Here is a 144179-nt window from a genome sequence, read left to right on the forward strand (position 1 = left end):
TATTAAGGATATGAAGGTAGCGACATTGCATTTTTTATCTATATATCAATTAATAGTAGCAGTACTGTTAGAAGATGTTCTAGTCGCAGTTGTCTCTTCGCTCTAAACTAGCCCAACTGTATATATTCCTCAGAAGTTCCTTCTCTCTATTATTAATGAATGCTACGTACTAGGGCGTATGCAAAGTTATATCATACAAACATCTAAAACCAAATTCATATCCTTTAATGTAAGGTTTCGTATTATGTTGGTTTCTCTCAGTACTGTAACATGCAGATGGTTATGAGTTGTTGAAAGACAAGAATGCAGTTTATCTAATAGAGTTGTGTCAAATATGCATTATATATCTTATATAAGGCATATGTTGTCCTTTGCACATGTAATATGTATAAAATCATGCTTGTACAAATCATAGTGTTGTGGATTTTATAATGGCTAATGTTCGAATTTCACTACCCTTACTGCTGCCATCAAAGAATTATTTATGATACCCTAATCCTTCGAAATAAGCCGCAGCTTATTTTAACTTTTTGTTAGAAAGTGGAGGCTTATTTTTAAAACCGTCTTATTTTCATTTCGCAGCGTAATATCCATGCAAAAACCCAGTAAGTGACGAGTGCAAACTCACAGCTTATTATCAAAACAATAAATTGAAACCAATCGATTGTGAATTTCGTGTTTGTTCTTAAAACAGGATACCTAGGTAAACATCTGTAAAAGTCAAATGAGAAGGGTTCAGGGGCTTTTAATTCTGGGCGCCCGTTTTTAAAACAGTGAGCTTTTAGCAGTGAAGGCTACAAGACGTACGCCTACACCGAGAAAAAGTTAAAACGGGCAATTTAAACGTAGTGTCACAGAACATTACAGAGAGCTATCACTTAGCAATGCAAAAAATCGAATAATCGAAACCGTTAAGTATTTTGGAATTGACAAAAGCAAGGTTAGGTGTTGGATTAAAACAGAAATAAAACTGGAAGAAACGCCAAAAGGTTAAGAATCACAAGGATCTGGCCGAAAATCATTTTATCCTGATATTGAAAAGCAGCTCCATCGTGAATTTAAAGAAATTCGGGAGGACGGATTAAAGGCAAAATCATGGTGGTTAAAATCACATGCAGTCGAACTTGCAAATTCGGACTTCAAATGCAGCCACGGCTTGTTCAATAATTTCAAAAAACGGTACAATATATCATGACGGGCACTAACCAGTGTTGCTCAAAATCCACCAGATGCTTAAATTGAGGCATTTAGCAGTTTTCATAAATTTATTCGAAAAAACGCTTGCAGAGACTGTACGGACCCCGATGGTCGCTATAAATTTGTTGCAAACATGGACCCCTCCTGTTTCAGCTAAATAAAGGGAAAACATACGAATCAACTGGTGCTACTAAAAGTATGGTGCAGAACAAAGAAATCCGGACTTGACTATAGACAGACCACAGTACAATGCTGTATTATCTCGGACAGTGTTAAACGCATCAAACCGCTTGTTATATTTCTGGGAACTGGCCAGCGAATTCCTTTCAGTAAAAAGGTGAAGTATGATAGTCGCGTTGTGGTTCAATTTCCACAAAATGCAAGGTGTGACGAGCAAGTTATGTTGTTTAAGATTAACAATATATGGAAACCTCTAGCAAACCAGTTCAAGCCAATAATGTTAGTCCCGATGTACACAGAGCCCAAAATACGGCAACGGTAAAATCAAAGTTCCGAGAGATCGGTACAACCTTAGCGCTCATTCCTGGTGGATGTACAAGTGAACGCTAACCCCCTGGCAGAGTGCTTCACGGTCCACTAAAGAAAAAGATTGAGGAAAAAAAGGACAAGCATGTACACGCAAACAGAAAACATTGGCTTGAGGGCACTTTAATAGCTTCAGAGAGGTTATTAATGAAACGGTCGCTATGTGTTGTTTTTACATCGAATGATTTTTCACACCTCAGTGATTTAGATTTAAATTTAGATAGAAAACCTGAATGCCATTGTGGGATCGAAATATTAAGTCATTGGCACTATAAATATCTTAGGGCTTAAAAATCAAAGGTATGGTTTAACGTTTGTGTAAAAAAAAAGTCTGCCGTGCTGCCGTATACATTTTGACGCTCACCGTGTAAAGACATTTAAAAGGCAATTACGTGACGCGATTAATCCAATGGCGTCGGGACTTTCTAGTCCGAGGCTGAATTTTTTCCAACTTAAATGACACATACCTTTATGTTTAAAAGATACTCGAATGTCGAAACATATAAATATAAAATACCAAAAGGACAACCTTTCATGTTGACTTTAAAGGGACTTGGACACGATTTGAGCTATAAAGAAAATTCAAAATCTATTTTTTGCATTTGTTATGTCTAGGGTTGTTTATATAGAATTTTTCAATGCTTTGACAAAAGGACTAAGTGCGGTTTTATGCAATTTTTGCCCCCCAAAATCAAAGTTTTAGAAAGAGCTTTAAAATAAGGTGAAAGATAGTTGAAATCATATTGAAACTAAAGGTGTAAAAGGTTATCACCTCAGTGACGTCATAATGTAGAAATGACGTCATGAATATTGCATTATTTAGATAAATTGATGTTTTGTAGCAAAATATGGGTGTTTTCCGATGGTTTTTCGACTGGGAAACATCGAGCGCAGGCTTGCTCAAGTACCATTTTTAAGTATAATATGTATAACTATCTGAAGAAAAACATATGTTAAAATCGCACTTGAGCAGACCTGCGCTCTATACTTCCGAATGCAAAATATAGAGCAAATTTGCGGGAATTAGGTCATTTAAGTGACGTCATAGATAAACAGCGAGTGAGCAATGATGACTAAAATCAAGATTAAAGTTATAGGCATCCTCTTTACAATGATTTGTGAAGATTTCATTTTCATACGATACTATTTTTTATGTGATATTTGACCATACCGCACATAGTCCTTTGAAAGTCAAATATCGAGTTACAAGCGAATTACAGCGGTTAGAATTCTTTGTTTTGTAAAAAAAGCTCGAGTCCTGCTATTTACATATTTGTTGTATTGGTATAAGTTTCAATGTAATGTTGCTTTTTATTGTGATGAAATTATTTATGAACCCATTTAATCAGATTATCTTCTTTCCACAAGTTATTTTGATAAAAAAAAATGGCAATTTTTTCGCATTAAAGTATTTGTAAACAAATATAAGACTCGAACTTTGTTTACATAACAACGACTTCTTTCCTCTGTATTGCGTTTGTAACATGACTTCTAAAATCCTATCTTTGGTGAATCATTCAAAATACAAAAGTAAACTATTTTATAAATAGATATCAAAATTATAATTTTTATCTGAAATCGTGTCACGACCCCTTTAACAAGTTTAATGAATTTATTTTAATATAAAGAAACGTTTCAGCCACTGCATTTATTTGGTTCTTTGAAAATAATAATGCAGTTTGTATTAATCTTCTAACAATGTTTTCAAAATTTTAGTTATTATATATTATTAGGAAGAGACAGTTTCTTGTTGCCATTTTTAATAATAAACAATCTGTTTGAAAACATAGAATCTGTTACTCACCATTTTCGTAATCTTAGTTTCTGTTTTTAGCTCACCTGAGCTGAAAGCTCAAGTGAGCTATTCTGATCACATTTTGTCTGTCGTCCGTCTGTCTGTCCGTCCGTCTGTCCGTCTGTAAACGTTTAAAATTTTCAACATCTTCTCAAGAACCACTGGGCCAATTTCAACCAAACTAGACACAAAGCATCCATAGCCTAACGGGATTCAAAGTTGTAAAAATTAAGGACTACGCAAAGGGAGATAATTAGCTATTTATGAAAATTTTCGAGAAATTTTCAAAAATCTTCTTCTCATTAACCATAAGCAAGGAAAGCTGACACTTGTGTGGAAGCATCCTCAGGTTGTGTAGATTCAAAGTTGTGAAAATCATGACCCCCGGGGGTAGGGTGGGGCCACAATGGGGGATCGAAGTTTAACATAGTAATACATAGAGTAAATCTGTTAAAATCTTCTCCTCAGAAACTAATCGGCCAGGAAAGCTGACACTTGTGTTGAAGCATCCTCAGGTAGTGTAAATTAAGAATTGTGAAAATCATGACCCCCGAGGGTAGGGTGGGTCCAAAATGGGGGATCGAAGTTTTAAATAGGAATATATGGAGTAAATCTTATAAAATTCTCATCTCAGAAACTAATCAGCCAGGAAAGCTGAAACTTATGCGAAAGCATCCTCAGGTAGTGTAGATACAAAGTTGTGAAAACCATGACCCCCGCAGGTAGGATAGGGCCACAATGGGGGATCGAGGTTTTACATAGGAATATGTAGAGTAAATCTTTAAAAATCTTCCCTTCAGAAGCTAACAAGCCAGGAAATCTGAAACTTGTTTGGAAGCATCCTCAGGTAGTGTAGGTTCAAAGTTGTGAAAATCATGACCCCCGGGGGTAGGGTGGGGCCACAATTGGGGATCGAAGTTTTACATAGGAATATATAGAGTAAATCTTTAAAAATCTTCTTCTCAGAAGCTAATCAGCCAGCGAAGCTGAAACTTGTGTGGTAGCATCCTCAGGTAGTGTAGATACAATATTGTGAAAATCATGACCCCCAGGGGTAGGGTGGGGCCACAATGGGGTATCGAAGTTTTACATAGGAATATATTGAGTAAATCTTTGAAAATCTTCTTCTCAGAAGCTAATCAGCCAGGAAAGCTGAAACTTGTGTGGAAGCATCTTCAGGTAGTGTAGGTTCAAAGTTGTGAAAATCATGCACCCCTGCGGGTAAGGTGGGGCCACCATGGGGGATCGAAGTTCTACATAGGAATATATAGAGTAAATCTTTAAAAATCTTCTTCTCACAAAACTAATCGGCCAGGAAAGCTGACACTTGTGTGGAAACATCCTCAGGTAGTGTAGATACAAAACTGTGAAAATCATGACCCCTGCAGGTAGGATGGGGCCACAATGGGGGATCGAGGTTTTAAATAGGAATATAAAGAGTAAATCTTTAAAAATCTTCTTCTCAGAAGCTAATCAGCCAGGAAAGCTGAAACGTGTGTGGAAGCATCCTCAGGTAGTGTAGATACAATATTGTGAAAATCATGACCCCCGGGGGTAGGGTGGGGCCACAATGGGGGATGGAAGTTTTAAATAGGAATATATAGAGTAAATCTTTAAAAATCTTCTTCTCACAAAACTAATCATCCAGGAAAGCTGACACTTGTGTGGAAGCATTCTCAGGTAGTGTAGATACAAAACTGTGAAAATCATGACCCCCGGGGGTAGGGTGGGGCCACAATGGGGGATCAAAGTTTTAAATAGGTATATAACGAGTAAATCTTTCAAAATCTTCTTCACAGAAGCTAATCGGCCAGGAAATCTGAAACTTGTGTGGAAGCATCCTTAGGTAGTGTAGGTTCCAACTTGTGAAAATCATGACCCCCGGGGGTAGGGTGGGGCCACAATTGGGGATCGAAGTTTTACATAGGAATATATAGAGTAAATCTTTAAAAATCTTCTTCTCAGAAGCTAATCAGCCAGCGAAGCTGAAACTTGTGTGGTAGCATCCTCAGGTAGTGTAGATACAATATTGTGAAAATCATGACCCCCAGGGGTAGGGTGGGGCCACAATGGGGTATCGAAGTTTTACATAGGAATATATTGAGTAAATCTTTGAAAATCTTCTTCTCAGAAGCTAATCAGCCAGCAAAGCTGAAACTTGTGTGGAAGCATCCTCAGGTAGTGTAGGTTCAAAGTTGTGAAAATCATGCACCCCTGCGGGTAAGGTGGGGCCACAATGGGGGATCGAAGTTTTACATAGGAATATATAGAGTAAATCTATAAAAATCTTCTTCTCACAAAACTAATCGGCCAGGAAAGCTGACACTTGTGTGGAAACATCCTCAGGTAGTGTAGATACAAAACTGTGAAAATCATGACCCCTGCAGGTAGGGTTGGGCCACCATGGGGGATCGAAGTTTTACATAGGAATATAAAGAGTAAATCTTTAAAAATCTTCTTCTCAGAAGCTAATCAGCCAGGAAAGCTGAAACGTCTGTGGAAGCATCCTCAGGTAGTGTAGATACAATATTGTGAAAACAAGACCCCCGGGGGTATGGTGGGGCCACAATGGGGGATCGAAGTTTTAAATAGGAATATATAGAGTAAATCTTTAAAAATCTTCTTCTCACAAAACTAATCGGCCAGGAAAGCTGACACTTGTGTGGAAGCATTCTAAGGTAGTGTAGATACAAAACTGTGAAAATCATGACCCCCGGGGGTAGGGTGGCTCCACGATGGGGGATCGAAGTTTTAAATAGGCATATAACGAGTAAATCTTTAAAAATCTTCTTCACAGAAGCTTATCAGCCAGGGAATCTGACATTTGTGTGGAAGCATCCTCAGGTAGTGTAGATACAATATTGTGAAAATCATGACCCCCGGGGGTAGGGTGGGGCCACAATGGGGGATGGAAGTTTTAAATAGGAATACATAGAGTAAATCTTTAAAAATCTTCTTCTCACAAAACTAATCATCCAGGAAAGCTGACACTTGTGTGGAAGCATTCTCAGGTAGTGTAGATACAAAACTGTGAAAATCATGACCCCCGGGGGTAGGGTGGCTCCACAATGGGGGATCGAAGTTTTAAATAGGCATATAACGAGTAAATCTTTAAAAATCTTCTTCACAGAAGCTTATCAGCCAGGAAATCTGACATTTGTGTGGAAGCATCCTCAGGTAGTGTAGGTTCATCAAAGTTGTGAAAATCATGACCCCCAGGGGTAGGGTGGGGCCACAATGGGGTATCGAAGTTTTACATAGGAATATATAGAGTAAATCTTTAAAAATCTTCTTCTCAGAAGCTAATCAGCCAGCAAAGCTGAAACTTGTGTGGTAGCATCCTCAGGTAGTGTAAATTAAGAGTGGTGAAACTCATGACCCCCGAGGGTAGGGTGGGGCCACAATAGGGGGTAGAAGTTTTACATAGGAGTATATAGAGTAAATCTTTAGAAATATTCTTCCCAAAAACTAACCAGCCAGGAAAGCTGACATTTGTGTGGAAGCATCCTCAAGTAGTGTACATTCAAAGTTGTGAAACTCATGACCCCCTGCGGGTAGGGTTGGGCCACAATGGGGGATCGAAATTTTACATAGGAATATATAGAGTAATTCTTTAAAAATCTTCTTCCCAAAAACTAATCAGCCAAGAAAGCTGACACTTGTGTGGTAGCATCCTTAGGTAGAGTAGATTCAAAATTGTGAAAATCATGACCCCCGGGGGTAGGTTTGGGCCACAATGGCGAGCCAAAGTTTAACATTGGAATATATAGATTAAATCTTTAAAAATCTTCTTCTCAAAAACTAATCAGCCAGGAAAGCTGAAACGCATGTGGAAGCATCCTCAGGTAGTGTAGAAACAATATTGTGAAAACATGACCCCCGGGGGTATGGTGGGGCCACAATGGGGGATCGAAGTTTTAAATAGGAATATATAGAGTAAATCTTTAAAAAAATTCTTCTCACAAAACTAATCGGCCAGGAAAGCTGACACTTGTGTAGAAGCATTCTCAGGTAGTGTAGATACAAAACTGTGAAAATCATGACCCCCGGGGGTAGGGTGGCTCCACAATGGGGGATCGAAGTTTTAAATAGGATTATAAAGAGTAAATCTTTAAAAATCTTCTTCTCAGAAGCTAATCAGCCAGGAAATCTGAAACTTGTGTGGAAGCATCCTCAGGTAGTGTAGTTTCAAAGTTGTGAAAATCATGACCCCCGGGGGTAGGGTGGGGCCACAATGGGGGATCGAAGTTTTACATAGGAATATATCGAGTAAATTTTTAAAAATCTTCTTCTCAGAAGCTAATCAGCCAGGAAAGCTGACATTTGTGTGGAAACATCCTCAGGTAGTGTACATTCAAAGTTGTGAAACTCATGACCCCCTGCGGATAGGGTGGGGCCACAATGGGGGATCGAAGTTTTACATAGGAATATATAGAGTAATTCTTTAAAAATCTTCTTCCCAAGAAATAATCAGCCAAGAAAGCTGACACTTGTGTGGCAGCATCCTTAGGTAGTGTAGATTCAAAGTTGTGAAAATCATGACCCCCGGGGGTAGGTTTGGGCCACAATGGCGGGCCAAAGTTTAACATTGGAATATATAGATTAAATCTTTAAAAATCTTCTTCTCAGAAACTAATCAGCCAGGAAAGCTGAAACTTGTGTGAAAGCATCCTCAGGTAGTGTAGATTTAAAATTGTGAAAATCATGATCCCCAGGAGTAGGGTGGTGCCACAACGGGGAGGGGGGGTGGGGGGCAAAGTTTAACAAATGAATATATAGTGTAAATCTTTAAAAATCTTCTTCTTAGAAACTAATCAGCCAGATGATTCTTTATAATTGTTAAGACTTAGGCCCCAGGACAATTCTTTTGCCTCACAAGAAGGTTCAGGGTTTGATGTAGGTTTATATCCCATATACAAACTATTGTTTAGGATCTTTTTGAGAACTGCAATACTCAACTTATGATATGACTATAAAATCATCGTGTTAGAAAATGGACTAATGATCAAAAACATAAGAATATCCAGGGGAAAAATGGATTTTATTTATACAGGATCTACATGTATTTTTGTACATTGTCCAGATAGTTTGTATTATGACTCCATTAAGCTCTTTTATAATACCTATTGTTCATCAGGTGAGCGATGTGGCCCATGGGCCTCTTGTTAAAATTATTTTCATGATTTTGTCAACGTCTTAACTCTAATACATCTGTCTTCCTTCTTTCAAGAGGTCCTGGACATTGCCATATCTATCCCCTCCGTTATGATCATATCTTTCTGTATCCTTTCTTACCACTTCCTGAATATCCACTTCCGTTTGCACATGTTTAAAGTCGTCGTGAACATTGTCATATCTATCCCCTTCGTTATGATCATATTTTTTTGTATCATTTTTTACCACTTCCTGAATATCCACTTCCGTTTGAACATGTTCAAAGTCGTCGTTAACATTGCCATTTCTATCCCCTTCGTTATGATCATATCTTTCTATATCCTTTTTTACTACTTCCTTAATATCCACTTCCGTTTGAACATGTTCAAAGTCGTCGTGAACATTGCCTTGTCTATCCCCTTCGTTATGATCATATTTTTCTGTATCATTTTTTACCACTTCCTGAATATCCACTTCCGTTTGAACATGTTCAAAGTCGTCGTGAACATTGCCATTTCTATCCCCTTCGTTATGATCATATATTTCTATATCCTTTTTTACTACTTCCTTAATATCCACTTCCGTTTGAACATGTTCAAAGTCGTCGTGAACATTGCCATGTCTATCCCCTTCGTTATGATCATATATTTCTATATCCTTTTTTACCACTTCCTGAATATCCACTTCCGTTTGAACATGTTCAAAGTCGTCGTGAACATTGCCATATCCATCCCCTCCGTTAAGAGCATAACTTTCTTTCTCCTTTCTTACCACTTCCTTAACATCTACTTCTGTTTGAACATGTTCAAAGTCGTCGTGTCCATGATTGTCATATTTATCCCCTCCGTTGTCATATCTTTCTTTCTCCGTTATTTCTACTTTCTTGGTAGTAGCTTTTTCCGTTTTTCTAGTTTCAGTTTCATCGTGTATATAATAATGAGCATTATCTTCATCATCATCATCATAATATTTCTCCTCTCCATAATAAGCATCTCTTTCTGCGTTATAACGATTTCCATTGTATCTTTCTCCATTATTTCCATTGTCGCCATTGTTATGGCCTTTAAATAGAAGTTAAGAAAAGAAAATTAGTTTGTGTCTTTTCCATTGTCAAATAGCCTTCAATATTTAAACTGTTTTCCACGTAGTGCCCTTGAATAATAGTGTCTATGACATTGACTTGTCAGTAGATATAACCATAGTAAATTTAAAAATTATCAATTTAAAAAAAAAAACTTTAAAATATTAAGCCATTGTGTATTAATATTATCTATAAATGTGTCAATTTAAACATTGACGTTACAACTCAATTTTAGACTTAAACCGTTCAAGGAATTTAAGGACTAGAATGTATCTTTCCTGTACAATTATGTATATCTTCTATGTATAATTACGATTAATATACATATTTTTTTTCATCTTACCATGCGAATAGTTACATTGTTTTAACCTACGACGAATTAACATCATGATGTTACTTATGAACTAAATTAGTCCTGTTCGCAAGCTTTTTATTTATTAACAGTTTTGTTGACTCCAGAATAATTAGTTTAAATATTGAGGTTTAGTTTCTCTCAATTATCTAATATGCTAACTCAACAATGGCAACTAGTAAAGCTATCTTCACTATAATAGATTAGTAATAACTGTTGGGCTACCCAGGAGATAGCATCCCCCCCCCCATCTATTTACCACATCGTTGTTTCGGGAACAATGCAATGTTATCGCCATTATAGCACGTAATAAGATACAAAATACTTTTGTAGATTAAAAACAAATACAATTGGGTGTACTATTTTTGTTCAAGATATATAAGCCGGTTGTCGTTAAAATGATGATATAATTTTGGTAAATTTCATAGAAAGGTCACTTAAAAATGTAAACCAACTAAATCAAAAAGAAAAAGTATTCTAAAAATTGTACGTGTATAATTCATTGGACGATAACAAGTTTATACACCCTTACACTTAATATTTTTTAGAGGACAATCGATTTATTTTATTTTCTCCATAAATTGCATTATGAACAAAGAATCTTTCCAACAAATAAAAAAAAAATCTGATCTTGATTATTTCTTTCTCATAGAAAGCGCTAGGTTTAAATACTTTATTTTATTCATTAAGATGATATATGTAGTAAAAACCTCTTTCGCACGTAGGTCATCTGGCCTATCATTTAAGATTAACATATCATTTCTGATGTATTCAAAATACAAAATGGTTTGTTTATCTGAATAAGTTGTATCGCACATATCTTTTTCATTCCGCTCTAAATAGTCTTGATTGACTATTGATTAACTTTTTTAGATAAAAGTGTACCCAACTCACCATGTGGATATGCTGAGACATTTGCTAAGGCAAAACAGGCGAACGCCAAAAACATGACGACTTTCATTTTGTCTTAAGGTCTACGTTAGGAATTCTAGAAAAATACATAATATTGGATTAATATTAAAAAAATCAATTGAAATTGAACATTACTTCATTAATTCATCTACATGCATTCTCTTTATAATATAACTTCTCAATATATATATCATCAAGCATTTGAAAAAGAACGCTAATTACAATATTGGTGAGTTCCAAACCCAGAAAATAAGAAAGAAAATCCGAAATATATTCACGATTTAAAAAAAATGTTTCTAATACGCGGCTATGTTAAGGCTGCCCGATTAATTTCACAGCGATATGTAGAATATCACTTGTCTTTACTTCATACGATATGACGTCATAGTTAACTTTGACGTCACTATCTGCATTCCTTTTGATCGTTCTTAGGGAATGTATCGTAACGTAATAAGTGATAGTCATTGTGCATAATATAAAACCGCTTCATTCCTTTACATAGACACTGTTGAAAATACTAGCGATACTAAATTCAATATCACCGATATGGAGTATAAAAAAAACCAGTTTAAAGCTTCGTAATAGGTAAATAACTATTCATAAACTAATGGTTTTGAGACTCCCCCTGCTACGTGTAATCTAATGAATGGTCATATGTATATGTGTATAAAAAACGGCTTGGCACAAGTGAAAGATAAAAACAATCTTAGTATTTTTTACTAAAATCGGGAGAGAAAATAAGTATCAATGTGAATCTTGCTGGGGGAAACCTACCAACTGACCCGATTTTGTGTAAATCGAGCCTAACAGGTAAAAATGTGCCTAATTTCGATGGCGGTGCAAAATGTTTTGACAATATTTCAAATAAACGAAATATTTGTATGAACCCCCAGCAAGAACTGCAAAATATATTACTTATCGAAGGATTTTTCATAAAAATATTTTTGATTCAATGTCATTATTCACTTGCGCCGATGCGATTTTTATAGATTATTTATCGTGTTAGAATACACCCGTCACGTGCTTAAGAAAAATATATGACGTCACAAAAATACATCAAATATAGTGTTGGATGTCATTGTTAATTTATGTAGTTAAAGTTTAAAGAAACTCGCTCGGTTAAAGTATATTTCGATAATTAAAATAGTATCATTTTTGATAAATATTTAGCTTCGGACAGCCTTAACATAGCCGCGTATATATTGCTGCAATTTTACAGTGCGTCACTGAAGTTTACTTTCACAGTTATTTATCTTATATTTTAAAGAAAATCACTTACCAATAGAACTGCAACCGATTCTTCTCGTTTCCCGATCTTGGACACACTTACCAGGAAGAATCGGTTGAATTTATACGCTAGCAGTGGACGACTGGCCTTGGCCATATAATTATGATAAAGCATATGTCAAAAATATGATGTAAATGATGACAAAATACATAAATTGAAATTCTAAATGTGATATAAAAGATTAAAATTAAATTAAATGAACCATAAATTAAAGAATAATACAGCGTTATGTAATTCTACGGTTGAGGCTTTATTTAAAATGCTTACGCATGCCCTGTGTCTTTTATGACAAAGTTAAATAAGATATCAAGCGCGTGTTTAAGATTTATCTTATCATTATACGAAGCATGCATAAAAGTTGCAACAAAACATATGTCTTTATCTGCCTAAAACCATACATATATTGATAATTGAATCTACTTTAATTTTTTTTAATAAAATGATAAAATGACTAACATAAATATTAGTTGGTAAAAAAATCCCGAAAACAATCCTTCGTTTGATTATTATTTAGATCTCTTCAATACCAATGCACATTTATAAAAGCCAAATAAGCAGGGTACTCTACTGGGAATGCTGGCATCATTACTAGGAAAAAAAAAAAAGAATAAGAGTTTGTAAAACGCTATACCGTATTTTCAAATAAAGTCATGTTTAACTTCTAGCATAATGTCCCTATCCCGGTATACAATTTTTTAACAAATTTTTAAGCCATCTTGACACTCATATTTTGTTCTACATTACATTTTGAAATGTATGTCTAAAAAGCTGAATAACATATAATTGTAATATGAAACAATATTTGAACATTTTAATAATTCAATCTGATTCAGTGTTCTTCAAAACACAAAAAACAAAACAGATGAACTCTTTTCAATTCACTAGCTATTTTAGATAAGTGCGGCTTAAATTATAAAATCATCTTTAATTTAGCAGACAAAAGCAAAATTAAACCATGGCCTTGCGTTTCAAAAAATAAAAACCAGTTGTTGAATATTCTAGTTTTTTTTAAATGTTAAATCTCCTGATACATTTAAAACTTTGTGATTTGTAAGTACTTTTGTTCGAAAGTTTTTATTTTCCAGTCATTTGATGTAAAAATATTGCAGAGTAAAAGAAAAAAAAAACATCAAAATAATTATTAAATTTATATTGCAACACTTTACATGTATAAGGTAGAATAATTCTAATTTTGTCTAATGTCATTTTGTGGCCCAGTTTAAAGTAAACTTTGTTGACCAGTAAATGGCTGACAGCAACAATTCATTAAATCAAGTGCTTGTTAAAAGTTATGCGTACTTGAACAGGAAAGGCACATATACTTATCAAGCAAGAAAAACCTTGAATGTGACTATTTGCTTTGAATTATAATTATTAAATATAATTTCTTTGATCAAACAAAGAAAACATGACTTTTTTAGTAGTAGGACGTTAGTTTAAAGATTCTTAACAGCGGTCTTTGTAACGATACTATCTTTAAAATAAATTGTAAAAAAAAACTAATTCGATAAACTCATCATGATGTGCAGTTTTTGAATTTCTAGAATTTAAAAAAATTATTTGTTTTCCTTAGATGCGTTTTTTAAATTTGATTTGAAAAGCTGAATGTTAATATGCAATTTTCAAAGATTGAACACTGTTTACAGGTATTTCAGTGCTATGGCAAGTGACCTCGGTGTAACATGAATTACAAAGATAGTTTACATTTTACCTTCAATGCTTTCACGCCCAATGAAAGCGGTGGCTGGGCCTAAAAAAATAAATAAAATAAGTCTATATATTACCTGACTGAACACTACCTACCTACACGTGACCGAGCTCATTACAGATTTTATAAATCCTAATTAGTTTTTGGAAAGTCAAATCATTAGTTTCAAATGGGTTTAGAATATAACATATTATCGATGCTTACTCAATTATGTATATGGGGAAAATGTCATTACACCCACACCGGGAGAAATAAAGAGAGAGATAGAGAGAAGAGGGAAAAAGAAATGAGAAATTGTCATCTTCTCATTGTGTGGGCGTGTGTGTACACAAAAATTATGATTTGAATAAATCATATTAGCAACAAAAAATTGAATCGATTTCCTAATAAGCATTAGGCTTACAGATTTAAGATGTAATCTATTATATGTAACCAGTTAGTTAATTTCAGTCAGCTCGCTTGTCTCTTGTTTCACGTGTGATTGTAACTGTTTTTAATGGGAAAACATATTTTAACTACCGCTGTGATCCTCATTTTTTCAGTAACTTAACCTCCTTTTACGAAAAGTGCCGACCAAACCCAACCTAACCCCGGAACTATTTTAAAGTCTGCCAGAACGAACTTTTGTCGACCCCAGTCTGACCCAAAGCAAAGCAAGGAATTTTAAAGAAAAAGCTGATCCTTTAATCAAGTTTAAAACATCAAATGTGCGAATAAAAGAAATTTTTTTTATCATTGTTGTATATTTTTTTTTTAAATATTAACACCACGCTGTTTATCTAATGACGTCTATCCGCTGCTACCTTTATAACCCCATGCATCACTAAAGAAGACAGTTTATTGTTTATAGTTTCATTTTTTTTGACATATGATCAAATTAAATTAAACATGAGTTTAAAAAACAGGATTTTTATCTTATATTTTACTTTGAAAGCGACCTAGACCGATGGGGAGAATCAGCCAATTATCTGCTTTTAGAGTTAAAACTGGACAGTATGATATTTTGCAGCTGTGTATTATGCATTTTTTTAATAGGTATACTTTTAACTAAATAATTTTGGGCCAGAAAAGCAAACTTAGCTTATCAAGCACAACGATTATACAGTTCGATAAAGAAATTGTATTTATGATATCAGCTTTTATTTTTAAGTAAAAAAGAATTTACAATGTCATTTCCCCTGGATCAAAAGATTACATAAAAGTGTATTTTCTGTACAAAACGTGCAGTTAATGAGCGAAGATATCTTAACGTAGTTGATATGGGGTTACATTTTAAGTAGGATACGCAACGGTCATGCTTCAAAATGGAAATAATGGATGACATTACATTGTATTACATAATTCATAGCAAAGTGCCGTCATTTGTTGCTTTTGAAATAGAATATCTTATCAAAATTTATCACAAATGAACCTTCTAACACGACTGTAATAAACATGAAGTTATGATGCCAAACTTCAACAATCTTCAATTTTTTCTGTGTAAGCAAATATTTTAATTGCGTAAATGTAATTTTAATTCAGACTCAGATTTGACATATAGTCAATTTAATACAACCAATTAGCTAGGAACCTACTGCACTGGTTTATTAGATTGGCTCTAAGATAGGCACTTGTATAATTAGCAATAATAACTTGTTAAATTCTACAACATTTTATTTAATCTAAATATTATATTATTTTAGACTGTTAGGTCATAAAATGTTTGATTCTTTTTAAAAAAGAAACGAGTGATAATTAAATTAAATATTTAGTGACTAAAATTAAGAAAAATAAATAAAATTTAAGCAACTGTTACTAAACAAGTGCCAATTTTAACATTAAATTTTAAAGTTGAAAGCTATTAAGTATATCCATCTCCTTGATATTAAACCAATCAATCATTTTGTTTCAGTAAACGGTATTCTGGTCTTTATATTGCAATGGTTTTATGATGACATTGATCGTATTTTTTTTAAATTCAACTTAAAATATTTTTTATCAAATAGTTTTTTTTCACGTGTATACTTTCATATTAAATACTGAAATCTGATTTGTTTAGACGCAGTTGATAATCCAATTTATTACCCTCAGCGTTATCAATACATTTAGCAACGGGTAACACAACGAATTGTTACATGCGCGTAAATTATGCGCGTACGGTTCGCCGTAGAATTCACGTTATTTCTATATAAAAGCAATAAAAAATTATCTAAAATTAAGACATTCAGTATAATAAAATAAATAGTGCCTGTTTAGGAGGATAACAGTTGAAATTGACACCCCTTGAAAACCATTGTCAACCTCCGCTTCGCGTCGGTTGACAATGGTTTTCTCGGGGTGTAAATTTCAACTGTTACCCTCCCAAACAGGCACTATTTATATAATATTAATCAATAACATTGAAAAATAATATCACAAAGAAAGTCTTTACAAGAAAATGAGAAAATCGATAATAAAAATGAAATAATAAGGATGTTATTAATTTAAGTGAATAATGAATCGTTGCTAATTTTTATTCGATCATATAGCATGGCTTTTCAGAAGACACGTTACGGAGCACTAATTGTTTTCATTTTTTATTGTATTTCATAATGAATTTAAAAAAATTTAAATTACATTATCAAAAAATATTTTCTTAAACAGAAAAAACACATGAGGACGTAAAAAATTAGAAAATATAATGTATCAAACAACCCGCCTTACAATTAATAACAATGTAAGACACAATTCGTGTTATATCATTCATGGTATATCAAACAGGAAAGACTACGCTAAATGCTGAATGAAAACTTTTTTTAAAAAAATGTGCATTGTGTTTATGATCATTATTGTAATTTTGAAACAGAAAACTGTAAAACGTCATATTTACAAAATGATTTATTACGTATCTTTTGTCAAGATCATGCTTAATGGACAGGACTTTTGACTAGTTTCATTTCTATTTATTAAAAGACTTGCACATGTAAAAACAAATAATTTACTCTCGGTGACAAGCATCTTGACATTTATGTGTATCGATTATTATCAATAAGTATTTGTTACTTATATTTTTACTACGACACAATCTATCCCAATTAAGTTGAAATGAAAGATTACACAGATTCTAAATCATCTGTTTCATATTTTGATATTTTAATATAACAAAACACATATGGTAACCAAACAAAGATTGGTAGATGTCCGTATTTCCTTTGCCTTTGTCTTGGTGTGTTTTTTTTCTTTTAGAATTTTAATTTAGATTAATGTTTGTTAAGATCAAATTTCATACAGAAATTTATCAAGATGCAAACGTTAAAAAAATACATCCTAGACTGAAGTTTAGATATTAACTGCATTCATTTGATGATGTAAGGAACATTGTATCTTATAAGTGACAGACATAATAAGACATGCTTTTGCCTTGACTTTTTTCATTCGTTTGACAGCGAATTTAAACCTTGACAAATTACCACTGCCTGCGTAGATATAGAAATACATTGTGATTTATATGCGACCTATATATGGTGAACGCATGTATTTTAAATAAATTCATATATTTTCTATTTTTTTTTATGTGGCAAAAGTCGTCAGGGCAAATTGATCTTTACTGCTCTCGTTAAATGACATCTTTTGAATAAGACACAGGTTAAAGATAATAAAATCTTTCTTTTGATTCCATAACCGACTTTTGAACTGTTAGAGGGATAGTTTTCAACATATATATAAAACTATTTTAAGCTATTGTGTTTGTATTTTATTTCGTCAGCACAAAAAAACCCAAAAAACAAAACAACAACCCCTATAAAAAACCTAAAGATATAACTTAACTGCTTCAGTACCTATCTAATGAACGAGGTCACCGAATCATTAATTGATTTTACAAAACAGTTTTATTAATATTGCGTCGCGAATAGGTCACACGAGAAAAACTGATGCGGTATTACTAAAATACGAGGGCTAATTATTCGTAAGATAATGAGACTTTTGTAATAATCAACAGAACTGAGTACTTTCCTCTTATATTTTATTTACATTCCCTTACGATAGTGCCATTAGCTTTAAACCACTTATCAGATTTTTATCATCCATATTTGGAATGCGCCTCTATTCTCTGAAAGAGGTATACACCTGTGACATCAGTGTGAAATGAAAGTGACAACAACGTCAAGATATCAACAATAGACGGAGTCACGTGACCCCGTCTAAAAATTGAACAAATTGAATAGGGCCATTCAATTACCAGATTACCCCAATTTAAGTTATGTACAGTCACAATATCTCAAAATCAATGATTAAAACGACCTACTCAGTATTTATCGACGAAATGCGTGACTTCTGCAAACTTTACTCTATAGATCGTGGTTTTTTTTCTTCACGTTATTGCAAGAGCGCGGCGGGAAAAAAATAACGTCATACAACGGCAAATGACGTAAAGCTGCTACAACGTCACAATCTGTGAAAGGGCGGGGGGGGGTTAAAATAACTCGTTTTAAAATTAAGAATTTTTTTTTACTGTAAATTACACAGTTAGATTATTGAGACTAAGGAAAGTGAAGTGAAATTAGTAGATACATGTACATGTAATTATAGGCTTATAGCTTTGTTATGTAAATGTCAATATTGAGGTGTGTCGATGTACCTATTTCGTAAATGTCCGATATGTAATGTCAACCCGTGCACGCACGGGTTAAAGTCTAGTAGTGTTAAAACAAATAACGTTTACAAATATTCTTCTCTATTCTCACATATTTATATAAATATGACTTAAACTTATGTTTATCATGAAGTCCTCCACTGAAATTTTCATTTTTATGTCACCTGGAATATGTGTTTGGACTCTAGGGCAGGGCCAAAATGGATGTATAAGTGTCAATACTGTACTTTGGTGTTAGAGTTATTGACCTTTCATTTATTAATTTTTGATAATATTATCAATATTGCCAATTTATACCAATTAGGGTGATGATTATCCTGATACAATAATAAATAGTATATTTAATAAATAAATGCATCATGCGTAAGCGATGCATCATAAGACAGATTTTTTAGTCTATAATTTAGTTATTAGATATATGATTCTAAGGTTTATAATTTTGATGTTTAATTTGGACTGTTTCCAATTGAATCCTATCTCCACAATGTGAAGATTTCCACCAAGTAATTCAATAATTGTATTTTCCTGTTATACGATACTTTTTTTTATTTAGATATAAAATGCTCAATTGAAAATTTATACTATGACTTTATTTATAAGCATTCAAATGCATTTTGCATGCTATTTTAAGGAAAATTCTAAATATTATAGCTCTAGAAATAGCCTGGTAATAAACCTTGAATTTTTAGGAATTCACAGGTTTAATGTAAATAAATAAGGAATAATTGATCAAGAAAAATTAAATAAAATTGAGGAACATCTCGTGTGTCCTTAAATAATTAAGAACAGTAAAATTTAATATTTAGCAAAGTTAAGTACCATGATAATTTTCTTACCTTAAACTCAATATTTTATAAAGAGGTAGGGGTGAAAATATATAATTATTGTGATATATTAATTATATATAACACCGGTATATTATTTCCTACAGTTTTTGCACATATGTGAACAGTATTAGCTCATTTCAGATAAAAAAAATTATACATTTCCTAAGACGTATATCAGTAAAAAAAATCAGCACCCATTGTGGGCCTACCTTATTGTGTGTAAACATAATTTGAACATTTTGAATCTACACAATTAAAGGATGCCAACATTTTATTTCATTAATATGTTGTCTTAGAGGCCATGCAATGCGTATTTATTTTATGTGATGAAAATACTGGAAAAGGTAGTTACCATTTACCTGCAATATTTCTTGTTTTGTATATTGGTATTTATGAGAAAAAAATATCGAACTTAAATTAGTGTAATTTTCATTTTTCATATCTAAGTGAATATTTTTAGTGTGTTTATTTAAGATGCCAAGCTCTATGAATATACCATGCAGATGAGATACATTTCATTTTCACAACTGATATCTCATATGTGAAAGTTAAAGATTGACGGACAGAGAATCGCCAGCTAGTCTCGAAGGCAGTTCGCAGTGTTTGAACTCTGTGGCAAAAGTTGCTAAGGCTACAGTAAAAAACTTAATTGGTCTTCCCTTAAATAATTGTTTACCTGATGTAAACTTGTGTGACGTTTTATATCCTTACTCACTTGATCGATGAAAACATTTGACTGGAAAATGTTGTCACATGATGTGTTAAAAAGCTATATAATTTAATGTATTGTCAGGCATACAGGTATCAGTTCTGTACTCAGGCCCATTAATTATTTCATATTTCCTCAAAAACAACAAACGGCTACAAACCAAGATGATTTTCTGCTGCAATATTTTCTTTTAAATAATGATAATGCACGGATATCCTCATATATATAATGTGTCAGAACTGTTTAAAAGAAGTTTTTATTTACTCGTTTGAAAAATACCAAAATTGTTGCAGATTTCAAATAATTTATCAAATGAGAAAGGACACCAGAAAGTAGTTATAGCACATCATCCTTTTGATTTTTCTGTACACAAGTATATAATGTGTAGCAAGACAATTCCAATGATCAACAAACATTTCAGCGTCAGTCGTAGAATTATAGGCAACTTTTAAAAACTTATCCAATTTGTTTAATTTCATTGTTTTAATGCATTATAGATAAAATGATTTGTAATTGAGTTAGCCAGGTGACACAAAATTAGTTTATGCACTTTGTATTTTGGAGAAATAAGTCCTACCCTTGTGCGTCCCAATATAAAAGCGGGGATTAGAGTCAGAGGAATCTCTGATTATCCTACCCTATGACCCAATGACAACAGTTTTTAGTTTTGAAGATAACTGTAAACAAACGGTTTTGCATTAATTTGGCAGAGTTATTAAATAATTACAAGTTACCTTCTAATTGTAGTATCAACAAGAAATGTAATGATTATCGATTGTAATTTTCAATGCACGGTATATGTGTTTGCATCACCCGTATTTATAACCTCTAAAGATAAGACAGTCGCGGGTGATTATTCACAAAATGGTTAAACTGAGGCTGTGAAAACGTCATTTCAAATTCATAAACATCTTTTTATTGTCTTTGGATTTAATTTACACGATTATGAACTCGGAATACATGGGCCTTACATGCCAACTATCCCGATTTTTGCGGAATTCTCGGAATTTTACGCCGTCAAAAATACAAATCCCGATATCCCGATCGGGATTGCCAAAATATCCCGATTCTCAAAAAATCGAACCCCTTTTTACGACAATAAGTCCCGATTTCCAACTAAAATTTTAAATCCCCCGCTGCTTGTCTACGCTAACCAATCAAAAATCGGGATTATGACCGCCATTGCTGTTTACCTGTATTGCGTGTGTGTATATCGGGATGTGTGAATTGGTGTAATTACCTGTACGATACCTGTGTCTGGGTGTTTGCAAACCTAATGAGGAGCATGTTTTGATAGTAACTGATCGGGAAGTATCGGGATGGGTAGCAAAATGCAACACTTTTTTACATCGACAAGTATGGGGGTTACACCACAAAAGAAAACGAAACTATCCCGATATATCGGCAGGTGGGAGGCTGGGCTGCGTTTTACAAAGGAACTTACGACTTACGATCTTATTAACGGATGTTAATTGATAACAAATCAAATCAGTGTTTCAATTTAGTTCCATCAAAATATAATTATAGAAATCAAAATTTTTGGTGAATTAATGGTGTTATATAAATTTTGTTCATTAAAGATCAATCCATCAGACTAAAGATATTTACGACTTTGTCGTAAGTTCTTTTGTAAAACGCAGCCCAGGTTCCCAATTTTCGGGATGGCTATCGGGATCGTAAATGGATGACAACCATGTATATTGCCGTACCATAGGTATGTTTAACTTATATATAGTACAATTGAATATATTTATTGACTATACGGTAGGAGGTCGTAAAACTGACAGGGTATATTCTATTGTATACACATGATTGACAGCCAATACATTATCTACAAGAAGAATAGATAAGTTCAACTTTATTAGAAACAAAAAACAATTTTTTTTAGGGATTTTAGGGTAGACCATGGTGGAATGAATGATGTTTTAAAGCACACGAAAACAGCAATCCATCAAGCCAGCATCAAATCCCAGAATCAACACCTGCTGCTTCCAACTTCTTTGTGAAATCAAAATTAGAGCAAGATGAAAGTAACTAAATTTCCATTAATGAATTTTTTGAAGTTAATATAAAATATTTATAAGAAAAATTTAAGTCAGGAAACAATTATAAATACTTTTTTTCACTACCACTTTATATAGCAACTTGACCCATAAATGCATTTTCATATTTAATATAATTATTCATTTTATTTTGTAGATGTCACGAGAGCAGAGGTCCTGTTGGCCAACTTCGTTGCAGTGCTTTTTTGTGCTGCTATACCATACTATTTATTGTTTGTTGAGATTTTAAAGATTGATTTAATATATGAAAATAAAATTTTGTACTTTATTCTTGATTTCATTTGAAAGAGAACACATTAGGATAAATGATAAATAGATACAGAAATAGCTGAATCTTTCAGGGTTTGATTGTTTATGCAAAGCAATTACACGACAAAACGCCGCAAATTTCCTTCTAGGAAAATGTCGTCGCGCGTAAAATCCCCCATGAAGATTTTCAAAAGTTGGCATGTATGCATGGCTACTTCAAATTCTCTTTCGGAGGAAATTCCGGCGAAAATACCGATCAAAAATCGATTATTTCAACCAAAGTCGCTCCCTTGTTTGATCCTTGTTGGCACAATTAGAAATTAATAAACAATAAAAACAGATAGAAATGCACTTTAGTACGTTGTTAATGCATCAGATTTTATCATTTTCGCATGTAAACAATCAACTGCCTATTTACCGAAGTCTATGTTCCAAATACAAGGCGATTGTTAAAAAGTTAAAAAGCAAAATGAAACGAAAAAATCAAAACAAGCTAAAACCACCCTCACAAATGAAAATGACAACGCGTTGAAATATTTAACCTCAATTTACTTCACAATAATCGGCACCAATGTTATTTCCATGTTTAATAGATTTTATTCGCACGTGAACTGTTGCACAACAAACTGCCAGCTTCAAACAAAGAACCTCGTTTTCGAGATGCGGTAGACTGGCGATGCCTGTCATAAGACCAGTCTATTGCAATGAATTGCCAGTCTACGATATATGGAATAACGAGCCATTCTTTATTAGTATTTTCGCAATTATCTCAAATTTGGAACAGAAATCGCCAATAATTTTTCCAATTTATATTTTCCTTTCCCTAAGGATGAGTTATGCTAAATTACGTTAAGATTAACTCAGTAGTTCTTGAGAAGATTTTTTAAAATGCACCCCCCTTTTTTACAGTTTCGAGGTTTTCTCCGCTTTGAATACAATCTGGCCTTTTATTTTTGAAATTTATATTCACCTTCTTATAAGGATGATTTGTGCCAAATTTGGTTAAATTTAGCCAAGTGGTTTTAGAGGAGAAGATCAAAATGTAAAAAGTTTACAGACAGACAGACGGACGGACAGACGGACGGACAGACGGACGACGGACAACGGGTGATCAGAAAAGCTCACTTGAGCTTTCGGCTCAGGTGAGCTAAAAAACCCTTTTAACTAACATTTTTTTTAATGTTTACACAATACAAAATTGTAAAGTTCTGTTGGAGGATTTTTTTTCACATCATTTTTATTTTAATAATATAATAAATGGCAACTTTATGATAGTGGCGTGTAACTTAATCATGTGTACCATGATATTTTAGAATGTGAAAAAGATGTTATCTGTGAAACATATCACTGGAATAATTCAATAGAATATTAGACATACATATTTGTTATTGCATGTAACATTCTTCATTCGTCAATTTATAGGGATCGAGTCATTTATCATTTTAAGAATCTTTAGTTATAGTTGTATCATATAGACATTTTAGAAAGGTAAAACTAGTTCTCCAATTTATTTGTGATGGGAAACTTCGTTAATACCAATGAAACAAAATTTCATAAAAAGGTACAAATAAGGAATGGTATTTATAAATATTGTATAGTCAGAGGTGTTAAGCATGGGCATCGTCATAAGACAATGTAGCTTTAGAAATATGTTAACTTTTTTTTAACAAATGATGTTAGAGTTTCATTTTATTCTGCGTTTAGGATGCTCGAGTGACTTAACCGGTTCCGTTTTACTTGCAACACATCGACATGCAATCGGTCAGACAAGACAGTTTAATCTTTTTAAAATGATAAATTCGGCATTTTCAATCCCCACAAACAGATTTTAGACTAAACTAGGCCATTATAATCACAAACCGCAGTTCAATGTGAACATTTTTTCTCGACATATTAGACAGGAAGTTGCTGCCTTACAAAATCGATACCGATATAAAACCTCACCCCGAATAAAAAAAAATTTCGATTCCGTCAAAGCGTTTGCTGTCTGGGAAAAAAACTCACTTCTTTTTGCAATTTTATTGTTTTTCTATGAAATCAGAAATTAGTAAACACTCAATAGATATTTTTTTCTGAAAACATCAAGAAAAACGGACATCCTAATGAACTGCTGCAGATGAGGGATCTAGCTGTCTGGTAGCAGCATTAGCTGATGACTTATTATATAATTTGTCTACTGTTCTTACCAAATTAATGAAGTTTTCATAACTATCAGCAGTTTGCCTAATATTCAGTGGTTGTCGGTATGATATTTCTTCTTCATCATCAACAATCAATACAATTTACTCCGTTTCAATCATAAATATTGATTGCACAGCAGTTTATTACATACATATTAATAAATACAGGTTTTTGCATATGTGATACAGAAATCACAAAACCCGTATCGGCCTCCGTGGCTGATACAGGTTATCAGCCCTGTAGGGCTGATACAGATCCGTATCACAACCCTTGTGGAACTCCTCTGCCTTTTTCGTTTCGGCATTTGTGCATGTTTACAGGAAAGAATAATAAAAAAAATGTTACAGTCGTCATTTTTAAGTGCAAATGAAAACTTCAAATCCGAACAAATGTTTTGGAGCAGTTATATTTTTTGTGGGTTCTGTAGCTACCTGAATTTTTGTTAAAACAATTATATCTCATATTTTTATTCAATACATATACAAAATACTTTTAAATAATATTTAAAATCAGTTTTTACAATTTCGTGGTTTTTTAATTTTATGATTAAGTATATAACAAATATAATAATGTGTAGCCTTTTTTCCATATCAAAGCCTGTATCAGCCGTCGACCAATATCATCCCTCGGACCTTTGGTCCTTCGGCTGATATTGGGGTTTCAGGCTGATACTGGCTGTGATATGGAAGAGGCAATGTATTATTCTCTATATACAACACACCACGAATGACATGTGATACAGATAATCAATACATAATTACAAAAAATGTAATATGGAATTAAATGTTTAGAGTTTGCTTCGTCATTATATGAGACTATAAGAAACAAGAAGATAATTGTGTTCGATAAACACACATACTTTGAGTATATCGTTCACATTTTGAACAAAGCTTATAATGTTGATTGGCGTTCGAAATTGAAAGTAAAATGTATAAAAAAAAGTATTTAAAAAAATATGTTCGCTTAAACCGATAAATTAAAAACAATATGTGAAAGCTGTTAGGAAATTATTGAGACATTAACTCTAACTCCCTTAGAATAAAAAGATATATACTATACCATAACGTAACCTAAAATAAGCTTTATTAACCTGTTTTTTTTTTTTAAAAATAAATGACATAATTTGTGCATTCCTGTAAACTAACAAACTTACCTACCTCCGTTGACGTAAAACAACGACAAAATCATCGCAACGCCATTTTAACATTTTTTTTTATTCCTATGTTTTAAACAACATATATACAAACAAACAATATGAACACTCTCTTAATTTTTCATATGTAATTTTTGTTTCAAAATTTGCAACAGTTACATATTCACTCCATTCTTGATTATTTGTGAAATGTCTAACATATTTAATTTGTATACATTGTAAAACTGTTGGAATCAGTTTGTATGTAAAAAAGTAATTGATATTTTGTACCTTTTTTAAAGTACTTTACTAGTTAAACAATCAGTAAAGACACCCCGATTAACAGAAAGTGTTGGTTCCTACCTACTGTTTAGTTTTTGTTTAAGAAAATTCTTGATCAGAAAATGTCTTCTTCCGAGATTTCAACAAATTTAAGTTATTTTTCTCTCTGCGTCGCATTAACGTCAAAATTCAAACACATCGCAGTCAGAGTTCTACTGCTAGGTACCTATTGTTGTACTCTTTCCGTATCTCAAATCGGACACCACTAAAACGTGCACAAACGTTACCAACAAATTAATGAAAATGTTTATAATATTACTTTGCCATATCATTTGTCAGGGTTTCTGCGATGCTTATACCGATTTTCACTTACATTCGTCACATAAAAAAGAGAAATGGTTGTGTTGTAATAATTTCCTTACAACTGTTTAATTTCTATGAACAACAGCTTCTGCACTTCTTTCTTTTGTAATTGGAGAGAATCCAAGAAGAATACCGTTTAGTAGGATGTTGATTGAAGTTTTAAATTAAACTTTTCAAATGCTATTTATATTAATGATACACAATGACAGAATGTAGTAGGCCATTTATGCAGATAGATAGATAGATAGATAGATAGATAGATAGATAGATATATATATATATATATATATATATATATATATATATATATATATATATATATATATATATATATATTACTTATTTGGTTTGTTACTGACTGTTTACAGAAATTTGTGAGGTCGATAAAGTCCATAGTAGGGGAGACGGAGCCGAGGACCTCAAGTTTGATATGTAAATAAACAAGGGATAATATAGAATAATAAGACTCATAACTAGTTCTCTTGTTGTATACCTTCCTCTTCAGTCGTCTGTGCAAACGTGGATGCCATTGTGGTATCGTAAAATTAAGTCATGGGCAAAAAAAAGGTATGGTTTAATGTTTGTGTAAAAAATCAGCTCAAATAACGTTACGTGTACCGTGTTGCCGTATAAATTTTTGACGCTCGCCGTGTAATGAAATTTATAAGGCAATTACATGATGCGACTAATCCAATGACGTCGGGACTTTCTAGTCCTAGGCTAAACAAGTATCGAGTTACAAGCGAATTACAGCGGTTAGAATTCTTTGTTTTGTAAACAAAACTCGAGTCCTGTTAATGTTTACATATTTGTTGCATTGGTGTAAGTTTCAATCGAATGTCGCTGTTTGTAGATATTTATAAAATACCAAAAGGACAACCTTTCATGTTGACTTTAAAGAGACTTGGACACGGCTTGAGCTAAAAATTTCAAAATTTATTTTTTCAATTTTTATGTTTAGAATTGGTAATATAGATGTTTTCAATGCTTTGACAAGATCTGAAAGTCAAATATCGAGTTACAAGCGAATTACAGCGGTTAGAATTCTTTGTTTTGTAAACAAAGCTCGAGTCCTGTCAATGTTTACATAATTGTTGTATTGGTATAAGTTTCAATCTAATGTCGCTGTTTGTTGTGATAAAATTATTTATAAACCCATTGAATCAGTTTATCTTGTATCCACAAGTTATTTTGATAAAGAAATGGCAATGTCTTTACATTACAGTACAAATATAAGACTCGGGCCGAGCTTTGTTTACATAACAACGACGTATTTCCTCTGTATCTCGTTTGTAACAGAACTTGTAAAATGCAAACTTTGGTGAATCATTCAAAATACAAAAGTTAACTATTTTATTAATAGAAATCAAAAATAAAATTTTCATTTGAAATCGTGTCCAGGTCCCTTTAACAATTTTAATAATTTTCTTGTAAAATAAAGAAACGTTTCTGCCACTGCATTTATTTGGTTCTTTGAAGATAATAATGCTGTCTGTATCAATCTTCTCACAATGTTCTCTAAATTCTAGCTTATATATATTATTAGTAAAAGACAGTTTCTTATTGCCATTTTTAATAATAAACAATCTGTTTTAAAACAGAGAATCTGTTACTTCCAAATGTTTTCGAAATTGCCATTTTCGTAATCTTAGTTTCCGTTTTTATAATTATTTTCATGGTTTCGTCAACGTCTCATTTCCATTGTATCTGTCTTGCTTCTTTCCAATCGCTGTGAACATGCCATATTTATCCATCCAAGTTATGAACATAACTTTCTTTCTCCTTTTTAACCACTTCCTGAATATCTACTTCCGTTTGATCATGTTCCAAGTCGTCATGTCCATTGCCATATCTATCCCTTTCGTTAAGAGCATAACTTTCTTTCTCCTTTCTTACCACTTCCTGAATATCTACTTCCGTTTGATCATGTTCAAAGTCGTCGTGAACATTGCCATATCTATCCCCTTCGTTAAGAGCATAAGTTTCTTTCTCCGTTCTTACCAATTCCTGAATATCTACTTCCGTTTGATCATGTTCAAAGTCGTCGTGAACATTGCCATATCGATCCCCTACGTTATGATCATAACTTTCTTTCTCCTTTCTTACCACTTCCTGAATATCTACTTCCGTTTGATCATGTTCAAAGTCGTCGTGAACATTGCCATATTCATCCCCTCCGTTAAGAGCATAACTTTCTTTCTCTTTTCTTACCACTTCCTTAATATCTACTTCCGTTTGAACATGTTCAAAGTCGTCGTGTCCATGATTGTCATATTTATCCCCTCCGTTGTCATATCTATCTTTCTCCGTTATTTCTACTTTCTTGGTAGTAGCTTTTTCCGTTTTTCTGGTTTCAGTTTCATCGTATCCACGATTGTAATATACATTATCTTCGTTAAGTCCATTATCATATTTATCCTCTTCATTATCAGCATATATTTCTCCGTTATAACGATTTCCATTGTATCTTTCTCCATTATTTCCATTGCCACCATTGTTATGGCCTATAAATAGAAGTTAAGAAAAGAAAATTAGTTTGTGTCTTTTCCATTGTCAAATAGCCTTCAGTATTTAAACTGTTTTCCATGTTGTGCACTAGAATAATAGTGTCAATGGCATTCACTTGTCAGTAGATATAACCATAGTAAATTTAAAAATTATCAATTTAAAAAAGAACTTTAAAATATTAAGCCATTGTGTAATAATATTACCTATAAATGTGTCGATCGAAACATTAACGTTACAACTCAATTTTAGACTTAAACCCTTCAAGAAATTTAAGGACTAGAATGTATCTTTCCTTTACGCTTATGTATATATTCTATGCATAATTACGATAAATATACATTTTTTATCTTACCACGCGGGAGTGTTAAGGAAGCATATGGACAATTTAGCGTCTTATTTTGACTGTTATATTCAAAATCGTGAAATTAAATAAATATTTTGAATAAGATCAAAAACATAGAATTATCCTTTAAAACAGATGTCCGTGCAATAAAATCGGGTAGTACATTACTGCCACATTGGTGCATTATCACGTGACAACTATAAACAGCTTATGTATATTCCTTAACGTAAAATGTGATAGAACAACACTACCCCGCGGTTTCTAAAATAAAATAAACATACCAAGTGAAGGCAAATCATCTCAGTTTAATCAAAACCGCTGCTAGAATTCTATGTTCTTCTTAATTATATAGTTATTCATCCGGCTCTCGTAAAACCTTCCCAACTTTTATTAAGTTTGCACGGAAAACGGTATGTTCCATCAAAACAACACAAAACATGGGATTCTAGCAGCACTTTTCAAATAAAGCATTGATCAAACTAACGATACGTATAAAATTTCAAGTTCAATATATACGGGGTAGTGTTGTTCTAGGCGGATTTTTATATCGTAAACAAAGACAGTGGAAAGCCTGGCCGATAAATAAAAGCAAATTTACATACCTTTAAGCGAATGATTGATAAAACTAACTTCTTTCCCAGTATTCTTATGTTCAATTCTCAATAAATCACACCACAATACTTTATTAGAGTTCTTAGATTAGTTATATTTTGACTCTGTTTACAATGCTTTCCGATCAAATTCACACGACATTCAACTTTTAGTCATGACGTCATCAATGTGTAAATCTACGTAATACAAACTAATTTCTGAAAAAAAATTGTCTTCAGTATTTTTTATTTGTTTTTAGTCTACGTTTCGTTGCTTAGATATTTGAATATGTACATAATTAGTAAGATTTGTCATTTCACGGAATAACATGTAACTCAGATTCCATATGCTTCCTTAACACCCCCGCGCATGCGAAAAGTGACATTGTTTTAACTTATGGCGAATTAACATGTTTCTTATGAACTAAATTATTCCTGTTCGCAAGCTTTTTATTCATTAACAGTTTTGTTGTTTTCAGAACAATTTGTTTAAATATCGAGGTTTAGTTTCTCTCAATTATTTACCATGCTAACTCAGTTATGGCAACTAATAAAGCTATCTTCACTATAATAGAATAGTAATAACTGTCTGGCTACCCAGGAGATAGCACGCCCCCCCCCCCCAACCATATCTTTACCACATTGTTGTTTCGGGAACCATGCAATGTTATCTCCATTATAGCAAGTAATAAAGTACAAAATACTTTTGTAAATTAAAAACAAATACAATTTGATGTAATATTTTCGTTCAAAATATATAAGCCGGTTGTCGTTAAAATGACGATATAATTTTGCTAAATTTCATAGAAAGGTCACTTAAAAATGTAAACAACTAACTTAATCAAAAGAAAAAGTATTCATAAAAAATGTACGTGTATAATTCATTGGACGATTACAAGTTAATTACACCCTTACACTTAATAGTTTTTAGAGGACAATTGATTTATTTTATTTTCTCCATAAATTGCATTTTGAACAAAGAATCTTTTTAAACAAAGAAAATAAAAAAATAAAGAAATCTGATCTTTATTATTTCTTTCTGAGAGAAAGGGCTAGTTTAAAATATTTTATTTTATTCATTAAGTTGATAGATGTAGTAAAAACCTTTTTCGCACGTCAGTCATCTGACCTGATCTTTTAAGATTAGTATAACATTTCAAAATACAAAATGGTTTGTTTATCTGAATAAGTTGTATTGCACATATCTTTTTCATTCCGCTTTAAATAGTCTTGATTGACCATTGATTAACTTAATTAGATAAAGGTGTACCCAACTCACCATGTAGATATCCTGAGACATTTGCTAAGGCAAAACAGGCGAACGCCAAAAACATGACGACCTTCATTTTTGTCAACGTTAGGAATTCTAGAAAGATACATAATATTGGATTAATATTAAAAAAATCAATTGAAATTGTACATTAATTCATTCATTTACATGCATTCTCTTTATAATATAACTTCTCAATGTATCTATCATCAAGCATTTGAAAAAGAATGATGCTAATAACAATATTGGTGAGTTCAAACCCAGAAACTAAGAAAGAAAATCCGAAATATAATCACGATTAAAAAAATGTTTGTAATATAAAATTGCTGCAATTTTACAGTGCGTCACTGAAGTTTTCTTTTACAGTTAATTATCTTATATTTTAAAGAAAATCACTTACCAATAGAACTGCAACCGATTCTCCTCGTTTCTCGATCTTGGACACACTTACCAGGAAGAATCGGTTGAATTTATACGCTAGCAGTGGACGACTGTCCTTGACCATATAATTATGATAAAGCATATGTCAAAAATATGATGTAAATGATGACAAAATACATAAATTGAAATTCTAAATGTGATACCAAAGATTAAAATTAAATTAAATGGACAATAAATCAAAGAAAAAATACAGCGTTATGTAATTCTACGGTTGAGGCTTCATTTAAAATGCTTACGCATGCCCTGTGTCTTTTATGACGAATCACAAGTTAAATAAGATATCAAGCGCTTGTTAAAGATTTATCTTATCATTATCTGAAACATGCATAAAAGTAACAACAAAACATATGTCTTTATCTGCCTAAAACCATACGTATATTGATAATTGAATCTACTATTATCTTTTTTGTAATACAATGATGAAATGATTAACATATATATTAGTAGGTAAAAAAAATCCCGAAAACAATCTTTCTTTTGATTGTTCTTTATTTCTCTTCAATACCAATGTACATTTAAAAAAGCCAAAGAAGCAGGGTATTAGGAAAGCTGGCACCATTACTATGAAAAAAAAGAATAAAAGTAATGTGTAACAAATTTGTAAAACGCTATACCGTATTTTTAAATATAGTCATGTTTAAAACTTCTAGCATGATGTCCATATCCCTGTATAATTTTTTTTAACAAATTGTTTCAATCCTTTTTGACACTCATATTTTGTTCTACATTACATTTTGAAATGTATGTCTTAAAATCTGAATAACATATAATTGTAATATGAAACAATATTTGAACATTTTGATATTTCAATCAGTGTTCTTCAAAAAACAAAAAAACAAAACAGATGAACTCTTTCCAATTCACTACGTATTTTAGATAAGTGCAGCTTGAATTATAAATTCATCTTTAAAAGGCGGACAAAAGTAAAATTAAACCATGGCCTTGCGTTTCAAAAAATGAAAACCAGTTGTTGAATATTCGAGTTAAATCTCTTGATACATTTAAAACTTTGTGATTTCTAAGTACTTTTGTTTACAAGGTGGCCTTGCTGACTTTTTAACCAGAATGTTCAAGCATTAAAATCATGTTTTAAAAATAGCAGGCTGGTGTTTACCTACTTTTAAACATTTTTTTTTTCCAAGCATTTGATGTAAAAATATAACAGAGGAAAAGACAAAAAACATAAAAATAATTATTAAATTTATATTGCTACACTTTACATGTATAAGGTAGAACAGTTTTGATTTCGTCGAATGTCATTTTGTGACCCAGTTTAAAGTAAACTTTTTTGACCAGTAAATTGCTGACAGCAACAATTCATTAATACAAGTGCATGTTAAAAGTTATGCGTACTTGAACAGGAAAGGCACATATATTTTTAACGGATCAAGCAAGAAGAAACCTAGAATGTGGCTGTTTGCTTTGAATTATCGTATTAAATATAATTTCTTTGATCAAACAAAGAAAACCTGACTTTTTTAGTAGTACGACGTTTGTTTAAAGATTCTGAACAGTTGTTTTTTTTTTGTAACGATAATATCTTTAAAATAAATTGTAGAAAAAAAAAACTAATTCGATAAACTCATCATTATGTGCAGTTTTACTTTCTAGAATTTAAATTTTTTATTTGTTTTCCTTAGAGCGTTTTTTAAATTTGATTTGAAAAGCTGAATTTTAATATGCAATTTTCAAAGATTGAACACTCTGTACATGTATTTCAGTGCTATGACAAGTGAACTCGGTGTAACATGAATTACAAAGATAGTTTACATTTTACCTTCAACGCTTTCACGCCCAATGAAAGCGGTGGCTGGGACTTAAAAAAGAATATACAATAAGTCTGTATAATACCTAACTGAACACTACCTACCTACACGTCACCGAGCTTATTACGGATTTTATAAATCCTGATTAGTTTTGGGAAAGTCAAATTATTAATTTTAGATGGGCTTATAATATAACATGTTATCGATGCTTACTGAATTATGTATATGGGGAAAATGTCATAACACCTACACCGATAGAAAGAAAGAGATAGAGAGAAGAGGGAGAAAGAAATGAGAAATATTGTGTGGGCGTGTTTGTACACAAAATTTATGATTTGAATAGATAATATTAGCAACAAAAAATTGAATCGATTTCCTAATAAGCATAAGGATAACAGATTTAAGATGTTATCTATTATATGTGACCAGTTAGTTAATTACACTGTCAACTCGCTTGTCTCTTGTTTCACGTGTGATTGTAATTGTTTTTAATGGAAAAACATATATTAGCTACCGCTTAAATCGGCATTTTTTATGTAACTTAACCTCCTTTTACAAATAGTGCCGACCAAACCAAACCTAACCCCGGAACTATTTTAAAGTCTGCTAGAACGAACTTTTGTCGACCACAGCCTGACCCAAAGCAAACCAAGGGATCTTAACGTAAAAGCTGATCATTAAATCAAGTTAAAAACATCAAATGTACGAATAAAAGAAATTTTGTTTATCATTGTTGTATTCTTTTTAAAAATATTAACACCACGCTGCTTATCTAATGACGTATATCTGCTGCTACATTCATTACCCCATGAATCACTAAAGAAGACGGTTTATTGTTTATAGTTTCATTTTTTGACATGTGATCAAATTGAATTAAAAATTAGTTTAAAAAACAGGATTTTTAGACGGGGTCACGTGATCCCGTCTATTGGTTTACTGTCAGCCGAAGTCTCAAACCGGAAGGCACGCGTAGAACACATGAATTGAGTCTACGCGTAAGAAAATAGTGCAGGATGTTTTCATGCATTTCTGTAAATATGTATCATAAAAACACGCATTAAATCGTTTTTTTAGTCCTCTGTGTATAAACAAAATTCTATTTAGAAAATAAACAAATAGTTTTATTGATCAAAATATTCTTGCTCGGGTTCAAATGTGGAATGAGTTACGTAAATGAATGCACGGCGCCTTTGACAATTCAGTTGGTGTACGAGCTTATTAATCAATAGAAGAGTTTGATGGTGGAATCGAAATTAAATTTCCCAAATGCAATGTGCCATTTTTGAAAAGTTGTGAATTTCATTTTAACAATCTTTCACCTGAATACTACCAAACTTCATGCGCAAGCCGAATTTAAAATCGGAACGGGTTATACACAGATGTTTTAAAAATTAAATAGGTGTTTCATTGGCTTCCAGTCTACTTGCGGTATGACTGCTGTTCGTCTCTATAGGAATTTTGTACAAAGAAAATAAATAAAAGCAAGTCTGAATTTGCCTTCTCGTTCGTTGGCTCTTTAGTTGATTAAACTGAATTTGAATTTTAAGCAATGCATTGTAAGCAAAATCTATAATAGATTATACATTTTGGAAGACTTATACATCATATAATATATACAATCTTATCGATTGAAGAACCGAGTTAAATGTTAATGTTCATGTTTTCCGGCTTAGTTGGAATCAGGCTTGGGGTGAATTACATTGTAAAATAATGTATTACATTACCATTACTTCATGAATTAGGGCATTAAATTACCATTACCATTACTTAATTTTCTTGAAGTAATGCATTACATTACCATGACACGAGTAAAGTAATGCATTACAATTACTTTGTGAAAAGTCAATAAGTTTTAATAAAGTAATTTAAAAACTAAATAAAGAGTTTTTGTAGATATTTCAAAAATAAAACATGCTTAAAATATTTACAGGTTCGTGTTCACTAACAGGTTCAAATTTAATGACTTATACAAGATTGCTATTGCACTTGTAGTTCTCAAAGTAAGGTTAGTCCCGTAACATTTACACGCTAATGGCGGAGTTGACAATCTCTGTTATTTATGTCTCTGATTTTCGGAGTATGATTTTTAATGAAAGGAACAGTTGTATCGTAATTCTTGTAGGTGATGCACGGGTTTACACAAAAAAAATAGTAAGTGGCGAACGGATTTATTTTTACCTATTAATTTTGCATGAATCGCAAATGAAGAAAATCGTGTCAGATAAGTCGGTCTTAAGAATCAAAATGGCGACCGTGACAAATATTTTTATTGTCAAAGTTCTTGGAATCTTATTGTAAAAAAAATATTTCTTACGTCAGATGCCTGTGTTTGTTATCGCTATACAAATGTTCACTTTGTTAATTCAGCAATAATAGAGTTTACGGGGTTTTCAAAAAACTTTTGTTACGGATACCGTCCGACTTGTGGATTTTCCCTTGAAACACAAAACTGAATAAATCTAATGATTAAAATTATCTACTTTGATATAGTTGTTTGATTTTCCCGGTAGTAGTAATTTTTAAAATTTTCCCTTGAGATCTTATTTTACATAATATACCGTTGTGTCAATTTTCTACAATTATGAAGGTATCAAATGAAAGATCTTGTAGATATAAACAATGTCATATTTTGTCACTGTCGGGATTGAGTAAAATTTAGACAAAGTATCAGACAATTACAAAAAAGCCGAATTAACATAGATTGTAACAAATAATTCAAACTCATAAATTTTTGAAGCATATTCGAGGAATTCCAGAACAATTACAAATTCAAGTTTCAAGACCCCGTCTTTCAGTACTCTTAGTACTTTGATTATCTTATATTTTACTTTGATAGCGACCTAGACTGATGGGAAGAATCAGCCAATTATCTGATTTTCGAGTTAAAATTGGAAAGTATGATATTTTGCAACTGTCTATTATGCATTTTCTTTAACATGTATACTTTTAACTAAAAAATGTCGGGCCAAAAAAAGCAAAATTAGCTTATAAAGCACAACGATTATACAGTTCGGTAAAGAAATTGTATTTATGATATCAGCTTTTATTTTTAAATAAAAAAGAATTAAACGTGTCATTTTCCCCCCTGGATCAAAAGATTCATTAAAAGTTTATTTTTTGTACAAAACGTGCAGATATTAAGCGAAGATATCTAAACGTAGTTGATATGAGGTTACATTTTAAGTAGGATACGCAACGGCCGTGCTTCAAAATGTAAATAATGGATGATATAACTTTGTATTACATAATTCATAGCAAAGTGCCGTTATTTGTTGCTTTTGAAATAGAATTTCTTATCAAAATTTATCACAAATTTACCTTCTAACACGACTCTATACGTAATAAACATGAAATTGTGATGCCAAACTTCAACAATCTTCAATTTTTGTCTGTGTTAGCAAATATTGTAATTGCGTAAATGTAATTTTAATTCAGAATCAGATTTGACATACAACCAATTAGCCAGGAACCTACTGCACTGGTTTATTAGTCCCCTACCGGTTTCACCGGAGGGGACTATAGCTTTCCTCTGCGTCCGTCTGTCTGTCTGTCCGTCCGTCCGTCCGTCTGTCTGTCTGTCCGTCCGTCTGTCTGTCCCACTTCAGTTTTCCACTGTTTTTTCTTTATGGGTTTGACGAATGGCATGAAACTTTCTGAGCAGCTTCAAAATGTCAAATTACGGATCAAGTTTACACTTCTGTAGCGTCTGGTTGACATATTTTCGAGAAAATTAATTTTTTATATTCAATTTTTTTAATGTTCGGGTTCGTTATCGGGCTCGGTGGGTATCAAATAAATTTCTACAAACCGGTAGGGGACGTGTATTGCTTATGCAATGCTCTCAGAATGCTTGTTAAATTTGCTCTTAGATAGGCACTTGTATAATTAGCAATAATAACTTGTTAAATTCTACAACATTTTATTTAATCTAAATATTATTTTAGGCTGTTTGGTCATAAAATGTTTGATTCTTTTAAAAAGAAACGAGTATTAATAAATTTAAATATTTAGTGACTAAAATAAAAAATAAAAATAAAATGTAAGCAACTTATACTGACAAGTGCAAATTTTAATATTAAATTTTGTTGAAAACTTTTAAATATATCTTTGACCCGTATATTGCAATGGTTTTATGATGATAATTAATTAAGTTTTTATGAGTTGATTTTAATCAACTCTCCTATGCAGTTACTCCAGCAAACCGAAACTGAAACAGTGTTTCGACCTGAGCACAAATCATCACCGCTGAGTTAGAGTTAGTTCTTGAAAATAATCGATAAATTCGATGTAATGTACGGAAGAATTTTTTTGAAAGAAACTTGTTTATAAATACATAAGAAATAGTCAGCTTTTAAATAGTACGAACAATTTAAAAGTTTTTTGCAGTCGTATGTATATTCCTACGTCAGACTTCAATATAGTCTCGTTCAACCATCGGCTGTCTCCGTACATCTCCGACAAGCAGAGAGTTTCATCAGTCTATATTTAGAGGTCGCATCTTCAAGCTATCACGTGACCTGGTATCTCTATCTTGTCAGAGATTAACGGAGACAGCCGAGCATCTGGTTGAACGAGACTAGAGTTCATTATTGGTTAGATCCATACACTTTTTGAAATATTTCGAATTCCGATACAAAGTTTGATGAAATCAATTCTATTTTTTAATATAACAAAACACGATTCATAAGACGTTTTCTCGAAATTCTTGTCGGAAAAGTTCGAGAATCCATATTATAAAAATGTGCGTAATTTAGATAGACATTATAAACTACTTGCTAAGCAAAATAACATATCGTTGATGTTAAGATAAATAATAATCGATAAAATCAACTCCCGTCAGTACTTCAGTACTTGGATTTATAATTTTTTATCAAATATTTTTTTTTCACTTGTAAAAGATAGAATATTTATTAATACATTGAAAAAAAATTATCACAAAGAAAGTCTTAACAAGAAATTTAGAAAATCGATAATAAAAGTGAAATAATAAGGATTTTATTAATTTAAGCGAATAACGAATCGTTGCTAATTTTTATTCGACCATAATTCATGGCTTGTCAGAAGACAGGTTACGGAGCACTAAATGTTTTCATTTTTTTATTGTATTTCATAATAAACTTTCAAAAATTTAAATTATTACATAATCAAAAAATATTTTCTTAAACAGAAAAACACATGAAGACGTAAAGAATTTGGAAATATAACTGTATCAAACGACCCCATTAAAAATAATTACAATGTAAGACACAATTCATGTTATATTATCCATGGTATATCAAACAGGAAAGACTGCGCCAAATGTTGAATGAAAACTTAAAAAAAATAATGTGGATTGTGTTTATGATTAGTATTGTAATTTTGAAACAGAAAACTGTAAAACGCCATATTTACAAAATGATTTAATACGTATCTTTTGTCAAGATCATGCTTAATGGACGGGACTTTTGGCTAGTTTCATTTCTATTTATTAAAAGACTTGCACATGAAAAAACCAATAATTTACTTTCTGTGACAAGCATCTTGACATTTATGTATATCGATTATTATCAAGAAGTATTTGTTACTTATATTTTTACTTCGACTCGATCTATCCCAATTGACTTGAAATAAAAGATTACACAGATTCTAAGTCATCTGTTTCATTTTTTGATATTTTAATATAACAAAACACCTATGGTAACCAAACAAAGATTTGTAGATGCCTGTATTTCCTTTGCCTTTGTTTTGGTGTGGGTTTTTTTTTCTAGACTTTTTATTTAGAATAATGTTTGTTGTGTTCAAATTTCATACATAAATTTATCAAGATGCAAACGTTTAAAAAATACATCCTAGACTGAAGTTTAGATATTAACTGCATTCATTTGATGATGTACGAAACATGGTATCTTATAAGTGGCAGACATAATAAGACATGCCTTTGCCTTGACTTTTTTCATTCGCTTGAAAGCGAATTTAAACCTTGATAAATTACCACTGCCTGTGGAGAAATAGAAATACGTTGTGATTTATATGCAACCTATATATGGTAAACGCATGTACTTTTAATAAATTCATATATTTTCTTTTTTAAAATGCGGCAAAAGTCGTCAGGGCAAATCGATCTTTACTCATATCGTTAAATAACATTTCTTGTTTTAATATGACACAGGTTTAAGATAATAAAATCTTCCTCTTGATTCCAGAACCGACATTTGAATTGTTAGAGGGATAGTTTTTTAATACATATCTAAGAAAATATCTTAAGATATTGTGTTTGTAATTTATCTCGTCAGCACAAAAAAAAAAACCCACAAAAAACAAACAAACAAACAAAACAAAGCAAAAATAAAAACAATCAACTTAAGTGTTTCAGTACAAATCAAATGAACGAGGTCACCAGAATCATTAATTGATTTACACAACAGTTTTATTAATATTGCGTCGCGAATAGGTCACACGAGAAAAACTGATGCGGTATTACTAAAATACGAGGGTTAATTATTCATAAGATAGTGAGACTTTTGTAATAATCAACAGAACTGGGCATTTTCCTCTTATATTTTATTTACATTCCCTTACGATAGTGCCATTAACTTAAAACCACTTATTATCATCCATCTTTGGAATGCGCCTCTATTCTCTGAAAGAGGTATACCCCTGTGACATTAATGTGAAATGAAAGTGAAAACAACGTCAAGATATCAATTTGCCCATTTTAGAAAATAGAAAAAATACAATAATTTATATGATGAATATTAAGGACAATCGAACTGCTTTTAAGCACACAATTATGTGTATGTGTGTACTTAACAGTGCACGCATGAAAATTATTTTGTAAAAAATTAAACCATCTCATTCCAGACTTTGGTCCTCTGATCATGCAATATTTCTGTGTCAATCAGGTGATATTATATGCAAATAAACACCTTTTGAAACATTATGTCCTTTAACTTGGAATATGATTGTCACAAATCGGTACTTACAGGTATTATATTTTTTTATGAATTAGTATCCTTTAGGGACCCTCTTAACCGTTCCTGTGTAACTAGTTTAATACTCTGGACACGGTGTTAACTACAGTACGTATTGGTCAGTTATTTTCTTTTGTTTGATTACCTTATTTAAACTGCTGCATTGCAGACCTTGCAGACAGTGGCCACGTTTTCTTCATGACAGGTATGAGCAGCTAAGGTTTTGAGTAACCCTTTCAACTACATTGTACTAGGGATAAGTTAACCTATTTTATACTTTTGTAATTTAACTTCGGCTCAGTCTTTTTTCATTACTGTGAAGTTTATATTAAGTATTTTTGTTACTTTTTGATATACTGGTTTTACGAGGTAGAACTGTTAAACATAGGTGCTTGCTCGCGCTTGTTCCTGTGTGGTCACGTTCGAGGGTGTGTGCTTTATATTGGGATATAAATGCATGATATACTTGTATTTTTGCCGTGGTACGGTGAACTTGTATATTCTCCGTGTAGTACGGAGTATTTTGTCGATCGTTTTGACAAGGATTTTCTTTGTTAAGTAGTGTGATACCCCTAACGTTATGCAGTGTTCGTATTCGATGTGGTTTCGTGCTGTTGTATGACCTGCTGTTTTGCCATAATGTTATATTTAAGTCCGTGCGACTTAGCTTATGTTTATGTAAGGTATATTAATCATGTAACTCAAAATATGTTTATTAGTTTAATTTAATAAGGTCCCTATCAAGTGTCTGGCAGTCCATCGCTATGGTTGAACCTATCTGCCACTGTCTCACGCAAGTGCCATTTCTACTCATCTCGTCCATTCCCTCACTGGATGGCATCTTATACCATTCTACATGCCCGTGATGGAGACTAAAAAAACACCACAAAACTTAAACATTTTATTGTTCATGATATGTATCAATTATGTATATTTGTTTGGTTTTATTTTATAAAAAAAATTATAAATAAAAATCGAATCTTGTTGTGTTTGACTGAACAGTCACGACGGCTGTCGTGACAATGACCAACTTCACCATTACAATTAAAGAAAATTTCGTACACAACCTCTGTTCTTGCTCTCCAGAGTTTGGCAATTAAGGATTTGCTTTGTTAAGCGAGCCATATTGTATTTTCCAGTTTCCCTTTAAGGTAAAATTGGCAGCAAATTTTATCCCTTGTAATAATTAAATGCAGACAATCAATAAAAATAATAATAGTGATATATAACAACTCTTCAATATTGTTGTAAGGCCTCGCCTAATTGACTAAACGATATTTTCTCATTTATTTCGTATGACACTAAATACGATACGGGTGCATATCCTTATAACATGTAATTTTTGGTACAAAACGGTATTTTTTCATTGGAACTTATTTTTTTATGTGATAAAATTGAATGGTTAAAAGTAAGTCTGAGTTGTACAAATGTCGTACAATATAATAGCTAGAGCCAGCTCATCTTTAGCGGTTGATTTGCTGTTAACTATCCAATATGTTATGTCGGATAAGTTAAGTGCGTAATTAGTTCTCTTTACAAATGGTTTGCTGCATTTTAACCATTCATTTACAACGGAATGAGAAAACCATTTTACTTCATAAGAGTAAAACACGCTTATAAGAAATTCAGGGACGGACTATGTTGCTTCGTTATGAGCGTAATTCGTTATATGTGAGACGTTAACAACATGTAATAAAGTCACGCGTAATAAAAATTACTTTGCTGTAAGCGTCACTTCAGTGTTAACGTGCTTGTTATAACCATGGTTGACTGTATCTAACATTTTCATGTTATCTCTTTAAAATCAAAAATATAATTAGATTGTAAGTACACGAAGAAACAGTTATCACATTCATATAAAAGGATAATAATGTAAAATACTCGCCTTTTTAATATATAAAATTGGTTCATCGGAATCAACCAATTGATTTATTGATATATTACGTAATGTATGCTTTAATCTACCAATTAATGTTCTTACGTGATTGAGTACGTATCGTGTGTCATTGATTTAATCAATCCAATGCTTAGTGCGCAGGGCTTTGAATGACTTCTTATCAATAATTTGTCACTTTTCCTTCCAAATACTGTGTCTTGCTCGGAAGACGTATTCTTACATGAGGTAATATTTTCAAAACTTTAAAGATACCAATACTGACTAATTCTAATTTCTACTAATGGAAAAATACATATGTTTTTGAATTTTTTTAAAAATGTCATGTTAAGCTAAGCTTTGTAATTTTATATGGATTTTGATTGACAATCGTAGATACATGCTGAAAACTACACCTCGATTACACGCATCATGGAATACGAGGTAAAGTGACTATCTAAAAGGAACACTTTATCACTTTCTCGATAAATTATAAATGGTTTACTTTTCAGTCGGTTTTTAAAAGTATATTCACCAGTTAGAAGCACAAATGTATATATTGGGGCACTAGAAGGGAAACCATTTAATTGAACAATCTCCCGGCAAAATGTCGAAAACATTTTCAGCGGAAATTCTGTTAGAATTTTCGCGATAAATTGCATCATTTTGAACGGTTGACTTTAGCTTATTTTTACTGAAAGTGATTGTTGTATTACAAACGATTACGTAGGACTGTATATGAGTACATGCTATATATAACTGAAGGTATTCTGTTCGAAATCTTTTCCAATAAAACACAGTTAAATATACAAGAGATTCTAATTTTGACATCATACATTTTTTTTCGTACAGTCCTCAGATATAGATTCTGATAATGAACCTAAATTCAGAAGGGTCGTGAAAGGCCCAGGAAGGTAAGGGGATCTGGAGGAAGAGGGTGATCCCAAATACAAGTACAAAAGATAAGGAGCACACCCCCCCCTCCCCAAGCGGAATAGGATTAGAAAGAGACGTAGTGTAGATGAAGCAGTGGCCGTTATACAGGAAAGGAAGAATGTGCTAATGGTAAGTCTTGACTGGATCTTCTAAGCATATAAGATGATATACACTTTGATTACTACCTCTACATATAAAGTTATATCTTCCTTTCAGAGAAAAATAGATGAACTTTGTCCAGAAGAAATAAGAAACACACTGCCGAAGTTTGTTGGTGAAAACCCCGAATATTTGTTTATTATACTAGAACCCTGCCCAGGTCCATCACAGAATCCTACAACCCAACTGCCTTGGTGCAGTTATGGTTTTTGTAGAGATTTGCCTACCCATAAGAAAAGCTTTGCTGTCAGAGAAATGCAGATAGATGTGTGACTCGTCTACCCGTGAGTATTTGCATTTAGTACTCATATTAACATACAACTAGTTTTTATAATTTTCAATTTTTGTACTTTATTTTCCACTTGTGTTTGTTGCAGGATTTTGATGTACTTATTCTGAATGAGGCAGTCCTTGCTCTAGCAAGACTGTACAGACAGGACATCCTTGCCATGCCAAAGGATACTGCCATAAATCGGGCCAATCGACACACTGCTTACCGCCAGTTTCTGTTGTGGCACCACGGCAAATTGGGAACGGGCAACAGACGTGTCATTCCGAGCTGCTGCATATGGCGTATCAGAGATAGATTTCCTGATCCATATGGATTATGTTATGTTGGATTCAAAGATGAAATGTTGGAGTTATAGATGTACAGAAACATATTAAAATGAAATATGGGAATTTGATTTTAAAAGATGTCCATATATTTATATTGAACATTTATGTTTACTTATCATTTTAAAGATGTTTAATTTGGAAAAAAATGTGAATGAAATAAATGTTGCAGTTTATTTAATTTTTTTAAGGTTAAAGTTTAGTGTGTTGCAAAATATTAATCAGAAGAATACTTTAAATTTTGAAGGTGGGACATAGGGGATGTTATTCAGTTTAAAAAATCTTCAAAATGTACTTTTCAAAAAATATTATTTTATAATCATTTATCATTCAGCATTTCCAGTTATCATTTATTTCAAAGAAAAAAAAACAACTGTAGTAGAGCAAAAAGCATGCCATACTGTTACGAGTTTGTCATCAAATCAATCATTAGATACATGTACAATCAAAAGAAACTATAAATACATGATAGAGAATAACAAATATTTTAAATTGTACACAACCTGGCATGACTTAATTTATCACAGATTAAAAAGCTCACGGAGACTATGCATCATCATTTTGAGACCACCTTTATAATATTTTATGAAAATCATAGTTGATAATCTTAGATATTCATGGAAACTGTTTTGACACAACATCACATATAAAGTCCGTTGTTTACTTGCTATGAAAGATTGCCTATTATGAAGTCTCCTTGTTTTGGAGTCTCGAAGATGTATTTACGGCACTGTTTGCGAACAATCAAATCAGATGCAGTTATTGGAAATAGAGGGGATATTCTCTAAATATTACTCCTAACTGGTCAATATTAAAAAACTATTAACCAGTCAATATTTTTTGACGAGCTTATATTACAATTATTGGATATTCTTCTACATAGAGTTATATAGAATATACTACTGTTATATAAGAATATACTACTGAAAATAATGCATAAATATCATATTATATAATACAAAATTAAATGTTACAATATCATATGAAACAATTTCATGTGATATAATATTATATTATGTAACATAATAGTACATCAATACAATATCATATCATATGATTTGATATGATATATTACAATACATGTATAATATGATACAATGATTTATCAAACTATATCAAATTATACATTATTGTATCATAATATACAATATAAACTATTTATAACAATATAAGATACAATATCATATATCATATATCATATCATTTTGTACAAATAAATTAATGCAATTATGATAATATCAAGTTTTGGTCTGAAGCGAGATATTTTCTCTTGCTGAAGTTCAGCTGTTGGTCTTGGATCAGTTGGAGTAATGGTCCTCCCAAGACGTCTTGGATCATGTGCATCTTAAAGTACAGAGTGGCTTATACCCTGCTGGTCAGTAAGCCTGGCCTCTACAATTCTTTTTTGTAGAATATGGATATGGTCGTAACTTTTGTCTACTTTGACGGGAGAAACACTCTATCGACCACTTTTCTTGTTAAATGTCCTATGTTGCCCAATCAAACAAAAAAATCTAAAATTGAAAAAACATCAATAGATATAGAACAGGTACACGTTAAAGGGATTACAAGTTATTAAATTGGCTCAATGTTCAAAATAGTAATTCACTGCATAAGGGCTGTTAGTGAGCAAAGTCAAGCAATGATCACAAGATATTGATAGGAAAATATTTTAATTCTTAGAGAATAGTTCGTCCCATAATCATATAACCTTGTGACTTCAAATGAAATTTTGCATCTGGGGGCCAATTGGATATACATGTAGTGTATGAAGTAAAACATCTTTAAGGAAATAATTGTTGAAATAATTTAAAACAATTTTTTATTATTTTTGACTGAAGCAGATTTTTATATCGAAATTTACTTACCGAATTGTTCCATCCATTTTTCTTTTCACTTCTCGGTCCACATTGGCATTGTAATCAAGGGCTGCCAATTGATTTCGAGCACGGTATACAGGTGGATAAATGGCAAATTTCTTTCCACTGTTCGTAAGAATCAGATTGTTAAAGTTCTCCAGCTCTGCAGTGCTTCTCTAAAACACTGTAACTACTGTTTTAACATAACATGAATGAAATATCTCATTTCAACATGGTATTAAAATACAGAAAGCACCACTTTCTGAACATATGACATTACACACAATTTAGATAGTATGGAAGAGCTTTTAACAATCGTTTGCTGAATATAATTTGGACTAAGGCTTTGTGTGGAGGACTGCCTGTTTTATCCACTCCTTGTGGTCCCCTTGCAGTGGTTCATGCTTACATTGGCAAGCACCAACGAAGTTGCTATAAGAAATATCCCAGGTATGTTCATCAACAACATGGTGAACAGTACCACACCATATTTCCTAAAAAGAAATCAATGATACCCCTATGAATATCTATCAAGTTCAAAATAGAGTCAATAACATACAGTTGGACTTAGACATCTCGTTCCCTGAAAACTCTCACTACTGAATTCAAAATCCACTGATATTCCCAAAAATTGACTGACATTGTCTGACATCTACTGTATAACCACTGTACCCCACTGTAAATCCATTGTACACCCACTGTACAGAGCTACTGTACCACACTGTATCCCACTGTATCCCACTGTACAGAGACACTGTACTCCACTGTACTCCGCTGGACAGCACAGTACCTACCCACTGACCAGCACTGTACCTCAATGTACACCATTGTACAGGGCACTAACCAGCACTGTACCCCACTGTACACCACTGTACAGGGTACTGACAAATACTGTACACCACTGTAACCCACTGTACCTAGTATTTTTTTTATAAGTTATTATGTTTAAACAATGAATTGAATATTTACTTTATTTGAGACCAAAATCTGGATTTATTTTGATTCTTTCCTTTTGCTTACAAGAGAGAAAATGGGCTTCTATTTCTTTAAGTTCATATATAATTACATGCGCGGTCAGAATTATTTACAGGGAAAGGGCAGGGATACTTGTTTTCTGGGGGAGCTTAGACATATTTTGGATAGTTGTACTATGTAAGTTTTAAAAAAATTAAATTATCCTCTGACCCCCCCCCCCCCAATCCTCCGATCCACGCATGTATTTATCTAAAAACTCGGAATCCAATTATCATACAAAATATAGGAACTTATTCAATATAAATGGGAAAATATTTTTATATATTTGAAAATCAATGTTTTAGTAACTAAAAATCTAGTTCATTTTTTTTTTACAATGAATTTCATTTAATCAATATTGTCAAATAAATATTAGTATATACATGTATGTTACATTTAAGTTTTAACGTTAAGAGAATTTAAAACTATGCATTACAATTTATAAATAGTTTTGAATTATCTGAATTTTAAAACTTTAATGTAACATATATGTGGATGAGGAACAACTTTTTTAACGATAAAAAAATCGACCTTATTGTTCAACATACTGACTTTTTTCCCGAAATAGAGAAGATAACTGCACTTTAAAATGTCTGAGAAATTTACTTCACAGGAAGATCAGCGAGTCAGTATCTGTGTTTAGTATACATACTTTCAGTAGATCAAAAGGTGTGAATGTCCCAATATTCAACCTTGAAAATTGTCAGTCTGACACCTTGTTCAAGATATTATGTAATTCCCATATAGGGGCATTTGTTGTCTTTAGATTATTAAATCCATTTGAAATATATTTTTTAAAAAACATAACATGTATGAATAAACGAAATACTCTTTATATTTATCATTTTAGATCGTTTTTTTTTATTATTTAAATCAAGTCGGATATTAAATATGTTAAACATTTATAACCCCCCCCCCCCCCCACCAGTCGCTGGTATCTAAATAAGTATTGTGTTAAATCAAAAATGAAATATGGTGATAACGAACAGTGTTCAAATAATATTTCACCCTATTACGGTACTTTTAATTAAATACTTTTGAATTTGAACACTGTTCATTATCAACACATGTAATACATCTATATGTATCTTCTCTTGCACAGCGAAGAATGTTACCGTGATATATATGTAGTAAAGGTTTTAATAAGAAAAAATATACCCCCTCCTTCCCTCCCTCCCCCTCTCTCTCTCGCATGTTGTAACTATTCTCGTCCAAAGTCAGGAAGGCATACATAAGCCCCCCCCCCCCCCCCCGCAATATTTTTGCTGCATCACAATTTAATTTTAGCATCTCTTGAATTATAAGCGACACCTTAATTAATAGGCAAACATGTTTATTTTCTCTTTCCGTATTAAGTGAATTGTGTAAGGGTCGGATCAATGCGAAAAATAGTTTTTTTTATTCAGTAATTGAAAATACGCAATTTATTTTTGAAACATGTTGAATGTATATGACCTAAGAAATTTCACGACGATGAATGAGCATGCAGCCCAAAACATGCATACAAAATTTTCTTTTTTAAAACAAACTTATGAGCTATTAAAGCTGTATTTACTGATTATACACTCAATTGGAACTTGTTGCACGAAAACGTCATGCCATGGAAAACGAACTTCATTAGTTGTAATCGTATAATGGCTGCCTTTACATTCAAGTGAATATTTTAACTGATCGTATGGTTTTCTTATATACAATTATATTTGTTAAAATTAACGTCTTAAACAATGTCAAGTGCTAAACACAATGAACTGAGTTAAATCTTTAAAGCAGAATTAGTTTAGTTGAATTTTTTTAATTGAATGTGCTTTACACACGTGCTGGGACGACCTTTCCGTATAAAATCGCTTCGTATGGCCATTAAAACAAAAAGATATTCAAACTTAGACGAATTCTGACTAACTTTTTATATCTTGTGTAATATTTGCTTCCTGTTTATAGTGATTAGCAGCGTTCACGATCGCAGGTAGACTTTCAGTCCCAGAGGCTTTCACACCTCTAGAAATTAAGCCCCGCCCTCACCTGAGATTTACTACCCGGTAAAAAAGTTCGGCCTTTAAAACGATCTTTTGTTTTTTCTTCTGTTTTTTTCCTTCATTTACTGAAACCAGTATATTGTATCATAGCAAACATTACAAATCTTCTATAAAATCTCTCTTTCTCTCTCTCTCTCTCTCCATACTAACGAAAGAATATTTTAGTATCTAAATAAAGTACTACCAGTAACATGTAGTAATGTTGAAAGCGGCTAAATCTAAATATTGGCATTCAAAAAATTAAAATATGTATTTATCTTTAGTTTCGGGATAATGTCCATGGATTCAAATGATTGAAAGTTCGTTATTCAATGATTGTCTTAAAAATTCTTAATGATTGAAAGTCAACGCTTAAAAGTAATATTTTATATCGACAGTACACTGTCTCCTTCTTTGTGTATGTCTACAGAAAAAAAAATCTTTTGTCTGTCTGGGAACAACGAAAAACCCGGAACTAACAGAAAGGCTCAGACTATACACACGGCCGGGTGACTGTGTCAAGGTGTGAAAACTGACCACCTGAGTATTTGTGTTGGGGCCTAGGAATATATAGATGTAAACGTCGGGGAAATACACTGTTAAAACAAAACAACCTGAATTTTCACTTTTGATTTAAAAAAAATCATTATGGTTGCCGGGTGCATTGGGATCATAATCATTTAAAATCTGTCTTAAAAGATTATTATAATTTACTTACATGTAGGACTAGTTTCATGTAATGTTTGCACAAAAGTGGGATTTATTATATCTATCTAATAGTGATTACACATCGAGGTCAAAATAAAAAAAAAATGCATTAATTTTTATAACCGATCGCTTAACATGAATCGTTTCAACATAACACAGTACTGCAAGGAGTATCAAGTGGATTCCTGAAGAAAAAGGGGGGGGGGTGATATTATCCATATAATTACATTTCATTCGACTTAAAGTTTGCAGATATTTTTCTTAACCCACGGAGTTGGTTGGCAAAAATAAACGTAAGACACAAAGAAAAATAATCGATATGTAAAAGAAGCAGATTAATAGACAATTTCTTATTATTCTAATCGATTTCTGATAAATGGAGATATCTCTCTCTCTCTCTCTCTCTCTCTCTCTCTCTCTCTCTCTCTCTCATGAATTTTCTAGTGCTAAAACTTGAGGCCTTGAGTCAGAAAGGTATAAGCACGTTAAAATCACCTTACGGCATCACAACCGCCACTTCCAACATAGGTTTTATTGTGAACTTTTCTACGCTTGCAAATGACACAAACACAATATTGTCAGAAAGTGATATACCTGTAATCTCTCTCTCTCTCTCTCTCTCTCTCTCTCTCTCTCTCTCTCTCTCTTTCTCTCTCTCTCTCTCTCTCTCTCTCTCTCTCTCTCTCTCTCTCTCTCACTCTCTCTCTGTACAGCTACGCATATTACAACCTTCCTTGATTAAAATCCTTCCTTTTATTTCTTGCTGAAATTAATGATACAGTTAATTACCGCTTGATATCTCACTGATTATGTTTAAAATTTAGAATGTTTTCTGCAGTAGGTGTTATTTTGTAAAATTAAAACCCGACATTTACAATGTATATTTAAATATTTTAATCAAAAGAAATCAATTAACAAATGAGCTAGAAACTCGCACGCTATCTTCAAAATGTACTTGTGTAGTCAAGCGGACAGACATGATATTTGGACATGTGTACAAAAAAAAGCATGGATATATTTTGTGGATTCTGTGTTTAACTGACTGTTTTTAGTGGCTAAAACACAGCTTTTGAGACACAGAGAATTAACAACCCGATCATTTAAACGAGGGCTTGTTATATACTAGTATCATCAATAAAAAATGATTATGTAACCTTGCTGGGGGGGGGGGGGGGGGATTTTCGTATGACTGGCAGAATGAACATAATGACATGTACTTTTTTAATAATCAGATTCAACATGTAAAATTCAATACTTTCACCTTATAGCTAGGGAAATTGTCATAATTTTATGATCGTAACATTCAATAACAATAGACATTTATTAATAAAGAAAACGTATTAAATAAATTTAACGACCTGTTGCATTCTTCTGTCAAGTTATCTGTATACATAATGATAATGTTATATACAGCATAATAAAAATAAATATCGAAGAAAAAAATATACTGAAGATTTAAAAATCTGATTTTTTTCTCAAATTAATAGTATAGTGCCGTACAGTGGGGTACAGTGCTGGTCAGTGCCCTGTACAGTGGCGTACAGTGGGGTACAGTGGAAGTCAGTAGGACTGTACAGTGGTGTACAGTGGGATACAGTGCTGTTCAGTAGAAATGTACAGTGGGGTACAGTGGGGTACAGTTGAAGTCAGTGAAATGTACAGTGAGGTACAGTCAATGTACAGTGGATGTCAGACAATGTCAGTCAATATTTGGGAATATCAGTGGAGTTTGAATTCAGTAGTGTCTAATTCGATGGATAAATCAAGTCAAAGTGATTTCTTGGTCCCAACTACTTATAGTTTAAAGATTTCGTCCTTGATATCTCAAATAATTTGATATCTCAAATTTTTTCACCAGTTCCATATCGTTTGAAAAAACAAGGTTTGACTGTATTTTTTTTTATAAGAGTCACATGAAGAAGAGTGTTACCATAAAATTATCCAAATCTTTAGCGGAGCAACAGAAAAGAGAAGTGTAATTTATTATATATATATTCCAGTCAAGCAATTCTCTGCTTTCCTTTTATTGACCTGCTTTAATCACTTTCTTTCCAAGGTTTTTTGCAGCATGCCAAACATCATGTAAATGTTGATTGTTTGGAAAGATATTCTCTGAAATCATATTAAGAAAATTTTTTTTTACACAACTTAAATAGCCTACATGTATATATAAATGTTGAAATTACATGTGGCCCATGGGCCACATTTCCAATGTTCATTTCAAATGCTTTTGGCATGTTTTATAGAAATGGGTCTCATATCTCATATGTTCTTGTGAAGAACTAAAATACCCCTCAATCAGAAAAGCCAACTTGAGTCTGTGGCTCAGGTGAGCTAACAAGAAATTAATTTCTTGATATATATGCTATATCTATTTATCTATCTATCTATCTATCTATCTATCTATCTATCTATCTATCTATCTATGTTATATTCAACATAATAATTCTTCTTACCCATTACTCCTCCTATTTGTATGTGAGCATATGTAACTACTTCCTCAATGTTTAAATGGTTTTATATCAGTTCATTCATGGAATCCATAAAGCAGGCCTTTTCCATGTTACAACTTTTCTTGCCCGTTTTCCTTTTGTCCATGGTTATGAAGCAAATTATTTTTCTTGAATTGATCATCCATCAGTTCAGTACTGTGCGCCGTGGCCAGGACTGTCATTGCGACCATCCCCTGAAATCAGAAAATTGTTATCTTATATTAAATTTTGTAATACACAGTTACAGTTTTATCATTGAGAAAATAGGGATATTCCAAAATCCCAGGAGTTCTGTCTCAGGTGAGACTGAGGTAAATGATAGTTGTCAAGGGAACTGAAACTTTGCTAACTCCTTCAGTGGTATATATTTTAACTATTATATGAAACCAATATACAATTTGAGGTATGAACTTGTTCACTTGACTAATGCACAAAACAATGGAGATTAGTCCATCCACAGTAATTCTTGGGGAATTAATCACATCAATTGAATTTATTTCATGTAAGAAAAAAATAAATAGAAGTATGATAAAATTACCTAACATACAACTGATCACTTGGCAAAATGTAAGTTCGGTTATATAGCACATACCTCATGCAAAAACACTCTGTCCACTTATACTTTCTACAACTTTGCGTTGGTTCTCCATCCAGAAATAATTAATTGTTGGTACCAGGTATGTTCTTTGACTGTTGGAACATTTTTACCTTGCATGAAAATATATTCTAAGGAATTTTGCATAAAGAGCTATTTTGGAGAAATTGTTGCCTGATCATAGCAAAGCAGATACAATTTGCAAATCTCCACCATGAAGATGTCTATTTAATACTGGTTGTGAACACTATCTGTAGGCTTCATGTTTTCGCTCACATTCCTAAAAAAATAAAAAAAATTATCAATAATGAAGCCTATTACATTAACAATTGTGGCTCTATTCATTGTCAGGTTGATGATTTTTAAAAAGAATAAAAAAACGGTAATAAGATTTAGGTACCCAATGAATATACAGTGCAGATCCAATAATTTCTGTACGAAGGGTCATTGCAGAATAACATCCTTGTACGCTGCTGACTTTGTTAACACTGGTGCTCGCCACTTTCAGTAAACACCTCCTATACACTAACCAAGTAAAGTCTTCTGTTATTATTTTGATGTCTTCAGTGTTGGTGAGCAGTATGACCCCAGGGCCTGTATCCTCTCTTTTAATATCCTCAGATTCATTTTCCACTTCTCTCACATTCCTCCTCTCCAAACTCTTGTTCTTCCAAACTGACTTCTTTTAAGTTGTCCATGTTGTTTTGTCTGTATATATAATAACTTATTGTTGGTAAAATGAAAACAGGAAGAACAAGCTGCATTTGTGAAACTTGGATGCCCCTGTATGGTAACTCAAGTTAAAATCGAAGGTCAAATGATAAAAAATGTTCGTACTTGATATTAAGGTGCATCGGTAAAGAGGCCATCATACCTTATAATAATTATCCTAATTAAAAGAAATAAAAGCCTTACTTCAAGGTCACATTGACGCTTGGTTATCATTAGAGTCAATATCACTGCTACACTCCTCTGACACATCAATTGCTACTCTGAAAAATCAAGTCAGTAAAGCTAGCTTTTTTAGTCTTCGAATTTTTTTTAAAAGAAATTTAAAAGACTTTATTAAAATTTCATACCCAGTTATAGCTGCATTTTAACCCCATGGTCCATATTCAATGTCTCCTTTACTGCAAGAAACATTTTTCTCCTGTGGCTTGGACTGAAGTTAAAGCATATATTGTTAATGAATTAAATACAATCAAACTATCTAACATTTCTAAAGTGTACTTTCAACAAAGCTATTTTAATTTCATGCAACTGAAATAAAAGCACATATTGTTCATCAAATAAAAATGCAATCAAACTATTTATTAATATCAATTGAATGAAATGATTTTGAAAGAAATAAGAATGATATTACCCAGGCAATTCCTCTCTGTTACAGCAAGTAACAAAATTCTGTTCTGTTTTCTTTTCGTGGAGACATCTGTCTGTGTTTTCACTTAAATACATGTAAAGAAATAAAAGAAACAAACTTTGTGGGGGTTTTTTAATTTAAACTAAATAAACTAACGCTGATGCAGACAATTTTTTAAGTAAAATGTAAACTTGTATACTTGATAAACATCATATTTTTAATGTTTTACCCAAATGCAGAGGAAATTTCAGACATATCAACAGAAGGCAGGGGAAGGTGAAAAGGATTTTCCATCTGTCTTGATGGTGTGGAGACTTTACAATCTGGCGCACATGCCCATTCAACTGACTCACGTTCATCCTCTGCTGACAACCTAAGACAATTTAAACAATGCTAAATTATTTCTGTTCAATTTAACATGAACTGCCATAATTATGTCAAATAACCCCTTAAGGGGCAACAGTTAAACATTGAATTTCGTTATAGCAACTCCTGTAATTAAATTGAAAATAGAAAACGCAGAAGAAATACTTACAAAATAATAATTCTGATTATTTTAAAAACTTTCAACGATTATTACCTGGGAGAATTTAAGAAGAAAAGCAATATTTCTATCACCAAACCTGTCAAGGAGAAACTTCGCCAGACCTTCATGTTTCTCGCCAAGTTCTCGTTTCTTCGCCATCCAATGAACATATTGGTCCCCCAAATATATTCTCGTTACCGAATTGGCTCGACTGCGTTCTCTTCACATTCTTTTCTTTGCCAATTCAGTCAAGTAAGCAGGCCTACCCGGTCTCTTAAACCCCATGCTGTCTTGTTTATAGTAAATATGCATGTGCAATTGTATTAAAGGCAGAAACCCGTAACACGTGGCGATATATTTTTGTAATAGGTTATACTTAATTATTGATTTTAATGAAATAATAAGATTAATTTCACGGAGAAGTTTGTAATTTTGTGTAAGTTTATGCATTTATGAGTATTAAAAAAAATAACGCACCCGATCGGAAAATTTTTTCAGGTCGGTTTTTTAATAAGATGCGCCGTACTGTCTCTTTAAGTAATTATTTAATGATTTTTTTTTCTAAACTAAAGTGCTTTACATGTGCTTTACATGATATATTTGTATTACAAATTTTACAATACCTGTCTTCAATGCAACAATTAACACGATGAATAATAAGCTTTGTTTTTCTTTTATTTTTTGTTTTCTGTTTTGTTTTGTTTGGGTTTTTTTTCATTGAAATTAGTCATTTAGGATTTTTTGACCTTTAATGATACAATATTTCTTATACAATTCTAATATTATGTAAACGATACCATGTGCCTGCTGGTGGCATTCCTGTATGTAGTTGTTAGGTTATTTAAAACCATTGGATGCAAAATACAAAAAAAAATGTCTACAAGTGTCCTATTAAAAACAAGAGAACATAATCTGTGCCAAATCGGCTTCCTAATAGTTTAATGCTACGTTTCATAAACGTATAATATGTTTTATAAAGATTTTAACAGAATATCAATCAGATCATTTTTTTTCACTTTTTGACGGATTAAGTTACGGATACTTCCGTTGGTATTTGAATCTTATAACGAATAAAAAGACCAAATTTGAGTCACGTGATATGTGTTGATGATTCTCCAGATTGTAGATCATAAACAAATTTCAATATTACAGTAAGTAAGTAAGTAATGTATTATAGTGACATGTGTTATAACAAATTACAAAATGTTATACAAAAAAGATAATGAAACACCCGGCCCATTGGGCCTATATGTTACTGCAAATACAATTATAACATACATATATATACACATATCACGCATTGCGTTTTTTATACAATAATGATTGTCTGTAAAGGTAAGATTCAAGTAAATATTTAGAGGTTTGTCTCGGAAAATTTGTCAGTAGAAAAATAATACAGTCTAAATTTGACATTACTAGTGTTGGATTATATCCTACATCATTAAAAAATTCCCTTCTAAATTCAGAATACATTGCAGAATTCAATAGAAAATGGCTCTCGTTTTTTATTTCATTTAATACTTTTAATTTTTGGACATTTTTGATGACTTGTTGTTTTGTGTGATGTAATGGTTAACATTTTCCGTACTTTCTGGTCGCTGCGTACGCAAAGTAAACCTTAACGGTGCTGCGTGATTGTAAAGGTACTTTTTTGATAATTGATTCATTTTTTTAAACATAAAAACGAATAATATAAGTATGAAATTTAATATTAAATCCCTTGCATTTACATTAAAGAGTAAATGCTTCAAAATAGAAAAAAAATCAATTTTACTAATGTCAGTCCCAGGTATAAAAGCAAATTTAAATCTAAGCAAAGATTATTGGTAGAAAAAAATATTTCTGTCTTTACTTTACTACAATCGAGTTTACGAAACATCAACAAAATTGGTGGATAAAAATAACACGAATTTCTCATTTAGTTTATTTTTTATGTGACAAGTGTTTATTAACAATTTCAAACATTTGTTATGATTTCTTAGATAAAAAAAAAATAAATTGTATAACTTATTTGATGTGCCTCTGATGAGGCTGTTAATCAACGTCTAGCGAATTTGCTAAACGAAATAAACAATTAACAATGTTTTTATTATGTATTAAATAGGCTATGCAAAAACAAAATGGCTACGCAGATTAAACAACTATTTAAATAGAAACCAACAATTTGATTTAACAATGTTTTATTGACAAAAAATAAGTTTGAATGTAGATAGATGTATATGCATAGCGCATTAGTTAACAAATGTCATTTATCGCAGAATAAACCATTTGCCTAGAAAAGCTGAAACTAGATTATTTGATGACATATTTCAAATTTTACATAATAGACCCATATGTTTGGTTTTATTTTCTGAATTTATAAGATTTCTCTGACAAGTCTATAATGATTTGAGAAAAAAAGTTTAAGATTTTATAATAAATTCATTACATGTTGAAACAAATAGCAGGTTTTTTTTAGTGCAAAAGGGTCCAAATATCAATTAGCTGAGGAAATTGTAACATTTTTCTTTATGACAATTTTAATTTTTTTTTATTTTAAATAGTTAAAGTTTGTATTTGATGTCATGGTTCATTTAGATAAAAAAAAACAGAGAGGGAAAAGCGATTTATATGCAAGCTGGACTTTCAGGGCAGAAAGGTCTTATCAAATACGCCGAGTAAATCACATACACCCAAAATTTTTGTTTTGAATTCAGTAAAGCTATTTGTGTAGATTTTCAAAAATACTTTAGAAAAAAACCTAAAGACTTTTGATAGCAGGTTCCAACGTCCTTAAAAAGTATATTTTGCAGCCGTAATTTTGCTCCAGGACACCTTTACAGTACTGCGCAGGAAAACATTGAGAAAATATTTTTTAACACATTCTACATTAAAACCAATGGGCCAGTGATATTGTGTGGAAGCATTCCTAGGGAGTTTAAATGCAAGTTTGTTAAAATTGTGATCCCCGTGGGTAAGTTGGGACCACAATGGACAAGGGGAAGGGGTCATTTGTTAACATACGGATGTGTAGACAAAAACAATCTTCTTTAACAGCAATATTTCAGGTATTTTGTTGGAATCGAGATCCACAGGGGTAGGGTTTGGCCACAATTAAGCCAATTTTTACGCAAGAATATTTAGAGAAAAAGCTTTTAAGGTGTTCTTTAAAACCAATAGGCCAAGAATGTTGTCCCAATGTACTTGTATGAGATCATCCCAGACAGTGATAATTTCAGTTTGTTCAAAACATGATCCCTTAAAGTAGGATGATGATGTGTATACAAAAAATAGTTTTTACAATCAATTGTTCAAAGAAAGAAGAAATGATATACAATAAAATGCTTTTATGATCATCCATGCAGGTTGAGAAGGTAGCAATCATTGCAGAAAGAAATTATTACATAACCCGTTTACAGGGACTATGTCTTTCTAAACATGTCGGCGAGTTTAGTTGTACAGAAATGAACATATACAGTGTAGTTCGTTTGATAATATACCTTTTTTAACATTTATTAAAACTCAAGCAACATTTTTTTTTCTTTTTTTAACACATCATTACCTGATCAAATACGGAGAAATTAATCGAATTCCCAAAACTTAAAAGAAATAACTGTTATATGAATTTCTCAAAAGCATTCATCGTTTATGAATCTGAGTGTTAATAAAAAAAACAATCATTGATAAAGCTAAGAACATAAAATATCACTTCATTTATATCTTAAATTAATATTATAAGAAAACATCTAATCAAGCGGAAGTGTCTCACTTACTTTGCCCTCAAACTCGATACCCCTTCCTTCTAAAAATATCAATAAAATACAGTTTATTAAATTCCATGCATTAATGCATGTATTGGTTAACTTAATTCTACGGGGGTTTGCATAAATTCCTTTTAAATTTCATAAAAATCAACACATATTGATGAATCAATCTTTAAACTCAAAGACAACTTAGAAATATCTGTAAAGGCTGTTCGGAAATTATTAAGACAATAAATCTAACTCTAACAAAAAGATAAATATTATACCAAAACGAAACCCAGGAAAACCTTTATTAACAAACTTACCTAAATTCGTTGAGGTGGAACAACGACAAAATCATGGCAACGTCATTCAAGTTTTTTCTTGTTCCTATGTTTTAAACAACATATATACAAACAAAAAATATGAACACTATCTTAATTTTGCATCTGTTCTTTTTGTTTCCAAATTTGCAACAGTTATATATTCTATCCATTCTTGATTATTTGTGAAATGTCTAAGACATTCAATTTGTATACATTGTAGAACTGTTGGAATCAGTTTGTTAAAAAAAAGTACTTGATATTTTGTACCTTTTCTCAGTTTTAGTTAAACAATCAGTAAAGACACCCCGATTTACAGAAAGTGTTGGTCCCTTCCCATCGTATAGTTTTTGCTTAAGCAAGTTCTTGGTCAGAAAATGTCTTCTTCCGAGATTCCTACAAATTTAAGTTATTTTTCTCTGCGTCGCATAAACGACAAAATTCAAACTCATCGCAGTCAGATTTCTACTGCTAAGTACCTATTTTTGTACTCTCTCTGTATCTCATATCGAACACTACTAAAACGTGCACAAACGTTATCAACAATAAATTTCAAAATGAGCATCAGATTTTTAAACTTCGAGTCATAGTTTATGTCGGATACAACTTGTTTATATACCGTCATAAAATAATTTCTGAATATGTTCATAATATTACATTTCCATATTATCTGTTCGGGTTTTTTCGATGCTTATACCGATTTTCACTTACATTCGTCACTTAAAAAGGGGAATGGTTGTGTTGTAATAATTTCCTAACAACTCTCTAATTTCTATGAACAACACGTTCTTCACTTCTTTCTTTTGTAATTGGAGCGAATCCAAGAGAAATACCGTTTAGGGGGATGTTGATTGAAGTTTTAAATCAATCTTTTCAAATGATATTTATATTTTTATACAAAATGACAGAATGTAGGCCATTTATGTAACTTTATATATATATATATATATTACTTATTTGGTTTGATACCGACTGTTTACAGAATTTTTTGGGGTCGGTAAAGTCCGTAGAAGGCGAGTCGGAGCAGTGGACCTAAAGTTTGATATGTAAATAAACAACAGATAATATAGAATAAGATTCATAACTAGTTCTCTAGTTGTTTACCTTTCTCGTCAGTCGTCTGTGCAAAACTGAATGCCATTTTGGGATCGTAATATTAAGTCATGGACACTTTAAATATCTTGGAGCTTAATAATCAAAGGTATGGTTTAACAATTTGTAAAAAATAAGCTCAAATAACGTTACGTCTGCCTTGTTGCCGTATAAATTTTGACGCTCGCCGTGTAAAGAAATTTATGAGGCAATTACGTGACGCAATTAATCCAATGACGTCGCGACTTTCCAATCCGAGGCTAAATATATATATATATATATAAATATATATATATATATATATATATATATATATATATATATATATATATATATATATACGTGTATTCATTCTTTTTTCAACTTAAATTGGACACAAACCTTTATGTTTAAAAGATACTCGAATGTCAAAACAGATATTTATAAAATACCAAAAGGACGACCTTTCATGTTGACTTTAAAGGGACTTGGACATGATTTGAGCTAAAAAGAATTTCAAAATTTATTTTTTTTTCAATTTTTATGTCTAGAATGGTTAATATAGATGTTTTCCATGCTTTGACAAAATTTGAAAGTCAAATATCGAGTTACAAGCGAATTTCATTGGTTAGAATTGTTTGTTTTGTAAACAAAGGTCGAGTCTTGTTAATGTTTACATATTTGTTGTATTGATATAAGTTTCAATTTAGTGTGCTTTTTGTTGTGATGAAATTATTTATGAACACATTGAATCAGTCTATCTTGTTTCCATAAGTTGTTTTGATAAAGAAATTGCAATTTCTTTACATTACAGTATATGTAAACAAATATAAGACTCGAGCTTTGTTTACATAACAACGACTTCTTACCTCTGTATCGCATTTGTAACATGACTTCTACAATCCAAATTTTGGTGTTACATTTAAAATACAAAAGTTAACTATTTTCTAAAATAGAAATCAAAAATTAAAAAAAAAAAAGAAACGTTTCTGCCACTGCATTTATTTGGTTCTTTGAAAATAATTATGCTCTTTGAATTAATCTTCTAACAATGTTTTCTAAATTTTAGCTTTTATATATTATTTGGAATATACAGTTTCTTATTGCCATTTTTAATAATAAACAATCTGTTTTAAAACAGAGAATCTGTTACTTCCAAATGTTTTCGAAATTGCCATTTTCGTAACCTTAGTTTCTGTATTTATAATTATTTTCACGATTTCGTCAACGTCTCATTTCCATTGTATATGTCTTCCTTCTTTTCAGTCGTCGTGACCGTTGCCATATCTATTCCCTCCTTCCGTAATGAGCATGACTCTCTGTCTCCTTTCTCACCACTTCCTGAATATCTACATCCGTTTGATCATCTTCAAAGTCGTCGTGTCCATGATTGTCATATTTATCCCCTCCGTTGTCATATTTATCTGTCTCCGTTATTTCCACTTTCTTTGTATCTTTGTGCCTTTCTCCATTATTTCCTTTGCCGCCATTCTTATGGCCTATAAATAGAAGTTAATACAAGAAAATTATTTTCTGTCTTTTCAATTGTCAAGTAGCCTTCAATATTTAAACTGTTCCTGGTGGGAATGTAGTGCACTACAATAAAAGTGTCTATGGCATTGACTTGTCGGTAGATATAACCATAGTAAATTTGAAAGTTATCAATTTAAAAAAAAACCCAAAAAACTTTAAAACATTAAGACATTGTGTATTAATATTAGCTATAAATGTGTCGATCGAAATATTAACGTTACAACTCAATTTTAGACTTAAACCGTTCAAGAAATTTAAGGACTAGAATGTGTCTTTCCTATACGCTTATGTATATCTTCTATGTATAATTACGATTAATATACATTTTTTTTTTATCTTACCATGCGAAAAATGACATTGTTTTAACCTATGGCAAATTAACATGTTACTTATGAACTTAATTATTCCTGTTCGCAAGCTTTTTATTTATTAACAGTTTTGTTGTTTTCAGAACAATTAGTTTAAATATCAAGGTTTAGTTTTTCTCAATTATTTACCATGCTAACTCAGTAATGGCAACTAGTAAAGCTATGTTCACTATAATAGAATAGTAATAACTGTCTGACTACCCAGGAAATAGCACGCCCCCCCCCCACCATCTATTTACCACATTGCTGTTTCGTTATCTCCATTATAGCAAGTAATAAGGTACAAAATACTTTTGTAGATTTAAAACAAATACAATTTGGTGTAATATTTCCGTTCAAGATATATAAGCCGGTTGTCGTTAAAATGATGATATAATTTTGGTAAATTTCACAGAAAGGTCACTTAAAAATGTAAACACACAACTAAATCAAAAGAAAAAGTATTCTTAAAATTGTACGTGTATAAGATATTGGACGATAACAAGTTTATTTCACCCTTACACTTAATATTTTTTAAAGGACAATCGATTTATTTTATTTTCTCCATAAATTGCATCTTGAACAAAAAATCTTTCCAAACAAATAAAATAAAAAATAAAGAAATCTAATCTTTATTATTTCTTTCTGAGAGAAAGGGCTAGTTTAAAATACTTTATTTTATTCATTAAGTTGATAAATGTAGTAAAAACCTTTTTTGCACGTCGGTCATGTGGCCTATCATTTAAGATTAACATTTCATTTCTGATGTATTCAAAATACAAAATGGTTTGTTTATCTGAATAAGTTGTATCGCACGCATCTTTTTCATTCCGCTCTAAATAGTCTTGATTGACCATTGATTAACTTATTTAGATAAATATGTACCCAACTCACCATGTGGATATGCTGAGACATTTGCTAAGGCAAAACAGGCGAACGCCAAAAACATGACGACCTTCATTTTATCTCAAGGTCCACGTTAGGTATACTAGAAAGATACATCATGTTGGATTAATGTTAAAAAAAAATAAATTGAAATTTTACACGAATCCATTAATCTACATGAATTCTCTTTAATATATTAATTATCAATATATCTTTCATCAAGCATCAAGAATGTTGCTACTAACGATATTGGTGAGTTCCAAACCCAGAAACCAAGAAAGAAAATCCGAAATATACTCACGATTAAAAAAATGTTTCTAATATAAAATTTCTGCAATTTTACAGTGCGTCAACGAAGTCTACTTTTACAGTTAATTATCTTATATTTTAAAGAAAATCACTTACCAAAAGAACTGCGACCGATTCTCCTCGTTTCCCGATCTTGGACACACTTACCAGGAAGAATCAGTTGAATTTATACGCTAACAGTAGACGATTGACCTTGGCCATATAATTATGATAATGCATATGTCAAAAACATGATGTAAATGATGACAAAATACATAAATTGGAATTCTAAATGTGATACAAAAGATTAAAATTAAATTAAATGGATCATAAATCAAAGAAAAAATACAGCGTTATGTAATTCTACGGTTGAGCCTTTATTTAAAATGCTTACGCATGCCCTGTGTCTTTTATGAGGAATCACAAGTTAAATAAGATATCAAGCGCGTGTTTAAGATTTATCTTATCATTATCTGAAACATGCATAAAAGTAAGAACAAAGCATATGTCTTAATCCGCCTAAAACCATACATAATTGAATCTTTTAATCGTTTTTGTAATGCAACGATAAAATGATTAACATATATATTAGTAGATAAAAAAGATATCCCGAAAACAATCTTTCTTTTGATTATTCTTTATTTCTCTTCAATACCAATGCACATTTAAAAGAGCTAGATAAGCAGGGTATTAGGAAAGCTGGCAGTATTACTATTAAAAAAAAGAATAGAGTTTGTAAAATGCTATACCCTATTTTTAAATATAGTCATGTTTAAAATTCTAGCACTATGTCAATATCCCTGTATAACATTTTTTAACAAATTGTTTTAAGCCATCTTGACTCTCATATTTTGTTCTACATTACATTTTGAAATGTAATACTATGTCTTAAAAGCTGAATAACATATAATTGTAATATGAAACAATATTTGAACATTTTGATATTTTAACCAGTGTTCTTCAAAAAAAAAAAAAAAAAAAAAAAAAAAAAAAAAAAAGATGAACTTTTTTCAATTCACTAGTTATTTGAGATAAGTGCTGCTTAAATTATAAAATCATCTTTAATCAGCGGACAAAAGCAAAATTAAACCATGGCCTTGCGTTTCAATAAATGAAAACCAGTTGTTGAATATTCTATATATTTTTTAAAGTTAAATCTCCTGATACATTTTAAACGTTGTGATTTCTAAGTACTTTCGTTCGAAAGGTGGTCCTGCTGACTTTTTAATCAGAATGCTCAAATATCAAAATCAGGTTTTAAAAATAACAGGTTCGTGTATACCTACTTTTAAACATTTTTATTTTCCAAGCATTTGATGTAAAAAATATAGCAGAGTAAAAGAAAAAGAACACATCAAAAATATTATTAAATTTATTTTTCAAAACTATACATGTATAAGGTGAACCAATTTGAATTTTGTCGAATGTCATTTTGTTGCCCAGTTTAAAGTCAACTTTTTGGACCAGTAAATTGCTGACAGCAACAATTCATTAAATCAAGTGCATGTTAAAAGTTATGCGTAGTCGAACAGGAAAGGCCCATATATTTTTAACAGATCAAGCAAGAAGAAACATAGAATGTGACTGTTTGCTTTGAATTATCGTATTAAATATAATTAATTTGATCAAACAAAGAAAACCTGACTAGAAGGACGTTAGTTTTAAGATTCTTAACAGCGTTATTCGTATAGATAATATCTTTAAAATAAATTGTAAAGAAAAAAACTAATTCGATAAACTCATCATTATGTGCACTTTTACTTTCTAGAATTTAAGATTTTAATTATTTTTCCCTTTTTTTTTTAATTTCCTTTGAAATGCTGAAAGTTAAGATGCAATTTTTAAAGATTAGACACTGTTTACAGGTATTTATTAACAAATTATTAATTTCTGAATGGGCTTAGAATCCCACATATTATCGATGCTTATTGAAGCATTTATAAGGGGAAAATGCCATTATACCTACACCGAGAGAAAGAAAGAGAGAGACTGCGAAAAGTGGGAGAAAGAATAAAAACTTAGTTTGTGTTTGCGTGTGTACACAAATATTATGGTTTGACTAAAATCAATAAGCATCCAAAAAAAATGAATCGATTACCTAATAAGCATTAGGAATACAGATTTAAGATGTAATCTATTATATGTGACTAATTAGTTTATTACACAGTCAACTCGCTTGTTTCTTGTTTCACGTGTAATTGTAACTGTTGCAGAAAAACATATTTTAGCTACCGCTGTGATCTGCACTTTTTTCCAGTTACTTAACCTACTTTTACATATAGTGCCGACCAAACACAACCTAACCCCGAAACTATCGTAAGTCAGTCAGAACTAAATTTGTCGACCCCAGCTTGACCGAAAGCAGACCAAGAGATTTCAAAGAAAAAGCTGATCCTTAAATCAAGTTAAAAACATCAAATGTACGAAAAAAGGAAATTTATAATTGTTTTATTTTTTAAAATATTAACTCCGCGCTGCTTAGTTTGATTTTCTTGACATATGACCAAATAAAATTAAAAATGAGTTTAAAAAACAGGATTTTTATCGTTTATTTTACTTTGACAGCGACGTAGACCGATGGGAAGAATCAGCCAATTATTGCCTGACGTCATGAAGTCAGGCATATCTAAGGTTTAAAAGTTGCAATCTCCGAAACAGTGCAGACAATGGGACAAGCAATATATTTCACAAAAAAGATTAATCCATGCATGTTTAAGATGTCAGCATTTACATTCACAATTGATGAAAATGTTATATGGCATGTAATAACAACAGCGAGCAAGAGTTTCCAAGTAAAAGTGGCGTTCACCATGCAGTGCACGTGTGTAATCCTGATTTAAAAATGGATCAGCATTCCACCATATTTGAACGGTGAAAAAGGGGGTGCGGGTCGTCCCAACAAGTTGTAACATAGTGTCTATTACGGTACAATGTAAGTAATAATTGGTGTTTGATTATCATGATTACAAGAGAGTCATCAGTTTTGATTAAAACAAATATATATTTATACAGCTGGAGTGTTTACTGGAGGAACTAAATCGCCAAAGCGGGGTGTGACCCGTTTTTCGTTCAGTTGGGCGATTTCATTAATCTTGAAAAGGGATCATAGCTCGCGTGTCTTACTAAATGTACATTACTACATTTAACAATTACTAATCAAATGTGTTTCTTAATTGGATAGGTTTCTTCTAAAACATCCAAACCAAAGTAAAATATAATGTGTGTAGCTGTTACAAAACAAATGTCAAAAAATTCATCTGACCCCCTCCCAATGGCTCAGTTCATTCGTTGCGTGAACGGTCATAGTAGGATTTCGCGCCATAATATCTCATTCATAGTTTTTGCGAGCGAGTCCGTCAATTGGAATCATGCGAATACCCCAGAGCACACGATGTGTTTACATCACAGGCACGTAGCATCGGGAGTTGGGGTGAGGGTTGCTGCTTCCCCCTCCTCACTTTTTTGGCAGCTGGCACTTTTCTTAACTTTATAGAATAAATGGAAATATCATGGATTTGCCCCCCCCCCCCCCTTTCCACTTTCGTAGGAGCATGCAATAAATGAAACTGCAAATAAGGAATTCTAATTGAATTGAAGTTACAGTTAGGGTTTTTTCATGAATTTGAGAATTCACCCTTTTTTAATTGCTTGTCAAGATGATTTTGATTAAGCTGCCTACACACAACATTCAAAAACAAAACGAGTTTGTATACCCTTTCATATTTCACATGGTTGGAAATTTTTAAAAATGCCTTTCAGTTGATTTTGCATCTTAATATAACTAATACATGTACAATTTTTTAAAAAAACGACTATTTACCCTCCAGCTTTCAAGCTTACATAAACTTAAATGATATGTGCACATTCCTAAAAAAATAAGTAAATTAATAAAATAAGTGAATTTTAAGTGATATATATATGTATATGTTCTAGATCGAGGAAAAGACTGACATTTCGTCTTAAATTTGCACGTTCCGTTTATAAATTTATGATCAGCAGCAAAAATTAAAATTCATTTCTGATAAGATAGCCTAATTGATACATGCATGCTTCTATTGAATACTTTTGTTTAGTCAGGCAAACTTTTTGGAAAGCTATTACTTGTCTGATTTTAGAGTTAAAACTGGAAAGTATGATATTTTGCAGCTGTCTATTATGCATTTTCTTTACCATGTATACTTTTAGCTAAATAAGTTTGAGCCCAAAAAACAATATTGGCTAATAAAGCAGAACAGTTCGATAAAGAAATTATATTCATAATATCAACTTTTATTTCTAAGTAAAAAAGAATTTAACATGTCATCTCCCCCTGGATCAAAAGATTACATAAAAGTGTATTTTTGTACAAAACGTGCAGTTATTTAGCGAAGATATCTTAACGTAGTTGATATGGGGTTATATTTTAAGTAAGATAAGCAACGGCCATGCTTCAAAATGGAAATAATGGATGATATTATATTGTATTACATAATTCATAGCAAAGGGCCGTCATTTGTTGCTTTTGAAATAGAATTTATAATCAAAATTTATCACAAATTAACCTTCTAACACGAATGTAATAAACATGTAGTTGTGATTCCAAATTTCAACAATCTTCAATTTTTTCTGTGTTAGCAAATATTTTAATTGCGTAAATGTAACTTTATTTGCGTAAATGTAAATTCCATTGAATGAATCATATTTGACATATAGTCAATTTAATAAACCAATTAGCTTCTTTCTTCCACATGGCGACTAATTGTGTTTTGTAAGACCTTTTTTTTAACCAAAGTGACTTACCAAAAAAATTCTTTTTTTTTTTTTTTTTTTATCTTTTTTATGTTAGAACTCAATATCAGCTCGCTTTATCTGCAAACGTCTTAAAACAAAGTTGGCTGCCACTTTGATATTAAACAAGAATATGTTAAGATATTTGCCATGAATTCCAAAAAATTCTATATCCGATATTAAGTAGCATCCCTGTTTGCCATTACATTTCGAATTTAGCAAAAGAAAATAAGTGAAATAGACATAACAACAGAAAACAAATACTATCAAAGCTAATAAAACATCAGTCATGGATATGTTTACACCTATTTTCAAGACAAAAGTGTAACCTTTTTATAACAGGTATTTAAATATTTTTGGGTTGACGTTATATTTATTATACTATTTATCAGTTAAAACTTACCTCGTTTCTGTTATGTGTGTCTTATAAGCTGTTTCGAAACCAGCACGAAAACGTCATTTATATAAGGTTGCTCTAAAAAAAAGAAAGAGGGGCATTGTGCGTCAGCGATTTTAAACTCAAGGCAAAAAGGTTACATATTTTAAAATCAAAGTGCTGAAGTACTGACGGGAGTTGATTTTATCGATTATCATTTATTTTAAATCAACTTATCTTACATGGCAATTAGTTTCTAGTCTGTATTTAAATTTCGCGCTTTTTTATAATATGAATTTTAATTAGACTTTTCAGACAAGAATTTAGATAAACCCCATATGAATCATTTGTAATATTTAAAGATAGATTTAAAACTACGTATTAGTAATCGAAAAAATTCTTAAAGTTGTATGGATCCAAGCACTATTGATAATGAACTCCAGTCTCGTTCAACCAGACGCTCAGCTGTCTCTGTTAATCTCCGACAAGCAAGAGAGCCCCTCTGTTTATTGGAAATTTCCGGAAACAGCCGAGCTTCTGGTTGAACGAGATTGAATTAAACTCTGGAGTAGGAATACATGAGACTACATAAATATCTAAATTGTTCGTATTATATAAAATCTTACTATTTTCAAAAAGTTTATAGATTAGCTTCCTTGAAAAAACAATGCTTCAGCTGGATTATAATTTTTCTATTATATTCAAGAACTCAGACTTGTCAGCGGTGATGATTTGTGCTTAGGTCCAAACACTGTTTCACTTTCGGTTTTGAGTGACTGCATGGGAGAGTTGATTAAAATCAACTCCTAAAAATGAACAATATCTTACATGATTGATAAAAGTAATATAATTGATCAGTTCTATTTTAAATCTTGCGTAGTTTTAAGGCTATTTTGATCAAATATTAGCTCAGTTTAAGATTTTTGTCTGTTTGTATGTCTGTAATTAGTTAAAATTTTATTAGGGAAACACATACAATCATTTGAAGTCAGGCAATATAGTTTGTTCGTTTACACAAAGAGAAAATGTTTCTTTATTTGGGTGAAGCTTGAGAAAGAATGAAATAAAATTCTTCAAAACAATATTCGGAACAAAATAACCTCTACAATTTAACACATAAGCATACCTCCAGCAATATTGCTTAGTTAAATTTACTTATACTTTTAAACAAGGAACAATCAGTGACTTGTAGTTTATTGAAACAATAGCGGACGTATCTTTAATGTCTGTAACCATTCCCGTATAAAATTTAAAAGTTTAAATTGTGGAAATTTTATCAAAAGTTATTAATGATGTTTTTTAAATTGAAGTGAAGTAGCGCCAATTTAGCTATCAGAAAGTAAAAATGCCTCTATTAACAATATAGAGTTTAGGAAAAGATGAGCAAATTTTGTTTTGACGTTAAGAAATTGAAAACAAGTGTTTTTGAAACAAAATGAAGCATTTGATTGAAATCCATATACGAAGAGGTTGCACTAGTATGTTTTGTTTGTTTGTTTTTTTAAATTTATTTGTCAAAAAACCATTTGTGACAAAAAAACATTGATTTTTTTCTTTTAGCAATCGCACAAAATCTTTGTTAACCCTATATATAAGATTTTGTATGTTAGAAGCATGTTATTTTTTGGCTGTTTTATATTTACTTAATATGAATATTTTCTATTTTCCTCAAAAACAAATCGAAAAGCACATACGTAATTTCTAATATAAACTTTATAATATAGTTATATTATATATCTAATTTATAATATAAACTAGATATGTTTTGATAGTACTGCAAATACTATACATATCCTTGGGAACAGGAAAGGTGGCACTTGACGAGTTAGTTTTTGTTGTATGAACAAAGAGTGACTATTTCGATGAACTTTAAGTATATGTCCGTATATCTCTTCTGCGCTTGCTGTTTCGACTCTATAGAATTACGAAACAACAAAGTCAGCAAAAGAAATGCTACTGCATATCTGATACAAATATATGTTATACAAACTCGTATTTTATTTTACCGACCGTCTTTAAATGACTAAAACTTGTTTTAAAAAAAAGAAAAGAAAAAAAAGTTATAAATTAATTTGCTTTCATGAAGTATTATATGGACATGATGAAAAATTACCTGATATAGGATAAGCATCATTAAAGGTTTGTGTGGTTATTTATGTGTAAAATCAGAGAGTATGCAAGAACCGGGACTGTTAAAAAAAGGACATTGGGAATGTTAAACAGGAATGACTCGATTTATTGTAATACAGCAAGTGGTCGTGCAGCACCTATGGACTACTTTGGTTTGAATTTTGTCTACTGTGAACTGTGATTTTTTTTCCCATACACTATGATTGTTAATGTTTGTTAAGAACGTAGTAATTTTTAACATGCCAGCATTTGTTATTGGTAAACTTTCTAAAGGTTCAAGTAAAGTGGAATATTAAACATTGTATAAATTGTATTTTTAAAATGCCAGATATAAATATATATTAATGTTTTTAATTTAATATTTTGTCTGTTGTCTTTGAAGTGAGCAACTGTTGCACATGAGCCTTACGAGTCTCATTCGCCTCATGTGAGCAAAACTCTTGGTGAACAGATATATTTCTCATATTAGCAAAAAATTACTCATGTGCAGAATTTTTTTGACGTGAGAATTTTACCTAATTTGCATGTTAAATTGCACATAAGACTCGCATAAGCAACTCACGTGAGCAAATCGTGTTAGTCCTCACGTGAGCTGCTCATGATCAAATCGTGTGAATGCTTCGGTATGGGATAGTGATATTTTTTTTCAACAAATTCCATAAATAAACTTGAATACCAGGTGTTGATAAAATAATTCATTATAATATACAACATATTCTAATTTTAGCCAATCAAAAGCTATTTGTTTTGAATTCAATGCATATAGATTAGCTATGTATATCTCTAAAGAGAAAAGTCTGGTTATCAGACCGTATTTCCTCATCAGAGCTACAGACTGTATAATTTGATTTGCATACCCATAGAGAAGAATGCTGGCCTTGTGATGACATTTATCCTGCCCATTTACATGTACACACTCGCAAGTGCATTCTTCTATATTGTAGTTTGGACCAAGGGTAATCTAAATATTAACCCTTTCGCTGCCACGTCAAAAAAGACGTTATTACGCTTCAGTGCCAAGCATGACGTTATCAAAATCATGTTTTGACGTAACAATCTGACAAAACGCTCCGTACCATTTTTTTCAGCGTTGCGGGATGCAGTTTTGTGTTTAATTGATAATTTCTAATGTTATTATCAAAAACAATGGCTTTTTATCTTTTTCTCTCTCATTTCAAATAAGACTTTACGCCATTCTTTTTTTTCTTTCTTTTTTTAGCGTCGCCAAATAAAAAAGAAATGTAAAGAAAACCACGTCTTTCAAAAAATATGAATTACTTCATTAATGATGCATGTTCCCAATATTAAACAAATACGTGCAGTTTTTAAAATAATCACTTTCTTATCCTGTCAATCCTTTATTATAATCCACGCATAATTGTGAATTTTTTTTATCATTGAAATTGTAATTACCGGATTTTTTTTGCTATCCTTATGACATGCAATGCAAACTTAATCATGTTTTTCACACAAGAGTTTCCCTCAAACTGTGACAAATGGAACCAAAATCTTCAGCTGATGGGGCGGGATTATCAAATAGTTATAACGAAAGTATATTGTCTAGATAGCAATAATTAAGTTTTTCCCCCGAAAAATGTGAACCATATTAGATCAACAGTAAACTATATGTGTAATTAAGCAAAACGCCAAATGTTTTAAAGCGATTTTATATAACCAACTTACATTGTTTTAGAGCCTGTATGCATCATTTAAATGCGATTTTTTTGTAACAATCATTGTCATTAATAGCAGATAATTTTCAAAAACTAATTAATTAGTATAATGCAAGTATGTTAGTGGTCAAGAAGCGGGTATTGCTGGCTGCAGCTGTAAAGGTTTATCATGATGCAGTTTAAGAAATTCGCAAAAAAGGATTTGATTTTTAATGTGTGTTAGATAGGCAGACAGACAGACAAAGAATGACAGTGCTAGATTGGTAAGCAATTTCTTGTTCGTTTTAATAATCATTTCTATGAAATCGCGCAAGCATAAACGCCCATCCAATTTATGCTCGTACAGTCATTTGGGGGTATTTCGAATCACCCCGCGTTCCGTGTTTTAGAAAGTTTGATGTATCGCACTGTAATGTACACAACATGAACAAATGAAACTCTCTAACAGTCACCACCTGTAATGTTATTTACATAGGCGTCGGAATCGGGGGGGGGGGGCGGGGGCTCAGGGGGGCTTAGCCCCCACCCCACTTTTTTTGCAAAGGTAGACCAAACCATTAGGTTCATATCATCATAGAGGGTTCACCGCCCCCCCCCCCCCCACACACACACCTTTTTTCTCGCAGGAAACATAATTGTTCCTAAATTTACCTTCAAATGATTAAAATATTGAGAAGTTGGAGTTGTAGGCATACTAGGCTTAGCCCCCAACCCACTTTTTTTGCAGAGTTAGACCAAACCATTAAGCACATAGCATCATTGAGGGTTCACCCCCCCCCCCCCCACACACACACACACACACCTTTTTCTCGCAGGAAACATAATTGTTCCTAAATTTACCTTGAAATGATTAAAATGTTGAGAAGTTGGAGTTGTAGGCATACTAGCCCCCCCCCTCCCCCCCCCCCCCCCCCCCGGAATATGAATTTTATGATGTAGTTTTCTGGTAGGTAAGATTTTTTGGGGAAATATAGGTATACTACTACCCCTCCCCCTCCCACGGATTAGGAATATTATGATCCCCAAGGTAAGAATTATTTTTTTTTTGTTGGAAGTATACGTACCCCCCCCCCCCCCCCCCACGGATTAGGATTGTGATGAATTTGGAATTCCCCCCTTTGAATTTGCTTCCGATGCCAGTGGTCTATACATAGAGAGTTTAAAGAAGAAATGACATACATTAATAAATTATTTTGTGATTAAAATCTTCTCGCTAACCTCAGTAAAGGGAATTTGTGTGATGAAAACGCTGTCCAATATTAATTTCTCATTACATTGTATATATGCTATTGCTTTATTAAGCGAGAAAATTGATACAGTGTATGTTTGTTACCGCATGCACGGATCCAGAAAACTTTTCCAGGGGGTGTTCGAGGGATAATTTTGTTTTCCAAGTTTGGAGAGGGTGTTTGAGGCCTATTTCGGGAATTTTGCTATGTAATCTTAATAATTTTAATTTTCCAAGAGGTGGAAGGAATAGTCCATGCACCCCCTTCTAGGTCCGCACATGAACGAGTATGATCTTTCTGTTGGACCAAAACAACGAAGGGTATTAAACATGCGTTTTTACACATATTTTACAATCAAGTTGAACAAAAAGTGTTAATCAAAATACCCCAAATGACTGTATTAATGATTTCGTAAATAGAATAAAATATAGGATTATCGTGAAATTTTTAAAGCTGCTATGCCCGATTTAATTTAAAATTTTGTGTTCGCTTTTATACGATGGCTATGATAAGTATGTGTATCATAATAGACATTGCAGTAGTTTTCCAGGTCAATTAAGCCATATTTTAATGAAAAAGTGATGTACACAATTTAATTACAAAACAAACGACTTAAATTGTATTGATTTCTTTCGTCTCGCGGGTATGGTTGTATTACGACTTTGACAAAAATTCAAATAAGAAATAAACGTCTGTACATTTTATCTACTATTATTTGGAGAAGTGCTTTGTATAGAATCGGTACATCACATGCGGGTTGAATAAACCCAGTCATTCGGGAACGAAACCAAACAGTTTCCGTGTCTTAACATTCCCAAGATGGAGATGGTTTGTTTGTTTTGATTTTTGTGTTCCCATACAGAAATTTTTTATGTATTTTAGATAATTCAAACTTTGAAAGAAGACGGATTTTGCTTGTGTAAATAGGCATCTTTCGAATAAATTTGGTCTGTATAGAAAAAAAATTTGACACTCTCATGGCAAAAAAAAAAAAAAAAAACGGACCATGTAGCTTTAAATTATCTGTATGTTTTAAAATCTTCCTATTCTCGGACAGGTGAACACTTAATTTTCATTTTATTCCATACAAAGTAAAAACGTTTACCACATCATACGTGTAATATTGACAATCACGATCGTCAGTTGTAAACGTTTGAACTCTCTGAAAAAGGTCTATAATTTTTTTCCTAATGTTCTCTGATATCTTAGCTCTTTTTATCGATACAACTACGATTGTGATTTGATTTACATTATAGTTCTAATATTCAAAGAATCAAAAACAATATAGACCTAAGAATGTTAACGACTATACATAGTTCATCATCATACACTGAAATATAACAGTTATGAAATGCAAAACATTTACGATTCTATATCTCGATTCGAGCTAAGGAGGTTTTTTTTAACCAACTTGTGGTTTTGCAGTTTTTTTCACTGATTAAATCCGCTTGACCAACTGAATTGTCTAAAATATAATAATGATAAAATTTTGTGATAAAAACATTGATATATTTTATATACGAAAATTATAATAAACTGAAAGATCGAATAAAAAGTATTTACGCTCCTAGAAATCTTTTCTTCGTTTACCGCTATATTTGCGCCTGTACACACAGTAGATGTCCTTTATGACCATAAAACAGGTAATGACTTGAAAGTCCGTGCGGACAGAACCATCCGTGTGAAAATTAAAGGTGTCCAATTTTAGAGACACGGTTGAAATTCAGTTTCAAGAAAGAATGTCTCTGTTTGAAATGCTCTGAAGAAGGATACAGAAGATTTGAAAAAGGTTTCAATAGGACTTGAGGCGCTGGGGGGGGGGGGGGGGGTAAATAAATAAGTTATTACATGCAGTTCTTGTTTTTCTGTCCAAAGATTCAGTTTTGTTCTTTCACATGCATGAAAACTACCGTAAAATGACACCAAATGGAATTTTTTTTAATGTTGATCATCTGGCTAAAATTATGTTCTAGGACCATATCAAAGTAATTTTTCTAGTGTCTCATTCTTCCTTATTAGGCATATCGCAGTTTGTATTGCCGTTCATTAATTAAGTCTGAATGAAATATATATATATATATATATATATATATATATATATATATATATATATATATATATATATATATATATATATATATATATATATATATATATATATATATATAAAGTACATGCTTCCTTTTGTGCTCTGTCAATATTTCAATTCTAAGTAAAAAAAAAGACACACGGTCTCCTTCAAGCGATTCATATTTTCTCGACTTCTTGCGTAATATACAATACCAGAGAACGATGCTGGCTGTAGTAGCTTTTTATCTGATTTATGTTTGAAATAAAAAAAACCGTATGGATATTACCGATGTGTATTATTTGATTTTTTTAATCAGCACTAACGGCTGCATGAAAATAAAACGTCGCGCACACTCGAATTATACTCGACCTTCGGTAGTGGACTAAAGTATAAGCTCTCGCCATGTAAAAGCTGGACCTAAAACCTGTGTTTTGACAGTTTTAAGATTATCCTAAGATATGACAATTTTTTGAGCTATGATGAGATCTTATGAAAAATATTTGGTCTTAAGATAGATTTTAGTCAAAAGTCATTTATGTTAAACGAGCTCCAGGTTTATATGGCAGAGTAGGAAAAAGTAATCTTGCTCTTGTGGGGGAGGGGGCATTTTCTTTGGTCCAGGTTGTGCATTTAGACATTTTCCGGTTCTAATGGAAAAGTCCTGGGGATCTATTCACAAAAATGGTACGCCAGCCATGGTAAAACGCAGACAACAAGTTGGCGCTGTGTGAGGTATTGACGTTATTATTATGATATCATTTTTTACGTTGTGACGTTATCAGCAGAATTTAACTAAACACATAGATCATACGATGTATATTGATACAAATTTTAAAAAATCAATAATGAAATACAGAAAATATATTTAATATATTTTTTTTATTTTAATATATATATTTTTTTCAATTGCCATATAGGCCCAAATAGGCCCTGTGGCACTTAACGTAGATATTCAAATTTGGTATCATGTTCATCATGATAATATCTTGGTCAAGTTCGATATTGGGTACGATCAAGCAATTTTCGACAGAGTTATGGCCCTTGGACGTAGAAAAATTCTAGTTTTTTGCAGTTTTTGCTCATTTTCTTCGCAGAGGATGAACATATCAAAGTGAAATTTAGTATACAGATTTATAATGATACTATCTAGGTCAAGTTTAGTTTTGGGTATGATAGAGCAATTTTTGACAGAGTAATGGCAATTGGACTTAGAAAAAATTCAGTTATTTAAGTTAACGTTCATTTTCTTTGTGGATGTTTCCAACGGAGGGGGCATAAGCATAAACATCTCTTGTTCCTTTTGAATTCAATACCAGGATACGGTATATACATCAACTTTCATTTATCAATAATAATAATGATAATAATAATAATAATAATACACTGAAAATATTTAGTATGGTTTTGTTTTTATTCGAGTCAAGTATGCATCAAACGTTCATGGTTTGTTAAGATAAAACATACTTCGATGTAGCCCCATAAACCCTTTTATTTAATGAAGTAAACCCATTTATACCAAGTTATTTGGGTGTCCTGTGGATAAGACATTAAAGAAAACTTAATGTCAGATCAACATTGTCGTTCGTCAGCTTAGATCTGTTGAAGCTTACGGTCGTTACATTTCCCAGCGTGGACTGCTGGTTTTCTTCCGTTGTCAGATAGTCTGTTGATGAGATGAGTTTTCCGTTTTTTCTCACATCATGGTCTAGCAGCCCTTCAGTTTCCCCTGGAAATTCTGATACTACGATGGTGTATGTTGTTATCTCTCCAACATTGGAAGAGGTGATATCTATGTTACAACTGGGATTTAATTCATAATACCCGGTGACGACGTGTTCAAAATTGATCCCCAACCCCTCGGAAGTTGCTCGAGAATTAAAGGAAGTGAACATGAAAAAAATAATTGTTGCTTAATAAATTATAAAAGCCTTTTGAAACTTAAAAATGAGGTCTGTTACCTATTTGTTTATTTCTATCAAGAGATTTTATCAATTTAACACTCTCAGTGAAAGGTTTATGGAGGTAATCCATTATTCCCCAGCATGCATCTGTTCTCTGACGTAGATAAGCCACATTGCTGCTGGTGACTGGGTCAATGTTGGAACTAGGCCAGTGTTTATGTACAGAGTTGATAAAAGTTGAGGAGAAAAATTATGCCTTGATGTGAAGAAAAATTTTGTGTACTGTCATGAGAAGACAAGGATTTAGTACATTTCTATAAATGAATCTCAGATAACTATTTATGATTTGTACAAAAAATGAATATAGATAAATTAATTTGTGAAATATAAGACCATCACATTCCAGATGTTTGTACGGAGATGCATGTGGCAGTTAGTGTTTAAATAAATAAAATGCTGTTTTTAGATTTCAATTTAAATTAATATAAAATTGTAATTCCATTTTCCATGTGGGGTTTCTTACCGTTACTTTTTATTTAAATGCCCTGGAAATTTTTCTGATTTGTTTTTTTTATACATAAGATCTTGATGATATGTATACGCAGGTTCTGTTTATGCTGTCAGAAGAATAACAGGACTAAGACACTTTTTAAAAGTCAGGATGCTGTGCAATGCGCACCTTGTGTGCTCATTTATGTAGCACACATAATGACAAGAAATTCCCGAGTGCAAGAAAAAATAGGTCACAATAACACTGATCCACGGACATTCCATTCTAGTTACATGTCACATTAACTGCTGGTGGGAATGCATCATTCTGAGATCCAAAATCGTCCTCCATAAACACTGTTTAAAATGACAACTCTTTACATTCCTTTCAAGTTTCCATTCACATTTTGATGATGGCATGTTATCCCTGTTACTACACGTGTGTAAAAATGCAATGTGTCTCACTGACGGCAGCATCAGAGCTGCCCTCTCTTAGTTGCTTAGAGATAACCCAGCAGGGAGGTAATGATTTTAACAATATGGCAGCGCTCATGGATTGCAAGAATTAGTTATTCTAAGTGGTATATCTTTTTACTGAGGAAAGCTCTGTCTAAACGGTTTTCAGATATCATTATACACATCAAACAGACAAATTTGAGCCCTTGATAATTTTTTCATGTTCATTTCCTTTAAGTACAATGGTCAAATCAGTATGAAATTCAAAAGCATACACTGATACAAAATCCCCACCTGAAACTAAAACACAATACATATTCTGTTATAACATGTCAAAATATTGCTTTTTATGATTAAATAGTTAGAAATAAAACATTAATTAGGATAACAGTAAACTATGTGCTTAAAGATAAAAACAAACATTTCTACTCATTTTGGACTGAATCTTGGAAGTTTAAAGATTTAATGAAAATTCAAATGACATTTATGAAAAAATATTCATAATGCATGTGTTTTTTCATCAATGCATTTTATTCCCGATCACTATATTTAGAGCTTACATGGATTAAAACCACGCGGTTTTTTTTCTCCGTTTGTTCGATTTTTGCTTTATTTGTAATAGGTTTTTTGCTACTTACTATACATATCAGCTGAGAGACGAAATTCTATTATAATGAAATTCAGATACATGTAGATGCGCGCTCCTTTTTTCAAACATCTTCGATTATCGTTGAATGTTTCGTCCTTTCGTAATGTTATTTTATCGCACATGCGCAAACAAAACATAATTTAAGATCGTGCACTGACAGCATGGTTTTAGAGAATATTTTTTTTTGTGAAAACCTGCATTACCACTTTGTTACTTTTTAGGTTTAATTATGTTCTATTAACTTTAATGGATGAAATATGATCGTGGTCCACATTATAACCTAGACGTTTTGACCACGGTAGGCAGCACTATGTGTACAACATAATGTGGATATTTTGGCAATACTTTCAAAAGATACGTGTTAATACTAAGTGTAGTCCGTGAAATCTGAATGTCTCTCTCGGAAAGCAACCAACCGAATATTTCTTGTCGGTCTATATTTCCAAGTAGCAGTTAAGGAATAATCGAAAATAGTAAGGCGACCAACATTTTTATAAATTCACGTAAACTTCACAAGATTTAGAAAAAAATGTGTTTAATTGTTTTAGGTTAACATAGCTTTAAAATTGTGGCGACAATTTAACCCTCTTAAATTAAAAAAACGCTCGTTGAAAAAAGACATACGTACCTTGAGCTTTATCTTGTTCTATCAAATCAACGGAAACCACGGTATCTGGAGGCCCAGAAAATCTTATCAAAACTTGCTTAGGATGAGGTTGGTTTGGCCTTTCGGTGATCGTTATAAATACAGGTCCAAATTTTGATTTTCCACTTCTTAAAGTCGTAGTCTTTTAAAAATAATTATAAAATGAATGACTTTCGAAAACATATGCTTTTGATACAAACAATTTGATACAAACAATTTAACAAAATGTTTTAAACTCTTTCTTGTGACAAACAAATGTAGTTTCTTTAAAAGTAATGATTCCATGTATTGAGCTACTTTAAACATTTTAAAATGTATATACGTTGTATTGGAAAAAAAAAATCTTACCGATGTTTTGGCCCGATCACAAAACAAAATGACGACGCAAATACTTAAACAAAGCTGCAGAGTCCTCATCGCCGTTGCTGACATCCAATCTCGGATAAGAGAACAAAATCAAAATCATATTTATATACCTTTTCAAACAATCGTGCATTTGCGATGATAGCATTTTATCTACTAATCTAGGTTCATGAACTAGCTCACTTCATTTTAATAATAGGAAGAGTTATTTTGATAAGTGGACTGGTATTATGGATATCCATATTTCGAATGTCTTTGACATTTCATTAAATAATTGAACTCAAGTTTGATGAAGCGTTAAACAGTATAATCAAGCAATTTTAACATGATTTGACCATTGCCATACAGAACTGCAGGTGGTGAACTTATGATGACATTCACACTTAGTTCATTATTGTTCATGCAGATTATTAATTTTGTTTATTTTCCAAAAAGGACAAACACTTCCAAATAAATTAACTGATTTTCATTAAACAAGAAACAAAATAAGTCAAGACGATTTTCTTTTAAATTACAGCCCACCTGTTCTGTTTGTATTAATGTCTTACAAAGTACTTGTCTCTTGTAAGAAAATAAATACCCAATTTTTAGTTATAATCAAAGTACTTAAGTAATAACGGGAGTTGATTTTATCGATTATTATTTATTGTAAAATCAATTTATCTTGCATGGCAATTAGTTAATTAGTTTCTAGTCTGTATTTGATTTACGCACTTTTTTATAATATGGATTTTTAGAATTTTCTGACAAGAATTTCGAGAAACCCAATATGAATCATGTTTTGTAATATTTAAAGATAAATTTCAAACTATGTATTACTAATCGAAACAATTTTAAAAATTGTATGGATCCAAGCACTTTTATTATCAAACTCTCGTCTCGTTCAACCAGACGTTCGGCTGTCTCCATTAATCTCCAACAAGCAAGAGGGCCCCTCGCTTGTCGGAGATTACGGAGACAGCCGAACGTTTGGTTGAACGAGACTATTTAAACTCTGGCATAGGAATACATGAGACTACAAAAATATCTAACTTGTTTGTATTATATAAAATATGGCTATTTTCACTGTTTATAGTTAAGTTTCCTTGAAGAACAATGCTTCAGCATACATTAAATCGTATTTTTCTATTATTTTCAAGAAGTAAGTCTTGTCAGCGGTGGTGATTTGTGCTTAGGTCCAAACACTGTTTCACTTTCGGTTTGCCAGAGTAACTGCATAGTAGAATTGATTAAAATAAGCTTCCAATAATATAAAATCACGAACTGTTTTTCCCGTTTATAACTAGATCTGATACAATATGTAATAATTCATATGTGATAAAGCTCTACGGATGGCTATTGGCGTTTTAGGGTGATAGTTTTATGAATAGTTTTATGAATGATATTAGTTAAAAATCTCATAGAACAAAGCCATGAAACACAATATTACTTAATAATCTCATAGAACAAAGCCATGAAACACTACATTTATTTAATACCTCTACAAGTGAAAACAGAAATACTATCAGGAAACCTACAAATATGACATTAGTTTGAATAAGTAAAAACTATTTAATGTTAAAAATAAAACGTTTACAAACAAACATATAATTTTATTTTCACATCTTTTCTCTTTTTTTTCTTTAACAGCCAATCCTAATTTCATAGCGATATAGATACTGGCAGGGTTAAAAATCACTCATTCCAATTCTAACAAGTTTATCAATCCGTCGAAACATTCAGCAACCTAAGAGAAATCAAGGACGTCACAAAATAATCACATTGATGTCACTCTAAAATTTAAATTCTTGAAGTCCATTAGTCTAACATACTTGTTTATCCTGACTATGAGTTAGGTATACGTTCTCCAACAATTTATGCTTTTATTAATTTATAACATGAAAGATATAAATATAACTAATAAAATGTGTAATATCTTCGATAGTTCATTGTGGCTAACGCTGTATATGCCTTTTATTCTTACAATGATCGCCATTAGCCCATTTTAACTACCAAAGAAAACATTTTACTGTTTAATGTAATATATAGAGATAGCAATGATAAAATGTTTTTATTTTCAAAAATTAATTGATGAAGTAATCTGCATCAGAATTATTCCTTTTTTGCAAAGCATCACACAAGACTGATGTTAGTGTTAGATAATTAAAGTATTGATTTTAAAATTTAAAATGCTATAATTGTAAGTAATTATCGACATCTTCGAATGGGATGCCTAATTTGATCCCCAGCTGACAAGGGCGAAAGGGGCGAAAGAAAAACATGGCGAACACTTTACCGTTTACAGTGTAAAAATCCTTAAGATCATGAAAAACATCATTGTTTCATATAATACAAAGGCAAAATGCATTAAGAAATGGTTTTGAAAAAAAAAAAAACATGCAATACTTTTAAATGATTTACTTTCTTACTTAGGACTGTCGTTCCGTGAGGAACATAGGCCATCGACAACAGTCCTCCAACGAACACGGTTCTGGGCTGCTCTGGCGGCACTGCTCCAGATCATATCTAGTGCCTGTAGCTCTGCCTCTGCATCCCGCCTCCTGGAGTTTCTTCGACGTCCCCTTCCCTTTTGCCCTGCGGGTTCCAGGTAAGGGCTTGAGGTATGATGCTGGATGATGGCTTTCTCAAGGTGTGTACTATCCAGCCCCACTTCCGTCGTCTTATTTGCCTTTCCATTCCTTCTCGTCATGCTTTCCTCCACAGGTCTTCATTTAAGATCCTCTCAGGCCACCTGATGTTGAAGATGCGCCTCAGACAGGTGTTCTAAAAGGTCTGGATCTTCAGCAGGGATGTTTTAGTTGTCCTCCAGGTCTCCGCTCCATATAATAGGATGGACTTCACCTTAGCGTTAAGGATCCGCAGCTTTGTAGCAATGCGGATGTTCTTAGAGGACCATATGTTTTTAAGCATGGAAAATGCAGTCCTTGCTTTGCCAATTCTTGACTTGATGTCAGAGTCTGTGCCACCCAGACTGTCCACCACACTCCCAGGGTAGATAAAGGACTCGACTTCTTTGATGGACTTTGATTAATCAGCAACTGTTACTGGTATCTAGGCAGTGGTGTTTATCTTTATCAATTCTGTTTTCTTCAGGTTGATCTTTAGTCCAATTCCTGCTGATGTATTTGCCAGTTGAGTTGTCTTGTTCTGCATCTGATTGTGGTTGTGTGAAAGGAGAGCCAGGTCTTAAATGATAAACATATCTGTACAGCTATCATGTATCTAAGTAATGCTAGTCGTAAAACCAAAATGTGGGGTTTTTTTTAATAATGATTAAGTTAAGAGGGAAAAAAATGTAGAAAAAAATGAAACATTTCGCTGATCAATTTGCGTATACATTTACATTTGATTTGCATCACGCGCGTCTGTCATTTTTCAGAGTTTACTTGATCTGCATTGCTTGGCTTTGTAACAATCAGACGCGGTATTGAATGTGTTTTTTTAACACTGTCAACTAAAACAAAAATTACTGAATTAAATCTAAAAAAATTATACTTTTTTCACCCATAGCCAAATTGTAATTTTCAAAGTTTCCTAAAGTTATCGTAGGTTTTGTTCTTTAATTTTACCAAACCAGATATTTAAAAAAAATATTTTCTTTTTATATCAAATCAACAATAACAAAAATGAAGCTAAGTTTGTTTTATCTTTATGATAACGTTAATCTATACTTTTAATAATGACGTCGATAGGATACCAATTGTATGAACGTTTGGAATTTTCAAATTTTACAATATTTTACCAAAAAATAGCTTTTAAAAGTATTTGAAAATGTAAAAATTGTAAACCCCCAAGCGGGATTCAAACTCATGACTTACAGGTTCGTAGTAAACCCTCTAACCCACTGCGCTACGGAGTTAGGTGAACTTTTTTTTGAAAGAAACTACTTATATAATTACACTTCATTTTATTGTTTATTTCGATAAACAATACATCACAACATGGAAGTGTCCCATACCAACTTAAAATTACAAACATACATGGAGGTAACTAATGACTCGAAAACTGGGTAAGGAATTTCCGAGTTTGAAGCGTGTGTCAATATTTTAAGCTCTAGAGGCAGGGTGTCAACAAGTTAACAAACAGATTTCGATTTTTTAAAGATATGTTTTATGGCTTAAGATGAATATTAACAAAGTAAAAATTGTATAAAATGTTTCAGATCTCATTATCAGATGTCGGTGGGTTTGGTTTGGTATTTTCATTTTAAGCATTATTTAGTTATTCATTCATTCACTTTCTCATATTTCAGTCTTTGCGCTGCACTAATACTAACAAGTGTGTGTAAACTTAAACACCTCTATTCTAAATAATGGCATAGCCCGTTTAGGTTATTTATTGCAGCGGTTTGGATTATTCCATTTGAATATAGGTATTTTTATATTAGTTTGTGATTGGTCAGTATTGGTCACTACTGATAGAGTTTGGCGGGAGATATTATTTTGAATTCTGGTTTTGTAATCTTTAAATGCAACCTAGACTTCTAACCAAACAGGTGTGTTGTTGAAATTCAGATTGAGATAAAGCATACAGACGCAGACCTGTAAGTTTTTCTTTAAAACCATAATTTTTTAGATCAATACAATTCTAAACTTTTACAGATTAAAGATTAAAATAATTAAAGTTAATAAATTAGTATGATTGTGTAGAGTGAATGTTTTGAATATAGTACAATGAAAATATCGTTAAGCAGAATATGTCTTTTATATTTAATTGTGTAGACAAGATTTTATATATTGTATAGATTATAAATAGGTCAAATCATAATGAGCCTGATCCGCTGATTGATTAACATATGTTAATCGTTGTCGTGCACTCAGTTCGTTCAATAAATTGTTTCATGTAACTATCCGTTGAAATTCATTATTGTTAATAATTTTAATATCAACTATAATAGTAATGTTTCTAATAGTAGGAAATATTATTTTACATAAAATATATATTTATCGTGTATTGCGATTAAATTTAAAGAGATATTATTGACCTATAAGTAAATGTATGTTATTCATGTTTGTGATGTTTATAATGTTTCTTTTGTTATAGAGTGAAACAATTAGAGCGACGTAACGGTAAGAATATACATAATTTAGAACCCTACAATCGTATTGGTGTTTTACTTATTCGTCCAAGAACGGTTACAAAAATGGCGTCCAATGTGGTTTAGGATCAACGGCAATCTGGTGGACGTTCCCCCACGTTCTTACCCGTGAAAGGACGGAATTCCAGACGAAGACTGTCGGTCACGAAGATCCGCCAAAACAATCCATGGAGTTTCCCGCACTTTGGTAATGTCATCTAACGGAAGTGTTCATTCGACGAGATCTACGTGTGTTACTATTCTCGTCCTCGTGTTTGTTGTGTCTTGTGAGATCTTTGTTAATGTTGTGAAATGTATATATTGTGTATATGTTCATAAGAAATTCTAATCACTGGGACGTCAAAGTTCATGTCGGTCGAGTGTCGTCTGTCTCTTTGAAAACACACTAAAAAAACTACGCGAAAAATACTGTTATGTTTACTTAAAAAGCACGATGTTCTGGAAATTACACAATTTATCTGTTTCTCAAAAGTTTTACTTTGATTCTCGCGAGATGGTATCTAGTTTAGTGAGATCGATCACTCGAAAGGACGATAACTCCGTTAGTGTTATGTAATGGAATTAGTAACAATGCACGTACTTGTTCTCGTGAGAATGTGAAAATGGGAAACCATAATTACAGGGAACTACTGGGAGGGTTAAAACAAGGCATTACTGGTCCGATTTACTGACGCCAAAAAGCCTGTTGAATGAATGTGCAAAAAGTCCGAATTTTCTATTCACACACGCCTTGCTGGTAGAGCTCGCTTCGCGCCGGTGAGCTGTGCTCGCTATTACCCTGAGCGTTAGAAACACTTGTTAAATTAATAACGGTTAACACAATGAAAACAATGCCTGTATGGTAAGCTAACAATTGAAATTTACACCCCCCGAGAATGATTGTCAACTTTCGCTTTGCGTTGGTTGACAATGGTTTTCTTTGTGGTGCCAGTTGCAACTGTAATCTTACCAAACAGGCAGTGTTTACATAATAACGACTGACAACTGAGCATATTCTACCTCAGTTAATATTGTCAATATGAAAGACATGCCATGAACTTATATTTTACAATTGCCATCAATAAATTAGCAGATAACAGAACACATATTAGCCTCGCACTGATTACAGATAACTTCAAAAATCAGTACTTTTAAAAGAAAAAACTTGTCTAAATCGTGTGTTATTTCTATAAGGATATGTGATGACGGAGTGGTAATTTCGCAAAGATCAATGCGTCTGTTCTAAGAACCTTACCTTAAGCCATCATTATAAATATCTATATTTCCCCTAACCCGAACTTTAATTTTAAAGGCAGGAAGGCAGGCAGGCAGGCAGGCAGGCAGGAAGGAAGGTGGGTGGGAGGGTAGGTAGGTAGGTGGGTCGGTGGGAGGGAGGTTTAATATGTGTTATTAATTATAACTATTGATGGTCTTCAATAAATATTAAAACATAAATAATCACAGAGCTAATTAAAAAAAAAGATCAGGCCAAAAATCACACATTTTTTAAACATTCAGTTTAATTGATATTTACAACTGGTAACCTTTTGATGATTAAAATTTGACAATGTTTTTTTGTGTTGGGTGATTAGTTTTTCATAATAATAAAAATTTAACCTGCAATGTATGTGTTAATTTAGGAAATAAGATTAACAAAATTCCTAAGGTATGCTTACGTTTACTTTGTATATGTACCAAGCGGATCAAGATAATTATCGTTTATGCATGTCTACTAAACATGAATAAATTTAATTATGTTTTAAAGAGGAATAAACATTATTAAACATTTACTAAATGAAACAGTTAAAAATAGTCCTAATCATTTTGAAAACTGAGCACAGATAGTACGGGCTTTTTAAGCATATTGTGAAAATACTACAGATAGAGTTTAAAATCGATAGGGCTTGAAGAGAAAATACAGTCATAGAAATCTTATAAGTGGTATAAGTGAATACAGTTGGTCATACTATTCTAAAAATACACAACATACCTTAGGGCTTGGTATAGGGAGAAATTTTGTATTGAAATATACACGTATTGCGATATATATTTCCGGGCAGTTTTGGTTATGTTTTGCTTAAAGAATGTGAAACCTGTTGCATGCCTATAATTGGATTGATGAGACATGTCATCGTAACAATAAGACGTGCTCTACAGTATGCTATAATGCAAATACCAACAAATTCGCCTATAAGATTTAGTGGATCGGTAAAATGTATTTATCATATATAATTAAATTAGATAATAAAGTTACTTTCGAATCTTCCGTATGGAAATGTACAATTTTAAAAAGTTTAAACAATAAGCTATTTTCAATAATTGAAACAGGTAAAGAAATGTAAACATTTGCATTTAGTATATTAGATTTAAAATTGAAGAGAAAGAAAATTGTAAATATCTAAATAATTTTTTGTAAAAGTTTTATTGTTGTGGAATAGAGTTGAAAAAAAAACCCAATGAAATATATCTTTCTTTTTCAAGATAAAGTAACAAAGAATAGATGAAATAAAACTTTTCTTTATAATTAATGTATGTAATTTTTCCATAATATGTAGATCAAACTAAAACAAATAAATGATAAATGTAATAAAAAAAATGTTTAATTAATTCGTGCAACCAAATGCAATTCATTGATAAGATAAAGGATGCTGACAGAGAGGAAAACACGTCTGCTCATGTCCATCAGATAAATTTTGGTGACATTGAGCAGTCTTAGGTGTGTGGCATTATCAGCTTGCCACAGATTCTATATGATTTTGTCAAGAAGATGCAGAATTGTTGTAGCCTGCTAGGACACAATAATTAGCAGCATATTTTAGAAATAATCTGAATGCAAAACAGAAAACCAACCAAAACAATCAGTAAATACAACTAATAAATTGCATTACTATCATACCTTCAGAATAACTAAGAGCAAAGGCACAAGGCGGGATTTTTAGCAAAGTGTATCTTCGTTTAATTTCAGTTTAAATACAGATTGATAACAAATTCTAAATTTAGCACGCATTGTGAAAAGATATTGCTTTTTAATTTAAAATTGCAACTCTTTTCGGAGGACCGACTTTCTCCTTCCTCACATTATGTTTTTATGAATGTTTATGATAGTAAAACATTAAGCCCTTGGTATGCTTATATTTACATCGTGTGGTTATCAAATGGTTGTTTTAAGCATAATATCCTTTTCAAATGCTAAAGGTTATAACACACTTTTTTAGAATATTACATGGATGCAACATTGTCTTTTAAAAAATATTTCAATTGATACCTTGTGATTAAGAAAAAAAACTGCATATTTTTATGAACTATTTATTAGTTCTTTTTATGTATATCTATGAATTTGATTTTGTTACTTTATTTTGAATTTAAAATATTATCTTTGATGATATTCCTTACATTATTGAGTTAAATGGAAGCGCCTTTAACGTGGCATAATTGATAGTGTCGCATATCTATAATTCCATTTCACCCAATTTCTAACATAAACTAGTGTTATTATTGAGTCTTAAATTATGAAGCCTCCTCCACCTCTTTCTAGGTCTGGCAGTCTTACATATATATCTGTACCAACCAACATGTATAATAAAGAATATTTTTCTTCTCAAATGTAAAGAAAAATTATGACAGAGACTTAAAATTGGAAATTTAACTACTTCCCTTGAGCATTTTGACACGACATTTGGTTTTAATATATTAATATTAGTTTTATATACTATGATATGGTGTATATGTTTCACAAAATAAGCTTGGATTGACTGTTTAAGGCAAAATAAATAAAAAAAATTGTCATTACAGATCCTTTGACCTCGATCAACAAACCTCAGCAAAAGCGTTTGCTATTTATTTCTATAAATGGCAAGATATATTCTCCTTCATAAGTAAATACTTTAAGATCAGGACAGTCAAAAGGCAGCACATCAAACAATTTCATTTTAATTTTTCAAATTGTTACATTCAGAGTTAAATGACCTGTAATTTGACATAGCATATTAAAAAAAGAAGGGAACAAAATCAAAGAATTTAACAACAATAATAAATTTGATTTTTAACAAAACAGTGTTAATGAGTACACAACATTTATGTATAGCCGTAACACAATAGGTGTCGTATCTCTTTGGACAATATCTAGTTTGTTCTCTTTATAATATACGCCATCGGGTCCACACTGTTCCTATTCCCAGAATCGTCGTCTTTTTCGTTGTTGGTGTTTGGATCGTCCCCATCGTCAGCACTATGTCCTTTTTCTGTTATTCAATTAAAAAAAATGAAATAAACTAAAGGCGTAACCATGCTATAGATGTGTCACTGTTTGACCGACGTTATTCTTTATAAATATCATTCTAAAGACACTATATACACGTAGTTATAGGCAAAAGTGCTAGTTTCATTTTGACTGTATGATTTCTTACACAAAAACTCACCAAAATACACCAATATTTTAAACAAAATATTGAAAAAACTATTAATCAGTGCAACTTATTTCAGAAAATGTACTCGAGTTGCGTTTTCATCTTTTATATTTTATATATTTATAAATTTAATGAATTGAAGATTTTCTATTTTAACCAAAAAAAAAACAAACAAACAAACAAACATTAAAATCCTTTAAAAAAGAAATCAATTTATTAAATTAAAATATCGTTTGTGCATTCTTACTTAAAAAAAATAAATATTTAAAAGCAACCGTTATTGATATTGTGTGTAGAAATTGGTAGAATACCGTTCTTTGTTACTTTTTCAAAATGAACTACAAAATGAATGTATTTGACTAAAATGTACGTGTTATATAGAAATAAGACCTAGATATATTACGTCAATATATAAACACATTGTTTAACGTATAATATCATGCCATTTGTTATCATACATCCTATATACACACAGCCTTCGAAACCAAATACTTTTCCATATCGGACATCATCAGGTGAGTTTTACTTTTCTACATACCTGGTCCATTCCTAGAAGAAGCCTGCAGAATCAGGCAGGCCAGAAGAAATATGATAACGAACTTCATCGTTGCCTGAAAATCAACAAAAGGATACTAGAACAATGCATGAATAAATTGATTGACATTGCATCATAAAATTGTTTAATATCCCATTAAAATGCAGTAATTTTAATGGATGAAATTAATTCTTAGATAGATAGAATAAAATTTAAAAAAATGAGACAACAAATCTTGATCTTTTTTAAAGCTCGACCAAAATAATGTTAAAGTTGTAAACATTTTTTTAGCGTACTTTAAATGTTATCTAGATATTCACATACCAGTATAGAGAGAACACGTCGATCCGTCTTCAGAACGGGACACAGTCTTTTGAGAGAAGGGACATGAATATAAATACATGTCTTAAGCTCCGCCCAATTAACTTGAGCACATATTTAATCTTAAAATTTGACACAAATTACGTTATTAATTATAATAAAAGATACTAACTGGTCATTTATGTCATGAAGACGGTTGAAGTAGCAGGTGACAAAACTGTCACAAATTTTCAAAATCACAATTATATTTAGCACTTAAAAAAAGAAGATAAAAATTGAAAAGAAATTATTAAGTATAAAAGCAACAAAGTAGTATGAGTGTATGAGTGTTTCTGACTATTTTTGTTAATAGTTTTATAAAGAATATTCAATATCAATCAAAAAAATTAAACATTTGAGAAAAAAAAAATCCTAATTTAGAAACTATTATGTACCTAAGGTAGCAAGCGAATCTAAAGTAAATAAGCTGTTGTTACGTTGATCATAATTAATATTGAAATTAAAAATATGTCAATGCAACATATATAATACATAAGAAATATATAAATTTAATATTCAAGACGTCAATGCAGGTCTGTCAAAGGTTCGTTTGTTTCTATTATTTTTTGTTGCACTTGTATGCAAAAACATACGCTCATGCATTCACTGTGTTAATAGAATTTTAGGTCATGCAAGACTAGAGGAGCTGTGACCATATCGTCTAGAACTGACAAAAAGTCTGACCTGTAAGCGGCGGGGGTTTTCATTAATGATAGATTCTCTGTTCTGATTTTAAAAAAATGAAAAGTCAATGAACGGAATCATTATACTTGTATGACCTAATTTCAACAGAACTGTTACAGCAACTTTTATACGAAGTTATTCCAGCTTATTAGATCTAATTAATTCATTTAAACCCGTAGTAAACTGTCGGCTGCGCCCAACAGAAATATACAACATAAATCGCAAATTATTAGCGTAAAAAAACTTATGTGCTTTTATTAATTACATAATGAATTGAGTCTACGCGTAAGAAAATAGTGCAGAAAGTTTTCATGCATTTCAGTAAATATGTATTATAAAAACACGCATTAAATCATTTTAAGTCATCTGTGTATAAACAAAATTCTATTTAAAAAATAAACAAATAGTTTTATTGATCAAAATATTCTTGCTCGAGTTCAAATGTGGAATGAGTTACGTAACTGAATGCACAGCGCCGTTGACGATTATATTGGTGTACGAGCTAATTAATCAATAGAAGACGTTGATGGTGGAATCGAAATTAAAGTTCCCAAACGCAATGTGCCATTTTTGAAAAGTTGTAACTTTTATTTTGACAATTTTTTACCCTAATACTACCAAACTTCATGTGCAAGCCAAAGTTAAAATCGGGACGGGTTATACACAGATGTTTTACAAATCAAATACGTGTTTCATTGGCTTGCACTTTTCTTGCGGTGTGACTGCTGTTCGTCTTTAAAGGAATTTGGTACGAAGAAAATTAAAACAGGTCTGAATTTGCCCTCACGTTCATTGGCTCTTTAGTTGATTAAACTGAATTTAAATTTTAAACAATGCATTGTAAGCAAAATCTATAATAGATTATACATTTTGGAGGACTTATACAATATATAATATATACAAACTTATCGATTGAAATACCAAGTTAAATGTTAATTTTCATGTTTTCCAGCTTAGTTGGAATCAGGTTTGGGGTGAATTACATTGTAAAATAATGCATCTTGAAGAAATGCATTACATTACCATTACATGAGTAAAGCAATGCATTGCCATTTCTTTGTGAAAAGTCAATAAGTTTTAAATGCTTAAAATATTTCCAGGTTCATGTTCATGCTCACTATCAGGTTCAAATTTAATGACTTATAAAAGATTGCTGTTGCACTTGTAGTTCTCAAAGTAAGGTTGGTTTCGTAACATTTACACACTAATGGCGGAGTTGACAATCTCTGTTATTTATGTCTCTGATTTTCGGAGTATGAATTTTAATGAAAGGAACGGTTGTATCGTAATTCGTGTAGGTGATGCACGAGTTTACACAAAAAAATAGTAAGTGGCGAACGGATTTATTTTTACCTATTAATTTTGCATGGATCGCAAATGAAGAAAATCGTGTCAGATAAGTCGGTCTAAAAATCAAAATGGCGACCGTGACAAATCTTTTTATTGTCAAAGTTCTTGGAATTTCATTTTAAAAGAAATATTTCTAACGTTAGGTGCCTGTGTTTGTTATCGGTATGCAAATGTTCACTTTGTTTGTTAATTCAGCAATTTTAGAGTTTTTGGGGTTTTCAAAAAACTTTTATTACGAGTACCGTCCGACTTCTGGATTTTCTCTTGGATCACAAAATTGAATAAATCTAATGATTAAAATTATCTACTTTGATATAGTTGTTTGACTTTCCCGGTTAGTAGTAATTTTTTACATTTTTCGTTGGGATCTTATTTTACATAATATATTACATTGTGTCAATTTTCTACAATTATGAAGGCCGGGATTGAGTAAAATTTATACAAAGTATCAGACAGTTGCAAAAAAGCCGAATTAACATAGATTGTAACAACTAATTCAAACTCATAAATTTTGGAAGCTTATTCAGGGAAATCCAGGACTATTACAAATTCAAACTTTCAAGACCCCGTCTTTCAGTACTCTCAGTATTTTGATTTAGATATGTCTCTTTGCTTGCTTTTAAATGAATATACATTTATGTCGATAGTGAGAATGCAATTTCATTCAAAAATGTTTTTTGTATTGTTTTTATACCCCCAGTTCTCTGTATAAAAGCTCTTTGAAACACAAGGAATATTATCATTTGGAAATCAAAGAATTATACCAAAAATTAACAAGAGGCCCATGGGCCAAATCGCTCACCTGAACAGCAGTTCCTTGTAACATTACATTTCCTAACATATGCTTTTTCTATTTTAAACATTGAACCCCTTTTGGGGGACCCAGTATTGGTCCAAGGTTTATGGTAGGCTTGAACAACATAAATAGAAACACAGGAATGAAAATGTGTAGCACTGTGGTGGGATCGCACGTACACAGCCTGAAAAACTGAACGTAGAAGAGTTCCACTTCAAGAGGAATAACTCTCAGACTGTACAGAACATCAAGAAAGATAACTCTTGGTTCCTCTACATTAGAGTTTACACAATTTGAGGATCCTTGCATAGTAATCTCTTAAACTTAGCAATATAGTTCTCGAGGAAAACTTTTTAAAAATATTTTCAATATATCTTTGTATGTTAAACTTTGAACCCCTTTTGGGGCCACGTTATTAGTCCAGTGCCAAAGCATTGATTATTTGGAATCTACATTATTTAAGGATGCTTGCATAGAACTCTCACAAGCTGAATCATTATAGTTCCCTCTACATTTTTATGCTAAACTTTGAACACCTCCTGCGGCCCCAGTATTAGATTGAGGGTCACGGCTTTTATAATTTCAAATCTACACTATTTGAGGATGCTTACGTCGTTATCTGACAAATTGATGCTTTGTAGTTCTCGAGAAGAAGATTTTTAAACATGTTCCATATATACTTCTACATTTAACTTTAAACCCATCTTGGGTCCCCAGTATTAGTCCAGGGGTCACTATTTTAAAACTGTCGAACCTTCATTGTCTAAGGTTGTATGCATGATAGTAATCTCACAAATTGAAGCATTGTAGTTCTCGAGAAGAAATTTTTTTAACATGTTATCTTTATATTTCTATAATAAACTTTGACCCCCTCTTGGGGCCCCAGTATTGGTCCGGGGTCACGATTTTACCAATTAAGAATGTACATAAGCCAAGGATGCATGCATAGAAATTCCACAAACTATAACATTGTAGTTTTTGAAAAGAAAATTTTTAAACGTTTCCTTTATGGTTTTTAAAATGTTTAAATTTTGAAACCCTCTTGGTGGCCCATCAATTGTCCGGGAGTTACGATTTCTACAAATTAGAATCTACATTATTTAAGGATGTACATGTATGCATAGTTATATCCCAAACAGTTGCATTATAGTTCTTGAGAAGAAGATTTTAAAACATTTTCCTTTATATGTTAAAATCTAAGCCCCTCCTGGGGCCCCACTTTTTGTTCGGGGGTCATGATTTTTACAATTTAGAAATTTCACTAAATATACAACCTTTTGTGTAAATATTGTCATTTTAGGTGCAGTAGTTCTTGAGGAGAATTTTTTTTAAACATTTTTCATCTGTAGTTCTATGTTAAACTTTGAAACCCGCCTAGGGCTGCAGTTGTGGTCCGAGGGTCCCGATTTCTACAATTTAGAATCTTCATTATACCTATCAGAGGCCGGAACGCCCACAAAGGCGTCGAGCTGACATTTTCTTTAATATAGGTATCATTAATTTAAATTTCTGTACCTTAATAGTCGTATATCAAATAATATCAGAATAAAAATATTTTGTGTAACTAAATTCGTACATATTATAGTATTTATTGCCAAGCAGACAACATACAAATACACATAAAATATGGGTTGATCAACAAGATTTCACAATAACCCTCGCCATGCACCGGGACACATCCGTCCTCGACCAGGGATCCCGCGAGATAGAGATTCGTGCACGCGCTGTCTGAGTTAATAGATCGTACGTACAAAAAGTCCATTAATACCTAAATATGCAACTATATTTTATATGCAATTTCAACATCACCATGTGATTGTATACTCAGTATATTTCCTTATAAAATACATAGTGATGCATTTGTAATACAATGAATCATAACTCATCATGGTTACAAAAATCGAAGAAATTTCAAAGTTCAAAAATAAATTATCTTCTTTCTGCTTTAAACACTCTTAGCAAATTTTACGGGTTCATCATTTGTATACGAGGGAAACACATTAACAGTGTTTCCCTAATTATAATAAAACATACTTTTTTTACGTTTTATGTTTTTTTATTTCCCGTGTGAAACAAGATTATCTATGGTATGGTTGTTTATTAATAAATCCACACCACGTGCGTTGATCTGCCGTATCTATAATGCTCAACCAAACTAGCTGCAATATTGCAACAAAATCCCAAGATAAATTTATCACTTACATTTATTTTGGAGACCGTGCCAGATAACAAATAAATTTACATATTTATTTTTATTTTTATCGGGCACGGTATCCAAATAAAATGTAAGCGATAAACTATAATAATATTTGGTGAATTTTTACACCTTATCGTATTCATCCGTCATTTCTTCATTAAAAAACCTTATATACTTATGCAATGAGTTGTCAATAATCAGGGAGACACAGTTGGGTTTTTTGGTGCTCAATTCAGTTGAATAAATGGAACAAAAGTAATGTAAACTTGTTTTCTATGTATTTCAATGTTAAACTTTGAACCCCGAATGGGGCCGCAGTTTTGGCCCGGGGGTCACGGTTTTTACAATTTAGAATCTTCACTATATATAAAAGCTTTTGTGTAAAAATTGACATTTCTGTTGCAGTGGTTCTTGAGAAGAAGATTTTTAAAACATTTTTCTATGTATTTCTTTGTGAAACTTTGAACCCCGAATGGGGCCATGGTTTTGGTCCGGGGGTCACGATGTTTACAATTTAGAATCTTCACTATATATACAAGCTTTTGTGTAAAAATTGGCATTTCTTGTACAGTGGTTCTTGAGAAGAAGATTTTTTTAAAACTTGTTCCTATGTATTTCTATGACCAGACTCGAAATCTATATCTATATCTATATCATCTTCTTTACAAATCACATACAGTCTTTTACACCCTGCCGCACGGCTGAAGGTGCGTATTTTTCAGTTCGTGTAATCAGTGTATATTGTTAGATTATCTATACTAAATCTATACTAAATATATAAGACATCATTATGCGACCTAATTAAAGTAATGTATTTTGATTAACTGCCTAAGGCAGCAATTTACATGTCGGGGATCCCACAATCTAGTTTAGAAAAAAATGTTCTTGCATTTTTTTATAAAATTTTTAAATCGTTTATTACCTTATTTGTCTGCGTTACTTTATAAAAAAATATTTGATATGCATTTTTTTGTTTGACCTTGACCCTTGATCTTTATGTCAAATTAACTTAAAAAGGGTCATCAATTCAATTAAAAGTTGTTTGATGAACCTACGATGTAAGATTAAATAATTGTTGGTGTTTTTAACAAACTTAAGAAACTTTTAGGGGCGACTGCTAGAAAGGGGCCTTGAGCACTTTCAGCAAGTATAAATTGAAGAACTCTTCAAGTGTACTATACTTTATGTACCACCCTAAACAAAAGAGATCTAAAAACTCATTAATAAACTGATTATCAAAGGAATTTGACCTCTGACCATTCTGTAATTTTGTTTCGCCTAGGTAGACACTTCCATCCCAATTAGTCTGAATTTTATCTGGCAAATTATAAACAGTTGGAATTGATTTTATTGAAATTAAAATACTTTCAGGGGCAATAACCACTACAAGGGGGCCTAAGATCCTGTCGGTATGAATAGACTGAAGAACCCTCTAAGTGCACTGAGGACATTTTAAAAGGTTGCTCATCTCTATCTGTAATGGTATCAGAGATGTAGCGATAACAAGCTTTTCGTACACAGGGGCAACAACGTTGTAAGTTACGGGGGTTATGACGCACAGGGTTATTTGGTACCATAACGTTTAATATCAATTACATAAGGAAAAAAATGTTCAATATCTCTAGGATTAAACAATGCTTCACCTGGAAACAAAGAGAAGAAAACAATAAAAATGGTCTTTCACCTGAAAGGTGGAAAGACCTAAATACAAAACAAGAGCATAGCAACACCGACCTCTACAAAAATTAAATGTAGGATCTGGTGCCATTGAGGAGTGAGCGTCCTCTTCTGATTAGTCACGTTTGTAGACATCAGTAGACAATACGGTGATTAATAAGTATGAAAAACGTTAGTAAGCTTCTGATTCTTATATTTGGCGTGCAGTAACTAAGGTTTTCTGTTTAATTTATTAAATATTTATTTAGCAAGTTTAAATTTTAGACTATCATTATTAGTTATTTACTGTAATACGTTTTGTGACAGTGATTTTGAATGATATATGTAATCAATGTAGGCTATGAGTTATATCAAACAATTATATAAATTGATGTTTGTTTTTGCATCAGAGACTATAATCTTGTATGTACAATACGATATCACGTGTGTGTAGTGTTAACCTAGATTATTCGAATCGAGTATCGTTATTCTAAACTATTTGTTGGTAAATTCATTGCATGAAAACTCAAGTAAATACAAGTTAACCAACCAATTGACTAACAAACAAACAAAACTATAAACTGATATATTTTACAACTGTGCATATAAAATCCTTAAATATCTTAAATATCCGATGTTTATCAAAATATTTTTCTTGATATAAACCGGTAATTGTTTTTTTTTTTATTTTATTTTACTTCTTTCAATTGATAGAATACATTTAAATTCACTTTTTCAATTAAAGAACACTTATTGGATAGTATCTAAGTATTTTTAATAAAAAAGATTTCCAGAAAATCTCAAAACTATAGAATAAAGCCATGTAAGTATTGTATTACAACTTTAAAGTACAACTAAGTAAAGTTTTCTACATGACAAGAGGAGGGCACTGTTTCAAATCTGTTACAAGGTCGCATTAAGCGTTTTTGTTGAATAGTCATTCATCAGCATAATATTGATATGAATGTTAATGTATCAGACTAATTCTTAAGTTATATAAAGGTAATATTTCTTGTTCAGCAGATTATCATTAAACACATTTTTAACCACGTAGCGACACGTTTTAGATATGAAAACGTATTTTATATGAGGAAATAGACTGTCAAGGTGGTATGGAAAACCAACAAAAAGGAAACAAACGGAAAATAATGCCCTATTTTAAACGAAAATTACCTTGTTATGAATTATGTTATAGCATGCATTGTCTTTTTGTTTCTAATAATAATTGTTCCGAGACCCACTTAAAATGTAACCCTGCTTGATTGGATTGACGGGATCTGTCAACGTGACAATCAAATGTGTTGTGCTGTACATTATCACGAACAAAGGTATTTATGAAACTCTCCGAAGCTAACTGATGTTTTAAATTCAAAGTGTTTCTTCTTTAACAATGTGTTATAATAGTTATCAATACACAGGTAAATAAGTCAGTATGAATGCTTATTTTAATCTCTAGTAAGGAAAAAAAATTTATAACAATAATAATAAAATGTTATAAAACTGTTTTTTTATAATATAAATAGGGACCTTAGACAATTGATACGTTGGATTCCAAATAGAGGAAAAACTAAATTAAAGTTGTAAATATCTAAATATTTCTAAAACATGTCATAGATATAAAATAAAGGTAGAGATATAATGCTTTAAGATAACGAAAGTATTTTCAATACGCATGTGTAAAAAAAAAAAAAACTAATCAAACTGTTCATTGAAATGAAGAAATTTTGTTTAAATTATTTGACAATTTGTGAACGAAACTGAAAGCAAAATAGTTAATGCATGTAACACAAAACATGCCTAATTAAAACCTGTAATGAAATAAAAGGTAATAATTGCTAGAAAATTAATGGTGCTGACAAAGCAAAATACACTGCTCATAATCATCGACATTGACCAGTCCTAAAATGGTATAGAACAGCTGTCGATCTAAGTACCTTAAAATAAAAAATACAATTGTTGAAAAAAAATCGTTTCATATCATCGAAGCATAAGTAAATGAGTTACTTCGTTCTAAAAATGTCCTGTTTTATGCATTGAGTTGAGTAGACGTTTCTATTAGTACGTAAGATTGTTAATAAAATAATTATTTTGTTAAATTTTGTTTAATATAACTCTCATTCCTAAATTTAGATGGTATGGGATAGGAAAGGATTGGATGGTTGGAATAGGATTGTCTAAACCTTGTTTGTAGGATAGGATGCAGGATATAGGATAGAATAGATTGTTTTGTCGTCTTTCACGGTAGCAGTAGTCTACTTACACTGGATAAAACTCTGCCACTCCGGTCACATTTTAGTTGCCTGAATGCTACATTTTCATCCTGTATTAACCGAAAAAGAAAAAAAGAACTACAGAAATTCATACGATTGCATTGCTTTGACAACCTTTGTGACAAAAGAGCAATGACACAAGGCATGATTAATGCCAATCCTCAGTCGCTGTGAATTTTGTAATCGTACAAGCCAGTAACTTAGGAAGCAAGGGACAATTTTCGAATAAAGTCAATATTGTTGTTAAATTGAGAGTTCCCGTACTTAAAAGGTTATGAGTGTTGCTAAAATTCATAGAATGATTTTTAATGATTAAAATTAGTTAGAGGGATGCCTCTTGTTAAAATTGGTATGCAATATCTAGGATCTTGTGTTAACTGCATGTGAATCAGTAAGTAGTAAAATCCGAAACGTGTGGCTATGACTGTTGTGTTGACCTTACACAGTAAAGTTGAAAGTTACAGACGGGAGGTAAAATAACGCGGAAAGTAGGTGGATGGGACATAGTAAACTATACGTTTTTGACATATGATGGTGCAACATGCACACGGTACGGAATGTTAATCTTTTGCATGGAATGAACTGGGGGAGGTCTGGGAAGTTGAAAAATCATGAAAAATGGGGGAAAAGAGAAAGGCTCTTAATCTCATAAAAACCAGAATGTAGAAAGTTTCACATGTTTTAACTAGTAATTTCTTCAGAAATCGGCAATTGGCCTTTAAAGGAGTGAATGAAAGGTATTTGTTCTGAATGGGAACTGATGAAACTCTAGTTATAGAGTGCCGAAGACAAATATTTTCTGGCTACAATGAATTGTATGAAACAAAACTGTTGCGTGCCACCTTAGCCTTTGCTACTTATATAAAGTCACCAAACCAGAAGAACATTACCGTAGGAAAATCCCTAAGTTTATCCGTACCTCCTGCAACAGTTAAATAGCTCCATCATGTTAACAGTGTATGGAATTCTTCGCTAGAGCTCGGTTAAAATATCGTGTCAGAGGACACATGCCAAGATTCACCTATACAAACAAAAAAAGAGGGAGAAGCATCTCAAAAAAATACAGGGGCATTCACCTTCTAAACATTGATTACTGAAGCTATCTGATTGAATCGCTGCCAGCTTATAAATTCAGTTTTTTTCTTTAATTAGATAATGGCTATTTTAGAAGACAAAGAAAACTGGTTGCTGTTTTGGTTTTAAAGTGTCCTTTAAAAAACGAAACAAGAAATATTTTATTCAATTTCATCACAATTTTGCTTCGTTCTTTATCTTAAACTTTACAGGTTGTGTCTGTTAATGATTTTTAGTCCCCTACCGGTTTTCACCGGAGGGGACTATAGCTTTCCTCTGCGTCCGTCAGTCTGTCCGTCCGTCTGTCTGTCCGTCTGTCTGTCCCACTTCAGTCTTCCACAATTTTTTTCTTTATGCGTTTGAGGAATAATGTGAAATTTGCTGAACAGCTTCAAATTGTCAAACTACAGATCAAGTTTACACTTTTGTAGCGTCTGGTTGACATATTTTCGAGAAAATTATTTATTTATATTCCAATTTTTTAATGTTTGGGTTCGATATTCTGCATAACAGTGCATTGTGTTCACAATTTCCACAAACCGATAGGGGACATGTATTGCTTATGCAATACTCTCAGAATGCTTGTTAGAATTTGTTTTCACATTATTGTGTTTTAATTTTTATTTGCTTACCTGATGAATTATTAAGAAATACAGATAAACATGTTTTCGATATAATTTGAGGTTTTGTCGTGTTGTGTTGCAAATATGTGTTATTTTAGATTATGTTTTTCATTGGACCTTATAGTCTACTATCACGGTTTATTAAACATACCTTGTGTAAGCCTCATATTGAGTTTGATATAACAGCAGCAACTCTCTAAAACAAAATGTTAAAATTTTCAAAGTTATCGGCCATAAATACATTTCTACTATTTAGTTTTAAGTTAAACGCGTTTGTTAAAGAAATATCCCGTCTATTTTAAGGTGCATTTTCCTTTCAACAGACAAACCCATTTATAAAACCTTTAAATTGTTAAATTCAGCAATTCGAAGTTCGACATTTATTGGCAAATTCACAATATAACAGGAAATTACTTCCAACGTCAAAAGGCGTTTTGTCCCACTTAATTAGACACCAATTAATCGTTCTTATGCAACCAAACATGTAAACCTAATTATCAAAATTCATATATCAATCCAAAAAATGCATGTTAATTAAATTTTAGGGTCACCCGAGTCAACATTTAATGATTTTCTTGCTTTTTTTTCATTTAAGTGTGCCCAGCAATTTATTAACACATTCATATCTTCTTGACATTAAACTGACAAATTGATCGTATTGCTATCTAAACATAGATGATTCTCCCCATATTTTACGTAAGTTTCCAGCGTTCATAGTGCTGGAGTTAAAACAAGACTTTTTGGTGTTATATGATGAATACAGTTTAATTGCTTGAAAATCTTTAAAACGATGCATCGAACAACAAAACAAAGAAGGCTACCAAGCTGAACCCGAAAACACTTCCCAAAACTTAATGAGCTCATAATTCCAGATTCAGAAGCGTTGGTTCTTTAGTGAACTACTTATAGCTAAATCTACTTTTACATGAATTAAAAAGATTTAATCACGCGATGATGAAATGTGTTATGCAATTTATTGTCATTAATGAGAAATATTTATATAAAACTCTTTAGGATAAATGGTATCTTTAGTATTTTTCTCTCAAATAAAGTAAAATACCAACCATAAGAATCCATGATACATTAAAATCCGTAAACTTCGGAGCACGTTAATGTGTCAGACGAAATTTTAAAAGAAGTGGGTTTTTTTCATTCTTATACTAAGCTATTTACAAAATGTAGAAGACATCAGCACTAAATAATATTGGAAATGAAAAAGAAATCAGTGTGAAACAGACCTTAGAAATTGTGCAAATAATTATTCCCTTTTTAATATAGATTTTTTGGTAAATAAATCAAAAACATTTTAGTTTGTTTTCATCTTTTACATGTATCAATGCAATTATTGTATCCATCTTTTACATGTAGTAATGCAATTCTGTTTTCCTTATCTTGCAAGGCAAACTGATGTAAAACATATTGACTGTTTGCTTAATTCGATCTACTGAATGTTATGCAGTAATAGGATTAAGGATTATGGCAGAACACCAGTCATTCACTACGGATAACAACCCCCCTCCCCGCCCTCTTCTCGTGCATATTTTAACTTCTAGCCGCACCGGAAGCTCTACAATTTGATGCAAGAGCATGCTGCAAAAATATTTTATTGCTTATATTGGCTTGCAAACGATTTGATATGGTTGTTTGGTTTTTTTTTTTTTAATTTTCTCTGCATAAAAAGGCTAAACATTGCATTTTGAATTATTGATCAAACATACATGTAACATACATGTATGTTGACCAAGCTTCAGTCAGACGTGGTACGACCCTCTATGTTCTTGTATCCTACATATAACCATTAAAGAATATATACATATAAATATATATATATATATATATATATATATATATATATATATATATATATATATATATATATATATATATATATATATATATATATAAAATCACAAATTAGCGTCATATTTTTAGACATATATTTATCATCAATACATCACCGAGGCGGAGACTTCGCTGATAGTATAGCTTATATATTCGATTCACTCGTGTTAGAAGAAGAGACGAAGAGAATTAGTGGCAGTTCTGTTGGTAAGTGATAAATTTGTTATTTTTATTCAATGAGCGATCTATTTATTCATTATTTTGCTGTAAACAAAATAATTAAAAAGAGTATAATTGGGTTTATTAAATGTAGCTTAATTTTAAATGATTGCTTTAATTTTAACATTGGTTGGTGTGCTCATTTGCTTGTTTGTGGTAGCAATATTTTTATTCAAAATTATGTTTTTATACATTTCCCCTAAAATTTGTATAAGGTTATTTTTAAATTGATTTTTTTAGTTTAATTTAATTAACTTAAGAAAAACAATCAGTAATTAAGTTTGGAATGATTTTCACTCTATATCTCTGTACATGTATTTGAAAGTTATTTAATGCGGTGTGCCTTGCACAATTCATATATTAAATGATCAACTCACAAGGGGGCCAGAGAAATTTGGGAATGCGCTCGGTCATAGTATGAGTAGCCAAGAGCATTGCTAAGTCATATCGAGTTTATGCGAACGTATCCACAACTGTTCAACCTTCGTTTTTTATTTTCTAGTATTCCTCAGTGGACTTTAGAAAAATGATGAAGGCTGCCGTTTTGTTTTTCCTTATTGCTTTGTCACAGAAGAGGGAATGTCCACTGATTTTTACTGATGTTTACTGATCGCATCAAATTATGACTTAATCCTCTATTATATCATGATTATTATTGATTACTCATTACAATCAGTTCAGTCTTTATGCATTTCTTTCTTTGGTGATTCATTTAAGCATTGAATGATTATTAGCGCGTGTCAATCAATTTGTATGCACACACCGTTACAGCAATGATACCACATCTTTCAACAAAAAAAAAATGATTCAATGCTTATATCTAAGTTTTTAATATTTATTCCCTTTCCGCCAGTATAATTTCGTTTTTTTAAATCTCTGTATTATTCAACGAATAATGCGCAGTTGACGGAACATTGGAACAGCCGTATTATGCTGACTAAAATAGTTCACAGCGTGTGAAACTATGTATAATATAATAGAGTGAATGTATAATATCAATGATATGAATAGCCAATTCAACCGAAAAACCCTAATTCTGATTAAAAACCTTATTTGTCCAAACAAAAAGAAAATTCGTCCGAACAAATCCTAATTCGACTGCAAAAAAAAATTATTTGTCCCTAACAAATCGTATCTTATCCAAACAAATAACTTTTTTGTCCAACGAAAAGCTAATTCCTCCAAACAAATCCCAATTCGCTCTAATAAATTATATTTTTAGCCGGGGTATGCAGAAAGCAGAATGTAGGCAGGCAAATTACGAATTTTACAATAAATAGCATAACTTCAAAAGTATATAAAAAACCAAACAGCGTCAAAGTAAAGCTTCCGCTATACCAAATAGTTACACAAAGAGCCACGTTTTGTCAAAAGGTGTTGGCATTTTGTTTCTTTATTTTATTTCGAGGGCATTGTCTATCTTTTTCAGTTCGCTTATTAATAACGTGTTTTAAAAACAAGACTGCATTTTGGACACATACAATGCTCATGAATTTCCACTAACTATTTTGCTGCACGTTGAAGAAATGGAGATTGAATATATAACGCTTGTTCCAAATTCAAGGCAGCAACTGTTAATTTTTTTTAGTAGACAGACATATTTTTGTTTATAGCCGCTTACAAAAGTTGGTCGCTCTATGACGCTTTGCCGTCATTAAAGCATGAGAGAGAGAGAAAAAGAGAGAGAGGAGAGAGAGAGAAGGAGAGAGAGGGGGAGAGAGAGAGAGAAAGAGAATTTCCAGTCTTTACTTCACAATATGCATTAAGACACACTAAAAGAGCCCGGTTTTCAGTACTTCAGTACTTTGATTTATCTGGCTCTTCCACACATCCGTACCAAGAAGCGTTAGAATGAACCAATTACTGAATTTTGACCTTAATACCGATAGTTTGTTGTTAAAAGAATATAGACAATGCTACATCTTGGCTTATTAGTCATATCAAAGTATTTTTGTAAAGATTCCATTATAATTGTCTTCAAAAATCATTTTTAAAGTTAATCAATGAATAATCCAATTTTTTATATAGACAATGATCCACATATGAATACATGTAGCAGGTAATGATTATTGATTTTTTGTTATTTTTCTTTTCTTAGAGTATAGCAAATCAGAAGAAAATGAAAATGGTGAAAAGAACTCAACTAGCTTCGATGTATACGACAATGGTGATGTCAATACAGGAAGTAAAGATAATGGTGATGAAGATGACAATGACAGAAGTGAAGATGACGAAAAATATAGTGTACACAGGAAAAAATGTCCACATGTGTGCAACATGTGTTTAACATATATTTTACATATATATTTTACACGTGTAAAACACATAAAAAGAGCACACATATAAAAAGTGTTTAATTCCACACATGTTTAACATGTGTTTAATATGTGTCAAACATGTGTGAAATTAAACATAGCATATTTTATATGTGTAAAACACATATTCTATATGTGTAATATATGTGTTGCATTTTATATATGAAATTTATATATAATTTTTTGTTAGCAATTTTCAGTAATTAAGCTTTCATTTCAAATATATTACGTACAGTGTGCTTCATATTGCAAACTATTCCTTGATATCAATGTATAGATCATCAGCATACTATTGCAGATGTATACCAGGCATATAAAAAAAATAATAACAAAAACTTCATTAATTTGTTCTCAGGAGTTTATTCTTCATTGCCATGTAACAATTCATTTCTCTCTTCATTGTTCCTGTAAATAAAAAGAAAAATTACACATATATAATTATGTATTGATTCTATTTCATATTTAACACCATTAGTTATTATTTTCCATGTCTCTGTTTTACAGTATACATGTGCACTTGTTACACTATCCTATAATATCACATTATATAGATTCAATACCAGAATTCATACAGAAATATATTAGATAAATACCTGGTAATCTAGGTCAGAATATATATTAATATTGTAAAAGAGTGATATCACAACAATTTTTTAACTTACCTCTTGGTAACCTTTAATTCCTCTTTCTTCTTTTTTCTGCAGAAGCTCCCAGATGTTTCGTCTGTTGTCTTTTTTATTAATACATAGAACTCTGGTGACAGAAAAAAATCTCAAGTTAATATATAGTCATGGTATATTTCAAAGATTGAAGATATAAATTAAATTGTCATGTGAGAATCAAATTTTAATACATGTATTTCTCTAGCAGAACTTACATACATGTAGTTATTACTATACAATCATGTATATAATATAATTATAATTCTCACCTTTAAACTCTGGCCAGAACTTCTAACATTGGGTAAACTTTTTCTTTGTTAGGAATAACCTCTGAAAGAAATGAAAAAAAAAAATAAGCAAAATTCTTTTATAAAGTATAATTCAATAAATAGTTATATATATTATACACATGTACATGATGCACTTTATTTGTACATAATTATGTCCAAAAGAAGCAACTGGTTGCATGTTAAGTTCAATCGTTTGAGTCGTTAGCCAATAGTATCTATACATTAGATCTGACACTTTTAAGATGCCTAGTATTGTTGATTTTTATCAATATATTAGTATATCATACCCATGATATTACAAAATCAGACTTACAAGTGCTAATGTCATCTTCTATCTCCTCATGTCCACAGGACTCTTTCCTGGTGGAGTGAATTGTCTGAATTAATTGCACAGGCCATCCAGGGGGAGAGGGTCTCAAATTAGTCCATTGTAGAGTGGAACAGCTAAGAAATATAAACATCAGACTTTCAATATTAAAACTATAAAACAAATATTTGTTTAAATCAGTCACTGTATACACATGTAAGAAAAGCCATTGTTGTACATCCTAGAATTACCATTTTTAAAACTATAAAAACTGAAATATCCAGATTTTCAGAATTATATTGCTGTTTTGCAAGTACATGTACATGTTATACAATAATTGTTACAATTGCTGTTGATTGTTAAAAACTAACAGCAATTTTAAGAAGTCTGAGATAATTAAGTAAATAATTATACAAACATGCAGCCATCAGTGGATACCAAGCAGCTTTAACAGAATTCTGATACTGCACATATTTTTGCAACAGAACTGGCAAACTAACCTAAAAAACTAGCCATCTCTATGCCAATCTAACTTCAACTTCCTTCTTTTCAGTGCATTGACCTAAGCAATTCATGTGTGGACTGGGTTCTTTCTAAAATAGTAATACCAACTTAATACAATCATCAGAGGTTTTTAAAACGACAAAAAATAAATATTTAGTTTTGAGGAGGAAAACAGACATATTATGATAATATTTTTTTAATTAAACCTGAAATATTTGTAAAAGTTAGATTTTCAACTCTTAAAAATTACGGTACAATATACAGAAATTCTTAATATTAACAATACAGTCAGAACTTTACGTATTCAGATTTAATTACCATAATTTGTCACTTTTATACCAGCTGCAGTGTAGAACTGTCTATGAACTCAAGAAGAATGTATGGATCTTGAAAAATTCATTACTCCATGTCTTCAGACTTCCTGACCGACCAAATATTGGTAACCTTTGTACTATAGCCATTTTCTACAACAAAAAAAAGAAATTCCACACAATAGTTGTTTTTATCTCATACGTGTGGTGTATATTACCCGTGTGATAAACCTTTGCTATATCACACGGGTGATGCTATATCAAATACTTCCGGTCGGAACTACTTTTGACACAGCCCCTCGCTTCAACGCTTCAGTGACCTATTTTCGAAGATTTGCTAGTACTTTCAACATAACTATATCTACTACAAAAATTAATATAAAATTGATTTTGTCAAAGATTTAAATTACAAATATGAAGGAAAACACCTAACTGCGTAGAACAGGCGTCGGAACCGGGGGGCTATTGTGAGTGGGGGGGGAGGTTTGCCCCCCCCCCCCCGGCCCCCACCTTTTTTGCAAAGTTATTCATAACCGTAACCACAAGACCCTTTTTTTCTTGTTTGTCAAGATTTTTGATAAAGTTAGCCCACTTCCAACTTTCAATTTGCTTTGTGAAGTTTATAAAACTACAAATTACGTTAACTAGGCTATCAAGGAGTTCATCCTGACGACGCGATGAAAACAGAACGCTCTGGTTGTTTTTATAAATACAAGAACTTACCGAAATAATGTTTCATGAGACTTTTATTCCACCACCAGTAAGCATCCTTATTCACTATTTTCAATTATGAATCATAAGGCTAGCCTAGTGTTTGTTTTATTAAACATCATGCATCAACAACTGTTTCTCGTTCGAGTCAATTCAAACTAACGAGCATTCGCAACTTTGTGTACATGTCAACAAACTTGATTATTCAAGTCTTCTAATCGGAATTTCCATTTAATCAAGTGATAGCTCTAAGAAAAATTATCTAGAGCTAAAAAATTATTTTAAGGTTTATTTCAGTGAAACTTTACATTAAAACAGTTAGATTTATCTCAGGAATGACGTACTAAATTGTATTGCGCAAGGTCACAATTATAGCCGCATAACACAACGTTGCATCTTCGTTTTTATTCTTTGAAAAAAACTAATTTGGGTCACACAAGGGACTGTCTCAAAAGCTTCATAATATAAATCAAATTATATGAGATAAATAGAACATCTATAATTGTGTGATTTTATATTTGCTTTATCCAACTCGTTGAAATGGTTATATTCGCTCGGCAAGCCTCGCGAATATATACACCATTTCAACTCGTTGGATAAAGCAAATATAAAATCACACAATATAGATACCCTCTATATATACAATAAGTTGCATATCATAGTACATTGCAGGTATATTATTGCATGTTTAATAATAATAAAAACCACTTAAAACATGACATTTAGAATTAATATGAAAATTTCAATGATTTTCTTTTACAAAATTTAAATCATAAATACTTTCAAATGAAAGTCAAGCAACAGTTTTGAAGATAAAAAAAACCTTAATTTTACTTATAATACTTACAACTGCATAAACAGTTTAGAGAGACATATCCCTGCTATCCACTGGGTTAGTTTATGTCTTCTGTGACCTGTCTGAAAATAAAGTGTGTTAATTAGCATACTCACTTAATATATATTAAGTAACCGACTGAACATTTTAGCAACTTGTTGCATAATAAGTAACATTTTAAACAATCAATTTAATTTTCAGTTTTGATATATCAACAACAACAACAACAAAATTATATAAAACTTTCGACTTGCTGCTTTAAGTTTTATGGAATACCTGCTCGTTACTTTGCAACGAGCTTTACTCACGGGCCCTGGAAGTTATTGTAAATATATTGCATGTGCATGTATAAAAAAAGTAAGGGTAGGACACTCTTTTTGGGGCGAAATCGGGTTTGACAAAGTCTGGGCGTTCCTCAAACGAAATTTCGCGATAAATCGTTCAAGTATACTTTACTTACGACATATGTATACATTCGTTCCGCTCCAATGCTGTTACGTCGAAGAAAAAGGTGTTTTTATACATCCAAGTGCCTAAGAATTTCGCTAGACTGGTTTACATCCGGTTTAATCGCAGTGAATCGAAAGGTAAATTGAAAGGTAAGTTCTGATTGGTCAATAATGAAATAAATTCTTTAATTTCTTATCGATATTTGTCAATCTTCTTCATTATTCTCGCATTTCATTGTTGAAAGGCCAAACTACCCAGTATCTATATACATAACTCCTTTCAAACATCTGATACATACTCACCATAAATTGTTATCAGTTTCGCCACCTTATTGACGAGCAGACTTATTTTATTATTAACAAATCAGAACTTATCTTTCGATTCACTGCGATTAAACCGGATGTAAATAATAAATTAAACATTTTTTTTTTCGTGTATATGTTCTTTGAAACATGTATTGAACATATATTATTTTATATATGTGTTAAACATATGTAAAATATATATGTTACACACGTGTATAATATATGTGTTCAACATATAAATTTTAAAACATGTGTTGTACACATGCATTATATGTGCAAAACATGTGTAAAATTATACACATATTTTACACATGTGGACATTTTTCCTGTGTAGGAAATGAAGGTAAAAGTAATGTTAGTGAAGATAATGGGGATGACAATACTGAAGACTATTATAAAAGAGAATACAATGATTATAGTAAAGAAAATGCTGATGGCGAATATAGAAGGGATGAAGATCACAACTACAGTGAAGATAATGGCGATGATAAAAAAGATATAATGTAGGCAATGGAGACAATGGGGAAAAAGATAACGGCAGAGATTGTCCTTGGAATGGATATAACGGGAATAGATATAAGGGGAATGGCAATAATGGGAGTAGCGGTATCGGGAATGGCAATAATGGCAATAACGGAAATGGCAATAATGGGAATGGAAATAATGGATATGGCAATAATAGGAATAACGGAAATGGCAACAATGGAAATGGCAATAATGTGGGAAATAATAGATATGGAAACAACAAAAAATGGAAATAACAATAATGGGTGTGAAAATAACTAAAATGGCAATAATGAGAATGACATTAACAGGAATGGCAATAATGGTATTATTATTGGTATGGCAATGATTGATATGGGAAGAACGAAAATGGCAAAAACGGGTATCAGAATAAAGGAATGGCAATAATGGAAATGACAATAATGGGGGATATAATGGGTATGAGAATAATGGAAACGGCAAAAATATATGGGAATAACAGAAATGGTAATAATTGGAATGGCAATAATGGGTATGGCAAAAACGGAAATACCAATAATGGAAATGGCAATAATTGGTATTGGAATAATGGGAATGGCAATAATGGGTTTGGCAATTATGGGTATAGGAATAATAAGAATGGCAATAATGGGTATGGCAATAATGGGTATGGCAGTAAAGGGAATTGCAATAATGGGTATGGGATTCACGGAAGTAGCAATAATTGGTATGGGAAAAATGGAAATGGCAATAACGGGAAAAGTGTGCTGAAGTTGGTGGGAACTTCTTCTGATAAACTCGAAATTGGAAAGCCAGGCTTTGGCTAATTTCTTCAGTAATAATTCTGCAAATATCATAATTATTATTATTAAGTGAAATAAAAGACTGTAATTTAACATAACAGGGTTTCAATCTTAGTCAGTAGATAAAACAATTCTAGATTTATTCGTTCATTCTATGGATTTTGTTTTAGAAATAACCGATAAATTATCCAAAAAAAAAAATATGTATTTTCACTGCATAGGTTTTTGGAAAACAAAAATCTTATACGAAAAGCAAATGAATAAAACTGTTCCTTGCTTTTTCAGCAAACGTCCCTTTATTGGTGGCAATACAAGGCAGAAGGGAAACAATATCTAGCCCCTGGATGACAGAAGACGGAAAGTTGCTCCCTTTTATTGGCGAGTTTGTTTCTCAAGACAAAAACCCACAGCTTACACGTCTCGCTTTTCTATTTGATGGAAAATGGCACAGAGTCACCGAATCCAATCAGTTTAACGTTGCTGTATGTGAAATACAGATATGACACCAAGCAATGGTGGTCTACTTTATTTTTTCCAAATAGTGCAAATTAAATAAAAATATATAAAGTGTTATTGTTGTGTCTGTGTATAGATTATGAATTACTTATCTAATAGTTACACACACACACACACACACACACACACACACACACACACACAAATATATATATATATATATATATATATATATATATATATATATATATATATATATATATATATATATATATATATATATATATAGTGTGTAGAAAGGACAATGCACTTTTAAATTGACGGCATTTTTCTTTGACAAACGCGATCAAAATTAATCTAAAAAGTAATAAGTACAAATTTATTTAGGGCGGATTCTTTCGACAAAATTAACATTTATTTTTTTCGCTTTTTGAATAAAAGTTGCGGCTGTTATAAGAGCAACAGGTAAGTAAATAACAAATAAAAACACAATAATTTCAAAACAAATTACAACATACATAAACAGACATAACATGTAAAGATAATGATAAAACAAAACAACCAAACAAGATTGCGTTGAATTTTAATGACCTATCTTCTTTCTTTTTTGTAAGAATATCTTTAAAAGAATACTGCAATCAGTTTTCTTTGTCTTTTAAAATAGTTATTATTTAATCATTAAAATTGACAGCAAAATTTTCACCTTACTTATATAATTATGACAAATGTTATGTCTAGAAATATGATGTATTACATGTATGCTGCTTCGCCAGGGTTTGACATGCCCTAATTCAATTTTGATAGTGACAATTCTTCAATTGTAGATTTTTTTAGTGTTTATAAGCGTTAGCTAAAGTTGTGTGACATCATATAAATTCTTAAGATTGCGAATACCCTATAATTGTTCAAACCAATCTTCGTTCAAACTTATTAAGTGTTATTGAGGATTCAACCAGAGAGCTTCAGTAGTCATGTTTAGAAGGTATATGGACAAGTCTTTTAAGGTTCTTCTCTTTTTTTGTAGAGGTGTATCATGGCATGTCATGTGTCCTCTTACACTCGATTTTCCCCGAGCTTTAGCACTGAATTCCATATTGAGGTATCAAGATGTAGCTGTTATTGCAGCAGGTGTGGAGAAACCTGCTTCTTACGAAGGGATTTTACTACTGTAATTTCCTTCTGGTGACTTTATACAGTCAGCCAAGACTAAGTTCTTGGCTTGTACGGTTTAAAAATTCACAGTGACTGATGATTACTCACAATACCACCTTATGTCATTTCTGTTCTTTGTCACAACAGTTGTCAAATCCATATAATTTAATGAATGTCTTTAGTGCTTTTAGTTTCTATTGGTTACAGAGTGAAGTTGTGGCTTTCTGTATTCCATCCTGCAAAAAAGATCTTATCCTATAAACTCTATATTTTGCTGTCCTTTTCTATTCTTTCATATCCTATCCTATATCTTAATCAAGCGTGTTTTGGATTGCATGTATTTACTTTTTTGCTTTCAGTTTGGTTCACATATTGTGATTTTTTTTTACCAAGTTTTCTCAATTTCATTGAAAAGTTTCATTCTATTTACCCGTGTGTAAGGAAAATAGTTTACGTTATCTTGAAGACGAAATATGTGTGCTATTTCAGTATAATTTCTCCACCTTTATTTAATAACAATAGCATGATTTTCAATTATTTAAATATTTACAACATTAATTTAGTATCTCCTCTATTTCGAATCTAATATATCAATTGTCAAAGTTTCCTATTTATATTATAAAAAAGCCAAATATTGAAATATTTTTTATAAATATTTTATTACAAAAGATTGAAAAACATTTATGCTGACTAATTTACCCGTGTATTAATAACTATTTGTTTTGATTTCTGCATTGCACATTGTTTAAGAAGAAACACGTTGGATTTAAGAAACCAGTTAACTTTGCAGAGTTTCAAAAATATAACTGTTCATGATTATGTACAGCAAAACACATTTGATTGTCACGTTGATAGATCCCGTCAATCCATTTAAGCAAGATTACGTTAAAAGTGGGTCTCGGGAACAATTATTATTAGTTACAAAACGACAATGCATGCTATTACATAACTCATAATAAGGAAATTTTCATTTGAAATAGGGCATTGTTCTCCGTATTTCTTTTGATTTGTTTTACACACCACCTTGACTGTATTTTTCTTCAAATAAAATACAGTTATAACCTTACTTCATCTAATCTTTGTCATTTAGATTAAAATGTGTTAAAAAATAAACGATTGAATAAGAAATATAACCTTAATAAAAATTTGAAACTAATTTGATACAAAGACAGTCATATCAATTATATGTTGATGAAGTATTTATAAAAAAAAAAAACTCAGTGCGACCTTGCGACAAATTTGGGAAAGCATTTTCCTCATTTCATGTAAAGATAAACTTGACTTAGTTGTACAGTAAAGTAGTTATACAGTGCTTTCATTCATTTGCCAATGGTTAATTCTATAGTTTACAGATGTTCACAAAATCTATATCAAAGAAAATAAGTCTAAGTAATAAGGTGTGTTGTTAAATTGATAGCAAAAGTGAACCTTAGCGTTTTCTACTAATTGAAAGCAGTTATGTATTCTGGTAAAAAAAAAAAAAAAAGGAAAATAATACATCTGTCTTTAAAAAAAAAGTTTTTGAAAGAATCATTAATCCACAGTTTAAAAGTATACCCATCTTTAAGTTTGTTTGTTTGTTAAAATGCTGTACTCTCTTCCACATTCTTTATTTTTATTTTACAGACTACCTTGACTGTATATATTTACTCATATTCTTTACGTTATTTTGTTCTAGAATTTGTCGCATAACAGATGAACATGTGTTTAATGATAATCTATTGAACAAGTTAAGTTACCTTAAGAAAATGTTCTGATAACTAACAGTGATCAAAATCAAAAGTTCGTAGGAAAAATAAAAAAAGAGGCAAAACAAACACAGAACTCTAAAAAAATCGAGGTAGGATCAGGTGCCATGGAGGAGTGAGCATCCACTGCTGACCGATCCCGCTCGCCGTATGCTCTTTATCCTAATCGAGAGAACACAAAAAGTCCCTTTACACTTCGGTGAATAATAATGGCCTAGCAATAAGTTATTAATTTAAAACTAGTTTGATATAATGCCAGATGTATCAAATTAATTCTGATGAATAATTCACTCAACAATACAAATCAGTGCAACCTTGTGACATATCTAAAAAACCTATTTGTCCTTTCAAATAGTTATTCAATTCTTGCACGGGTTTGTTCTACAATCTTTAAATTTTCACAACGTCTAAATTTAAGAAATAAAGTCAAAGAAGTAAACTGTATTGCATAAATGATAGCAAATATGGCCTACAACGTATTCTAGCAATTAATTTTTAAACAAATTGATTTCAAGAAAATTTATTCGAGAAAATCAGAATCAAGTACAACTTCCGTCAATACGAAAAAAAATGTTAGAAAAAAATTATTTACCAACAATTTTTAAGAACATCCGTTCAAAGAGTTTTTGTTTGTTTGAAATTTACAATTTAAATGGTATAGAATATTCTCATATACAATTTCAAATAATTCTAAATTATTCCATTGTTATGACAAATTAGTTTTGCTTTTTTTAATTTTCCATGATATATGCCTGATATTGTCATTTTCATTACAGTTCCATCTGATTTAAATAGTTCTAAAATCATTAAACGGCAAACATTCTAAACCCTAGCATATGTTATTTCATTTTTGTTTATTTCAAACAAATTTAAGATAATTAGTCCAGTTTAAATTTAATGTTGATAACAACTTTAGTGCATTTTATCTAGTTTCATTAAAGACGAAACGGGACATTGTTTTTGATATGGTCTTTTGAATTGACACGACACAATGTTTACACATTGCCATAAATTTTGTACTTCTGAAAAATTATACATGAAGCCAGAGCAGATAGGAAAAATTAAAAGTTTTGCACCAATATAAGAATTAGAAGAAAAAAGAAACTCATTTATTACCTTTCGGGAAGATTAATGTGTTCTAGAAACATTTAATTCACTTTTTGTTATCTAAACTTAAATATCATATATAACTTAGAAATAATAAAAGCAGAAAAAAAGAATTTGACAAAAACCGCAGCCATGCCCTTTCAATCACGTTTTATTAATGATAGATGCATTGAATGTTTTGAATTTTAATATTGAATATCATAATTGTAGTCACAGCTTACTTACTGTATATTTGCATGTCTACCTGCCTTGGGTACATAATGTGCTCTTAAATAGTAACATTTTGTCTAATGTAAAATAATATTGCTTATTATTGAATATCATGCATTATTTTATTGTCAAAAATTGTACCAGACAATCATGTTACTTTGCTGATTTATTATATCACCGTTTTTAATTTTGTCATCTTTATTTATGCTAGACTACTATATATGGGCTTTTTTCATTTGATAAATGACCAGTCAGTTTTCTTTCATAACCAGTAAGTAATTTGTGTCATACTTTAAGAATTCATTTGCTCAAGTTAACGGGGCGGAGCTATTAACTTCTACTAGATTTAAATGTCATTTTTCGCTTAAAAGACTGTGTCCTGTTTTAAGAATCGAGGGGCTCTTTTTCTGTTGGTAAGGTAATATTCTATATAACATTTAAAGTTTAAAAAAGAGTAAACATCTTTTTGAACCTCATCTGTAATGGGCTCGAACTTTAAATTATTGTGATTATAAAACTACATTCACAAAGACTTTCCTGAGTTTGAATTCAAATTTTGATTTTATTTAACTGATATTAAAACTCTTTATCGCAACGTCAATCATATCATTCATGCATCTTTCTAGTATCGCTTGGCTGATTTTCAAATAACGATGAAGTTCGTTATCATGTTTCTCCTGGCCTGCCTGGTCCTGCAGGCTTCGTCGAGGCCTGACGGAATGCCGGGTATGTATGATGAAGTCTGACATATCTGATATGAAATAGTAATTGCTTTGGGAGACTGCGCGTATATAGGACGTAAAAAAACAAATGGCATATTCTAATGTGTTTTAAAACGATTTTATGTATTGACATAATGGTTATGGGTCAGGAATTTTCATTGTAAATAGTCTATGAAATAATGTATTTGATATAAGACTTTATTATTCATTTTATTTCAATGCTATGTTTTTGTTAAATATTTTTTTGTTTCGGTGTAAATGGGAATACTTATATACACTTGGTATATAACCCATTTTAAACTAATTTTTAACTTTGAATTAGATTAATTAAGACATAAAGTAACATAATTTTGTAAGATTTTAATATAAATTATTTGCAACTTTGTATTAGTAAAAAGACTCTAGATATTAGAATACGTATATTTTTGTCTTAATACTTATTCTGAATACTGTATTGCATCATAACATTTTATAGAATTAAATAGTTTTAGTTTTCATAATAAATGTAAATGCCTATTTTTCACACTTCCGCTTGGTAAAACTACTAAATCGAAGAGATAGCAATGCAAATTAAATGCCTTTTTTTAAATCAATAATACAAAGTGATAATTCTTTACCAATTTGCTCGAGAAATAAATTATTTTCTGTATACTTACTTTTATTTCTGTGCTATAAATATTCGTAAAAATCGTGAGAGTTTCTTGGAAGAATCGCGAATATTTCTCGCTGCGAACTAAGCCTTGCCTTATGGGTGCTATTTCAAACCAGTTTAGATAAAACTTGGTCGAAAAAAAAAGTTGTTGCAAACCGGTATATCTCTAGAAATTGTTTGCAGAACATGATGTCGCAATTAAATATGATCTACAATATTTCTAAAAGGTCAAAGTGAAACTATCCATGGTTTCTATAACTGCGTGTTTATAGTGCAGCCAGAATTAATTTAAAAAAAATTAGTCATGTGATTACTTATCTGTAGCATGGGTACATCCAGATAATTTTTTTAAAATCCAATATTACATTTAGAACGCAGGTATGTTCTCCATTGATTTCGAAGCGCTGTATAGATAGTCACTTGTCTGTACCTCGTAGGATACGAGGTCATTTTCTCCTTTTAACTAATTATTTGAAATTTATTTTGAAAGGTTCTAAGGGATGTATCGTAACGTTAAACTTGTTAATACTAGTGGTAATAAATTCAATATTATCAATATTCAGCATCATATAATTCAAAGCTTTAAAGTTTTGCGGGTAAATTAGGTAAATTACTATGTGTAAACAAATGGTTTTGAGATTATCTTTTTTGTGAACTAGCCAAAATATGCATTTAAATGCATGTGGAAAACAGCTCTGTGCAAGTAAACGATTAATATAATTTCAGTGTATTTTGCGTAAAAATGGGAAAGAAAAATATTGTAGACATGACTCATGCTAGGAAACATATATCAAACCTACCATTTGACAAAATGTTTTGAAAATTGAGCTCGAAAAGAAAAAAGTGCTTTATTTCAAGGATCAGTTGTAATATTTTGTTACTTTTTTAGATACACTGAACATTGAAAGAGCCCCCAGCTAGAAATTCGAAATGCCTGAATTATCGAAGATTTTGTTGCATAAAATCTAATGTATTTTGTCACTAGAGATGTATTTAAGATACGTATGACATAAGATTAAGAGGAAACTTTGACATCACAAAAATGCATTTACTCCACTTTAAGTTCTCGTTGTAAATTTATTGAATTCAGATAAAAAAAATAGCCTGTTTTAACAATTTTTTGATATTATTTTAGATTCGGGCGAATTTATTATAGCTGCGAACAGGAAAAGAGTTGTTACAAAGGGATCACCGCCAACAACGCAAAGGACAACACTGGAAATGGGACAGGATAAGCCCGATGATGTATAAATTAAATTTGGCTCAAAGAGCTACGTGAACTATTGAGTTACGGCTTAGCTTAAGTTTATGTATATTTAAATTCCCAGGATGTTTTTTAAGAAATATAAAATTCTGTCTGTGTCCTTTAGAAATTTTGTCGTTCTGACAACAAACTCAAAATAAAAAAAAATTAACCGTTTTATTTGTTGATTTATTGAGTTCTCTGATTCTCTGGAAATGCTTCTTTCTATCAAGGAATACATACCACGCCATTGATAGGAATAAACGGTGGGCAATGCTGTTCTGGATTTAGGTAAAAGTTACAATATATATATATTTTTTTTCTTTTTTCAAAATCAATTTTGGCCCCGAAAAGTCAATTCAAACCTATCTTTTGCAACATACACCCTAGACAAGCAAATCATTTAAATATCATATTAATAGGACCTAATAATAAATGGTATCATTTGCTTAATAAGAACTTAAGTAAAAATAAAAAGAAGTAAATACTTTAATAATGAGTCTTTGGGAAATTTGTTCTTGAAATAATAGAAGAAAAATATTATTTATCATAAAACGTTTTAACACATGATCGTAAGTGGGCAGCAGTACTAGTCACAGCAAGAGGTTGATGAGACCCACCTTTTTATAGAAATTGAGGAAAGTTGACCCTGAAAATGGACACCGTTAGCAATTACATTGAATGCGGTTTATAAAATACTAGAGCAATTAACAGATTACAATTTATATATATATGAAACTTGTAAATTGTGGGAAAAAAGTTATGCACTTTTTTCCAATTTTAAACTTGTAAAGTGTTTCCATGTAATTCTTGTAAAATTGAACTACTAATTAAAAAATGCAATAACTTTTATCATTGAACTGTCTACGTTAAACTCAACAAAAAGATTATAAGTATACATGAAATGTCCTGAAATATAAAAAAAAAATTATATATACCACCTTAAACATTTGAAAAAGAAATTGTTTAAAAAAAACACTCATATGATAATCACACGATGTCATGTTTATCATTAGATAAATAGCATAGAGCATAGAGAAACTTATGAATCTTTCCTTGAAAATAGCTACGATTTTAAACGAAATGTGGTAATAGCATACATTATTTCCTATGTTTAGGCTGCGAATTCTAATTGGTAAACAAGTCGGCTGTACATTCTCGTACCGCCCGCTGAAGCCATTTGGTAATCAATTATAAATGGGACGTTACAATGCAATTTTTGTTTACAAGTGCACCTATCGATGTTTGCACAAAAAATGTATCGTTAAAACGTTAAATGAAGTAAATGAAGAAACATTTTGTCAAAATCCCTATTTCTTAATTTGTATTGGAATGAATGAAAGATTTTAGCACAATTTTTTAATAGTTATTGATTTTCACGTTACAAATTACTTGTTAACAGTGAAATTTTAACATTTGTATAACAAAGGAAATAAATTTGTCAAAAGTGGTTATCAGAAGATTTATTATAAGAAACGAAAAGACAATGCATGCTATTACATAATTCATGACAAGGTAATTTTCATTTAAAATAAAGGGCACCATTTTCCGTTTTTTTGTTTTTGTTATATTTTACACACGACTTTGACAGTCTATTTCTTCATATAAAATCCGTTACTTTATCTAAAATGTTACACTTAGATTAGAATGTGTTTAATGATAAACGATTGAACAAATATTACCTTTATTTAATTTTCAAACTAGTCTGATACAACGACAATCATACTAATTATATGTTGATGAATAATTTATTAAACAAACATTTCGGCTCAGTGCAACCTTGCGACAGATTTGAGAAAGCGCCCTCCTCATGTCATATAAAAACTTGATTTAGTTGTATTTTAAAGTAGTTATGTAAGTCTTGCGTTGGTTCTATATTTTCTATATTTTACAGGTGTTCACGAAATCTAAATATAAGAAATGTCAATGTCAAAGTAAAAAGCGATGCTGTACAATTGATAGCAAAAGAGGATTTTAACATAACCAGTAGTATGTTTAAAAAAAACCTGTTGATATCTAGAAAAAATTATGATAAAAACCACATAGGGAACAAATTAAACATCTATCGTAAACTTTCAGATGTTAAAAAAATATTAATTTACAGTTTAAAAGTACATCCGTGTATAGACTTGTTTATTTGTTAGTTTGTTTTTTTTTTCACTCTCAATAATATATTTATAATTTCATCATTTTCAATACAGTGTAATATGACTAAATTAATTTCAAAATCATTAAAACTAACATTTAAATTCAAATGTTATTTCTACCTTATTTCAGTTCAACTTCAAAATCAGCAAAAATAGGTTCAGTATGAATTCAAAATTAGTTACATTTTGTTTAGCTTTAATAAAATACCTAACGAGGCATGGCTTAATTGGTGTTGTTTTTATTAAGCTAAGAAGAGGCAATATGATATTAACATTTTCAACTGTCTGTCTGTGAAAACATTACGAATCAATTTTGAGCCCTAAAACCCAATACCTTCATAAAAGATGAGTGACGAAAAATGGACGTGTCTTATAGCTTAACTGAAAAACGGTACTGGCTGCACTGCATAGAAATATATAGCATGTACCACATAGAAAAATAGTGGTATTCTAAATAATTTTGGTTTACAGTGTATAAATTAAAAAAAAAGTAAATGTAAGTAACAAGGAATTATTCCTTGAATATTATGATGTGATAATTTTGGTCGGAGCGTGGTCAAATCTATCATAAAGCCCTTCGGCTTTATTGGATTTTACCACACCCGACCGGAATTATCACCTCATAATACTCAAAAAATGATTCCTTTTTCCTTAAGTCACATCCCTATGATTCTTTACTTTGTTTAATACCTGTATCTTTTTCTACATATAAGATGTTTTGATTGGAACTTTTTCTCTCCACCGTGCCACTGTCTGTATTATAAAGACACAATCAATCATTTTCCCGGTTACTTAACTATACGCTTAACGTTCGTTTAACCGCTTGCATCGCTTCAAATCTCTGTTTCCAAACGTATTTTAAACGTAGTGATCAATCCCTCGTCGGCTTATAAATGTTCTTTTTTGTCGTTACATTTAAAACTCGATGTATTCAAAACTGAACAATAAATTCACGTTATAACGGTTATTCAAATTTTAGGCCGATTTTTAATACGTGAAACCTATATAATGCGGTGCTAAATTGTGCTTTTTAGATATTATTTAGATCGTTCCAATTGGTAGCATAATTTATCACAACTGAAATATTAAAACATTTGCAAATGAGATGAAAATGTTCGCAAAGATTAAATAAATTTCGAATAATTAGTCAAAAGGAGAATATGACGTCGTATCCTATGAGGTACAGACAAGTGACTGTCTATACAGCGCTTCGAAATCAATGGAGAACATACCTGCGTTCTAAATGTAATATTGGATTTTAAAAAATTTATCTGCATGTACCCATGCTACAGATAAGTAATCACATTACTAATTATTTTTACCAGTTTGCAACAACATTATTTTTTGACCAAGTTTTATCTAAACTGGTTTTGGTATAGCACCCATAAGGCAAGGTTTTGTTCGCAGCAAAAATATTCGCGATTCTTCCAAGAAACTCTCACGATTTTTCGAATATTTATAGCACACAAATAAAAGTAGGTATACAGAAAATTATTTATTTCTCGGGCAAATTGGTAAAGAATTATTACTTTGTATCATTGGTTTTAAAAAGGGCATTTCATTTGCGTTGTTATCTCTTTGATTTAGCAGTTTTACCAAACTGAAGTATGAAAAAAAGTCATTTACATTATGAAAACTAAAACTATTTAATTCTTTAAAATGCAATGATACAGTACAGTATCTAAAATAAGTCTTTTTACTAATACAAAGTTGCAAATAATTTATCTTAAAATCTTACAAAATAATGTTACTTTATGTCTTAATTAATCTGATTCAAAGTTAAAAATTAGTTTAAAATGGGTTTTACACCAAGTGTATGTAAGTATTCCCATTTATACCGAAACAAACAATAATTTAAAAAAAATAATTCATTGAATTAAAATAAATAATAAAGTCCTATATCAAAGCTAATAGATTATTTCATGGACTACTAAACAATGAAAATTCCTGACCAATAAACCTAATGTCAATACATAAAATCGTTTTAAAACTCATTAGAGTATGCCATTTGTTATTTTACGTCCTATATACGTACAGTCTGTCAAAGCAAATACTATTTCATATCAGATATGCCAGACTTCATTTTATATGCCTGGCATTCAGCCAGGCCTCGACGACGCCTGCAGGATCAGGCAGGCCAGACAAAAATATGACAAACATCATCGTTGTTTGAAAAATAAGCAAAAGAATACTATTATGATGCATGAATGAAATAATTGACGTTGCGATTAAGAGTTTTAACATTAGTTCAATAAAATCAAAATTTGAATTCAGGAAATTTATTTGTAAATGTAGTTTTATAATCACAATAGTTTAAAGTTCGAGCCAAATAAAGATGAGGCTCAAAAAGATATCTGCTCTTTCTTTAAACTTTAAATGTTATCTAAAATATTCCCTGACCAACAGAAAAAGAGCCCCTCGATCCCTCTTTAAAACAGGACACAGTCTTTTAAGCGAAAAATGCGATTCAATCAAGTGGAAGTTGGTAGCTCCGCCCCGTTAACTTGAGCAAATAAATTCTTAAAGTATGACGCAAATTACTTACTGGTTATAAAAGAAAGCTGACTGGTCATTTATCATATGAAAAAAGCCCAGATAATAGTAGCCTGGCATAAATAAAGGTAACAGATTAGGAAAAAACGGTGACGTAATAAAGCAGCAAAGTAATACGATTGTTTCGTACAATTTTTAACAAAAAATAATACATGATATTCAATATTAAGCAATGTTTTTATACATTAGACAAAATGTTACTATTTTAGAGCACAAGTGTACCCAAGGCAAATACACTTGCAAAGGTACAGTAAGTAAGCTGTTATTACAATTATCATATTAAATATTTAAAATCAAATCATTCAATGCATCTATCGTAAATAATGCCTAATTAAAAGGGCATGGCCACGATTTTGGTCAAATTTCATTTCTCTGCTTTTTTTACTTACAATATTTTTAAAAATACATTTCTAAGATATACATTATATGGAAGTTTAGATAACAAAAAGTGAATTAAATGTTTCTTGAACACAAAAATCTTCCCAAAAAGTAATAAATGAGTATTTTTTTTCTAATCCTTATATCGGTGGTAGATTTTATATTTTACGTATCTGCTCTGGCATTCATATATAGTCTTTCAGAAGTACAAAATTTATGGCAGTGTGTTAACATTGCATCGTGTCAATTCAAAAGACCATATCAAAGAAATTGTCTCGACAGGTCTTTAATGAAACTGAATGCACTAAAGTTGTTATTAATATTAAATTTGAACTGGATAAATTATCTTAAAGGACTATTCTGTATGGTCAAATATCTGCCCCCAATTTTAACCAATTTTAAATACTATCGTATAAAAATCAAATGTCTATTAAACATAGTACAGAGGATGTCTATCATTAAAATCTTGATTTTATTCACCATTGCTCATTCACTGTTTATCTATGACGTCATATAAAAGATCAAATTCCCGCAAATTTGCAAACCAATGAAAATATTGTCATTTCTTCTTTATATGTTGCTCTCGGAATTATAGAGTGCAGGTGTGCTCAAGTACGAATTTAACATATGTTTTTATTCATATTATAATACACACCATACTAAATAATGGTACTTGAGCAAGCATGCGCTCGATGTTTCTTAGTCGAAAAACCGTCGGAAAACACTCAGATTTTGCAACAAACCATCAATTTTACAAAGCAAGACTATTTTCATGACGTCATCTCTACATTATGACATCGCTGTAGTTTAAACCTTTTACAGACTTACTTTCAATTTGATTTCAACTATTTTCCACCTTATTTTTAAAGCTCTATATAAAACTTTGATTTTCGGGGCAAAAAATGCACAATACCGCACATAGTCCTTTGTTTGTAAGAAACAAAAATGAAATAACATATTCTTAGGTTAAGAATGTGTGCCGTTTAATGATTTTAGAACTATTTAAACCAGATGAAACTGTAATGAAAATGACCATATCAAGCAAATATCATAGAAAATTAAAAAAAAAAAAAACTTGTCATAACAATGGAATAATTAAGAATTATATGAAATTTTATATGAGAATATTCTATACTATTTAAATTGTAAATTTCAAACCAACAAAAAATATTTTAACGGATGATCTTAAAAACTGTTGGTAAATAATTTGTTTACCATTTTTTGGTATTGACGGAAGTTGTACTTGATTCTAATTTTCTCGAATAATTTTTCTTGTTATCAATTTGTTTGAAAAATCAATTAATAAAATACGTTAAAGGCCATATTTGCTATCATTTATGCAACACAGTTTACTTCTTTGACTTTATTTCTTAAATTTAGACCATGTGAAAATTTAAAAATTGTAGAACAAACCCGTGCAAGAATTGAATAACTATTTGACAAATAGGTCGGGTATCTTAAATAAAATATCGAGGGCTTTTTTTAAATATGTCTTAAGGTTGCACTGATCTGTTCTGTTGAGTGAATTATTCATCAGCATTAATTTGATACAATTGGCATTATATCACACTAGTTTTAAATTAATAACCTATTGCTAGGCCATTATTATTCACCGAAGTGTAAATGAACTTTTTGCGTTCTCTCGATTAGGATAAAGAGCATATTGCGAGTGGAACCGGTCAGCAGCGGATGCTCACTCCTCCATGGCACCTGATCCTACCTGAATTTTTGGAGAGTTCCATGTTTGCTTTGCCTCTGTTTTGTATTTTTCCTTTGAAGTTTTGATTTTGATCACTGTTAGTTAACACAACATTTTCTTAAGGTAACTTAACTTGTTCAATGGATTATCATTAAACACATATTCATCTGTAAAGCGACAAATTCTTGAAAAAAATAAAGTAATAAATATGAGGAAATATACAGTCAAGGTAGTCTGTAAAATAAAAATAAAGAATGTGAAAGAGAGTGCAGCATTTTAAGAAACAAACAAACATAAAGATGGATATACTTTTAAACTGTGGATTAATAATTCTTTTAATAAATTTTTTTAAAGACAGATGTTACAGTAATATTTTCCTCTAATTTTTTTTTTAGAATACATTACTGCTTTTGATTAATAGATAACGCTAAGGTTCACCTTTGCTATGAATTTAACAACACACCTTATAACTTAGACTTTGATTTTTCTTTAATATAGATTTCGTGAACATCTGTAAACTATAGAATTAACCATTGGCAAATGAATGCAAGCACTGTATAACCACTTTAAAGTACAACTAAGTCAAGTTTATCTTCACATGAAATGAGGAGGACGCTTTGCCAAATTTGTCTCCAGGTCGCACTGAGCTTTTTTGATAAATAAATAATTCATCAACATATAATTGATATGAATGTCTTTGTTTCAAATTAGTTTCAAATTTATATAAAGGTAATATTTCTTTTTAAATCGTTTATTAGTCCCCTACCGCTTTTCACCGGAGGGGACTATAGCTTTCCTCTGCGTCCGTCAGTCCGTCTGTCCGTCCGTCCGTCCGTCTGTCTGCCCCACTTCAGTTTTCCACTCTTTTTTTCTTTATGCGTTTGGGGAATAATATGAAATTTGCCGAACAGCTTCAAAATGTCAAACTACAGATCAAGTTTACACTTTTGCAGCGTCTGATTGACATATTTTCGAGAAAATTATTTTTTTATAATAAATATAATTTTATATACTTTTTCATAAAGTAAGGTTATAGCTGTATTTTATATGAGGAAAAATACAGTCAAGGTGGTGTGTAAAATAAATCAAAAGAATACGGAAAACAATGCCCTATTTCAAATGAAAATTACCTTGTTATGAGTTATGTAATAGCATACATTGTCGTTTTCTTACGAATAGTAATTGTTCCCGAGACCCACTTTTAACGTAACCTTGCCTAATTGGATTGACGGGATCTGTCAACGTGATATTCAAAAGTGCTGTGCAGTGTATAACCATGAACAGTTATATTTATAAAATTCCGCAAAGCTAACTGGTTTTTGAATCCAAAGCGTTTCTTCTAAAACTATGTGCAATGTATAAATCAAAACAAATTAATATTAATACACGGGTAAAATAATCAACATAAATGCTAATTAATCTTTTGTCAGAAAATATTTTTAAACAATATTTAAATGTTTGGCTTTTTTATAATATAAACAGGAAATTTTGACAGTTGATATATTAGATTCGAAAAGGAGGATAAACTTAATTAACGTTATAAATATTTAAATCTTTTAAAACATGTTATTGTTATTAAAAATAGTGGAGAAATAATACTTGATGAGCACACATATTTCGTCTTCAAGATAAAAATATTTTCCTTACACATAGGTAAACAGAATGAAACTTTTTAATGAAATTGAGAAAACTTGGTAAAATTATTTGACAATATGCTAACCTAACTAAAAGCAATGAGGTAAATATCTGTGAGCCAAAATGTGCCTTATAAAGATATATGATATAATAGAATACGATAGGTTAGATCTTTTCTGCAGGATAGAATACAGAAAGCCACATCTCCATTCTGTGTTGACCAATAGAAACTAAAAGCGCTAAAGACAATCATAAAATTGAATTGATTTGACGTCTGTTGTGACAAAGAACAGCAAAAACACAGGCGGTATTATGGTTGATTATCAGTCACTGTGAATTTTTAAACCGTACAAGCCAAGAACTTTGTCTTGGCTGGCTGTATAAAGTTACCAGAAGGAAATTACAGTAGGAAAATCCCTTGGTAATAAGCAGGTTTCTCCAGGCCCACTGCAATAACAGCTCCATCTTGATACCTCAGTATAGAATTGAATACTAGAGCTTGGAGAAAATGACATGCCAAGTTACACCTCTACAAAAAAACCAAAATAAGTAAAGCACCTAAAAAGACTTCAGGGGCATATACTTTCGAAACATGACTACCGAAGCTTTCTGATTGAATCCTCAGTAATACTTGATTAGTTTAAACGTAGTCTGGTTTGAACAATTAAAGGGAATTTGCAATCTTACGAAGTTATATGATGTCACACAACTTCTGCTAAAAGTTATCAACACTTAAAAAATCACAATTGATGAATTGTTACTATCAAAATTGTATTAGGGCATGTCAAACTCTGGCAAAGCAGCATACATGTAATACATTATATTTCTAAACATAAAAGTTGTCATAATTATATTAGTAAGGTGAAGCTTTCGCTGCCAGCTTATAAACTCGGCCTATTTTTTATGATTAGATCATGACTATTTTAGAAGACAAAAAAAAATGGTTGCAGGATTTTTTAAAAGATATTCTTTAAAAAAAATAGAAACAAGAAATAAAAGTCATTCAAATTCATCGCAATTTTGTTTGATTATTTTGTTTTACCTTTAACTTTACAGGTTGTGTCTGTTTATGAATGTTGGAATTTGTTTTGGAATTATCGTGTTTTTGTTTGTTATTTACTTACCTGTTGCTTTTATAACAGCAGCAACTTTGTTTTAAAGCGAAACAAGTGAATCGTCCTTTCTACACACAGATTCACTTAATATACTTTCAAATTTGTCAAACTCAGCAATTCGAAACATGACATATTTATTGCCCGGATTTTCCATAATCCATAACAAGAAATCTTTATCAATTCCCACAGGGGTTTTTTCTTACTCAATTAGACACCAATAAATCGTCTTATTTAAAAATAAATACCTCTCATAAGAATTAAATTGAAAAATCTTGTTAATTAATTTTATAATTTAGGTTACCCGAGTCAACATCGGATGATTTTCTTGTTGTAGTTTTTTTTTTTTAAAAGCAGTGTGTCCTGCAAAGGGCATTGATCATCTGTTAGCATTAACAACTTTATCTTTAAAACAACTTCGATTATTTTAATCAAACGGGATAAAGGAAATATGAATTCAAAAATTCATAATCCTCATTCATTTGGGACTATATATTTCGGATGATACCTGTGAAGACAGTTGCGATTATTGAACACATGCATCTCATCTTCTAGACATTCAGATGACGAGTTAATATTATTGCTATGTAAACACAGAGGGTTCTCCAAATAGTTAACGTAATTTTCCAGCGTTAATGTTGTTAAGACACAGTTATTGGTGTGATATGGTGAATACAATGTCATTGGTTTAAATCTTTAAAACGATGAATAAAACAGTCAAACAAAGAAGGACACCAACATAAATCTCAAAACCTTTGCTAAATATTATGCAAATCATTCTTCTAGAATCAGAAGGGTTGGTTTTTGAGTAACTTGACCTTACTATAAAAATTTATCAACAAGATTTAATCACGCGTTTATGAAATGTTTTATGCAGTATTGTCATTAATGAGAAGTCTTAAGGAAAAACAGTACAAGATAATAAAAAAAATATCATTAGACAGATTTTTTTTCTCAATTTTGTAAAATACCAACTTTAAGAATCGATTATACATTCAAATTCGTTAACTGCTAAACTCATCAATGTGTCAGACAAATCAAAGGAAGTTCTTTTTTTTCATCCTTATATTAAGCTATTTAGAAAACATTAAAATTAGATGATCTACTATTTAGAAAACTAAATAACATTGGAAATGAAAAAGAAATCAAAGTGTGTATCAGACCTTATCATAGAAAAAAAGTTTAATTCGGCTAATAATTATTCCCTTTTAATAAAGACTTTAATTTTTTTAAGTAGCATGTAGCAATGCAATTTTTGTATCCATCATTTACATATAGCAATGAAATTTTGTTTTCCTTACCTTGCAAGGCAAACTGAAGAATGCAAAACATAATGATTGTTTGCTTAATTCGATCTACTAAATGTTATGCAATGACATTATGATAATGGCAGAACACCAGTCATCATTACTGATAATAACACCCCCCCCCCCTTCGCGCACCATTCAACTGCCAGCCACACTGGACGCTCTACAGTGTGATGCAAGATATGCTGCAAAAATATTTTATTGATTACTTTGATACGATTTGGTATGGTAATTTTATTTTTTTTTCTGCATCAAAGGGCTTTACTGTGCATTTTGAATTACTGACCAATATTTCAGTGTTGGAAGTCAAGATACAAGCTAGAGGCAATTCACTTTTACGTGTAAGTTTACAAAGCTTGAGTTTGATTTGAACATTTTTTTTTGTGTATATATAGATTAATAATGTATTTTACATGATATACAAGAGAGAAACAATTCACTTTTACGTGTATGTTTACAAAGCTTGAGTTTGATTTGAACATGTTTTTGTGTATATATTTGTTAATAATATAATTTATAATTAATAATATAAAATATATTATATACAAGCGAGAGACAATTCACTTTTACGTGTATGTTCACAAAGATTGAGTTTGATTTGAACATGTTTTTGTGTATATATTAAGTATTGATATAATTTATAATTAATTAATATATTTCAAGCATTTAATTAAATATTTAAAAAAAAAATACATACCCGTAGTTATATTATTATAAAAATTTGCATTGTCCTCACTTGAATTAGGTTTTGTTTTATGGGTAAGCATTTGAACAACAGCCATTTTATGCAATGTTTAATAAGTGTTCTGTGATGTTACCCGATTCTTTCTTTTCCCTTTGACTGAAATGTAATATTTTCCTTGGCTAAAACATTATGTGACTGTGGGATATATATACACTGTCTTAGCAGCTACCCGAAATAAACGACCTCTCTTGACCATCGGCCAGTTTTATTTTTCCAGTGGTTGCTATCTGCAATGTAGTCACTTTGTTCTGTCTAGAGCAGAACAAAATGACAGCGTTAAATTTGTGTAAACATGTGCGGAAGGAGACGTCTTATATTTTTAGCAAAATAACGTAAACAGTGAACGAGGACAAATCTCAAGGCATATTGCGGTGTATATTAAATCAAAAAATACTTTTAACAAAATGATACTTCTAAAATGACCATATTTTTGGATGCCCTATCAATAAGTTCTTATAAAAAAAATACATTTCTGCACTGAGTATAAGAGTGAGTCACACTCACTTTTTCTGGATTAGGCATATTTTTTTTATACCTGAAAACGGTGACGCGTACTTGCTGTAATGGCATTGTACCCTAACAAGATCATAAAGTCACAATTTCTCAACTTATTAACGTTATATATAATTTTGATTTTATATAAAAACAGAAAAGAAAAGAAAGTTACAACTTTGCACTTACAACTGCACAAAAATAAAACAAAGATGCGGAAATGCATACGTACTCCATCTGTACTCGGCCTCTTTAAGTAAAGATAGTCATATTTTTTAAACAAATGATTGATTCCTATAAGACACGGCATGTTTAGAGTAAAAGGCAATTATGTATTTTTTTTAAACTGTGGTTTGCATTTTGGGGAAACTTTTAAATCACATGCATTAAATGAAAACCAGTTCTTAGTTTTAATATGCTGCTATTTGGAACACGAGAAATTAAAGTTTGTTTAATTCTACTTGTCCTTGACACACATGTTATTATGTAACTTGAACGCAATGTTACATCTGTTCATTCGTTAAAATTTACGTCTTTATAAGCTTTATGAGCTCATAAGTGGTTCATAAATATGAGGAGATCATTAATTTGTATTCACTCATACTGATTTATTCAGACAGTTATTGCATGTTGACTATAAAATTTCATTTACCTTAAATGTGTTTTAGATAGTTTCGTATAATTTTTTGAGGGAGGGGTCTAATTGTATTAAAATAAGACTTATTTCACTACGATTTAAAGGTTACATGGAAGGTTGTCATGAAATGTCAAGAAACAAGATTGGCATAGTGGAAACTGCGTTTTGAAATTGCTTTTGACAACTTAAAGTATTGCATTTTATTTTGAATTCATGATCAAAAATGTAAATTAAATCAACAAGTTTCTTTTAATTCACCAATCATTAGTAACAACGTGACATATATAATTTCAACCTGACAGTGTACTTGAATTTAAGATCACTTAAGCATTATTAAAGTGTTCTTGAAAAGCTTTCTAAAAAAAATTAGCATACGGAGATACATTGGTTGAATTTCATATGTTCAGTATAATAAGTTTGCCAATGATATTAACATGATTACATTTTCTTATTTTTAATTAATTGAAGATATATTTTATTTAATGCATCAAATAGGTGTTTAATACACCATACAGAGAGTTGTTCTTTTAATTCATTTGATTTTAAAGCAGGCATCAATAAACAATTATCCTGTTATTGCGATAATGTATATAAATACGAGGGATCTTTGAAATAAGTTGTTGTCCACCTTTTCTAGTGAACATTGAAATACTTATTGAACATTTTCCGATTTTAAGTAGTTATAAATACATATGTATACATGAAAAATAAAGAAAATTGGGGAAAAAAATCGAATAAAGAGATTACTTTTTGTCTTTTAAAGGGACAACTTGTGTCAATAAAGATTAGATGGTAGTATTCAAGTAAAAGAGGATGTTCGCATAACAATTAAGATATTAGATAATAGTGTTAAAAATGTATTGAACTGACGTCCTATAAAGTGTAATGACGATCCGGGTCAAAAAAACCTTTAAAAATTTATCAAATTACCAGCAATGATCTATTTACATAATTTTCATTTTTGGACATCTAAAAAATTATCTCGAAAATTTTTTAGGCAGTTTGATGACCTGAATCCATTTCCTTAAAAAAGTTTAATATTTAAAAATGTTCGTCAACTTTACGTTCAAGCTGCTACGAGACAATGGTTTTAAAGTTATCAAAAATGTTTAAGTAATGCTTCTTTATCTAGATTAAAATCTAATCAGAACCTGTTGAAACTGCCACAGTAGAATAATAAATATTTTAACTACATCATTCAGCAACAATAAAATTACGTAATATTTTTTCTTCAATTTTTTAATTTTCATTTTTTCACGTCCTACATCATGTTTAAATTGACCATACATCACAAATTAGCATCATCTTTTTAGACATACATTTATCACTAATGTATTACCGAGGTGGAGACTTCGCTGATAGCTTATATAAATGGTTCATTCCTGTTAGAAGATCACGTCCATTTCAGGAGACGAAGAGAATTAGTGGCAGTTCTGTTGGTAAGTGATAAATTTATTATCTTTATTCTTTTATATATTTTTTTTTATCTATTGTTTTGTTGTAAACAAAATAATAAGACAGAATATAATTGGGTTTATTAGATCTAGCTTAATTCTGAATGATTACTTTAATTTTAACATCGGTTGGTGTGTTCATTTACTTGTATGTGGTGGAAATTTTCATATATTAATGTTTTATTCATTTCTCCTTATATCTGTCTAAAGTTATTTTTAAACTGATTTTTTTCGATTTTAATTTAATAAACTAAAGAAAAACAATCAGTAATTAAGTTCGGAATGATTCTCATTCTTTGTCTCTCTACATGTATTTGAAAGTTATTTAATGGGGTGTGACTTGCTCAGTTCATATATTAAGTAATCAACTCACATGTGGGCGGGGAAATTCGGGAATGCGCTCGGTCTTGGTATGAGTAGCCAAGAGCCTTGCTAAGTCGTATCGAGTTTATTCGAATATATCCACAACTGTAATAAACCTCCGTTCTTTTATTTTCTAGTATTCCTCAGTGGACTTTAGAATAATGATGAAGGCTGTGGTTTTGTTGTTCCTTCTCTGCTTTGTCATAGAAGAGGGAATGTCTAGGCCTACCGGTGAGTTAGATTTGACCGAAATATGCTGACAAAAATAGTTCACAGTGGTTTGAATTATAGTTACAAAATTTTTACTTTTCATTTTATCATTATGAATTTACTTTTGGTTTGCTAAGAAATTAATTTATTGAATTCATTTAGCTGTTAAAAATATTTACACAAATGAAACATCAATCAGTGAAAGTATAATATCAGGTCGTAATCCGGTTTGAAGTCGCAAAGAGAGTCAGTCACGTTTTCCAAGAAATATTAAAGGGAAACTGGATGTATTCATACGCACCAGATTTGGTAATTTAGTCTTCTGTGTTATGTGTAAATATCACTCAAATCAATCGATGCAATTTAAGAGGGGGAGGATGTAAGTATTCGGGATATGTAAATATTCAGCGACATTGCATAAAAAATATATCACACACTTCATCAGGTTATGCAATTATTTTCTGCAGTGAAAAAAATATCAAATATATTAAGAATTCTAAAATATAAAAAATAAAAATACTAAATATAAAAATTACTTTATTTATTTAAAAAAAATAATAAAGTGATTGAAAAAGGAAGTAAAATTTCCTAAATTATTCCTAAATTATTCTTGCTAAAAAGAAACGGCCAAATCATTTCCTATTGGAATTTGAGTCTCACATCACATGATAATTTCGTGCAGTCTGTGATTTACTTAAGTCGCTGTGGGTTTCGACCAATCGCTAAACGGAACGTGTAAATGTCAGTCTGTCTGTTACTATAGAGCTTTGAATTAACTATACGTCTATGTAGGAAATAGAGGGATGTAAATAGTTTATGAATGAAATGTATTGTTGCTAAATATAGATAATATGTTGGCAAAAGGATGGTCACATGACAGAGGGCGTTAAGCCCTCTTAAACATTTGCCTTTACAGCCCGGGCCAAAATGTCGATTATTTTTTTTAAATACAGTTTCTTTTTAACATTCAGCATATTTCAGAAGTTGACCCAATGCAGCATTTGCGTGGATAATGCAGAAAAATGAAGTTACAGCACATTTAAACGTTTTGAATAAATAGACAAATCAAAGTACTGAAGTACTGACGGGAGTTGATTATCGATTATCATTTATTTTAAAATCAACGATATGTGATTTTGCATGGCAAGTAGCATCAGTAATCGAAATAATTCTGAGATATTGCATGGATCCAGGCAAGATTGAACTGTAGTTTTATTTAACCAAACGCTCGACTGTCTCCGTTTATCTCCGACAAGCAAGAGAGACTCTGTGTTTTATCCGATAATAACGGAAACAGCTGAGCGTCTTGTTGAACGAGACTATAGTACATTGAAGTCTAGCGTATGAATACGTACGACTTCAAAAAATATCTAAACTGTAAGTACCATTTAAAATCTTACTATTTTCATGGTATTAATAAATAGGTTTTCTTGAAAAACAATGCTTCAGAATACATTGCATCTGACTATATCGATTATTTTCAGGAACTAAGTGTTTTCAGCGGTATAGATTTGTGCTTAGGTCCAAACACTGTTTCACTTTCAGTTTGCCTGAGTAAGTGCATAGGAGAGTTGATTAAAATCAACTCCCAAAAATAGTCCATGTATTAGGGCGCTGGTCTAATTAATACCTGTTTTTGATGGTTACCTTGATTTAATCGATGCAAGAAGTTGCTGCAGAAGAGAATACACTTTTTGAATAAACTAATACTTAAAAATCATATGGAAAATGTCGAAAATATTGCGACATGTTACAGTATACAAATTAGTAATTTAGTAAAACTTCAGTAAGGACAACATGTGATCCTGTAATTTTGAAATAAAACATTGATATTGAACTCGCCATAGTTACAGGCGTTTAATGTTATATGACTACCTGAAATATGTATTTTTTTTAACAAACATCAATAACATAAAATGTTTCTTCTCAATGTTATAAAATGAAAGGATCCTTCAGATAAAGCTCAAGTCTTCAATAAAATATGAAGGAAACGTGAAAGCCCTGACGGCTCGTTTAAGATTCGGATTTGAAATAAGAAATTCAATATAAAAAAGTAAAGACTTAATATATATACTTTATATTTGTCAGTGAATAAACCAATAGTTTCATAAATCTGAACACGTGTACCTAAGCGGCAGCAAACTATCTTAACTAGAGTTCATCTGTACATGCTCTCGTCTACAAATAAATGTCATATGTCTACAAATAAATGTTAAATCATCACTAGTATAATATTTATGTGTAATATTTTTGTATGCACAAAATATATACAATATGTAATTAGATTAGTAAAAATACAATGTTTTTTGCGAATTTATGTGATTTTGCTCGCTCTGGGTGTGTCCTTCCAGATGCATAATAATACTGTTCGCCCCTAATACGTTTAAACCTGGAGTTTATTGTTGTATAAAGTTGCGGTATTGAGCGATTGATGTGCAGTTCAAAAACTTTTTTAATTTATTATTTTTTTGGAGGGGGTCCTGATGAAAATGCTCCTTTTTTAAGGGTGGGGGGGGGGGGGGGCGGAGGTGTTCCATAACGCTAATAGCCTTCGTGTTATAAGATATCGGGGGAATATGCACAAAGGGCGATCAAAATCACTTAGATTCCCAAAAAATAAAATTAAAAGATAATTTGATATTTTTTTGTAAGGAAGATAGTTTACTGATACTTTTTAGGACGGTTTGGTGTCGCAATGATAGAAAATACATATGTAAAACTTGATTGGCCAGTTAAGATATAAAATGTCGTCTTTTGACTTTTGATTTATTATACATGTATTCCGAATATCATATTTAGATTCAAGAGTTCAGAATGAGCTCACTGGATTTTCATAGAAATCTGCAACAAAGGACAAAAGCCAGAAACAATAAATATCTGTCCTGTTTCGAAACTTACTCATATTTTGTACGATAAATGGTCACAATATTTGTTTTCTAAAATAATATCTTTACGTCGATATCTATATTTGTGTATATATATAATTGTTTGTTTCAATACCCTTGAAATATCAGTGACTTGTAAATGTATAACAGCAAGATGTAATCTTTGAAGGAAAAATGTCATTCCAAAACAGTGATAGCTTGATCTCTCACCCTTCATTATCTTCATCATTGCCAGATCAGATAGTCTTGTGAATTACTTATCAAAAATACTGTTTTATAAACAGATAACTTATCCGACCAAACAAATATCTAATTCGAACAAAACGTCCGAACAAATAACTTATTTGTCGGCACAAATCGTAATTCGTCCGAGCGAATAGCCAATTTGTCCGAAAAAAAAACTTATTCGTCTGAAGAAATACCTTATTTGTTCAAACAAATAGAAAATTTGTCCGATCTTAATTCCACTGAAAAAAAAACTTACATGTCCATAACAAATTGTAACTTATTCAAAAAATAACTTTGTTGTCCGAACGAATAACTAATTCGTCTAAACAAATCCCAATTCGCCCTAACAATTTTTTTTTATCTGACCCTTCAACGCCGCCGTACCAAGAAGACAGTTAGAATGAAACGTTTACTGGATTTTGACCTTAATACCCATTTCTTGTTTTTAGAAAAATGTTGACAATGCCACATCTTGGCTTATTATTCATATCATAGTATTTTGTAAAGTTCCCTTAAGAATTGTCTACAAAAATCATTTTTAAACTTATTCAAAAAATAAATCACTCTGTTTAATGAATACAATCATTCACATTTGAAAACATGTAGCACGCAATGATTATTGATTTTTTGTTGTTTTTGTCTTCTTAGAATATAGCAAATCAGAAGAAAATGGAAATGGTGAAAATAACTCAACTAGCTTCGATGTATACGACAATGGTGATGACGATAAAGGAAGTAAAGATAATGGTGATGAAGATGATGAAGATGACGATTATACAAGTGAGGATAATGATTATTCTGACGAAAATAGTGATGGGGAATATGAAAGTGAAGATTATGAAGATGACGATGACAGAAGTGAAGATAATGGAGATGATGAAAAAAGTAATGGAGGAAATAGAGATGAAGAAAATGCTAGTGACGATGATGGTGATGGCAATACTGAAGATTATACAAAAGAATACAATGTTTATAGTAAAGAAAATGCTGATGGCGAATACAAAAGTGATGAAGATGACGATTATAGTGATGACGTTGAGAGAAGTAAAGGTAACGGAGATGACGAAAGTGATAGTGTATGCAATGGAGATGAAGGAAATGCTAGTAAAGATAATGGGGAAGACAAAACTGAAGACTATTATACAAGAGAATACAACGGTAATAGTAAAGAAAATGCTGATGGCGAACACAAAAGTGATGAAGATGACAATTATAGTGAAGATAATGGAGATGATGAAATAGGTAGTGTAGACAATGGAGATTATGATGATAGAAGCGAAGACAGTGGGGAAAACGATAACGGCAGTGATGGTCCTTGGAATGGATATAACGGGAATGGCAATAATGGGGATGGGTACAATGGGTATGAGAATAATGGAAATGGCAATAATGGCGATGGGAACGATGGGTATGAGAATAATGGAAATGGCAATAATGGGAATAACAGAAATGGCAACAATGGGGGTGGGAATAATGAATATGAGAATAATGGGAATGGCAATAATGAGTATGGCAATAATGGGTATGAGAATAATGGGAATGGGAATAATGGGTATGATAATAACGGAAATGGCTATAATGGATATGGCAACAATGGGAATGGGAATAATGGGTATGAGAATAATGGAAATGGCAATAATGTGTATGGCAATAATGGGTATGAGAATAATGGAAATGGCAATAATGGGTATGGCAATAATGGGGGTAATAATGGGTATGAAAATAACGGAAATGGCAATTATGGGAATGGATATAATGGGAATGGCAATAATGGGTATAACAATAACGGTAATGGCAATAATGGGTATGAAAAAAACGGAAATGGCAATAATGGGAATGGATATAATGGGAATGGCAATAATGGGTATGACAATAACGGGAATGGCAATAATGGAAATGGCAATAACGGGGATGGCAATAATGGGTATGAAAATAACGGAAATGGCAATAATGGGAATGGTTATAATGGGAATGGCAATAATGGGTATGACAATAACGGGAATGGCAAGAATGAAAATGGCAATAACGGAAATGGCAATAATGGGTATGGCAATAAGTGGAACGGCTATAATGGAAATAGCAATAATGGGTATGAGAATAACGGGAATGGCAATAATGGGTATGGCAATAACGGGAATGGCAATAAGTGGAATGGGTATAATGAAAATGGCAATAACTTGAATGGCTATAATGGAAATGGCAACAATGGGAATGGGTATTATGGAAATGGCAATAATGGGAATGGGAATGACGGGAATGGCAATAATGGGTATGGGAATAATGGGAATGGCAATAATGGGTATGGGAATAACGGAAATGGCAATAATGGGTATGGGAATAACGGAAATGGCAATAATGGAAATGGCAATAATGGATATGGGAATGGCAACAATGGAAATGGATATATTAGGAAGTGAACGCGGTCCTATCGTGGAAGATAACAATCAGAATAAAAAAGAAGCCATGTTTTATAAAAACTGTTGACGTATATAGGCGAATAATAATTACATCAATTATATTAATCAGAGTTTTAATGTATCTGCTGTATTTTTTAATTATATCATTCTTGTAGTACTTATAGCCACAACATGTCACACATGCAGAATCAATTAAAAAAGGAACAAAAAGGTTTACCTATAGTTTCATTTGTTAAAAAAATGCTTTTTATTATTTTAATTCTTAAGACTAAATCAAGAGGTTAATATGACCTAAATGTTTTGGTTATAAGGTCACCGACAGTTCGTGTTTGGTATAGAGAGACTTAGTTCAGTAAACATCGCTTTTATAAGTTTTATGTATGTCATATGTGAACAAAACTCAATAAAATGGAAATAAATGAATGAAACAGGTGGATTTAAACACGGCAAACTGATACATTTCATAATCAACCATACTTAAAACTAACACTTGGTTAATACCCTCTGAGGGTCACCAACAATCGGTCACTGCAGCTGTCTCACACAATGGAATACCAACTTTGTTGCGCTTTTCTTGCCTATTAGGCAAGCAAAGACGGGGGAACAAATCTTTAAACACATGTAATTAGAGATATTGCTTACTTGACCTTATTTTCTATTGCATGTTCGTGTAACTTTAATAGCATTTGTTTAAGAAATAAACAACGTTATCTAGCGAACATGGCGTTATGAAATACCAATTGCGCTGCTGGCATATTCCTTGATGTGCGCTAGTGCATCTTGGAAAATATGCCAGCAGAGCAGTTGCTATTCATAACCGCATGTTCACAAAATGATCGTTGACTTTTCCTTAGATCTGCAGATCCCTTGAAGTAGATCTTGACATTAAGATATTGTTTATTAAAAAACGTCAGAGTGTAATGTATTATTTGTTTTCATTAACTCACATAAATTTGTTTACAGAATGAATAATATGATGAAACAGTAATTTCTTTAAATTCTTAAATAAGACATGTTTAAATGCACAAATTTTAAGCCCCTTTCACAATTGGCGCAGGAGAAGAAGCGACCAAATATTCGTGCGACCGAAAAAGTTAGATATGAATCGTTAATAGTTGCCGATATAATCGCATACGAAAAAAGTATCTAAGCGAGCGTTGTGCGATGTAAACGCGTTGAATCTTGCGATATAGCTTGCGTCTGTATGCGACTGTTGTACAGTGAAAGCAACTGTTGAAAGACAATACGATAGTAACGCAAGAGAGACAAGGTGATCGAAGGATTGAACGTGTGCCAATGTGATTGGACGTGCGATTATGCGTTCCGTGGTATGAATGATCGTGCGAGTCAGAGGGGGTATATACACCGCCCATATTCAGTAGACATAGTTGAAAGCGAAAAAAAGATGTCGCCCAAGAAGATACAGATATGCAGCAGCATTTATTATTATACCTCAATATGAGTATTCTATTATATCTGATTGTAAATTTCTTTTATACATTTTATGTATGCTAAGGGGAAATACCTCTATTTCTAACCTTTTATCTCTCATTTGTATTTCTAAATGCTATAGTTTTTCTTATCCCAGCGATGAAGTTTTCTGAAAAAGTTGACAATAAAATTAAACAAGATAAACAAATTTCTGCCTACAAAAATTTTAATTTTAACAAAAAATATATGTATGGTTTTCTGATGCAAAAATTTGCTTTAGTTTATGTTTATCTGGCATCTCAAAAAGTGTGATGACATGTATGTTTTTTCTAACAATTGATCAAATTTAAGTCTATTGAGTTGAAATCTAATAAAACGTTATTAACGTTCAGGGAATATGAAGTTTTATTCCCTAGAAAAAACAAATTTCTCTTGGACGAAGCCCTCGGGAAATATGACTTTTCTTGAGGGAATAAATCTTCATATATGTATTTCTCTCACCATCATGCAATAAATGTATATTGTAAATTGTGTTCTGAAACATAGATACTTATACAGGGTATATATACTAGTAGAAAAGAATGGCATATTGAGGCTGATAAGTCGTGCAATGATAGTAAAACGTTGCAATATTGCATAAGACACGTTGAGCAACAGTCTCACGGTCGCAAAACAGACGCATAAACACCAGCAATTTATCTTACGATATTTATAAATCATGTATCACTCTTGCGAGTACACAAAACGTGGTAAAACGTTCGTACTAATGTTCGTGCGTTGCACTGCGATAATTTGGAACGCGTTCGGTCCTTTGAATAGTGTGCATGTCCACTATTCAGAGGAGACTTGATGCGACTAGTAAAACGTATGCAACGATTGCGAGAGCTCGTGCAACGTATGCGAGAGCTCGTACGAAGCTCAAACACTTTGATCGCAATGTGGTGTAGAGTGGTCGTGCGCCAATTGTGAAAGGGGCTTTAGGGAGTTGGGAGAAAAAGCAAATGTATCTTATAAAACTCTGAGTTATTTTATGATCTATAACGTAAGGAAAAGTATTTGACGTCACACTATTATGACGTCATAGTACGCCAAAAGTAAGGTACAGAAATCATGGTATAGTTAGGAAGGGTTATCTTTCCTTGTACATTGAATTTTGTACAAATGAATAAAAAAATCAAACACTTTCGTTTTATTTAGGTACTTTTATTTAATACAAGAAAAAATAACATTTGTAATTGATCAAAAATAAATATGAATACTCAAATGTCTTGTATGGTATTATAAGATTTCGATAATTTTTAATATTTACACTTGTAAATGTTTTCCCTTATATAACACTGTTTGCGCAATCTGCTGTTATTCCTGCATAGCAACATTATGGGTCAAGAGGTCAAAGTAGCGCATGAATTATCTAGGTCTCTACTTTTTCAATGTGCTCAACTTCTGCTGAAACACACCTATTATATTATATATCGTAATAAAAATTAATTTAGACATAAAAAGTAAACGTATCTATATTTTGTTCTACGAAGTTTTATTCATTCATTTTCTTTAAAAATGTAACATTTATTACTGGGGATAAATGATTCGTAAACAGGCGTTCTTGGAAATTAGAATCACAATTTGTCAAAGAATTAATTCAGTTAAAATTCATTTCTAACGTATACAAGCCTTGATTGCAATCGCAAGCACAATATCTCAGACCTGTCATGTTTAGTCCATGCACGGATCACGGTCAAATTTAACACTTTGTGCTTCTCTGTTTGTTTTGTTCCGTAAAAAAAAACTAAGATGTTAAAATTGCTTTAAATTTCATCTATAATGTCGAAAAAAAACCATTATGCTCTTGAAATTCTGCGTTAGAGTTTCCCCTGAAAATCCCTCAGTAAACTTTAACTCAACTTTCAATTGCTTTCTTTTTAAATTTCCCGTATTTATATCCTGATATACAACCAAAAAGAATACCTTATTTCTTAATAAAATACTACATATATTTGTTATTAGAAATATAAGAATGCGCTCGGCAATAAAGTAGTGGTAGCGTTAATGTCTTCTAGTTCTTTGCCTTGTCAAGTTTATCTACAAATAGTTCATGGTATTTATGGAATGAATTTAATTTCTACCTATGTTATACGATAAAACATATCTTGGGGCAGTTTTCGCTTTATAAACCGCGAAGCGGTTTATAACAAGAGGCCCATGGGCCACATCGCTCACCTGAGCAACACTTGACATAATAAAATCAGCTAAATATAAACCTACATCAAACTTTGAACCTTATATGTGGCACAACAATTATCCAGGACCACAGTCTAAACACCTGAGAATCAACAAATGTCAATATGAATGCATACTAGTAATACTATATACTAAATATTTTTGAGAATGATCAAATTTATTTCCAATGTAAAAATTTGACCCCCCCCCCCATTTATAGTTTCATCCTTTCTTATTTGATTTTTAAAAATATTTCTCTCTCTATATATATATAACACTACCTGAGAATGCTTTCACTCAAGTAACAGCTTTTCTGCTCAATTGATTTTCAAAACTAAGATATTTCTCTTTACTTTCCTATGTAAAAATTTGACCCCCCAATTGTGGCCCCACCGTACCCCCCGGGGATCATGATTTGAACAAACTTGAATCTACACTACCTGAGGATGCTTCCATGCAAGTAACAGCTTTTCTGGCCAGATGGTTCTTGAGAAGAAATTTTTAAAGATATTTTTCTATATATTCCTATGCAAAAAAATCGACCCCCAATTGTGGCCCCACTATACCCCTGGGGATCATGATTTGAACAAACTTGAATCTACACTATCTGAGGATACTTCCACGCAAGTTACAGCTTTTCTGGCCATCTGGTTCTTGAGAAGACGATTTTTAAAAATATGTTTCTATATATTCCTATGCAAAAATTTCGACCCCCAATTGTCGCCCCACCGTACCCCCGGGGATCATGATTTGAACAAACTTGAATCTACACTACCTGAGTACTCTTTCATGCAAGTTAAAGCTTTTCTGGCCAATTGGTGAAGAAGATTTTTTAAAATATTTTTCTAAATATTCCTATGTAAAAAATTCGACCTCCAATTGTGGCCCCACAGTATCCCAAGGGATCATGATTTAAAAAAAACCTTGAATCTACACCACCTGAGGATGCTTCCACGCAAACTACAGCTTTTCTGGCCAACTGGTTCTAGAGAGGAAGATTTTTAAAATACACCATTACTTTTTCACTAGTTCCTAATTATCTCCACTTGAAAGATGGCGTGGCTCCTCATTTGAACAAACCTGAATCCCCTTCACCTAAGGATACTTTATGGCAAGTTTGGTTGAAATTGGCCCAGTGGTTCTTGAGGAGAAGATGAAAATGTGAAAAGTTTACAACAACGACGACGACAACGACGACGACGCCAACGATGACAGACAACGGACAAATTGTGATCAGAAAAGATCACTTAAGCCTTTGGCTCAGGTGCTCTAAAAAAGCGTAAACTGTTCCAAGTAATGTTATACTCGTATATATATAACATAGGTAGAAATTAAATTTATTCCTTATAATATATTTTTCTACTATTAAAATTAGATAATAAGGCCCATTAATTAGTTAAAATATGTCAATTTGTACAAAATTTAAACGTAACTCACAATCAAATGAAAACCGGTAGGGGACTAACAAGCATTCTGAGAGTATTGCATAAGCAATACACGTCCCCTACCGTTTGTGGAAATTGTGAAAACAATGCACTGTTATGCAGAATATCAAACCCGAATATTAAAAATTTGGAATATAAAAAATTTATTTTCTCGAAAATATGTCAACCAGACGCTACAAAAGTGTAAACTTGATTTGTAGTTTGACATTTTGAAGTTGTTCAGCAAATTTCATGTTATTCCTCAAACGCATAAAGCAAAAAAGTGTGGAAAACTGAAGTGGGACAGACAGACGGAAGGAAAGACGGACAGACAGATGGACGGACGGACGGACTGACAGACGGACTGAAGGACGTAGAGGAAAGCTATAATAGTCCCCTCCGGTGAAAACCGGTATTGGACTAATAACACGGGTTTATTTTGCAGTGGATAAAAAGTATATACTCGAAAATAAAGCTTTCAAATCTAAAATCCACTGAAGACCCTATAAATTTCACAAACAAACATATTCAGCATCCCATACTGTGCACCGAAACATCCCGAATGGTTTCCACTCTTTGCTACCATCCTCGCCTCGCTTGTGTCATTGCTTTCACCTAACATGCACGTAAATTCCAGAGGAGTTCCGTCATGATAAAACCAGGTAGAGTTGTCCCAGATCCCCTGCACCCATACTGCCACGGTCGCATTTGTTGAGTTAGCTGCAAACGATTAATAAATTATTTACAGATTATTCCCTTTAGTGTAATTTTAAAAAATGTTAAAAGTAAAAAAAAAAATATGTATCGATATTTTTAAAGTATTTGTTAGCATATTTGCTATATATGGTAGCATATTTGTTAGCATATATTGTATCTGGTTTTTTGTCACAATAAATCATTTTATTCAACAAATATGATATTCCTTAAAAAATTTTTAGCAAGCAGCTAAAAACTCATATTTAAAACAACAAAAAGAGCGGAGCATCCCCTCGAAAAATAAAAAAAAAATGTGGGGGATGCATTATTTAAGAAAAACATGTAATTGAAGAGAACAAAAAGTCATCTTCTTTAAACCTCTCTCTGCTATTCTGTCAACTGAATGT

General features: G+C 31.6%; 7 protein-coding genes, 1 long non-coding RNA gene and 1 pseudogene across 8 annotated transcripts in view; 2 read left to right on the forward strand and 7 right to left on the reverse strand.

Moving 5' to 3' along the window:
* Positions 1–8740: 8740 nt before the first annotated feature.
* Positions 8741–11086, reverse strand: LOC128173936 (protein PFC0760c-like). Its single transcript, XM_052839600.1, has 2 exons — positions 11020–11086; positions 8741–9753 (listed from the first exon to the last, which is right to left on the reverse strand). Exons 1-2 carry the CDS (start codon positions 11084–11086, stop codon positions 8741–8743), a joined length of 1080 nt encoding a protein of 359 aa, XP_052695560.1.
* A 16994-nt stretch (positions 11087–28080) lies between these two features.
* Positions 28081–31238, reverse strand: LOC128173937 (gigasin-1-like). The gene is made up of 2 exons (XM_052839601.1): positions 31172–31238; positions 28081–28955 (listed from the first exon to the last, which is right to left on the reverse strand). The coding sequence occupies exons 1-2, from the start codon at positions 31236–31238 to the stop codon at positions 28198–28200; spliced, it is 825 nt and encodes a 274-aa protein (XP_052695561.1). The 3' UTR covers positions 28081–28197.
* Positions 31239–42624: 11386 nt separating this feature from the next.
* On the forward strand, positions 42625–43934 carry LOC128173938 (P2X purinoceptor 7-like). Its single transcript, XM_052839602.1, has 4 exons — positions 42625–42636; positions 43345–43402; positions 43522–43571; positions 43665–43934. The coding sequence occupies exons 1-4, from the start codon at positions 42625–42627 to the stop codon at positions 43932–43934; spliced, it is 390 nt and encodes a 129-aa protein (XP_052695562.1).
* A 635-nt stretch (positions 43935–44569) lies between these two features.
* LOC128173939 (uncharacterized) lies at positions 44570–52129 on the reverse strand (annotated as a pseudogene).
* An 8561-nt stretch (positions 52130–60690) lies between these two features.
* On the reverse strand, positions 60691–62778 carry LOC128173116 (gigasin-1-like). The gene is made up of 3 exons (XM_052838838.1): positions 62755–62778; positions 62359–62452; positions 60691–61083 (listed from the first exon to the last, which is right to left on the reverse strand). The coding sequence occupies exons 2-3, from the start codon at positions 62423–62425 to the stop codon at positions 60872–60874; spliced, it is 279 nt and encodes a 92-aa protein (XP_052694798.1). The 5' UTR covers positions 62426–62452; positions 62755–62778; the 3' UTR covers positions 60691–60871.
* Positions 62779–76275: 13497 nt separating this feature from the next.
* On the reverse strand, positions 76276–79473 carry LOC128172918 (uncharacterized). Its single transcript, XM_052838651.1, has 4 exons — positions 79373–79473; positions 79007–79166; positions 77963–78029; positions 76276–76758 (listed from the first exon to the last, which is right to left on the reverse strand). Exons 1-4 carry the CDS (start codon positions 79454–79456, stop codon positions 76431–76433), a joined length of 639 nt encoding a protein of 212 aa, XP_052694611.1. The 5' UTR covers positions 79457–79473; the 3' UTR covers positions 76276–76430.
* A 25285-nt stretch (positions 79474–104758) lies between these two features.
* On the reverse strand, positions 104759–105979 carry LOC128173752 (uncharacterized). The gene is made up of 3 exons (XR_008242556.1): positions 105723–105979; positions 105454–105544; positions 104759–105196 (listed from the first exon to the last, which is right to left on the reverse strand). It is a non-coding gene; the product is annotated as an uncharacterized LOC128173752 (long non-coding RNA).
* Positions 105980–131753: 25774 nt separating this feature from the next.
* LOC128173940 (probable serine/threonine-protein kinase clkA) lies at positions 131754–138004 on the forward strand. The gene is made up of 3 exons (XM_052839603.1): positions 131754–131886; positions 132402–132495; positions 136236–138004. Exons 2-3 carry the CDS (start codon positions 132426–132428, stop codon positions 138002–138004), a joined length of 1839 nt encoding a protein of 612 aa, XP_052695563.1. The 5' UTR covers positions 131754–131886; positions 132402–132425.
* Positions 138005–142624: 4620 nt separating this feature from the next.
* Positions 142625–144179, reverse strand: part of LOC128173079 (uncharacterized) — a 7915-nt gene continuing 6360 nt past the window's right edge. The window contains exon 3 of the mRNA XM_052838804.1: positions 142625–143796. Within this exon, the coding sequence (XP_052694764.1) occupies positions 143561–143796 (236 nt within the window). The 3' untranslated portion in view covers positions 142625–143560. The remainder of the gene's footprint in view (positions 143797–144179) is intronic.

This window comes from Crassostrea angulata, chromosome 2 (assembly GCF_025612915.1).
Source record: "Crassostrea angulata isolate pt1a10 chromosome 2, ASM2561291v2, whole genome shotgun sequence".
In the NCBI taxonomy this organism is placed as follows: domain Eukaryota; kingdom Metazoa; phylum Mollusca; class Bivalvia; order Ostreida; family Ostreidae; genus Magallana; species Magallana angulata.

Excerpts from the sequence above, each read along its gene's own strand:
- LOC128173936 (XM_052839600.1), bottom strand. The coding sequence starts at position 11,086 with ATGAAAGTCGTCATGTTTTTGGCGTTCGCCTGTTTTGCCTTAGCAAAT. Across the intron at positions 9,754-11,019 it reads TGTCTCAGCATATCCACATG|GCCATAACAATGGCGACAAT; the intron begins GTGAGTTGGGTA and ends TTCTATTTAAAG.
- LOC128173937 (XM_052839601.1), bottom strand. The coding sequence starts at position 31,238 with ATGAAGGTCGTCATGTTTTTGGCGTTCGCCTGTTTTGCCTTAGCAAAT. Across the intron at positions 28,956-31,171 it reads TGTCTCAGGATATCTACATG|GCCATAACAATGGTGGCAAT; the intron begins GTGAGTTGGGTA and ends TTCTATTTATAG.
- LOC128173938 (XM_052839602.1), top strand. Across the intron at positions 43,403-43,521 it reads CACACTGCCGAAGTTTGTTG|AAAAGCTTTGCTGTCAGAGA; the intron begins GTGAAAACCCCG and ends CCTACCCATAAG. Across the intron at positions 43,572-43,664 it reads GATGTGTGACTCGTCTACCC|GATTTTGATGTACTTATTCT; the intron begins GTGAGTATTTGC and ends TGTTTGTTGCAG.
- LOC128173116 (XM_052838838.1), bottom strand. The coding sequence starts at position 62,425 with ATGAAGGTCGTCATGTTTTTGGCGTTCGCCTGTTTTGCCTTAGCAAAT. Across the intron at positions 61,084-62,358 it reads TGTCTCAGCATATCCACATG|GCCATAAGAATGGCGGCAAA; the intron begins GTGAGTTGGGTA and ends TTCTATTTATAG.
- LOC128172918 (XM_052838651.1), bottom strand. The coding sequence starts at position 79,456 with ATGTCAGCAACGGCGATGAGGACTCTGCAGCTTTGTTTAAGTATTTGC. Across the intron at positions 78,030-79,006 it reads AGAACAAGATAAAGCTCAAG|TTTCAGGTGGGGATTTTGTA; the intron begins GTACGTATGTCT and ends ATTGTGTTTTAG. Across the intron at positions 76,759-77,962 it reads GATTTGACCATTGTACTTAA|TTCTCGAGCAACTTCCGAGG; the intron begins AGGAAATGAACA and ends CACTTCCTTTAA.
- LOC128173940 (XM_052839603.1), top strand. The coding sequence starts at position 132,426 with ATGATGAAGGCTGTGGTTTTGTTGTTCCTTCTCTGCTTTGTCATAGAA. Across the intron at positions 132,496-136,235 it reads GGGAATGTCTAGGCCTACCG|AATATAGCAAATCAGAAGAA; the intron begins GTGAGTTAGATT and ends TTGTCTTCTTAG.